Here is a 121520-nt window from a genome sequence, read left to right as displayed (position 1 = left end):
TCTCCACCTGGAGTACCATTACTATCCATCACTGTAGGCCTTACTATGGTCAGGATGCCAACTCCCTGGACAGCAGCTGAGGATACTTCTCCAGGATTTAGTTAATCTTTTTTGTTTTGTAATTTCACGATACTTTGTTGTACTTCTATAATGGTTCTAACATTTGCTTTATTTTATGGCTAGGAGCGCCTAGAGTCTAGGGAATGAAGACTTTCCTCGGTCTTTCATCCCCATTAGGATTTCAGAATTCTTAAGGGTCAAGACCATAATTTACTCATCATTTCTATTCCTTCCAGAGGACTTTTTTTTTGTGGTCAGGTTAGAAGGGGAAGTGACTCTGGCCAAGTAACTCAGTTGGATAAAGCATCGTCCCAATGAGCCAAGGTTGTGGGTTCAATCCCCGGTCAGGGCACACACAAGAAACAACCAATGAATGCATAAATAAGTTGAACAACAAATTGATGTCTTCTTTCTCTTTCTAAAATCAATAAAAAGTAAAACAATTATAAGTGAAAGTTTATTTAGAAAGTTACAAAGATAATAGGGGAGCCCTTGGAGCTTAGGAAAAAGGAGATAAAAAAATATTTGTGAACTTGGTGTTACATTTCAAATGGTGAATATTTGACTCGAGAAGTCCTCACAAATAACACGTGAATGCTGATATAAATTGCTAGGAACTCCCGTTTCATTAATTTTTGTTCTAGGATATTGCTTCTTCATTTCCTTCTACCAATTTTGTCTTTTACTTCACCTCCTCTAATATATTCCACAAGATTTTATAATTTAGTCATATATATATATATATATATATGCATAAAATTAAAAAAATTTTTTGCATGGGAGAGAGTTGCTCCAGTGGCCAGCACTTCTAAGATCCAGTGGTAATTTGGAAGAGAGTGAAATGCCACAGTAAAGCCTTTTTTTTTTTTAATGTTTATTGATTTGAGAGAGAGAGAGAGGAAAGAAGAGAGAGAAAGACAGAAACATTGATGGAGAGAGAAGCATCAACTGGTTGCTGCCCATACACGCCCTGACTGGGGACTGAACCTACAACCTAGGTATGTGCCCTGACCAGAAATTGAACCTCCCACCATTTGGTTGTATAGTCCAACCAACTGAGCCACAGCAGTTAGGGCAAAGTTTTGCCTTTGTAATGCCATTCACACTATACTTGTAAAAAAAATTCTAACCCCAGATAATTGAGGAATACTTATAACTGTATACATTTTAGTGTCAAATGTGGGATCCTACTAGTTGATAGAATTTGTTAAGGAACTACAAAACGGATGGGCCCTAAAAAAGTCATAAAGAGGTGAACACTGTCCTTAGTGTGCCCTTTGCCCTCAAATTTCTAAATACTCGCAACTTCCTAGCACTTCTCTCAATCGTCTACAGTACCCTATGTATTCTGCCTTCTCTTCCAGAGTATTTCCTCCATAGTGTATTTGAAAAATAGACTTTGAATAGGTGGTAATGAATGGTAACATTTACTTTCCACTTGGACTGCCTGGAGACACTATAACAAAGAATAGTGGGTGGTGGCAAGGCAGTGAGAAAAAGGCTATGGGAGCTTGAGCTAAGCATTTTAAAAACTTGTGTCTTCGCAGGGCATAATGCAAGCTTAAATGTCACTTACTAACTGCCCAATTGACTTCTAAGCCTATTAATTCTAAAGTAGCTTCCCTCAAAATGAGTAAGAAAATAAAAAATAAACCGTCTTCCCTCCATACCAAAGTTTTCTGTTTTCTTTACAAGTTATCAGTATGTGATATGATCTTATTTATTGATTTATTTGATGGTTTTCTGTCCTTGCTAAAATATAAATTCTGTAAGTAGGGATTGCTCATATTCCATTGTATTCCCAACACTGACACAAAGTAGAGACTCAATAGATATTTGTAAACCAAAAGAATTGAATGAACACTTAATACCAACATACCTTGATTTACGCATTATCAAGTCATTTAAAGTGTTTAGGGGAAGAAGAATATATCAACTATCTAGAAAATTACGGTAAACAGTTTTTATGAATGTTAGATAGTATCCCCAAATCACTTTTAAAATTTTGTTTTGACTTCACACATTTTTCATAGATTTCTTTAAAAGACTAGAATCCTATGAGTTGCATTCAAATTCTAAGCTAGATGTTCTATGTCCCCTGTATATAGAGAACATGACATTCACCAAATATTGAAACTTTGATTAAAACCCAACAGAGTGTAAACCCAATTTAGAGGAAATACCATACTTGAAAACAAAGTTTGCCATGATATTTAAAAATTAAATATGTGTATTGTATAACACATCTCAAACTTTAATGTAGTAATTTTAAATGTCATTTAAAGCCTAGTTATCAAAGTGTGAGGGTTCTCAAAGACTTCAAGATATTTCTATACCTCGCCCTGGCTGGTGTAGCTCAGTGGATTGAGCTGGAGCCTGTGATCCACACGATTGCAGTTCTATTCCCAGTCAGGGCACATGCCTGGGTTGCAGGCCAGTTCCCAGCAGGGGACTCACGAGAAGCAACCATACATTGATATTTCTCTCCTTCTCTCCTTCCCTTCCTCTCCAAAGATAAATAAATTAAAAAAAGATATTTCTATACCACAGATGCCCGATATAACTTAAATTTAATGATTTAATATAATCATTTAAAGTAGTTCTTTAGCGCCAAAAGAACTAAATGCAGTATGAATGTACTTGTGCATGGAAGCACCTAAAATTAGTGATCACCACCAGAAACAGTGTTATTTATTCCCTGGTCACCAGTAAAATGTAAGGCCCAGCGACTAGGAGAAAGCCCACAGCAGATCCCATCCTGAAGGGACTGTTTTCCTTGGGAAACCAAAGAAAATTGGTGAGCATTTGATACAGTGTCCAAGACCACATCCTTTAAATTTTCTTGCCTTCCAAATACAGTAACGAAGGGGGTAACGGAAGAATAAGATAGGAAGGAAGGGAGAGAGAGACAGAGAGGAAGAGAAACCAAGACCGAGAAACAGGGAGAGAGACTGGCCACGATCGGCCTGAGAAAGAATTGCCCACCTAGCCACGCCCCTGTTTCCCAGGTAACGGGGTAAACAGACCTCCACCTCCTTTGGCTCTGAGAACCCCCTAGGTGTTAAGTGGGAGGCAGGAAGCCGTGGGGAGCGAAGATGTGCACTTTCGTGCGAGTGGAGTCCCCCAAAGGATTGGGGCCCCCGAAGGAATTGGGAACTTCCCCCGAACCAGGTTTCCCCTTAGAGATGGGTGCCGTAGGAGGAATGAGGGTGTCTGCGGGGAAATCTCCCCTAAGCCTGGAGGTTGGTTTAACCCATGGAGGAAAGGACGATTTAGGAGAGAGGAAGGTCTTCGTGGGAACAAAATCTCCCACGGAGTTGGGGTTCAGAGTGGGATTAGGAAAAGAAGTTTCCCCATCGAGGGAGGGCCGTTTGGTCAGTAATAAATATGAGGAAAGGATGACATCAAAATGTCCATTGAACAAAGGGCTTGAAATGAGATTAAAGAGACAGAATGTTTCTGGAACCCTCATGGGGAGGAGTAATTTGGGAGTCGACAGGGTCTCAGCCTCGCAGGAAACAAAACCTTCTCTGGGTATGTTGCCAAAAAGAGTGGGTTTAGAAAATGAGTGTCTTCTGGCCGGGCGTCCGGGAAAGATAATGAGGCCTCCCCTGGGCATGGTGTGTGAAAGTCCACAGGCTGTAGGGAGCAGGAAAGATCCTGAGGCTGGTGCCCCTCAAGGGTTATGGGCTTCAGTGGAGAAGCAGCCATCTTGGGGTGGGGAACCTAGCCAGGAACTGGAAAAAGAGTCCACCTGTGAGGTGATGAAGCCCAGTGCAGAGATGAAACCTTCCATGGAGGTGGACACTGGGCTGCCCCAACCAGAGAAGTCAGATGAAATGAATACAGACCCCCAAATGGGCTTGGTGATAGAACCCCCTGAGTGCCAGTTTGCCCAACAACCTGAAGATAAAAAGGAGGCTGAAAACACTGAACCAGGAGTGGAACCTCCAGATCGCATCAGACCTATCTACTCTGGGAAATTTTTTGATCGAATGCCTTGCTGGCCAAGTGTAAGTTTTGTTTTTGTTTCTGTTTTTTAGTATTTTCCCTAGGAACCTATGTATAGTCTTATCTTTATAGAGATGATAAGCCGATGAGAATTGCTTGGGAGTGTGGAGCCGAATTACAAAGATTTTACTGGGATTCTGATATTCCTGGTTCCACTGGACTCTGTCCAGCTGTTACTTTGTCCAGTCTCTGGTTCTCTGCCTTCCTTGATGTCAGCTTTGTTTTCTGTGCACACCAGCAGTTCCTCTTGATTTTTTCCTGTGACCTTCATTTCATTCCTTGCTCTGCATTTCTCAAACCTCTCACTGAGATACATTGTATCCTAATTATTCATTGTATCCTAATATTCATGTTTCTTTTTCCAGTCATCATTTATTCTGTGAGTTATTAATTATTTCTGCAAAGACTTGTGGTGGTAACTACTCTGGGTGCAGGGCAATATAAAGTGAAAAGCACAAGATCCCTACCCTCAACGGTTAGGCAGTCACTTCAATATTTGGAGACAGGTAAGTAAACAAATTTAAATTTCAAAATGAATAGGAAACAGATGTGATTTTTTCCTTAATAGAAGTATACCTCTAAGCATGGAGCACAGTTGAAAGATTGGACAGCTCTGTGTGGAGGAGATGGGAAAGGCTTCACAAAGCAAGTACTGTTTGAATTAATCTTGAAAGGGGCCAGTACTTGTCAAAGGGAAAAAAGGGTTAGAGCATCTCGGGCAAAGAAAGGTGCAGAGCATGACCAAAGCTTCTTGTAAGAAGCTTCTTGTGCTTTTCTCTTTGCAAGAGATAAGCAATTCTGTTTAGCCAGCATGGTGTTAAAAGCTGAAGGTAAAGAAATAGATGGAAGAAGTCTAAAGGTCCAAAATGCAGGGGGAGACATATGGGTACAGAAACAATGGTGGACCTTAATAAGAAAAGAAAAAAAGAAAGAAAGTTTCCTTGTAGAAAGATATGTCTTCTATCAGTAGTAATGGTGGACTGGTTGGAAGGGGAAATTTGGGGTGACAGGAAAAAATTAGAAGTCTATTGCAAAGTAATGTCTGCCTAAAATTACTGTAGAGTTGGAAAAAATAGAGAGGAGTGTGCAATTTTTGAGAGCTTTGTAGGAGGTGATATTGTTATTATTATTATTTTTTTAAATATATTTTATTGATTATACCATTACAGTTGTTCTATTTTCCCCTTCATTCCCCTCCACCCTGCACACTCCCTCCCCCACCATCCCCCCTTAAGTTTACGACCACGTGTCTCAAGTTCTTTAGATTCTATATTTCCCCTACTATTCTTGCCCTCCCCCTATTTTTTACCTACCATCTATGCTACTTATTTTCTGTACCTTCCTCCCCCCTTCTCCCCCTCCCACCCCCCTGTTTCTAACCCTCCATGTGTTCTTCATTCCTATGGTTCCACTCCTGATCTAGCTGACCTCTTGGTTTGCTTTTGTTTTAGGTGTGGTTGTTAATAACTGTGAGTTTGCTGTCCTTTCACTGCTCATATTTTTTATCTTCTTTTTCTTAGATATGTCCCTTTAATATTTCATATAATAAAGGGTGATGATGAACTCCTTGAATTTGATCTTATCTGAGAAGCACTTTATCTGTCCCTCCATTCTAAATGAAAGTTTTGCTGGGTAAAGCAGTCTTGGATGTAGGTCTTTGGATTTCATGACTTGGAATATTTCCTTCCAGGTCCTTCTTGCCTGTAAGGTCTCTTTTGAGAAATCAGCTGACAGTCTGATGGGCACTCCTTTGTAGGTAACTGTCCCCTTATCTCTTACTGCTTCTAGAATTCTCTCCTTCATTTTAGTCTTGGCTAATGTAATTATGATGTGCCTTGGTGTGTTCCTTCTTGGGTCCAACTTCTTTGGGACTCTCTGAGCTTCCTGGATTTCCTGGAAGTCTATTTCCTTTGCCAGACTGGGGAAGTTCTCCTTTATTATTTGTTCAAATACGTTTTCCACTCGTGGCTGTTTCTTTCCCCCTTCTGGTACCCCTATAATTCGGATGTTGGAACGTTTCAAGATGTCCTGGAGGTTCCTAAGCCTCTCCTCATTTTTTTGAATTCTCATTTCTTCCTTCCTTTCTGGTGGGATGTTTTGTTCTTCCTTCTGGTCCATTCCATTGATTTGAGTCCCAGTTTCCTTTCCATCACTATTGGTTTCCTGTGCATCTCCCTTCATTTCAATTAGTTTAGCCTTCATAAGTTCCTCTAATTTGTGACTTTGTTCCTCTAATTTGTGACTATAATCTACCAGTTCTGTGAGCATCCTGATAAATAGTGTCCTGAATTGTGCTTCTGACAGGCTGGCAATTTCTTGGCAATTTCTTTAGAGTTATTGGCTCTGGGACTTTGAGTTCTTCTCGCGCCATCTTTCGGGTTGTTCGTGCCTGTTCCATAGCAGGATCAGAGCCCTAAAATGTTCACTAGAACAGGGCAACGAAGTCGCTGGTTTGTGACGTTTATGTGGGGGCGGGGTCAAAGAGGGACAGTGGCTCTCACTGGTATTGCAGGGCAACTAAGTCGCTGGGTTGTGACGCTGTATGTAGGGGCGGGGTCAAAGAGGGACTATGGCATCCTGTCTGCCGCTGCCTTCCGCCACGGCCCTTACCGGTGCCGCAGTTGCTGCCCTCACCGGGCCCATGCGTTTCGTCCCACTGCACGCGAGTGTGCCACCACCGTCAGCCCTCGCCCCCTGGGGCCTGTGTGGTCTGTCTCACTGTGCGCGAATATGCGCCCGCGGTCTGCCCCGCACCCCAACTGGTTCCCGTCTGCCTGCGCGCCTGGGTCGGGGGCCCTGTCCTGCCCGACCCTGCTCGCTGCTGGCTCTGCCCCTCTTACCGTCCCGTTGAACGGTTAGATGTAGTCGGACTTCCGTATAATTCAATTTTCTGTCCTTTGGTTGTGTCTTTGTTTCTCCAAATCTTTGTTGTATTCAAACTTGGTTGTGGGAGAAGGCACAGTGTTTCCACCTATGCCTCCATCTTGGCGGAAGTCCGAGGTGATATTGTTATCAATTGCGACCCAGTTGTGGTTCTATGTGGTGAAAGAGGGAAGTTGATGGATGACTGAGGAGTTTCTAGGTTGATGATGATCCCTTCCATATTGGTGGCAGATGACTCTCTGGGGTTGGCTATCCTGAGTTCAAAATAGCTACAGGATGACAATGGTTGGTAATGTGAGACAATTGGAGCCATGGGAGGGGATAAGAGGAGAAATCTAGGCAAGAACCTTGGCTAACACATTTGTGAGGTGGTCAGAGAAGGAAATGACGGCTGGGTGAGCTCCTGAGGAAAAGGATTTTCCCTTATTTTTAGGTAGCTTCATGGAATATCACAAATGCCTGGCCTATAGTGGTTATTTGGTAAATATTTATTTGATAAATGGAAAGCAGGCTGGATGATTAAATGCGAGAAAGTTCAGAGAAGAAAGAGGTGAGTCTGAGAGAGTGGTATAGTTAAGATATCCTGAGAATACAAGATTCCACACGCTGAGATTTGAGAATACCATTCAGCTGAAATAATCACAGGGATTCTGCAGAATTTTGTCTGTATATAGACTTTTTTGTTCCTCTTGGGACTCAGGGTGTCTTTGACCGACTTTGCTTTCTGGTCCTCATTTTGGATTTCTCCAGCCACTCTTTTCTCATTTGACCACATCTGCTTCTCCTTTCTGGATTGCTTCTGCAGTCTATGGCTTCAGGCCCGACACACCCAAGCAGATAAGAGCTTCTGTTTTCCAACAGGGCGATTCTCAAACCTCTGCTTCCTCCTAACTCTCACAACCACCTTCTACAAGTGATAGCACAAGGAAGGGGGTCAAGGAGAAAGTGACTAGCAGTGTTAAAGCATCTCTCATAGGGTAAATAAGATAAAGACTAATTAGCTTTGGACAGTAAGGAACTTAGCAACATTATTAAAATGGCATAATGGAGGGAGAATTCAGATTTTATGAATGTCTTTATGCATGTTTCTTTGTATATGTCTTGAAATATTTCCTTAGGACAGAGTTTCAGCAGAAGCCAAAAGACATTTCTTTTGTCTGTTTTGATACTGTTTTAATTCACATTTATGTGATTTGTAATGAGACTGAAAATTGCTGCAGATGTTTGTTTTATTTTTTTCTTCTTCTTATATCTGATCATCTTGCTGAACTCTTGTTAGTATTGTCCATGTAAGAAATGTCCAAACCTGTAGAGTTTGAGTCAAACTGACATATGCTGGGGAGAAATATGCTCCTGACAATAATAGTTTTGTAGCTTCTTTTATGCATTTGAAATTAAAGCAGAATTACATGGAGGTGAGGAGTGGATTACAGAATAGTTAAGACTGTGTGTTCTCTTGAGGGTTATACCCCCTTGGAGGAGGGGTATCACTTCTGGTATTTCTTTTTTTTTTAAGATTTTATTTATTTATTTTTAAAGAAAAGAGAAGGGAAGGAGAAAGAGGGAGAGAAACATCAATGTCAAAGAGCGATATATTGATTGGTTGCCTCTTGCTCACTCCCAACTGGGGACATAGCCTGCAATGCCAGCATGTGCCCTGATGGGGAATCAAACCAGTAAACTTTTGGTTCTCAGGCTGGCACTTAGTCCACTGAGCCACACCAACCAAGGTGACTTCTACTATTTCAAAGGTGTCTTAACCTAGATATACTAGAACAATCAACAAGGCTGACATAAAAGAAGTTATAGGCCTGGGGCACGACTACCCACTATGACCGACCCTGTTAAGATACTTTTGATAGAACCCCCATTTTTTGATCAACTATCTTAATTGCTTATCATTGTTTATTTTGCATTCTAGGTAAACAATCATATTGATGCCTTTGTCTTTCCCTCTTTGGTACATATACCTCATTTCTGTTTTACATATCATTGCATTGCCTATGATCAATATATGATATTGAAAGTAAAGTTTCTTTCCTGACTTTAATGGGAATGATTCTAATGCTTCCCTATGGAATATTATTATTATTTTGTTGTTGAAGTTTTCTGATATACCAAGTTAAGGACACCTATATCCACTCTCAGTTGGCTAAGAATGTTTACAAATCAGGAATAGACCGTGAGCTATGAAAAGTTCTCTCATTTGTTGAAATACATCTTCTCCAGATTGATATTATTAATTTTCTAATAGTGAGCCATTCTTTATATTTCTGTGTTAAGTCCAACTTGGTTGGGTTATATTCTTATTATATATTCCTGGATTTGATTTGCCAGTATTTTAGTAGGATTTTTGCATTATGATCCTATGTATGATTGGACCATGGTTTTCCTTTATGTGCTATTTCTCTCCGAATTTGGCATTAGGGTAATGCTAGTATATACAAAGAATTGGGAAGCCTTCCATCTTTTTAATTTTATTTACACTTGCAACAGTTTTCACATTATGTGTATTTACTGCCTGTAGGCTCCATAGAACGCATAGCTGAAAGGAGAAGGGCAGGATATCCCACAACACCCTGACCAAGGGATGGGATGGTGAAGTATTTGATGGCCCTAAGTTCATTCAGTCTTAGAGGAGAGAGTGTATTTGGGTGAGGTCAAAGCCCAGTTTCAATCAAGCATGACCGTGAGGAGATGGAAATTCCCACCGTGAAGAGCCTGCTAAAATCAATCCCCGAGGACAACTGCTTTGCAGCAAGGTGCATTCATAGAATTGGGGAGCTCATTCCAATGAGAGGCCTATCCGATGTTGGGAGAAGGGAAGCAGGTACATCTCATCATGAGGACACTCTTCCTAGGCTTTGAAGTTGCTGCCCAAGTTGGTGTCAAGCTGCAAGGGAAGGTCTGCTCTGATGGATTTATGAGGCCCTGTTGGTCGCGCTAGTCCTTTTAGTAAAACGGTCTGGTATAGCAACATGGATCTGTATTCAGGAAAAGTCTCCAAGAAATAGAAGCCTGAGGGGAGATTTTGGAACTATCCTTCAAGGACTAAAAAGAGTCTGCTAAAACATGTTTGTTCTTTGTGCAAGCCGGGTAGCCCTTGAAAGGGCCCTTGTTGGACATCAAAATCTCTATAATGCCCATTTCTTCAAGAAATTTTGAGACTGTCCTTTGATCTCCATTAATGTACTGATTCTGGCAGAAACCTTGGGTTATTCAGAGAAAACAACTGAACCTTACAAAGAACATTGGTAAATGGTACTGAGCCTTGAAGTACAAAGAGGAAGAAGGAAGAAATAGTTCAAAGAAAGGTTAACAAATTATAATGTCTACAACAACTAGAGATTAGATTAGGCACTGTGTCTACAAAGATGGGAAATGATACGGTGTCTGCTTTCAAAGAACTTAGAGTCTAGAAAGTCGAGACCAATAAAGCAATGATTTTATAATATGGTAAAAGTCATGCAAAGAGATGACTTATTTTTTTCTTGTTCTATACTAAGGGAACCTGATAGCTATTTGGAGAATGGGGTGGAAGCAAAGGAGTGACCCACTGGTGATTCTTGTGAGGCCTTGCTAGTTATGCAAGCCCTGGTACTGGGGGAAAAAAGGCACAGAATTTTATTTTGTTTGAATTTGCAAAGAGCCAAACTGCAGAATTCTGAGAGGTGGGTGGGTTCATTTGCTTAATGGGTTCAGGGCCTTCTGGGCAGAAAGAAATTGGTGCTATCACACCTAATGTTTTTTCTGAGATATTCAGAATTAGAGGTATCTATGGGTAAAAGACAGTGGTCTTGGCCAAGGCTCAGTGCAAGGATGGAACCATAATGTTAGCCCACACTGAGTTTGGAGAGTAGAAGGTGACGTAACGATTATAGGTTGGTGGGTCTTCAGCAGCTGCTCTTGTATTAGCCTTCCTAAGTTGACTTCAATCTTGGAAGCTAATCATGTGAGAAGTAAAATGGGTCGCCAGAAGCTGTTACACTGAGGGCTAATGAAGAGGTGTCCGCATGAGGAGGCCCCTGTGTGGTTAGGAACTGAGCAAGGATGTGGCTGATCAAGGAGGTAGTCGGTGCAGTAGAAATTTATTTGGTTTCATGCAGAGGCCTAAGCAGATAAGTAAATATACTGAGGACAATGGGAGCCAAGTTTCTCAATGAGGGGGGAAAAATGTACAAATATGAGAAGAATAGAAGTAATTCTGTGTAGGATAGTAATTGGAGGTTTTGGTGGAAACCCATGCTATGTCTATTTCTACGCCTCTGTTTCTGTCTATGTCTATGCCTGTGTTCATGTCAAAATCCACATATATGAATGTATACACATTTAACTAAATAAAACATTATGGAATTAATATAGATTTCTGCATACATACATACATACATACATTTCCTAACTCTATCTTCTAAGAGGACCTAGAAACAGTGTTTGTAGTAACAATAAGCACACCAAAACACAGATTGTGATTTCTAAATATTCTTTATTAAAAGGAATCAGGACTCTTTGGGGCAATGGCTGACTTTAGGGCTGGTGCAGTTTATATTTCAACTTGAAACACCTTTGAGAGACAAAATGAAAATTTTTAAAGAAAAATACAGATACGTCAAAGAGGCACAGGGACAAGCTTGAAGAGGCTGCCGATGACTCAAACTATTTTACTTTGAGCATTGGGTAAAGTTGCTATTTAATAAAATAGAAATCCATGAGCCCATACTGATATAAATACAGGAAGGACTGACTAAGTGGCAAGAAAAGAAGGCTCTTTTGCAGTATAATGCCAAGTAATAATGTAGATGGAGTGATGGAATTAGAAAGCCACTGTTTGGCAACTATCTAGTACTAATGATTTTGATAAGAATCATTAATGGTAGGTAAAAGTTTAATGAGAAACTGGACATTTACAGAGAATAATTATTAATTACAAAGGAAAGATAATTTTAAAAAAGATTTTATTTATTTATTTTTAGAGAGAGGAGTAAGGAAGGGAGAAAGAGAGAGAGAAACATCAATGTGTGGTTGCCTCTCTTGTGGCCCCCACTGGGGACCTGGCCTGCAACCCAGGCATGTGCCCCGACTGGGAATCGAACTGGCGACCCTTTGATTCGCAGCCCGCGCTCAATCCACTGAGCTACACCAGCCAGGGCAGGAAAGACAATTTTATATGCTGGAGAAAGCTGTCAGACCTTACCTTCCTTTTGAGATCAAAGTTAACACTCCTAGTAATAGGACAGATTGACAGTGTGTGCTCCCTGATAGAAGAACACGGCACTGTTTTTGTGATATCCCTGACCAAAAAAATGTGTAACTTTGATAAGAAAACACTAAACATTTTATAAAATAATTGGCCTATATTCAAAAAATTACAAGGTCGTGAAAAACAAAGAAGTGTCAAGAACTTTTCCTGATGGAAAGAGATATGGCAAATAAATGCTGTGCATGGGTGGTGGCTGTGGAGGTAGCTGGTTCATCTCCCTTTAAGAAGACGTGCTGTGGGGAGTGCCCCTGACTTCATGCCCACCTGTTGCCTCTGTGGATCTACCCCAGGATTTACCAGGCCACACTCCAGTGACTAACCATGGCAGGGGTACTGGAACTGGACCCTTTTTACCCAACATGAGATTCCTTTAATGGGAAATTCAGACTCTGGGAGCATTCATTGGCCTGGCCAACATTTTCTTAGAATTGTGCTGTAGTCTGGAGTACTTTCTTTTTCTAAAAAGTATATAATCTTTATTATATTTTTTCCATTACCATTTAGTCCCCTTATATGCCCCCTGCCCCCCCAGCAATCACCTCACTGTTGTCCATGTCCGTAAATTCTTTTCCCTTTTGCTCAATCCCTCCACCCCCTAACTTCCTCCCTGCCCCACTAGTTGTCATCTGTTCTCCATCTATGAGTCTGTCTCTGTTTTGCTTGTTAGTTCAGTTTGTTCATTAGATTCCATATATGAGTGAAATCATCTGGTATTTGTCTTTCTCTGACTGGCTTATTTCACTTAGCATAATGTTCTACAGGTCCATCCATGCTGTTGCAAAGGGTAAAATTTTCTTCTTTTTTACGTCCGAGTAGGATTCCATTGTGTAAAGGGCCCATAGTTGTTTCATTCACTCATCAACTGATGGCCACGGGGGCTGTTTCCATGTCTTGGTGATTGTACCTAGGTGCTTGGAATTCTTCCTTTTCAGTACTTCCTCACCTCTCTGCTTTCACAGGTGTCATGGACTGAAAGCTCTTCCTGCCTACTCCTATTCCTTTATCGTTCACAGGTCTTTTCCCTAATAAATCTCTATACACCTAATCTTGGTGTCTGCTTCTCAGAGGAACCAAACAGTCACACTATGATCTTGGATTTGTTCCTTTTGCTATAAAGGACAGTACTGGGGCAACTGGTGACATTTGGATAGGGTCATTACATCTGATACTAGTAGTATATCAATTCAAATTTCCTGATTTCTGAGGTCTTCAATTGTTTTAAAAAAGACTTTTTATTTATTTATTTTTAGAGAGAGGGGAAGGAAATGAGAAAGAGAGGGAGAGAAACATTGATGTGAGAGAGAAATGTCAGTTGGCTGCCTCCTGTATGCACCTCGAGCAGGGACTGAACCCACAACTCAGGCATATGCCCTGACCTGGAATTGAACTGGTGACTTTTCGCTTTGGGGGATGATACCTGACAAACTAAACCACACCAGTCAGGGCCTTTAATATTTTTTTAAAAGGTAATAAATCACAAAGGAAAAGAAATTAGAGGAGACAACTGTTAAGAAGTTTCAATAAATGTCAGAAAATAAAAAGATGAGGTATGGCAACTGATTTTGCAGAACAGGAAAAAAATGAAGTTTGAGGGGAATCTGATTGAAGTTTGGCAATTTCAACCAGAAGTGACCCAATTTGTATGGAATAATCCCCGAGAAACTCAGCATTTGGAAGAAGATATAGTAAAGATTGGATCTGAAAAGCAAAGGATTGAAAAGTCCATATTCAGTGTGTAGTAGGGCTCCCAGTCTCCTTTTCCATGCTATGCTTCCTTGACTCCCTATGTGTACACCAGCTCCCACTCACTTCCACCAAAATTGTGGATTTATTTTCCCAAAGTGCTTTTGGGCCACAAAGACATCAAGCCCCAGATAATACAGGCTGATAATGGGATCACCTATAGGAAACCCCAAGAACCAACAAGTCCTACAACAGACTCAGAGCAACTAATCGTCTTTGTGAATCTAACTTTTTAATAGGATCAGTCAGACTCCAACTTGAAACAGAGGGGTCAAAACAAAGTAACAGAAAATATTTACACAAATACAGTAGGAACAGAGGGAAATGTAAACATAAAAGATAACCTGAGAGATAAAAGATATTGCATCCATAAAACAAGATTGGAATTTTTGAAAGAACAACCAGAGAAGGAAGAAAATTTAGAACTTCTGAAACCAGAAAAGCTGGCGTTCTTGCTGCCTGTCACTACCAGAACCAATAAGCAGAGACAAGGGTTGAATCTTTATAGGGGCTTCATTCGGATGGCCAGTGATCTGAGAAGATGGCGGGTTTGTGCCCTAACAGACTGTCTTAAAGTCCATTTTAAACCAACCCTTGTTACAAGGAGAAGAAAGTGTAAGTAAGGGGTTTGGAATCCAGAAGAAAAGTTAATCAGGTAAAAGCTGCAGCATTTTTTCATCTGTGTCCCAGGCTGTGGAGTCTCACCCTGGAGCACGATGGCTCAGACACCATCCTGATGGCTTGCAGTCCTCCTGGGGCACCAAGGTGGGACTGCTTATGGTCTTCTGGAGTCAGGGTGGGTCACACCTTCAATTCTGGAAACAATAGCTTGTTACAGGCATTGATTACAAAGCTAATTAACTATTATCTAAACTAAAATTTTCCAACTCATTAGTTCCCCATCACTTAAACATGATTTTCTAAATAAAAATTCAAAAGGGCATAGGAGGGTGAAATCAAAGACACTTCCCAGGCATTAAAACAAAAAGAGAAGAAATATTGGGAAACAGGCACATTCTCCCTGGAGCCTGCCTGCTCCCTTCTCCCTGGTACATACTCTTCGCCTCTTTTGTCCTGAACTCCAAGGGCCCCACAAGACTTGCAACCAGGTAAGCAGCAGGCAGCAGCAGAGGACTCTCCTTTTTGCCTCTGTAACTTCCTTTTCTGAGTCCACACAGCTGCTACTGTAGCCTGCCTGCCCTCTGCCTCTCCAAGGTTGTACTATCTCCTTTCACTCTAATAAATCTTGCCACTATTACTTAAACTCCTGCCCCTCCCCCCAAATAGGAAACATTTGATTAATAGTAGTCTCCGAAAGAAAGATAAAATAAGGTGGAGAAGGTTATCAAAGGAATGCGGCAAAATTTCCTTGAAGTGAAGAATACAAATCAAAATTGCAAGGAGTTAATTGAGGATCAAACCAAATAAAAGAGGAAAAAGAAGACCTGTACTACAAAATTATTGTGAAATTTCTGATAACTAAGGATACAGAGATGTTTCTAAATACTTCCATAGGGGAGGGAAAAAAAGTCACATATGATAAAACGAACTTCAGAACTGCATCAGACTTCTCAACAGCAAGACCATCTTTTAAAGGACATTGACATAATGCCATCAAAATTCAGAAAAAAATTATTTGCTCCCTTGAATTTTATGCTTGGCCAAACTAATAACCATATGTAAGAGTAGAATGAAAACACTTTCGAGGATATAAGGAATCAAAAATTGGCTTTTTATGCATTCTTTCTTAGGGAATGACTAAAGAATTTTCTTCAGTAAAATGGGGAATAAACCCAAAAGGAGGCAAAGATGGGAGCAAAGGACACCCTAGCTCTAAAGAATGGCAGAGGAAAAATTCCCAGGACAAGACCTCTGCACCAGACCAGAGCAACCAGCTGAGATCGAAGACTCCTAGCTGTCCTGAAATGATAAAAGGGGAAATAGATAAAAAGTGCATTTCTGGGAATGAACAGTTATAATCTTGGCCTTCGGCAAAGAAGGACAGATAAGATCCAAGTTAGAATTAAATGAACAAAGAGCATTCACTGGGCCTTGAGTGACAGGTTTTCAGTTGCCAAAAGTTCTGAGGTTGGTGGAAATACACTCACCCACAAACACCCACACATAGTCAGAATTACATAACATTTTATCTTGAGTTTAGCTTGAATGCAGCCCTGTTCCCATTGTACCGATAGGGACTCCAACAAGGTTATTTCTGAAAGCTGAACCCCTCAGCTTCTCACAGAGGTCCTACAGTTGGATTACAATGCTAGCACTGTAAAAACATGCTTATATATATATATACACTTAACATTGAATGTCCATATTATTTATCAAGATTGCTTTAGATTTGCAATTTGTTCTTACTTTTTTCCTTAATTATGTTCAATAGCTGAAAGTAACTTTTGTAACATTAGGAGCACAGGCCAAATTTGAAATAAATTTCGCTCTCGAAAATGTTCCCTACAGACTCCCCTTCCTTACCCCACCCCCATCATCAACTATGGTTTTTTTTCCTCCCTTAGGCAGGGAAAGTTATTCCGATTGGATACAGAGTTGCAACCTGCTTGACTGAAAAACTTCCCAGGGTGAGCATTTTTAATATGCATTTGTGTTTATATTTTTGCCTTGCATGTGAACATTAGAAGATAGACAACTCTCAACATTCCTTATGAAAGTTGTTCAGATGTAATCTACTACATTACATGTGGGTGTGGATTTGTATTCTTTACTGTATTTTTAAAAATATTTTATTTATTTATTTTTATGGAGAGAAAGGGAGGGAGAGAGGGAGAGAAATGTTGATGTGCAAGGGATACATCAACCCGTTGTTTCTCCCATGGCCCTAACTGGGGACCTGGCCCACAACCAAGGCATGTGCCCTGACTGAGACCTTTTGGTTCAGAATCCAGCACTCAATCCATTGAGTCACACCAGCCAGGGCTCTTCAGTGTATTTTAAGGCCTTTTGTTAACTTTGTTCAAGGAAGTGAAAATTCCATTTCTATGATTTCCTGTGATTTTTAGAGAGAGGGAGGGAGAAAGAGAGGGAGAGAAACATCAGTGTGTGAGAGAAACATCCACTGGTTGCCTTTCACATGCCCCAAGTGGGGACTTGGCCCACAATCCAGGCCTGAGTCCTATGTGGGAATCAAACCAGCAGCTTTTCAGTTTGTAGGCTAGCACACAATCCACTGAGCCACACCAGCCAGGGCTAAATATAACTATTAAAATAAATTGTTTATTTCCATTAAAAAACCCCAAATTTCAGAAAATTTTATTATTTGGAGGTTTAGGTCCCCAGGTGCTTGCTATACACATGCAATAAAAGGTGTTCATTGAATGGTGTAGATCAGCAATTTTCAACCTTTTTCATCTCATGCCACACATAAACTAATTACTAAAATTCTGTGGCATACAACAAAATATATATATTTTTGCCAATCTGACAAAATAGGTATAATTTTGATTCATTCACATTGGATAGCTATATTGTGTTGTCTGTTGTCATTTTTTTATTTGACAATCTAAGGAAAAACAGATCAGTGCCTCTGACTAAATAGTCAGGTATTGCATGTTTTAAGAATTCTTGCAGTATAACGGTTGAAAAATCGCTGATATAAATCATTCCTAATATTTTAAAAACTGTACTTAATTCTGTTTTCTTGTCTTACTGTTTGTAGCCAATTACGCCACCTGAGGCAAAAAAATTTTTCAACTTCAGATATCCACCTGCTGGAGCCGAGAGAGTGTTTTATGGAAGGGCAAATGATCCTCAAATTGCCCCTTATCTGACACATGGAATAAGTTCTAAAATTTCAGTACCGGTACCTTTTTTCTTTTTTTCTATGTATATTACTACTAATTTACCAAGATAAAAATGCAAAAATGAGGAATTAGTGAAATCACAGTCCCAATCTCCTTTTCACCCTTAATCTTGAGCACTTAAAAAAAATTGTGTTTCTCCTTTTCCTCCTTCTCCTCTCTAGTCTTACCTTTACCTTTCTCTCTCACAAGCTCCAAGGGTCCTGCATTTGCCTCTTTAACTTGTTTCCTGATCCCATTTCTTCTACAGCTCACTTCTACTTCAACTTTCTAAATAAACTGTTTTTTTATAGTTTGAAAAAAGTCAGAAAGTGCCAGAATGCTTAGATACATTATACATTGAATGAGTGGAGGTGGGGCCTGAATGTTATTTGCTGTTCATTGAATAGACAGTCTAGATTCAGAAGAAAGCTTGTGGAAGTCATGTGGTTCCTCTGCTTGTCACTCCCACTTTTTAAAAAAAGTTTAAAAAATTTACTTATATTTAGAGTGAGGGGAGGGGAGGGAAAAAGAGAGGGACGAGACACCAATTGATTGCCTATTACAGGCCCCCAGCTGGGGATCTGGCCTACAACTGGGGATCTGGCCTACAACTGGGGATCCAGTCATAAGCCCATACTGGAATTGAGCCAGAGACCGTTTGATTCACAGGGCCACTCAGTCCACTGAGCTACACCAGCCAGGGCCATTCCCATGTTTCTGGGATATTGAAGTCAAGTACCTGGGAGCTCCTCTCATAAATCTTTCAACCCCATTGAAACCTTTAACCCTTTTGAAAGTTCCTGTTTAGGCATGTTTAACCTTCATAGACCCTACTGGGACAATTCTTTGAAACAGCAAAGCAATGATGAGGACTTATTTTTCTGCCCTCATACTTTCTTCTTTCTAGCTGTTAATTAGAGTGTTGGCATTCAAATTTTTACTTCTTTTTGTTCTTAACATCAGTGCTTTGTATAATTTCTTTAGGCAAAGGTATTGATAAACCCACAGCCTATTACAACATTTCAACAGAAAATTAAAGATAAAAAGGAATCAATATATTTTAGTAATCAACGAGCACCATTAGGAAAATCTCATGATCAATCGCCAGGATTACCGAAAGGCTTGGATGTACTCAATACGACATTTGGAACGGCAGTCGTCAGAGGTAGTGAAAAAAAAAAGGGAATAGGAGGGATGGTAAAATAATTCCTAGAAAATTAGATTAAATATCCCACCGGAGTGGTGTTTGGTGGTGGTGCCAATAATGAATGAAGAATGAAAAGACGGATCATAATGACAAAGTTACTTTTAGGCCCAGAATCCTTAAAGTTTATATGTGCCAGGAGGTAAAACTTCAAGCTTTGGAGTGGAGAGTCGGTGAGCAGAGTAGAAATGACGTAAAGACAGGAAAGAGAGTCGGGGACCAAGTTGACTCTGGGACCAGCTGTGAAGGCTGCAATTCCTTTTCCCTGAGCATGGGTCTCCCTGGGGTTTATTTCCACCAGTGTCACAACTTTGAGCTCTTTTTTTTTCATGTGGTTATAGGAGGATGTGAGTACCCAACTTTTAACTTTTTAGGGAACTTTCATAAAGTAGATGGTGGAGCAAATAAATTTGGCAAATGCGGCACCTCCTCCCCCTCGCGCTCATCCACAGAATCTGTCTGCATGCTAACCAAATGTGGGCAGTGCACAGAGCAGACTTGCACTTTCATTTCATGAGGGAGTGGAGCACATCATTCAGCAAACAACAACGTATAATTTAATTGGTCACAGGCCATTATATCTTCTGAAGTCTAGCCCCCTGGCATGTCCTCGGGAGCCTTTCTTTACACGTTTCTCACATTTATCTTCTACTGCCCTTTTCAGGTTTCTACCCCGTCTCCAGGGCCTTACAAGAGAACTCAAATTCTACCTTTATCTTGCAGAGAAATTCAGTTCTCTTTGTCTTTCTGAACCCATTAAGGCTCTGCTCCAGGACGTTTTTTCACGAAAAAGTCTATTAGATTCTTCTGCTTAACACAGTACCATCTGCCCTGGAGAGAGATTACGCCTGCCTCGTGGAATGCAGTATCTGCAGTAGTACTGTATCATACCAGCTCTTAAATTAAAAACGGAAACATGGAAAGTGTATTTTAGAACAGATAAAAAAATCTTTTTGTTTCTCTTTAATAGCATTACAAATTGTATTTATGTAGACACGGCATTACGGCGTTACGGTAATTAATATCATAAGTGTGTCTATGATTAGTTCATGGATAAGGAAGTGCTGTCTACATGTACTTCACTGAGATATATAATAGAAAGAATGCTCCATAATGTGTATATATGTATTTATAAGCATAATGGTTCATTGATCAGAAAGTACTGCTTTACAGGACTTTACAGGATTATTTTGAGGAGGGCCACCTGCTGGTATTCTTAACTGTTTACAGACCTCAGTTCTCGGCAAATGTCCAAAAGAAAGAAAACAAGTGATTAGGTTGAAAGGGAAGAGTGAAATTATAAACGGAATTATATTTTTAAATTACAATATAATAATAATTATATATTTAATGTATGATAAATGTAATTATATATTTAGTTAATATTATGTTCAATTTTTATTAATTACTTTATAATGCTATTATATATTGTTATTATTCATCTATGTTCTTAGGTTGAAAGAGGAGAGTGGAATTTGTAAGTGGTATTGTATTTAAAAATCATCATGTAGAACAATGAAAGCAAAATAATTCACTGTCTAGGAGACTGGGGGCCAACCTGGGAAAATACCTGCTAAAGAAACATGGTATAGCTCTGATCTAGTGATTTCCTTGGTACTTTTGGCTACCTTGAAGATGGATATTCAGATCAAAACAAACTCAGGGTGTATGCTCCAGTCTATAGCTGTGAAAATTTGCACCAAGTTACCCCTCAGGGCATCAGGATTTCTGAGACTGATTTGTGATTCAAATTTGCTTAGATCATGGTGAGAAGTCTGGAACAAACTAAAATAAAAATTGTCTAGAGATTCTTAGAATTGTGAATTTAACCAGGCTTGAAATATGGCTCAGGACAACCTAAATGGTTACCTGATACAGGGTTCTGATCTTCATACGAATTCTAGGAAGTGAGTCAGGTCAAATGAGGGTCCCTGGAATAGTAACATCCATGCTATGTCCTGTCTATCTTGATGAATCTTCATTTGTATGGCTTTGTGTTCTCCTAGCATGGTTACGTGTTCTCCTAGCAGGGCTACGTGTTCTCCTAGCAGGGCTACGTGTTCTCCTAGCATGGCTACGTGTTCTCCTAGCATGGCTACATAGCTTATGCTATCAGCTTACCTTGTTGTCATTTGTTCTAGTCAATTTAGATATAAATAGATGAAAAATACCTTAAAACTGATGTGTTTAATTCTTTCTTCAGAAATACCCGCTAGCATTGTGGTGAACCCACCAAAATCCTATCAGGAAGTATTTAAAGAAGGACAGGAAGGACATGATCTGTATGTTGTTTCTCACAACGACTATTATGTGGGTAAGTGTCCTTCAGTGTAAAATCAGCCCGAGGGTATGGGACTCTCAGATTTGTGAAGAGGGATAGAAGAAACAGTGTGCATAAAGTTAAGTGCCCGGTGTATAATGGGTGATCAATAGATAACAGCAGTTTCTTATAAGTCCTAAACCTTGGTAGCTGGGAACACATAACCTTACATATTTTGTATATAAAATGTAGAAATGTATGTATTATTAAAATGAAAAAACAGGTAAGAGAGAGTAAATGTTAGATAGTGTTATTCTGTTTTAGTGGTGTTAGGCTTTAAGAGACTGTTCTTTTTCTTTTTTTTTTTTTAATATAATTTTTATTTAATTCTTGTTCACGTACAGGTTTCTGTCTTATATTCCCAACCCGGGGGGGGGGGGGGGGGGGGGGGGGGGGGGGGGGGGGGGGGGGGGGGGGGGGGGGGGGGGGGGGGGGGGGGGGGGGGGGGGGGGGGGGGGGGGGGGGGGGGGGCGGGGGNAAGAGACTGTTCTTTTTCAAATGTTAGAATTATTCCAAGTGCTTAGCTTTGTATGAGGAATATTGATTGGGTAGTGGGTAAGTGAACAAATTTTGAATCAGATATATCAGGTTCAAATTCTAGCTCATCTTTTAGATCTTGGATGTTTTACTTATTCTATTACCATCTATTCTAGTCTCTTAAATTGGATAATAATATTGTGAGGATGTACTGAGTGCTTGCAAAATGCTTAGCATAGTGCCTGGAATACAGTAAGGGCTCAATAAGTATTAAGAGTAGTGTTAAGTCATCTTGATTAATAGTAGCCTGTTACTAGAATTATTCTAAAGGCTAAAGGCACTAGGTGTTTCCAGCTAAAAGGCACTAGGTGTTTCTAGTGCTGTAAAACACAACTTAAGCATTGATGTGTTGATGTTAAGTAGAATCCTGATATAATAGAGGACTGAGAATTAGACTCTAATGTATGTCCTCAGAAAGCTGCTGCTTCGTGAATGATTCATAAACTCAGCCTCCATTAGCTAGAAGCAACTCTTCCCTGACTGCGACTTAAGGCAGCTCTCTCCCTTGCTCCTTCTTTATTTCTTTTTAGTATTTTATATTTTACTTTAAGATTTTATTTATTTATTTCTAGAGAGAGGGGAAGGGAAGGAGAGAGAGAGGGAGAGAAAGATTGGCCTGCAACCCAAGCAAGTGCACTGACTGGGAACGGAACTGGGGACCTTTCACTTTGTGGGAAGATGCCCAACCCACTGAGCCACACCAGTCAGAGACCTTCTTTATTTCCTTACTTTTCTTCCTCCACCACCATCTCACACCTTACTCCCTCTCTGTGCTCTTCCTTCTGAACGTTTGCTCATAGCTAGGACTTGTCTCCTATACCCACTGTTTCTCTGTCTGGAACCTGCCATTCTCTTCTTTCATGACCAGTCTCTGCTGGTTCTCTCTACACTCTCTGCACTCTCTAATGTTCTTAGTCCTGAGATTGTCTCTACCCCCCCAATACAGACTGCCATTGCTTCCACCAACTTGGTCACCATGTTCCTTCTCACAACCTTGACTTCTCTCCGTATTTCTACCCCTTTACTTTCTGACTCTCCCTCCCTTTCTTCCTTTCTGCCCTCTACTCTTCCCTTCCTTTTATTCTCCTTCCTTCCTACCCTCTCACGTGAAAATGTTTTATTCATTTTTTGGAAAAAGCTTAGCATCTGTCACACAATCTAATCCAATGCCTTTTAGTTGTTTTTTTAAAAAACAACTATGTGATGAATATATGTAGACAGCCTAAAATGAGATCTCTTATGTGCACCTAACAATTGGAGGCGAGTGTCAATTTTAAAACAATATTTTGAAGAGTTTTAAATGGACTGAAATATGACTGAAATTAATTTCATGTGCTGATTTTTATAGAAGTTTCGTAAGCCACTTGAAAAGTCATAAAATCCAATCTTTTAAATATTGTCCTTATTTTTCTCATAGTGAGAATACTTAATTTTTATTATAAAGATACATAATATTGTGCAGAGTTTAAATGTTAAAAAATGAATAAAAAGTAAATGTAACCTTGAAATGCCCTTCACCAGAGATACATTAAACATCTCTCTAACCCAGCATCCACTGATCTATCTTTAGTTAAATGTGATCGTATTCTCCATGATTTGGGGGAACCTGCTGTACACATTAAAATTTTTTTAACTTGAAATAATATGTCAGTGACACTATTCAATAACAATAAATTATATCTATAACCTCTTTAAAAAATTTACTTACTTTATTTTTTCTATTACCATTAATCTCCCTTACCCCCTGCCCACTGCAATCACCACACTGTTGTCTTTGTCCGTGAGTCCTTTCTTTTTTTGATAGATCCCTCTACTCCCTAACCTACTCCCCCCACCCCACCGGCAACAGAGCTGTCAGCCTACTTTCTATTAGTCTGTCTCTATTTTGCTTTTTCAGTTTGTTCATTAGATTCCTCATATGAGTGAAATCATATGGTGTTTTTCTCTGACTGACTTATTTCACTTAGCCTAATGTTCTCCAGATCATCCATGCTGTCACAAGGGTAAAATTTTCTTTTCTTTTTTACAGCAGAGTAGTATCCCATTGCGTAAATGTCCCATAGTTGTTTTATCCACTCATCTGCTGGTGGACACTTGGGCTGCTTCCATATCTTGGCGATCAGAAATAACACTGCAGTGAACATAGGGGTGCTTATGTTCTTTCAAATTAGTGTTTCAGGTTTCTCCAGATAAATTCCCAGAATTGGAATTGTTGGGTCATAAGGCAGTTCCATTTTTAATTTTTTGAGGCATCTCCACGCAGCTTTCCACGGTGGCTGCACCAGTCTGCAGTCCCACCAACAGGGCAAGGGGTTCCCCTTTCTTCACATCCTCACCAGCACTTGTTTGTTGCTTTATTTATGATAGCCATTCTGTCTGCTGTGAGGTAATATCTGTAATATCTCTCTGTTGTTTTAATTTGCATTTCTCTGATGATTAGAGGTGTTGAACACCTTTTCACATGTCTATTGGCCATCTGTATGTCTTATTTCAGAAGTTTCTATTCAGGTCCTTCGCCTATTTTTTAAAAAAATATTCATTTATTTTTAGAGAGAGGGGAAGGGAGGGGAAAAGAGAGGGAGAGAAACATCAGTGTGTGGTTGCCTCTAACACTACCGGCAACCGGGGACCTGACCTGCAACCCAGGCATGTGCCCTGACCAGGAATTAAGCTGTCAACCTTTTGGTTCACAGGCCCGCACCCAATACACTGAGCCACACAAGCCAGGGCATTTGGCCCATTTTTAATTGCATTGTATGTTTTTTGGATATTGAGTTTTTTGTGTTCTCTTTGAATTTGGGATATTATTCCCTTATCAGATTTATTGGCAAATACATTCTCCCATATGGTGAGTTGTCTTTTAATTTTCTTTCCTTTGCTGTGCAACACCTTTTTAGTTTGATGTCCCATTTGTTTATTTTTTTTTGTTTCCCTTGTCTGAGGAGATCTATCAACAAACTATATTGGTATAAACAATGTGATTTTACTGCCTGTGTTTTCTTCTAGAAATTTTATAGTTTTGGGTCTAGTTTCATTTTTCTGCACGTATCTGTCCAGTTTTCCCAACATCGTTTATTGAATAAACTATCTTTAACCCATTGTATGTGCTTACTTCTTCTGTTGACTATTAATTGACTATAAAGGTATAGGCTTATTTCTGGGCTCTCTATGCTGTTCCATTGATCTATGTGTCTGTTTTTATGCATTTATAACCTCTTTTAAACACACTTAATTTTAAGCATTATGAAAGTAATAGATATTTCTTTTATAAAATGCAAGCTATGTACTTCAGGTCAAGATGGAGGCATAGGCAGATGTGGTTTGACTCCTTGCACAATCATAAGTAGGGTTACAATTAACTTCAAAACAAAAAATACCCAGAACTACCAGAAAATCAAATTGTATGGGAGTCAGATGATCAAGCATTTAAAGAAGACGTATTCATCCAGGTGGGTAGGACGGGCAGACAGGGAGATGGGGAGGAGAGGACATAGTGTAGTGTTGGCGGTGGCAATGGTGGGCGGAACAGAAGGTCCCACATTTTGGATACCTGGGGAGGGAGCCACAGGCCTGACCATAGTGCTCAGGGTTCCAGTGCCAGAAAAATAAAGTCTCATAACTTCTGGCTGAAAAAAACCAGTGAGGTTTGGGGCTGTGGGAGAAACTGCAGGTTTCTCAGGTGAGACTGTTTAAAGGGCCTGCATGGTCCTAGAATGTACACAAACCCACCTACTTGGAATCACCACCAGGGCAACAGCTCGAGGGGCGCCAGTTGCCTAAGTGACTGGAAGTGGGGCGAGTGCTGAACAAGCCTCCAGTCGGGCTCCAGCCTCGCCCCCTCTCTGACCACCCCCTCACAGACAAAGCCACAAAGTGCTGAAGCAGGCTGCCCCACCCTGGTGATTACCTAAGGCCCATACAAGGTAACAGGTGTGCTAAGACAGGGAGTCAAAGCAGATTTAGTACACAGAAACAAACAAAGGGAGGCTGCCAAATTGAGGAGACAAAGAAATACGGCTTAAGTGAAAGAACAGAATAAAACCCCAGTAAAAGAACTAACTAAAATGGAAATAGTCAACCTATCAGATGCAGAGTTTAAAACACTGGTGATAAGGATGCTTAGAGATCTTGTTGAGTACAGCAAAAGTATAAGGGAAGAAATGAAGGCTACACTAAGTGAAATAAAGAAAAATCCACAGGATCTTGGCTGGTATAGCTCAGTGGATTGAGTGTGGGCTGCAAACCAAAGGGTCACTGTTTCGATTCCCAGTCAGGGCACATGCCTGGGTTTCAGGCCAGGTCCCCAGTAGGGGCACATGAGAGGCAATCACACATTGATGTTTTTCTCCCTCTCTCCTCCCTCCCTTGCCCTCTCTCTAAAAACAAATAAATGAAAGCTCAAAAAAAGGAAATATCCATAGGAAACCAACAGTGAAGAGAAGGAACCCAGGGTTCAAGTCAAGGAATTGGAACAAAAGGTAGAAATAAACAGTCAAGCACAACAGAATGAAGAAATGAGAATTCGAAAAAACAAGAAGCGAATAAGAAGACTCTGGGACATCTCCAAACATGCCAACATCCAAATCATAGTGATGCCAGAAGGAGGAGAGAAAGAGCAAGAAATTGAAAAAATAATGAAAGAAAACTTCCCCAATTCAGGGAAGGAATTAGACATATAGGTCAAGGAAGTAAAGAGAGTCCTAAACAAGTTGGACCCAAACAGGACAACACCAAGACACATTGTAATTAAACTGCCAAAGATTAAAGATAAAAAGAATCTTACAAGCAGCAAGAGAAAAACAAAGAGTTACCCTACAGAAGAGTTCCCATAAGACTGTCAGCTGATTTCTCAAAACAAACTTTGAAGGCAAGAAGGGACTGGCAAGAAGTATTCAAAGTGATGGAAAGCAAAGACCTACAACCAAGATTACTCTATCCAGAAGAACTATCATTTCCTTAAAGGGCAGATAAAGTACTTTCCAGACAAGATAAAGCTAAAGGAGTTCATGATCACCAAACCCTTATTATATGAAATATGAAAGGGACTTATTTAAGAAATAGAAGATCAAAACTATGAACATTAGCATGACAACTAACTCACAACTAACAACTGAATCTAAAAACCAAAGCCAAAACCAGAGACAAACTAAGCAAACAACTAGAACAGGAAGAGAATCACAGAAATGGGGATCACATGGAGGGTTAGCAGCTGGGAGGGGGGAGGTACAGGGATTAAGAAGCGTAATTGGTAGATACAAAATAGGGGGATGTTAAGAACAGCATAGGAAATGGAGAAGCCAAAGAACTTATATGCACGACCCATGGACATGAACTAAGCGGAGGGAAGGGGGGGGGACTGGGCAGAGGGGGTCAAAGAGGAGAAAAAATTGGGACAAGAATAATAGCATAATCAATAAAATGTACTTAAAATGCAAGCTACCGAGAAATGTATAAAATACAATGCATATCTCCCATGGTTCCAATGTTCCATACATGAAACTCTCATGGATGTTTTTCTTTGTTCATTCACGTGTGTGTGTGTGTGTGTGTGTGTTTCGCTCCCCACTGTGTGCACTTCTTTTTCTGTTTGTTCCTGCACCCCCATTGTATGAGATGTCTTTGTTGTCTTTTCATGTCAGTATCAATATAGTATTTTTCAATAGTAAAAAATATTGTTTATGTATCTTTGTGAATATCATCTATTTCCTTAGGGTACATTCCTATATTTCTGAGCATTTGAAACTTTCCCGCTTAGGGAAAATTTGCACTTTTTCCCCTTATTCAGGTGGGCAATTTCTAACTGTCCATCTGAATAGCTCCCCCAATTTACCCTCATACTCACAGAGTATGACAGTTTTCACTTCCCCACATCTTCTCCTATAGTGACTTTGCCAATCTCCTTTTTTGTTACTTAACTGAGAGACAAATTATGATTTCACATGATTGCTTTTATTTACATTGTCTGGATTACTGGTGAGGCTGAATATCTCCCCTCCATTATATTTTAACCTTTGATCTGATCTCTGGTTTCAGTCTCACTTTCTTATCTAGAAATAGAAAGCAATCAGCCATTTGCAACTTGAAAAGAAGAAACTATGGTATTAGGTCTTACATACAAAGACTTCCCTGTTGGGTTCTCAACTTTCAGTCACCCCACATGAGTTATTTCATTAAAATCATGTGACTTATTTATTTCACATACAATATGGGGGTTGCAGAATTCTGGTGATGTCACCGAATCTCCATGAAAGCAATGACAAAACGCCTACCTCTCAGATCCTAGCATAGTAGAGAGGACTGCTGCATCCCAAAGCTATACCTCCCCGACCTCCAGGATTTGTGCAACGCTAATTGGGCCTGCATGGTTCATCATTAATATGACTTTCTCCTACATCACTTCCCGACTTAGTTTCCAAATAGTAACACAGCGCACTCGGTCCCACCAATGTCCCACTTCTCACGGGAGAATGCTTCTATCATCTGTAGCCAAATGTGTGCAGGTCCCTGCCCTGTTACAGTTTCATTCTTTGTTCCACTCTCATTTTCAGTGCCGATGAGAACATAATGTGCTTCCTTCAAGGCAAGGTTATCTCTGTCACCTAAGGCAGACATCTCCCCTTTCTTTCCACAGGAGAAGCAAAGAACCGAAAGTATAACCCTTCCAGTTTCCATAGGTTTAACCTGTACGGGGTCCCAACACCCCATTGCAGTGATGGCCACACCATGGCAAAAACAACATACTGGCTGCACGAACTACAAATGTGAGTTTAATGGTGCTGTATCCTGGACAAGTGTTAGATACATGACATATGGACTAAAAAATTATTTTTTGAAGAGGTAGTTCAGTGAAATGTTTCAAACATAAAATTAATAGAAAAATGTACAGTATGTTATCTTCCAAACTGTCCAGTTCCCCCAGGGATAATCATGACTCTTTGTGTGTGTGTGTGTGTGTGCATACGTATCATTCTGAAGATACCTTTTGCCTTTACAAGCAAATATAAAGACATATACGCATATTTTTAATCTATGGGATCAACCCTATTGATGTTTCTTAAAGATGGTGGCCTTTCCAAAGTCTATAGAGACAATCATCTCGTGTATAATTGACCTGTCATTTATCATTCAGTGTTGTTTAGTAGTTATTTGGGCACTTGAGCATCTGATTAAATCTTGTAAACTGTGATCTTTTTACACCTTCGTTCTATATATGATGACTTCCCTAGAAAACTGAAATAACGCTTCCTTAGTTTTTCATTACTTGTGTTATATTTTATACCTAAACTAACAGTTAAACAGTGGGAGATTAAACAATGGGAGTTGCTCATAAAAATCCGTATTTCTTACTGTGTTTATAAAGTCAGAAGATTGGGAATACTGATCTAGTAGGTTGAAAAAATATGTCCAGATAATTCCCAGAACCTCTGAATGTTACCTTCTGTGGGGAAAAAGGTGTTGTAGATGTAATTAAATTAAGGATCCTAGGACGAAGACATCATTTTGGACTTCTCTGGATGGGCCCTAAATCCAATGAGAAGTGTCCTTATAAGGGAGAGGCAGAGGGAGATCTGAGACAGAAGAGAAGACACACAGAGGAGAAGGGGAAGTGAAGGTGGAGGAGGACCACTGGAGTGATGTGGCCTCAAGCCACGGAGAGCCACAGGATGCCAGCAGCCCCGCTGTGGGAAGAGGCAATGAACAGAGTCTCCCCTAGAACTTTTGGTGGGAATGAAGTCATGCTGAGACCTTGATTTCAGGCTTCTGGCTTTCAGAACTGTTAGAGGATACATTCCATTGCTTAAAGCCACCAATTTGTGGTAATATTTTTTACAGTAGCCACAGGAAACCAATATACTGGGCCTATACTTCTTCTAGACATCAGGGTGGGAGTGGATTTGTTTTGCCTGCTGCCCTCTTTAAAGGAGACACTGGGCCCTCCAGGTTTCCAGGCTCCAGTGTGGACACAAAGTTACATTCCAACAACTTGTGACCCAGCCTGCCCATCTGGTCTCTGAAAACCACAGCTCCCAGTTATTGAGGCAAAGTGTTAAGGATTTATTATTAATTTAATTCCACCCACACCTCCATGGAGTAGGTGTACTATAATTTTTATTTTACTCATTTTACAGATAAAGAAAATAACATACAGAGAAATGAAATCATTTTCCCAAGAGCATGTAGGTAGGAAGTACTAGGGTAAGAATGAAACCCAGACAGTGTGTCTCCAAGGGGCTGCCCTTAACCACTACATCAGGTTTACAGGTACTTGATTCTGTGATCATAGACCTGAAACGATGATTTCTGTTCCTTTCCTACTCCCCAATTAAATGAGTTTCTGATACTCGAATTATTCAAAACAATAATGCTAAAACACAAATGCAAAATGAACTTTACAATATTATAGTAAATTCATATGAAATAGTTCTCTTTTGGGCATAAGAGAAAATCCTATATAATATTCATTACTTTATCATTATTAAAGTGCTTAAACTATCCATAAAGGAAAACATGAAAAACTGATTTAAATATTTAAGGATTATAGATATTTGTAATTAAATATAATACAGAAATTAATACTCAAAGGGAGATGACAAATGCAGTTTATTCACTTATGAAAGGTTAGAAATCCAAACATATCAATTTGTAAAAGATATAAAATAAATACATTAACAACAATGTAGTCCCTAAGAATGTCCTAAGAGCAGAGCCTATTGATAAGGACATATTTATCACTGATTGTGCATAGTCATAGATAAATACACTGAGTACTCCAAAAGCTAGTACAATGCTATCTGTTCATTATATCTACATGAAAATACATTTAATTTATAAAAGGAGGCAAGATGCACAGCACATTTCTTTTCAACTTGTCTCTACCCCCAAGGACACATCGTTTATGGAACAGTGTTTTATTTGTTCTTACTTTTTGGATTTTGAAACTTAATTGGATACATATTGCTAAAATAATCATATTTATTCCTTCATTTTGTTGGATTTAAAAAAAAAGAACTCACTACTTTATTTTTGGGTGTGATTTCTATTATAAACTTGAAGTTAAGCATGTTTGTTTACATTTTTAAGGCTTCTGAATTTTATATGTACTATTTTAACATAAGTTTAGTTTATTCTGAACTTTTAAGAGATACATTTCCTCTGTAAAACTACCTCTATTTATATTGTTTATGACTTTTGGTTTGAAGAATCAGGATTTTCAAACAATAGGGGTGTGTGTGTGTGTGTTTCTGGATAAAAAAAAAATTCATGGGCACACAAAGGACTTTATTCTGAGTCGGTTAGTAAATGCTGTGTGGTCGTGTAATGATGTTATAGTGATTGATATTCTGACATGTGTGGCTACTCACAGATACTTCCTGATTCCCCCACAAACTTAACCCAGACAGTCTTGAACTGAAAGGGGTAGACTCCGTGATTTAGGTCCTCATGCATATCATTCTTCCATGTTTCTAATTATGTCTCTTGGAGCTGGTTTTTAGATTATCCACTTCATTTGTTCAAATCATTCTCACTTTACCATATTCTTTTCTTTCTTTCCTTTTTGAACTAATGAAATGTAAATGGAGAAATTAGAGGTGACTCACTTTGTGGTTCATTTTTTGTTTCTCCACAGAGTGTCACTCTTCCCCAGAAATTTATTCAGCTCTATAGTTCTATAGCACAGGAAAGAGTTTTAAAAGAAGATGAACTTTAAGAATGTTGTATTCATTATTTTCAGTCTCAGCAAAACAACAGAGAACTTATTAATTTTAATATTATTAGATAGTAGTGTTGTAATTTTATAGTTCTCAAAAGAGATCTTATTCATTTAATCACAATGAAGAACAAAATTATATTACAAAAATTGGCAAAATAAAATTGCATTGTTATCTTTTTAATGTGCTTGTTTCTAGTGTAGCTTCCTGTGTAGATTTTTGCATAGGTTATATTTGAGTGCAATTCCATTTTATATCCTTTTTCACTTAACATTAAATAATGTTATATTGCTGTGTATGCTTCATAAACAACATTTAAATTTCGGGCTGTGTATTCTTGTTAATATGACATGATATAATCATCCTTCATGATTGAACATTTAGATTCATTTCTTTTTTCCATTATAGTCAAAGATGCTACAAACATTTTTATAAATACAACTTTTCCACATTTTAAATTTTTGTGTGGATTATCTTCTTATGATTTGTTCCCAGATGTGGATAAAAGGGAATGGACATTTTTATGCTTTTTGAATCATATTACTAAATTATTTCCAAAAGGATTATAGCAATTTGCAGTAATAATCTACAAGTGTTTGACTATACTTTTTGCCTATTTAGATATTTTTCTTTCTCTCTCTCTCTATATATGCTTATGTACTTTAATACATTAAAAGTGTCACTTTTTAATTTTACATTTCTTTCATTACTAGACAGTATTAGAATTTCTTCTATATTTGCTTACTAGATGGTTTTTGTTTACATCCTTTATTTATTTATTTATTTAATCAATGCTTAATTTTCTTTTAGCAATTTTTTAAAAGTTACATTTATAATAATATTGTAATATTAACAATTTGGTTTTGTTTACTGAAAAATTTTTAAGTCTGCTTGTCTTACTCTTTTATCAAAAGTATATATTCTATTATAAACTTACTCTTATAACAGAACATAAGAATGATAGAAGGATGAACACAGAGCTTTCTTTTTAGCATATAATTTCTTTTGAAACTGGATTAATCTTTCTGATGGTCTAAATTATACTGTATTCTCCTTACCATGTATATATTTGGCAGCTGGGAATACTTTAGGTAGTGGAGATACCTGACAATTTTCTAATTTTCTAGGAAAAGAGGAGCAAAGATTGTATCCAAGAGAGTTGATGATTTCAAAGAAAAGTTTCAACACAAGCTTGGAAAAGTTTTAGATCCGTGAGTTTACGATTAACTTTGAATTGACAGTGTCCGTGGGTCGAATTTAAAAAGTACTCTTGAAGTAAATGTTGGTTTGTGTTTTAATAGTTCCTACCCATTAAATAAGGAAGCCAGCCTTTTGTGCCTGCTTGGAGACTCTAGCAGCTTCTTTAGGTTTTGGGACTCCCAGGAAGTGCTGATTCCTGTGGGACGGAGAAGGCGTTTGGAGAAGAGGGAGGGAGAATTTAAAAAAAAAATTATTTTATTGTTGTTCAATTATAGCTGTCTGCATTTCCCCCCCATTACTCCCCCTCCCACCCCAACCATCCCCACCTCCCTCCCCTGATTCCACCCCCCTCGGTTTTGTCCACATGCCCTTTATACATGTTCCCGAAAAACTCATCCCCTCTTCCTCCCATTATGTCCTCCCGCCTCCCCTCTGGTTACTGTCAGATTGTTCCTAATTTCAGTGTCTCTGGTTGTATTTTGTGTAAAGCTTTATTTCTGGGATTTCAGAAATTTAACTTACTGTGTTACATTTTTCTCTCTCTTCCCTGTCTCTGGCTGTCTTTCTCTCTAGACTCCCATAAATCTGCTTTGGATATGTCCTGTGTTTTTCTTTTCAAGTCTGGGCTACTGAAAGCCAGTGAGAGCGTTCAGCCATTGTTAACGCAAGTGGAAGATTAGAGAAAAGATCTGTGAGAACTTCTGTTTGATCTTTGTAGTCTGGTTATAGGAGAAAATATGGGCTATTAAAAACATATGGCCAACATTTTAAATTCCAGGGATGGCATGTGGTGGGTATTTTAACTACAGGATTTGTTTTCTTTGATAGCATTGCAGAAACAATGAATGTTCCCCCAGACCACACATTTGGAGCCTGTCTCCGTCCTGAGGACTATGGTAAATATACCAACTTTCTCCTTATAAAACAAACAACAACCCCTCCCCCCCAACTGGTATGCAGTCAAGTTCACAGTGTCTTCTCAAAGCTTCAAATTTTAGAGGCTTAAAATACCATATGAATATTAGTGAGAAAAGTTTGTAGCACAAGAAAAAATAGTTTTCGCATTATGTTTGAGATAGGCACCGATTAAAGCCCTTGCGATGAATACCTCCAGTCAGTTAAAGCTCACAGTTTTATTTAGAAAATAAATGTGGCCTGTGTTAAACAAGCCGAGGTGAGGTGAGGCGGCCTTCTCATGGATTAAACGTTGGGCTAGGTCCTTGCTCCTCTAGGTCTGTGATCTGGAGCCTGGCAGTACTCGTGTCCCCCCCCCCGCACCCCCCCCAGGCCCCCCCCCCCCCCCCGCAAGCTTCTTAGAAATGCACACTCTCAGGCTCCACCCCAGATCTACCAAATCAGAAAACTGCGTTTTAAGAGTATTTCCAGGTAAATTGTAAGCATGTGCCGGTTTGTGAAAGCACTGTACCCTACAATCGCATGATGAAGGGCCACTTTCTTCCTACCAGCGAATCCACTAATCAGAACATAAAGTGGCTGTGGAAACTTACCCAGGTTTTGTCTTTCTTTCTAAGCAATGTAAACCGCAGACATCCAAGGGGAAAACAATGCTAAAGATGATCAGGATTGGGCTGCGTATCAGTGGTTTTCAAAATAAAGCCTGCAGAAATCACTCTGGGACTTTATTAAATATGCAGGGTTTCTGGGTTAGCCTGACTTAGTAGGCTCTTATATACACTGAAGTTTAAGGACTCCTACTGAAAATATTTTAGCTAAAGGCCACTCGCTCATAAAATAAACATTCATTTTTATGTGAGCTTATGCAACACAGTTCTGGAGCATCATTGATTGCCACATTAGGAGATTGTGTTTTGGTTCTGTTTTTAGATGAACTGTTATATGTTAAATGGATGCCTGTTTATCTTCCAGCTCTTTACACCTGTAGAGGGGGACAGAGATGATTTAGTAGGTTCATCATTTAGCCTGAAACCGGGTAGGGAGTGATGGTAAACTCTGAGGGCAGGCTGCATGTGGGATGTGCTCTAGCTTGCTATCTGTTAGACCCTCCAGATCCAGCACACAGTGCATTTTTCACCAAAATGTGTAGCATGAATCCATTTGACATTTGGACAACATTGGCAAGTTTCCTGATCGCTGTTATCCTTATCATTGGAATGATAAGATGGTGTTATAAAATGAAAAGGAAGGATACTGACATTAATAATTTAAAAAATATGTAAGCATGGTACCAGCCTTGGTGCTGGGTAATGTAAGTGGGGAAGGAGACTATGTGCCCTCTCTGAACTGTTTCTGGAGCTCATGGATGGACATGGTTTCCTCTAGGTTCTAACATTTTGTGGCTATTATTATGGTCAACAAATTGCATTTATTATTTGGGAACTCCAGGGTCTCCCTGCTTCCAGGATATATTGGTTTCTTTAGTAGGCTTGGATTTCTCCTTTATTCTAACTTAGGGAAATAAGGCAGCATTAGAAAGGATGCCTTCTTCTTAGGAGCTGGAGTCGTTGGTCAAGATGCTTGCAGGAAGAGCCCAAAGGCAGCTTCTGGAATGCACCAGGGCAGAGGCAGCGTAAAGGAGGGTCCGGGGCAGGTGCACAGTGGTGCAGGAGGGGATTGTCTGTAGGCTGAATACAACTGCAGCACGTGCTCAGCTTTCCTGACTGCCATGGTGTGATAGCTGGGACATGGGTCTCTCTCTTAGGGCCAGAGTTTGCATTCCTGATTTCAGCGGTCAGACATGGCCCTTGAGTAACTGCAAGTGATTTGTCATGTGCTTCATAAACAGTCTTTCAGGGCCAGGCCAGAAGCGGGTATTAACCTACATCATACTCACCAGGCATTTAAACCTGCTGGGGTTGTGGTGGGAAACCTGAGTGGAGCTGGAAAAATGACCATTAGTGGTTATCTTTGGATGTTAGTGGAGAGGGAAGGCCTCTGAAGATAAAAACTGTGCAACCAAGATCCATTGCATAGAAGAGTGAGGACCTCCTTACATAGAAATAGTTACCCAAAGGGTTTATATCTGGGGAAGAAGTGTGGAGAAGGAGGGGAAGCCATGCTTATCTGTCAAAAATCACCCCTAACTCTCTCGATTTACTCTCCCAGAGCCTTCCTTGTGTTTTGTGCTCTTCAGGGTGGTCTGGTGGTAGCCGATCCCATAGGAGGTGGCCTTGGGCCGATGCACTTGCCTAGTTCCTGGCACCAGCATCAGTTGAGGGCTTCTCACCTATACTCTAAGTATGCATGAGCATACCTGATTAGCTTCTGATTTTGTGATAAGAAACTGAGACATGCTATGAGTACCTGTTAAAAGAGACTCTTGACAGAGCCTAATATAGAGCTTTGCACAGAGTAGGTGTAAATATTAGTTGCCCTTGAACTGTAGCCAATGTTGTGATTTAAATTAATCTATCCAGGGTATGACATTCAACTGCCAGTCTGACCCTACTCCAAATAAACAGGAAGGGGAAGGGGTGTAGGTCAGAGGAAAACCAACAGAGGCGGAAGGTCTCTTCTGGTCACATGCACCAAGCCACGGTAACTGAGGCAGCTCGGTCAACTCTAATCTGATTTCTGTCAACGTTAACATCCAAAGAATGTTTTCCAAAAGAGAATGGCAAGGAATAGGTTTGGAGGCTGTGTGTCTGTTTGTACTTTCTTTGTGTCGTAATTCAGGGAAGTTCCTTTAAGTCATGAAGTGTAAATGGAAGCAGTGGCCAGGGATGGGGGGATGTAGCAGGTGGATTGGGGAGGTCATTGCTCCCAGAAAACGGGGGGGTCATTGTGGGTCAGGACTCGAGTTTAATGGAGCTGTGGATGGGATAGTGGTGCTGGTAGTGGCATAGGGGGAAGCAGGGCTGAGAAATGGGAACCTGATCCGAAGACCGAAGGCAGACTAGGAGGGAGTGGGGAATTTTAGCCCGGTTTTCACAAGGGCTCCCAGAGGTGCAGTCAACTCTGTGGCATACAGAGTGACCCCCCCATGGAATCACCCCAGCTTTCCAGTCCTCAGCGTGGAAGACAAATGTCTGCTAAGAGGCAATCAGCCCTTCGCTGTGAAGAATGGGACTTGGCAGCTGAGTAGGGCTCATGATCCCCCCCAAACTTATCTTACAGATTTTTTTCATTGAACAGAGAAATCACATAAAACAGAAATATTAATTGTTATCAATTACTTTGTGTGCTTTTCTATATACGAGATTTGATCCTGCTGGAACATAGTGTTGGAGTTAGGTGTGAGGTCTTTCATTCACAGAAGTTGCTCGATCACACTCTCCCTCTTTCTTTAGGATGGGAATACTATTGACAAAATTCAAGTTCTGATAAAAGACTTTTTGCCTCCTCTTCGATAGGCGCTGATGATCTCATCTACAATAGACTCCCGGGTGAATATCGTCGAGGCAAGGATAGGCAGCGGGCCCTGGTTGCAGCGGTTCGTCATCGCCTGAAGAACTTGAACTTCCAAAACTTTGACACTTTGCTGGCAGCCTTCAGGCACTACGACAAGGCCAGTAGTAGAGCAGAGCGCTTTGGTCTGTGCATGGGGTTACAGATCCCTGCAGGCTGGTGTAGACCAGGGGTCAGAGAGCTATAGCCCGTGGGCCCAATCCAGTGCACCATCCGTTTTTGTAAATAGTTTTACATGTATTTGTTTTCAGTATTGTTTATGGCTGTGTTTGCATAACAAATACAGAGTAGTGCATCATAGACTGCGTGGCCTGCAAAACCTAAAGTGTTTATGGTTTTGGTCCTTAACAGAAAAAGTTGGCTGACTCTTGCAGTAGATCAGTGGTTGTCAGAGTCTGGCTCTGGCACCACCACCAGCCTCACTTGGGAATGTGTTTAAAATGTACATTGCAGCACCCACCCCAGACCTACTGAACTAGGAACTCTAGGGTGGGGCCTCGCCACTGTGCTCTTAACAAGCCCTTCAAGTGGTTCTGATGCACATCCAAGTTCAAAAACCGCTGTTGTATACGTTTACGCACAGTGTGCTGGGAGCAGGGGCAGGGAAGCACTGTGGCCCTGGGGAAGACTCCTGAGGTAGAGACAACCTCTACCTAAATCCAAATACGTCCACACAGTACCGTCAATCTGGGTCCCAGTCAAACTTAGATTCTCTCTCCACCCGGGGAGCAGGGTGTGGTTTCAGTTTTGAGAAGGCGATATACCATAATTGAATTTTCAAGCTACTCTCAACTTTATCTTTTGGTAAAGTCAAATCAGTCTAGAGCTGCATAATTACCTGACACGTTATAGGTCATCACAGGAGTGTTTTATGAAGCTGCAGGCCTTAGGTTACGCGAAGGACCCCTGTGATATAAACTGCTTGTGAAACACGGAGCACATTGTTGTATGCCCACAAGACCATTTATTTTCGTCATGTGCATCCTCTCTATGGGGAAATCTCATTCTTTCTACAGGCACTAACTGTGCTTAATCTAAGAATTTGGCTTGTTTTACTTCATAAACAACATGAATTTTGTAATAATTGCTCATACCTTTTTGACTTGGCAAGCAGGAAGCTCAGAGCCAATTCAATATAACCCATCTAGTTTGTGAACAGGATCTCACAGCATACATGTTGTATGATCTTTTTATTCAGGTTTTGTTTTATTTTTTTCCATCCTATATTCCCTTTGCCTTGATTTTCTTACTTTTGTTTTGGCTCTGTTTTTATCTTGTACTTATTTTTACTTTTATTAACTGTATTTATTTTTCTCGGAACCATTTTAGAATAACTCTCATATAAACAAATAAAAGCTTATAAATAAATCTGTATTCCCAGTCAGGGCACATGCCTGGGTTGCAGGCCGGTTCCTTGCAGGCCAACTACCAGCAGGGAATGCACAAAAGGCAACCATACATTGATGTTTCTCTCCCTCTCTCCTTCCCCTCTAAAGATAAATAAATAAGTAAAATCTTTAAAAAAAATCTGTGATGATGCAATGTATCATAATCTTGATATGAGAAGAAAAACAGAGCAGAGTAATTATAGCTTATCTCAGAGATAAAAATATAATATTCCTATTTCTCTTCTCCTATTGAGTGCAATTTTAGAAAAGTTACACGTTATTTTTTTTCTATCCTAAAACAATCTTGATTACTCACTGGCGAATTAATTCTAAGTCCATTTATTTTATTTGTTTTTAGATTAGGGCCTGTGTACCTGTGTGGTACTAATGAGTAAAAAGTGGGTTAATATTCTCATTTGAGTGTGTGTAATTATGCAGAGAGACACACCGATCAGTCATCAACTACATTTTTTATAAAGTTGTGTTTAAAGAAAATATAAGTGTTCAACTGTTCCTCTGGTTCTTAATAGAGAGCAGTTGCTATTTGCAGGTAATTTAAAAAGGATTCTTCAGAATTAAATGCTAAAACAAGTACATTTTAAACTGAACTCAAATCCAATTGTCTTACAAAGATGATATCCAGGGAAATTCATACAGCAGTGGTATGAATAAGAAAACCTACCACAATACATAGTGCTCTGCTTTTAAAATAATCTTCATTTTAAATGTAATTATAGGCAAGATGATCATCTCAATAGCTGTTGATTATCTTAGTGAACCAGCAGGCGTATTCCTTGTGATAACATTAAATTAAGCGGGGAGGAAATTACTGAGAATTATTTAATGCCGGGACACCTTTTAAATAGTGAACTTTTAATCTGCACAATGCAGTGCTCACTGTCCTCCGGGGGGCTTCTTTCTCAGAGGGTAATAAGATGTGGGTTTTCCTACCACAGCAGTAGGATAATATTTCATTACTTGAATCTTATATTATTGAAAGCCCATTTTTAGTTTAATGGCAAAACAAAACAAAACAGAGCAAATAAAATAGAGGATTAATTCTGCTGTTTATTGAAAACTCGCAATCCATCAAACATTATTCAGAATAATGTGTAGGCTTTCTACTTAGGGAATTTAAAATCCAGAGGGGAAAATAATGCATCATGTCCAAGAATGGTCACAACAGAGTCCCACATTTTCAAAACAGGCATATGTAATTTTCACTCCTTTTGTCTAATTATTATCTGGAAGTGGCTGAGATGAGTGGATTCCTTTTAGGGGACAGCTGCATTCAGAGACGAAACTGCTTTACTATAAGATGTGTGAGCAGGAGCTGGTAAGGAAGGTAGTCAGTTTTTGAGGAGGCTTTGCCAGAGCTCAGTAATTCCAGATGGCTGTAAATAGTTGAGAACAGGAAAGGATCATTAAATGCCTTGCTCAAGTCATTGCTGAGTAGCTTTTGTGCTATATGGCACAGCACAGTCAGACTGGAAGTGGTCCAGAAAGCAAAGCACCTGACAGATTAAATTCATGGGCCATGCTGGATTGGGTTGATTAGACTTGAACAGCAATTGCATAACTTGAAAATGTGTCAACAGTGGTGAAGCACCATTAATAGCCCCGAGATGGGAAAAGATTCTATGCAGTCAGCCCTCCAGGACCATGGAGCAATGTCTTATGTGTGATGTTTCCCCCCTTATCATGAGACAAATGGGTCAGCCTCTGACGGGAGTCACAGTTTGGCCACAGTGGTAGCCTCAGCGTTGGAAACACAGAGAGCTCTACTTTGTGCCTTGTCTGTTCTGGTGGGTGTGGTGCCATGTCTGGTACAACGATGGATCTAGGTGGCAGTGGTGGCAATCTGCCTGGTTCAGGCTCAGTCAGAAGCTGGATTACAGTTACTCTCATTAGAGAATGGATCCTTCTCACAGTCGTCTAAATGAATTACCCAGATAGCTCATTCAGTAACCATGACTGGTTTCTGTAGTTTTCAGGCTCAAGAAGGAGTGTCTTTAATCTTTCAGTCTGTAGCTTCCCAAGTGGCAAACCAAACCATCAGGCTGTTGGCAACAGTCCGAGAGTCAGTAAAACTGTAATGGGTTCATCAAAGGGAGTATTGCCCAGAGCCATGAGTGAGAATGGCCCTGAGTTCTGTTCACTGAGTAGAGTGACCGTGTCTATTTTTGGTCCTTCATGGTGCTCATGGAGGTTCAAAGCCACAGCAGCCCAGTGGAGACCACTGGCTCTCAGGTTAGTGAATGAGGCCCCGGCACCTGGAAAGCCTCTGTGAACTGAGGGTCCAGCAGCTGTTGCTTTAGGTAGCAAAGATGAACAAAAACTTCCCCCAAAGGATTGCTGCCCTTTTTCCTGTGAAGCCGAGATGTTACTGGGGTCAGGCTGGCTGCCTTCTTGAATATATCACTACCATTTCACAAATGAGGCTTGTTAGGCCCTTTCTACCTTGCTAATCATTGAGTCTAGGTCAGCTCACTTCAAAATGTTGATCCATCTGGCAAGTCACAAGGCCTCCATGGGCCAGGTGTTCGGTTTCAACAAGAGCGCAGTAGCTGGCTAATAGCTGCTTTTCAAAAGGTGTCCGCGTGGTTATGGGGTGAGGGGAGCAGTGAGTCTTAAACCTCAAGGGGCACTTCCAAGTGGAGATTGCCTCTCATTTCCAGCGGCTCCAAGTGGCAAAATCATTAGTCATGGAGACCTGCAGCTCAAAGGGGTCATTTGGGTTGTGGGACCCCACAGGCATTGATGCTAGCAATTCAATTCATGCGGCTCTCCTTGATTATAAGTGCCCTGGCTCTGAAGAACCCTCACAGTACAGGGCTATAAAGTATCAATATCAATTATGCATTCATATTGGAAGCCGCAGAAATATACTCTTGCTAGCTTTCCTTCTCCACTTCAAACCAACCCTGTCTGCCACCTGCCTGCCCTGCCCCCGTCACTATATCTCCCCAACCCTGCAGACTGAGCGGGATGATGACCTTGGCACCTGTATCCAAAGAAGCCACAAACGTTTGAGTCTCTGCCCCACTGAAGTTTCATGGCCTACTTGGACAGATGCGTGTGGCCTTTGATGTCCCCTGGGGACAGGGCGACTTTAGTCCCACGTCTAGTCATCCTTCTTCCTCGAGCTGCTGAGGTTGGGGTATGGGAAGAAGAGATCAAGGGGGCAGAGGGAGAGGGAAGCACCAGCGAGGAAGAAACGTGAGGAAGAAACGTGCTTTCGGGTATGAGTGATATGGTGGCGGCAGGCGGCTCAAAGGAAAAAACCCCCGGAGTTACCAGGCTGCACAAATGAAAAAAACCACCGATGTTTTCCGTCTACACAAAGCCCCACACTGGGCCACAAGGTCACCAGAGTTACACCATCTATTTCCGTTCTGAAGACCTCTCGGTTCAACAGCCACAGCCCACATGGCTTTTTAGTCAAGGCTGTGCAGGTTGCATTTTTGGTTGACTTGGGTTTGCTGCAGAGGCTTTTGAAAAGGAATCTAATTTCAGTCCAGGGTGTTTGTAGCTCCCTTGTTAAGATAATACGTTTTAATAGCAATGGGTGCATTAATAAAAAGAATACGTTTTAAATTCTCATTCTGTCTCAACGCGAGGGTCAGGGACATTTTCCAGGCCTACGGGGTTGACAACAGGGATTTATTTAGAATCACTGGGTCATTTCTCGGTCTCCAGGGATCATGTTTATCATTGTAAACCCAATCCCGGGCATATGAGCCAAACACCAGTCAGTGAGTCATTTATGGTTTCCCTGGTCTGTCTCAGAGAACTCTCTCTCTCTTCTTTTGGTTTATATTTTCTCCTTTCTCTTACCGTTTTTCTTTTTCTTCTTCTGTTTCTTGTTTACATTTTATTTTGTCTCAGAGAAATCTCTCTGAGAGGGTCAAAGTCCCCTTATAACAGCCAGGACCTACTGAAAACATACTCAGATCCTTTACTGTCATCTCCAGATGGATTTAAGGTTGGCTGCATAGACTCAGGAGGGGCTGAGCAGTAAGACATCCCAGCTCTGGTCATTCTTCCTTAACAAGCAGTATGTGCTTTGCCTCCTCATCTCCCAGGTAGATCAGCTAGTTTCCTCCCAGAGCCGTCATGAATTTCCCTCCTATCCCACTTAGCGTAGGAGCTCCTATATTTAACTATTCTCTGAAAGGAGGTGGAAACTTCCCTCCTAGGCTGACCACCAAAATCGTAGCAGGTCCCTCTTGCCCATAGGAGTGTTAACAAGAAGCAAGCAACTGTCTTTGAATCCGCCTCCCCTGACTCGGCTGTCAGCTACTTCCCCAATTTCTTCTCATTACCAGGTAGTGAAGTACAGGACCATTTACTACCCCGCTGGGACACCAGAACACTTTGAAAGCATGAAACGTTGTAGAGAGCTGTCAAAAGTACACAGCGTTGGTCAGATGAAATGGCAAAGCGTGAACCATGGCCACATCTGCTCTACCACCGAGTGAACAGCATGATTTAAATGAAAAGATTATTCCATAGCATTAGCAGAGCTTCCAAGCCACACCCTGCTCCAACCAGGGCTGAAACCACTGCACATATTAGGTCAACACACTGAAGACCAATCTCACTTAACACTTGACTCCTTGCTTGTGAAAAACAAGACAAATGCGTTGACTTTATGTGATAGAACTCTTTCTTTTTTTCTTAAGTGAAATAATAGATGTTGCATTCTCTGCTCTGGAAGGCAATGCTCACCTAATGAATATAATATATTATATTATGCTCACCTTTTATGCTGCGTGCCTCACAGAAAGGAGACGGGGTGATCGATAAAGCCGAGCTCCGGGAAGCCTGTGAGCAGGCCCACCTGCGCTTGGATGCGAGGCTGCTGGACCTGCTGTTTGAGTACTGCGACGTGGATAACGACGGGCTGATTAACTACCTGGAGTTTGCAAATTTCCTTAACTGGAAAGATAAAATGCCTCTTAAGGAGTATGAAGAGAGGGTTGTCATTAAAGGTAATTCATGAAACTTTGCTGAATTCTTAAATGGACTTTTGTTTTTCCAGAAGCTCATCTCTTCTCAATTTCAATATCATATATTTTAAGATATGCAGTTATAGAGGTATTTATTTATTTGCTTGTTTATGCAAGAATATCTGTAGAAGGATAGAGAATAATTTGATAATATTTGCTATTTCTAGGTATGGGCAACTGGGTAGCCGAAGGATACGGTACCAGTGAAACTCAGTGTTTAATCTATATTTTGTATCTTTTGAATTTAGAATCATGTATTACTCCTTTAAGAAAAAAAATTAAAAGCAAAAAAAGTTATTCAGAAGCACAAAATAGTATATATAGTTCCTCAGAAAGCTGTTTGAAAATCATTTTTGTAATTTGCTTTCTTCCATCAGGGAAAGTCAGTAAGCAAAGTAGAATTTGATAAAGGAAGATTTGAACTTTCAAATCTTTAAAAAAAAAAGGAGGCCATAATCTTTACATTTATTTAAATATTTTCATGATTATATATTATATTCCTACATCACTGATCATATGTAGATATACTTACATACACATTTGTATCTATATATGCACATATTTAAACATAGCTAAATTGACAATGAGTGTACCTTTTTTTTTAAAATTTAACTTTCAAATTTCTATGGAATGAAGAGATACCTTTGTGTGTTCCGTAAACTTCATTTTCAGTTCCCTCATGCTCGTGTATTATAGATTATGAAACTATTTCTCCACTTTTTGAAATTTAGGTTGTTTCCAGACAGTTTTAAAGTAATATGGGTAATGCTTTAATGATGATTAACTCTCAAACAGCTTTGTGTTTCTAATCATATCTCATTCCTTATGAATGCTATTTTTATCCCAGAAAGTGAACTCTCTTTGTATATTTTTGTTTCGCTTTTCTAAATGATTCGAGACTGATTTGCAACTTTGTCAGCCAAGGCTGGGAGACAGTTTTACACAACCATGTTTCACTGAGTGTTATTTCAAACAGTCCTCTAATTTAGCTACTATGTAAGTGATCCATCATTTGCTTTAATGTTCAAATCTTGATTATTAGAGAGGATTGACCTTTTGAGAAGGTGGTTTACAATTTTATTTTCTCTCTCCTAAAAAGATACTACTGTTTTCATTTCTTTCCCTTGGTCGTGGCTTTCTCCAAGGCCATGCTAGTCTACCCTCCAGGGAAACAGGAGAATCTTCTCTACCTAATTAGGCTCTTAGAAATGTGCGTGCTTTTTTTTTTTTCCTTCTTGGCACAACTAATGAGTAGTGGGGAAAACGTAGAAGCCTGTTTTCAAACCAATCTTTCAAATCGTTCCTGGATTTTGGGTCCTGACTTTGTCAGCCATTTTCAATGGAATTCTTGAGATTTTTCATCTTCTAAGACAGTGGCCAGTGCTTCAGAAGGGGCGCAGGGATCGTCTTATACCAGGTTCTATCTTACTGTTGACTTCTGGAGGAAGGGGGAAGGGGTGGGTAAGCACTCTAAGACTGTGGCTTTCCAACACTTTTCTGAGGAACTTATTTTTCACTATTTGAACAGATTTCTGTTTTTTGTGTGTACGGGGCGATGGTGGCGGTGGGGAGGGGGTTTGAGGATCTGGAATTGGCCTGAATGCTTTCATGGCAAGAATTGTTAGGTGCTGAATGGGGAGTGCAGACTTTACTCAGGCTTGCCTTCCCTAGGCCCTGGTTCCCACCTCATTCTCTCATACTGGGGCACCATTTGCCTTTGCAAAAAGCTTGCTTGGGCTTTTTCAGAACTGCGAGTTCTTGTAGAGAGTGAAGGACCACAGCGCCCTCTAGTGCTAGCTGTCAAGTTAGCAGCTCTGTTTGAAACAATGTCAGGAATGTGTTCTTAAATTTCGTAATTGAGTCAGCAAAGCTAATCTGCAAAACAGGCCAAGATCTTATAATTTCAGGGTTTTCTTTTATAGACTAATTTTAAGGGAATTACTTATAACCAGTTTCTGAGCTCACAGTGAATTCTCATCATTTTTCCAAATGTTGCAACATATGGGGCTCCCCTTCCTTGGTCAGGTATGTGTGGAATTTACAAGTTTAAATATGTCTTTTCCTACATCCTCCTAGGGCAGAGCCTTAGGAGCAACTCTGGCAATCCTGTAGTTCAAGTAAAATATGAAAATAAGCACTGATTAAAAAAAAGAAGAAAGAAAAAAAATAGGTTCTATGTTTTTATTTGTTTAGGTCTAAAAGCTTTATTCTAGAGTCAAATGAGTGCCATGGAGAAAGAAACATTGCGCCAGGTTCTAATTTCCTGGTGTATGACATTGGCTCGAACTTGCTCTTCTACAGTGGGGTGCTGGCACCCGTGGAGGGTTTACTACAGCCCCAGCTCAGTTTCCACCAGCAGGAAGAAACTGAATGGGAAAAATGATTTTGCTGTGGAGTTGGAAGAACCAAGTAGTAACTTCTTCTTGTGCTTTCCTCCTCTTTCCCTCTTTGCTTAAAGGTAGAAAGCCAGATTGTGCAAACTCCGCTGAGGCTAGTGTCGAAGAATCTGAACCAGCTCTCCTGATAAAGCCTGAAGATATTGTCTTAAGTGGGAGCTCAGAAAAGACCCTCCGGACACTTCTGAGGCCTGGTGATAAAGTTTCCAGTCACTACAAGACCTCTTCTTCTGAGATCAGTGCAGTTGTAGGAGCTGTTCCTTCCATTTGTGAGTGTGTCACCATATTTGTTGAGGTTTAAAATGATCAGCAAACGTGGGAGTGACGTGTCTTTCATCTGTCCTTGCACTGTCCCTCAGCCTCTTTCCATTAGACTTTAAGTTTCTAAAAGCCTAGGATCTTCCATTTAATTCTGTATCCAAGCACCCAGGGTATCTCAGTAAGTTTAGACTGAATGGAACTATTGCTGGTGACAATCCCAGTGAAAGAATTCTCTCTACATGAAAGAAATCGAAACCATCATAGATCAGAACACTGGATGGTATACATTGTAGGAATTCAGATGTCACTGAGCTTCAGGAGACTTTTAAACCACGTGACTCTTAGCTACACTCAGATTTGCCTTCAAATACTTGAAGAGCTCTAACAAAACAATTCTCGCTATCTTCATTCTCTATTAGTTTGCTAGGGCTTCCATGACAAGTACCACAGACTGGATGGTTTAACCAGTGTAAGTGTACCATCTCACAGTTCTGGAGGTTAGAAGTCCAAGATCAAGGTGTCGGCAGGGCTGGTTCCTTCTGAGGGCTTGGAGGCAGAATCTGCTCCCTCCTTTCCCTGGCTTCTGGCAGTTTACTGGCAGAGCTGGCACGACTTGGCTTCTGCTGCATCACCCCGTCATCTGCCGTCATCTTCACACGGCGTTCTCCTCTGTGAGTGGCCAAATGTCCCCCTTCTCTGAGGATCCCCGGTGTACATCATAGGTGAGGGGACTACTCCAATTTGATCTCATCTTAATTACATCTGTTTGGGCCCTACTTCCAAATAAGGTCACGTTCTAGGTTCTAGGGGTTAGACCACACAAATCTGGGAAAGATACAGTTTAAACCATAATATTCTCTATCTCCATATCAAGTATGATGAACACTGGTTATTAGAAAGACTATTTTATGCTGGTTAAGAGCACCTCCTTGGACTAAGGACGTAGTTAAGCATTTACATATTTTTTGCAGCTGGATTTTATAGACTTGCTGTACATTCTGGCATCATGAGGTCTTGCTGTTCTTTAGAATGACACTGTCTATGGATGGAACTGGAGAGCATTATGCTCAGTGACACAAGCCAGGTGGTGAGGGACAGGTCCCATATGATCTCAACCATTAGCAGGAACCTAATCAACAAAATGAACAAGCAGGCAAAGTATAGCCAAAGACATTGAAATTGAGAACAGGCTGACAGTGACCAGAAGGGAGAGGGGAGGGGATAATGGGGGAAAAGGGTGAAGGGTTTATAGGAACAACAACAAGGGGAGTGGGGGAAACAGGGGAGGGAGGTGGGGAGAGCTGGGGTGGTGGGGAGGGGTAGAGGAAAAGGCAGAAAACTGCACATGAACAACAGTAAAAAATGTTTAAAAAAAGAAATAGAATGATGCTGTCTAATAGAAATATAACTGGAGTCATATGTGCTTATAAATTTTCAGTATCCACATTAAGAAAAAGAAAACAAGTAAAATTAATTTTAATAGTATGCATATTTTTGTATATAGTATGTACCTCCAAAATATTATCATTTTAATGAGTAATTGGTATAAAGTGATTAATTAAATATTTCACTTTGGGGTACAAAACCTTTGTTATTCAGTGTGTATTTTGCACTTACAGCGCGTCTCAGTCCTATTTCAAGTGCTCCAAACAGCTGCGTGCGGTTGCGGGCTACTGCATTCTCCAGCTCAGTTTCAAACTGTGTTTTCTTCCCTCGCTGATGTCCTAGGTCATCCCATCCATGGCGTTCCAACCATCCGGTCCGACATTCCTGCCCCCCGATTGCGCCGTATCAGTGATAGGATTGACTACGGAGAAGAGGGCAATGCCTATTCATTACTGTATCCTAGCGTCTTTGGCCAGAAAGGAGTGTTTGAGAGAGACTTCTTCCAGAGCAGGCCAAAAAAAGAGGTACAGCACATTATTTCAAAAGGGTTGACATAAATACAGAAGTCTAGGAATGTTTATATACCAACAACTACTTACTGCTAGACTTTGTAAAACTTGAGCGTTTATATTAGCCATCAGAAGTCCTCAGGATCCCCAAATAACTGATGCTTGAGGATGGGTGTGACGTTTGGGGACGATTCTTGAAGTAGAACTTAGTCTGTGAAAGCAAGCATTGCTTTCACATCATCTATTCACTGTGACCTGTGATAAAAAGAAAAGTTTTCTTAAACCGTTCAACATCATTTTTAGTTGAAAAAAGCAGTTGACAGGATCAGTCCTTCTTTGGGTAAGTACCTGAGTCTCCAGAACCAGGGAGTCCGGGCGGAGCGGCCCCTCCCTGCATGCGCCCCACCCCCTCCCCCGCGCTGCTGCTGTCAGCCTCCAAGGGTCTGCAGCGGCACTGATTTCAAATACGCGGCCCCGTACTATGTGCCAGCCCATTCATCTTGTTTCTTTTCAGCAAACTTGGTCCTCGAATCCCAGGTGATTTGCTTCCTAGATAATCAAAGCGGGAGCAGGCAGTGACTCACTGGGGCTCAGAGGGCCCAGGATTAATAGCAGCGCCTGGTCAGACGAGCGTGGTTATTAGCACGGCACCTGTGACCTAGCGAGTAACTGCTTCCCCAGAACCTTCTGAGCTGGAGGTAGAAATGATGTGAAGAGACAAACGAAGCCTTCTGGGACTTCGGATGAAGGGGCGATGGCTTGGAAACTTACTAGATACTAAACTAATAATGGATTCATTGCAGTGATTCATTCTGTTGAGGTGGGGGAGACAGGAAGGGAGAAGTTCAGAGGACCAGCCTCCGGGTTGGATCCAAAGAAGGTACTCTGGATCCTTCCCAGCGGGTCAGAGAACAGACACACCTCGTCCGCATTCTCACTTCCTCCAGTCACTTCAAAGGGCCCCTGAAACTGAAGGTCAGGGTTGCCAAAAGAACAAACAAACAAAACACCCAGCGAAAATCTCCTGCTTGTTTTATGAAGCCTACAATCCTTTTTAACTAGGAAGTCGTCCTTTATTTCACAATTCAGGATTGTGAGTAGACCCGAAGTAAGACCCGAAGACCTGGTTGGAGTTAACCGGGTAATAGATGTGGGTTTCTGTAACGGTATTACACTAGCTGATCAGTACACATCGAAATGCTGAACTGGGAGGGTTGCCTCCTGCGGAGGGGGAAAGGAAGCAGAAGAGGAGCTCGGGATGCCCAAGGCTGACTCTGACCAGGTCAGCGTTCACTCCGTTCACTCCGCAGGGACATTCTCCACCTGCCGCTGGGCGCGGGGAAAGCGCAGCCCTGCACAGGGGCCTTGAGGTGTTTTCGCTGTACACCTGCAGCTGCTGGCAAAGCTGTTCTTCGGAATTTCACGTGTATCTGATTGTATTGTCAGTTTCCCACAAGGGCACATCATTTCTAGGGGACATTTAACTGTTGTTCAGATTGTGCGTAATGGATGTATTCTGCAGCTATTCTATTTCTTTGGCTTCCCTACTCCCTAACCTTTCATTTCACTCTTTGCTCCCCCCCTACACTTTATAGTAAATGTTTTTCCTCTCTTAAATTTAGTTTCTTTTTTGTTCATTTGTTTCACATCTTTTATTCCCTCTACTCATTCTAACATTTCTTTTCACTGATAGTTCTTAATTGTTCCTTTCTTATACTTTCTCTGGGACTTGAGAAGCATATTTTCCCTCTTTCTTCATCTCTTTTAATACTTATTATTGCAGAGTGATTATTAATAACCAAAGTTTGCTGGTTTTCAATATGCTCAGATTTTAGTCTGCTTTGTCCATATACAATCTCTCTGGCAGTCACACACCCAGAACTAGTGTTTGCAGCAGGCCAGTTAGAGGTGTACACATTATACACATTCTTATTTTAAAGAAGAGAAACTAATTTTCAAGGGGCTAACGTGATGTAAGATTGTAGTGACAAGAAGTGACTGAGACAGAACTCAAATCCAGCAGGTATTCTATTTTTAACTCTCTTTGCTGGAATTTGGCTGCCTCCCTTTAAAATAACCAAAAACACTTAGAGTTGAAAGTAATTTCATACTTTGGCTATTATAGTTGGACACCCTCATAGTCATCTTCACAAAATTTTTTCTGAAATGAAAGTCCTGGAATTTCAATATTTGCTTGTTGTATGTAATAAGCGCATGCATGCACGAGTCACCTCCCTTTCCTCCCACATACCTGTTCTTTTGGATAAATATTTGTGGTATTACATGTTACAAACATGGCAAAAATACAAATTTATAAGCATAAATCTTGTTTTGACTTTCCATGTTTTCTTCCAGATTTCACAGATATTATGTAACATTGGCGTCAAGCTTTCTGATGAAGAATTTGAGAATGTATGGAATCTTGCATCCAAAAAACACCACAGAGGAGAAGTTTGTATCGAGAACATTAGAAATGCTCTTGATGAGCTGCAACACGCAGACTGGATCAAATGTAAAACAACCATGTGATATTTTTGGAGTTTATTCACTTAAATAAAAGAATTGTTAAATCTGTGTTCACATAAAAGGTTCATTCCATTCTAGTTTTAGCTATTATGTTATCAGTAATCACTGTGGTAGGGCTACTACACCTGTATATATTGCTAATAAGTTGGATTTTGGATTTTTAAATTTATTTTATAAAGCACCAAAAAACTTGACAAGCGCTTCATGAAAGCTGTAGTTTGGAATGACATTAGAAGTTTGTCATTTTTGGTATGACTAAGAATTCATTGCATTTTAGTTGGTTATCTGAAGGTCTGACCTGTGATGCCAGGTTCACAGACATTTTGCCTTCCACATTCTGTTAATTTTCTTTTGGGGCATCACTATAAAAATGTAAGCTTAGAAGACTTTTAGTTTCTTTGAGCATCTGAGACTTAATCACAAGGAGCAGAACTTAGCAAAAACTTGAGTTCCAACAATGGCATCATGACCATTAGTTTTTAATATCTTTCTATGGCCAGCAAATCATATTGTCCTTGAAGAGACCGAAGAGGACACAGCTGACCCACTATTTAGATGTAGCTTTAGAGAGTGTTTGGTAGCAAATTGTACGGAATCGCTCCATCCCTCATGCCTCAGTTCTTTGGTATACACAGGCGATGCCCAGCCTGGATGACGCGGGGAGGTGTGTGATCCCGGCACCGCAGGATTTTTCTGTGTTGTGGGTGAAATCCATGCCTGAAACTTTATCAGTAATATAACCTGATTAATTCAATGATCAATAATGTGAATTCTACCAATATTTCTTTGTGATAGACCTTAACCTTTTGTTGTTTGTTGTCTGTTAGTATGAAAAAGCACTGTTTAATGTAGACATTGTGGTTATACTATAGTTTACCATTACTTAGAGAGAACTAAGGTTTAAAAACTTGCTGTACCCAATCTCTAGAAAAATAATTTTATAATAGGTTTATGGGGTTCTCCTATAGGGAACTTATATGTTATTTTTTTAGCTTTTTATTTTGTAATGATCTCAGACTTACAGTAGGTTTGCGAAGGTAGCACAGAGAGGTTCCCAGGGCTGGGCTGGAGCCTGCCACTCACAGTCCGGCAGTTCGTCCCAGCACTGCATCCAGGGACCCACCTTGGTAGCTGGAGACTAACTATACGGGAGCATTTACACAGAGGAAACCAAAGTTATAGATTGGGGATTTCCCCCCCAAAGAGCCAATTGTTAAACATTTACAAGCATGTCTAGGTCTGGGTGCCTGTCCATCCATCCATCTCTCCATTCATTGACAAAGGCAGACTCATTGACCAAACTTTAGTCACGCTCCTATGAGCCCTCTTCTCAACTAGGACTTGACTTTGGACTTCTGTGTTTGTCCTTACTGGGCCTCCATTGCCCAGTTTTTGAAAGAATCCTCCTAAGTCTAGAGAGAATCCTCTCACCCTTGATGTCTGACCCCCTCCCCTCCACCACATCCTATCCCTCATCCCTCATCTTTCATATATGAAACCTTGGCTTGCCTTTAGCAAGAATGCCTGGTAAGTTGTTTAGCAAGAACTCCCCCTACCCTTGATGTCTTTGCTTAATAATTTTTACGTATGAATATGTCCCAATCTGATCCTTGGCTACAAATCCCCCTTTTTCCTTGTTATATTCAGAATTAAGCCTAATTCTATGCTGAGATCTCTTTTCCCTTATTGCAAATAAAATCTTTGTTATACTGCTTTAACTCTTGCCCACCTCTGTTTTCTTTAACTCCATCTGTCCATCCACCCACCCACCTACCCACCAATCCACACATGCATAGTTTACTTGTAAACATTCCTCTGTGTATTTCCTGTTTCCTACAAACAAAGATATTCCATTACCAACCATAGTGTAATTGCCAAAGTCAGGAAATTATCATTGCTATGGCATTATTATCTAATCTACAGACATTTTTCAAATTTCTCCAGCAATCCTTTATCACACTCATGCTGTCCTTTATGGCAAAGACATTTTTCTTGGTCTAGGTTGGATCCAATTTACAATTACATGCTGCATTAAGTAGTCACGTCTCTTTAGTTTCTGTTAATCTGAAACAATGCTTTTATTTTTGAGCTTCGTGCTTATTGATGTTATCCAAGCCTCTAGGGACCGAACTGAGTGAATACACTGCATCGCAGGCTATTGTCAATATTCTCCTGGGAGTGGGCCTCTCACTCCTGTGCCCAGGAGCTGTTTCAATTGCTTCTTGCTTTGGAATTGATTAGGATTAGGAGACTCACCTCCTGTGAAGATTTCTTTCCCCGATACATTAAGTCACCTAGAGTCAAAGTGGGGCATGTGATGGGGATGGTTTTTTGAGCCTCGTGAATCCGAGTTAAGCTGATTGATGGTTTGCTCCCTGCCTTGAATGCAGGATGGCTTCGGAGAGATGGCCATAGTGATTGATATACATCTGGGTAAGCCCTACTTAAAAAAGCCAGAGCCAGACTACCAAGCTTTGTAGCCTAAAAGTATCTGAATTGACTTACTGTTTAAACGTTTTACCTCCTAATATTCAAAAGGGCTTATGTACATGGAAAGACTCTTTTCTCTACTTGAATCCTTGCCTAGCTGCTGCTTACTGCCTCTTGGCAACCTGCTGTCGGCCAAGGTCACTGCCCCTCCTAAGTACAGCAAGTGTATTCTAACGGAACTGTACCCAAATTGCAGCAGGCTGTGTCTTGGGGCTGCTTCTGCCTCGTATAGGCCAGCTGGCTGGCGTTGGCTTGCCAGATGTCTGCCTGAGAAACCCTTCACGGCTTGTGGTGTCACCAACGCTCCCTTGTGGTTTTAGAAAAGTTGTCTTTCCTAAGGTCTGAGCAGTTGGAAACCTTCCAGTTTACCTTCAGTTAGGGCCAGCATCTCCTCTGTTTGCTTGCTGTCTTGTGCATACGCAGTCCTGTCACTGAGGAAGCTGACTTTAACCTGTGGACCAAGCTGCCCTAAGCAGCATCCATCTCTTCCTGGGGCCAAGCAAAAAGCAGATGGCCCAACTGTGAAACCAGCTGCATTGCATCACATAGACTCTCGAAACCAAACAGTGTATGGCTGTTCGTGGGTGCTCAGGATGCTGTCATGTACGTAATTGTCTTTTTATGTAGAATATGAACATCTCGTGATTTACATCTCTTTGCCTATGCTCATGAAACATGAAGAATTATAATCTCAATCAAGTTTCATGCCTTCAAAGATTTTTAAGTCATTATTTAGATTTTTTTCTTGCTACAAGGACGCAATTTGCCCCAACCTGTACCGCATCAGATAGGCAGTGCTGATTTGAAAGTATCATAGTTCCTAGCATGACATAGTCTTTAGGTCTTCATGCTCCATGAGGTCTGACCACAAAGTGCTATGACGCTTAGCAATTTTGGTTAACCAATCATACCTTAACTGAGAAGCAACCTGGGACCATTAGATTTGTATAATAAATCTTGTCACTCACTGGAATTGCGATCTTGGGACAGACACCTAACCTTACAAAGCTGTGGTTTCCTTATTTATGAAATGGAAATAACAATGGCTTCCTTATCAACTGGCAAGGTGGTTTTGATGGCAATGGAGATAATGGATATATGAGCACCTAGCACCATTTTAGCTCAGTGAATACTAATCAAAGGCCCAGTTGGGTCATGATGCATCCCGCCCACTTGTAAGTACCGTTTCGTTCTCCATTTACTCATTTTACTGGCTTTTTCTTGGTTTTGCCCTTATCTTCATGACTCTTAATTAGGCGTCCATTCTTGATTTTTGGCAGATTTGACAATTCCCTCGGGCTTCCTGCTTTTTTCGTAATTCAGAATTATCTATCATGGCATGTCTATCACTTTATGCTTTGAGCAGAGCTCCTCATTCTATTTTTTTAAAGATGCACACATTAAGTATGGGATTTTTATTGTGATTTCATTGACTGTAAAGATGTATTGGGGGAATTGACATTTTTATAATGTTTATCTCAATAATGCTCATGGTTTTCCATATTGAGATACTGTGTACCTTCTGTTGGATTTATTCCTAGGTATTTGTTGTTTTTGATGTTCTAATAAATTGTATTGGTTTTTAAATAGATTTATTGAAATATCATTTATATACAGTTAATTCTACACTGTTTAGTGTGCAATTTCATGAGTGTTGAAAAACACATACAGGTTGTATAACTAGTACCACAAACAAAATATAGAACTTTCTTATCACTTCCCCCAAATCTCTTATGCCCTTTGCAGTAAACATCTCCCCCTCCCACTCCAGGCCCTCATAACCACTGATGTGTTTTCTGGGCCTAGAGTTTTGCCTTTTTCAAAATGTCATTGAAATGGAATTGTGGAGTATGTAGCTAGCTCTGTGAGACAAGCTTTGTTAAACTAATACAATGCTTTTGCAATGCAGCCATGGCCTTGCGAGGAACAGCAGTGTAGTCTTTTTTTGCTGAATTGTATTCCACTGTATGTTCATCTATTCACCAGTTAAGAATTGTTTCCAGTGTTTGGCAATTTTGCCTAAAGCTGCTATGAACACTTTGTGTAAACATAAGTTTTTCTTTCCCTTGGGAAGACATCTAAAGATAAGACTGCTGAACTACATGATAAGTATATATTTAACTTTATAAAAAACAGAAATTTTCACCAGGAACTTACGAGACTTCTAGTATGTCTAGTGCATCCTGATATTGTCAACATTTTTTATCCTTACCCGAGATTATTTTTTTTTCATTGCTTTTTTAGAGAGAGAGGTAGGGAGGAAAAGAAACATTAATGTGAGAGAGAAACATCAATTGGTTGCCTCCTATACGTGCCAAAATTGGGGATGTACACACCTGGACCAGGAATCTAACTCAAAAGCTAGGTGTGTGCCCTGACTGGGAGTCAAATCTGCAACATTTTGGTTAAGGGATGATGCTCCAAGCAACTGAGCCACCGTGGCCAGGGCTTGTCAAATTAAAAAAAAATATGTTAGCCATTTTAGTAGAGCTTCAGTAATTGTACATTATGGTTTTAGTTTGCACTTCTGTGAGGACTAAGGATGTTAAACATCCTTTATGGGATCATTGACCATGGATATATCTTCTTTGGTGGATTATCTGTTCAAATATGTTGCTTATTTTTTATTGACTTGTTTTCTTATTATAGTTTTGAGAATTCTTTATATATTCTGGACACAAGTCCTATCAAATATGTGTTTTGCAGATGTTTCCTCTTATCTTTAGTTAGTCTTTCATTTTCTTAACAGTGTTTAAAAAAACAAATTCAAATATTTGAAGTTCAATCGGTCAATTTATAATAAAATTGCCAATGCTCTTGAATTTGGCAATTATAAATTTAAAGTGAGACTTATCCCTTGATATTGTATTTTTCTTCAATTAGTTTTTCTTATATGGACCTGCTGAACTTCACGTCTGGAATAAGTGGAGATCTGGATTTAGTTAGGGTTGGACGTCCACCTAGTGAATAAGGTGGTGGGAGGAAAGGACCAAGGAAATGAGTGTATGCAAGGAAGTGATTCTAGTGATATGTTATAGAAACTAAGATAGGTAAAGAGGAATTTCAAAAATGAAATAGTACTGAAAAAATGCCAGGGTCAATGGATTGAACCATCCCCTTGGGCTAAAGAATTGTGAAGACGTACTGTTAAAAAAGAACCCCAAAACTAGAAAACTAAGAGTTGGTGATTAGAGCGTGGTATTCTTATAAGTGACATTTTGAAGGTGGCAGAGTTGTCTGTAATGGCAACGTTTAGGATTTGGCAGTGTGCCCGAGTGACTGAAGTAAGTGGAGAACAGGATCATTGAAGGAGAGGAATTCAAAAAGTGAGAAGACAGGTTAAGTAGAAGGATCACCTGCATGAATGTTGATATTGCCAAGAAAGATAACAGGAAAATGAACACACAGAGAGTGATCCTGGTTACATGTCCCTGTGAAATCATAATAAAAGCTACACATGACTTCCAGCCAGGATGGAGGCATAGGTAGATACATTTTGCCTCCTTGCATAACCAAAAGAATGACAACAACAGATTTAAAAACAAAAATAACTAAAACTGCCAGAAAAATTGAACTGTTTGGAGGTCTGACAACCAAGAAGTTAAGAAACATTTATCCAGACTGGTAAGAGGGGCAGAGATGGGCAGCCAGGGTGGAGAGGATGCATGGCAAGGCAGCAGCCAGAGGACCAGGGTGAGCAAGGTGGTGGCAGGCGGATGGGAGGTCCCACATTTTCGTGTGGATAAAAGTGGGAGGAACAACTGGGGAGTGAGACAGACCAAGCAACCCAGGGTTCCAGTGTGGGGAAATAAAGCCTCAAAACCTCTGACTGTAAATACCCTTGGAGGTTGAGTTGATGGGAGAAACTCCTAGCCCCACAGGAAAGTTTGTTGGAGAGACCCACAGAGTCCTAGAATGCACACAAACCCGCTCACCCTGAAATCAATGCCAGAAGGGCCCAATTTGCTTGTGGGTTTCGGCTGAAGTGACTGAAAGGCAGCCAAAGGCCAAGTAAGTGGCATTGTTCCCTCTCTGACCCTTCCCCCACATACAGCTCCACTATGCAACAACACAGGTTGTCCCATCCTGGAGAATACCTAAGGCTCTGACCCTTACAATGTAACAGGGATTCTGAGAAAAAAAAATTGTCCAAATGAAAGAACAGATCAAAGCTCCAGAAAAAATACAATTAAGTGGTGAAGAGATAGCCAATGTATCAGATGCAGAGTTCAAAATACTGGTAATCAGCATGCTCACAGAAGTGGCTGAGTATGGTCATAAAATAGAGGAAAAAGTGAAGGCTATGTAAAGTGAAATAAAAGAAAATGTGCAGGGAACCAACAGTGAAGGGAAGGAAACAGGGACTCAAATCAATGATTTGGAGAAGGAAAAAAATAAACATTCAACCAGAAGAGAATGAAGAAACAAGAATTCAAAAAATGAGAAGAGGCTTAGGAACCTCCAGGACAACTTTAAGTGTTCCAACATCTGAATCATAGGGGGGCCGGAAGGAGAAGAGGAAGACCAGGAAATTGAAAACTGATTTGAAAACATAATGAAAGAGAACTTCCCTAGTCTGGCAAAGGAAATAGACTTCCAGGAAGTCCAAGAAGTTCAGAGAGTCCCAAAGAAGTTAGACCCAAGGAAGCACACATCAAGGCACATCTTAATTACATTACCCAAGAGTAAAGATAAGGAGAGACTCTTAAAAGCAGCAAGAGAAGAGGAGACAGTTACCTATAAAGGAGTTCCCATAAGACTATCAGCTGATTTCTCCAAAGAAACCTTGCAGGCAAGAAGGGTTGGAAGGAAGTATTCGAAGTCATGCGAGGCAAGGATCTACATCCAAGATTACTCTACCCAGTAAAGCTATCATTAAGAATGAAAGGGCAGATAAAATGCTTCCCAGATAAGGTCAAGTTAAAGGAGTTCATCAACACCAAGCTTTTATTATATGAAATGTTAAAGGGACTTATTTAAGAAAAAGAAGATGATAAAAATATGAACAGTAAAATGACAACAAACTCACAACTATCAACAACTGAACCTAGAAAACAAAAACAAAAACAAACTAAGCAAACAACTAGAATAGGAACACGTTCACAGAAATGGACGTCACATAGAGGGTTATCAGTGGGGATGGGGAGGGAGGAGAATGGGGCAAAATGTACAGGGAATAAGAAGCATAAATGGTAGGCACAAAATAGACAGGGGGAGGTTAAAAGTAGTATGGGAAATAGAGAAGCCAAAGAACTTATATGTATGACCCATGTACATGAGCTAAGGTGAGGGAATGCTGTTGGGAGGGGGATTACAGGGCGAAGGGGAATAAAAGGCAGAGAATAAATGGGACAACTGTAATAGCATAATCAATATAATATACTTAAAAATAATGAAAGCTATGCACTATTATTTAGAAAAGTGCAGATACACATACTTTTGGTAATGCTATATTCAACCCCCTTCTGTTCCATGGATAGATCTCAACACCAGGAAAATTTTGAAATACCTCTACTCCAAAATTTTAAACTTATCCTCACGTAAGTTTACTATATGTCCCTATTTTCCATTTGTCCATCCACCCACCCACCCACCCATCCTTTTGACTAACATTTGTTTGCCTGAACTTCCGTTAAGTGTCCTTTTGGGAAGAATTCTGAGTGGAATGGCCAAGAGAAGTGCTTCCCCATTTCCAACCCTAGAGGGCACCCTAGCATTTCCAAACGTAGCGATGAGCTTTAGCCCACAAGGCAGAATAACTGCAGCCAGTAGTTCAGAAAAAGACTTTCAGAAAAAGAAAAAAAAAAAGGCGGGGGTGGTGGTGGTATTCACTTGGAGGGAGGGGACAATTTATCACTACATTTTCTGAAATCCAGGGTGATCAATGCAGTTTCTTATTTCATTATTTAGTGGCAGTAATCAGGCTGAAAAGGAACATTTATAATAGTAAGCTAGAGGGGAGTTTTGTTTGGGTTACAAAGTGTCATCTCTGTGAAATAAGAAAAGCAGTGTGAAATATTCAGGGGAGATATAAATAAATATCCAATTACATCACCATGTTCTCACCTACATTGTGTTTCTGTAGTGTTTAGGATAGTCTTGTTAATAGTGAAATATATTATTCCCATAAAAACTTAAAGAAGCCAGTTTCCTAACCCAAGCAAATAAATTTAATCCAATTTCTTCACAATATAACTAACAGACTGAGAAACTTGTTGGAAATATGTGGACCAGGGAAGAGTCATTTTATTTTATGTGATAATCACTTACGAAAACTCACTGAGGCTTGGCGTGAAGAGCTGGGCTAGTGAGAGGTTAACACCCCAATTATAAACCAACACCGAGGATAGACACAAAGGGCATTTTTTCCTATTATGAAGCATTTACAATAATAACCTTGTAAAAAATAATGGGATCTATTTAAAGCTCATTTATTTCCCATCCAAGTGGCAATTTCTCATCACTCAAAATGCTAATACTGCCTCCTGAAACCCTAGGGATAATCCAATTCATGTGTGTTTGTTAAAAAAAAAAAAAACCTGGTTAAAATAAGCAGGTGATTCTGTTTTAATAATATCTGTCCTGCCAGCAATAAGACAGTCTCAGGTGCAAATAAATGTATCAACAAACAGATTTTCTTTAAAGCACATAGGGTCTCACATCATTTCCAAATTAGTCAATTAGTATGATGCTATTGGAAGAGCTAATTAAAAAGTGCATTTAGACTCAGAAATGTTTCCTGAGAATAATCTGGAGCGGATAGTCCTCGTTCCACCTGTGATTGCTCTGCCTGGTTTTCCACCCTGTACATGGAGGTGAACACACCTTCATCTGGGCAGAGAAGAGCCCTTTCTTTTCTCTCCTGGAGTGAGATCACGTACGTCGGTACTTCAACTGGTGAATATGCGCATCTTTCTAAAAAGGCGTTCCCTTTCCCAAGTCTCTGAGCTTTTAGAAAGGTGGTTAATTAGCTCAGAATTTAGATGAAAACTAAGAATGTCTTTATCCAGGGCTCCAGCCTGTACTTTGTCCAGTTAGAAATAGTTTCCCATTTAGAATCCATGGTAAGTTCAACAACTTTTATAGTAAATGTATCTATCAGAAAAAAAAATGGAATTCTTGAGATTTATAGGTCAAAGAATTCCACTGGGGAAGCGATTTGGGGAGACAGCGTGAATAAGCAATATTTATTTGATAGACTAAGCCAGTGGCTCCTAAGCTTTAATGTGTGTATCAATGACCCCTCACCTGTAGATCTTGTTAAAATGAGGGTTTGTGTTCCGTAGGTGAGAGTAGGGCCTGAGATTCGGCCCTTCTAATGCTTCAAGGGGATGCAGTGCTGCTGGTCGGGGCTCCTGCCGGCAACTCTAAGGTTTCTGGCAATTCTGTGACTGTGCTTTTCAGAGCCAGCTCTCAATGATTCATCCCCCTGGTTTCTATAAATCCTTTACTATTTACACGCCCACTCCCTGCACATGTTCTCTTTTGGTAACATGCACTTTATTTTTAAAAATAAACTTTTCATTTTAGAATAGTTTTAGGTTTACAGAAAAACCATGAAGATAGTCCCCCACACCCGGTTATTAACTTCTTGTATTAGTAAGGTGCCTGGGAACCAATGCTCCCACATTATTATTAATTCAAGCCCATACTTTATTCAGATTTCTCTAGCCTTAACCTAATATCCCTTTTCTGTCCCAGATTACCACACTACATTTAACTGTCAGGTGTCCTTAGACGACTCTTGGCTGTCACAGTTTCTCGGACACTACTTGATTCTGATGAACTTGACAGTTTTGAGGAGAGGCCTTTTGTAGAATGTGCTTTCGCTGAGATGTGTTGATGAAAATTTTCAGTGGCAGTTGACATTCAATATGATATTAGTTTCAGGTGTACAGCACAGTGGTTAGATATTTATGTAACTTGGGAAGGGGTCCCCTTCATTCCCACCTGGCACCGAACATAGTTATTACAATATTATTGTCTATGTTCCCTGGGTCGTACTTGACATCCTGTGACTATTTTGTAACTGACAATGTGTACTTCTTAATCCCTTCACCTTTTCCACCCAGCCGCTTGAGATTCATCTGATCCTTTCTCATTATTTGACTGCAGTTATGTGCTGCTTTGGGGAGAAGACCACAGACGTCAAGTGCCATTCTCGTCACATCATCCCTGAGAAACGTATTATCAACATCACCTATCACTGTGGGCGTTAACCTCGATTCCCTGGTTGAGGCTGTGTTTGTTTATCAACTTTCTCTCCAGTCCAGTGATTCCCCCGCCCCCTCCGTTTTCACACTGTTCTCTATGGGAGGAAGTCATATGTGCAGCCCACACTCAACTAGTGGGTGGTTAGGTTGCCCCTCTCTGGGCGGGGGGGGAGATTCGTCCATTTCCCCTATTTATAGGTGAATGTTTAAATGTTTAATAAATGGTTTAAATGTTTATTTAGCCATTTATTTATATTACAGGTATTTTATACTCTGGGTTGTAGTCTCATATTACTTTATTTTGTTGCTCAGGTGTTTGTAGCGTGCTTTTGTTGGTTTGCTTGTTTTGTTTGCTTTTTAGCACCTTTTATTTTTCTTTCTTTATTTATTTTTACTTTCTGGCACTACAGGATGCACTAGGCTCATTTTGTGTATTTTCTGGCCCAGTCCTAGAATTAGCCATTTTTCCCAAGCACCCTAACTAGCTATTTTTTAGCAGAGAATGGCATTGGAAACCACGTTCTTGGCAGTGAGTGTGCTAGTTGCTCCTGGGGTGTCTTTGTTTCTGTGCCCTCTCAGCTGATAGAGCAAGACAATACAGAATTGTAGTGTTTATTGACCTGTGTATCTACACATATTTACAAATATTTCTATGTGTAAGCGCTTGTATCTATATTAAGCTGAACATATTTATATTGATGTCACCCTCCCTCCCTCCCTTCCTCCCTCCCTCCCTCCCTCCCTCCCTCCCTTCCTTCCTTCTTCCTTCCTTTCTTCTTTCCTTCCTTCCCCAGGGATTCAAATTATGCCTATGTTTGGTCTTTTGAGGTGGATATTGCCCTTCAGCTCTTGGATGTTTTGTTATTTCATTTTAGTTTAGAAAGTTTCTATTGACTTCTCTTGAAGTTCACTGATGATTTTTTTTCAGCCATGTCAAATCTGTTGATGAGCCTGTATCAAAGGCATCCCTCCTATCTGTTACAGTGCTTTGGATATCTATCATTTCCTGGTGATTTTTTGTTGTTGTCATTTTTAACTCTGTGCATGTATTACCTACCTGTTCTGGCATGTTGTCTACTTTTCCTTTAGAGTCTTTAACATATTAATCATAGATGTTTTAAACTACCTGTCTCATATTCTAACAGCTATGCCATATCCGAATCTGGTTCTAATGCTTGCTTTTTTTAAAGTTATTGATTATAGAGAGAGAGGGAGAGTGAGAGCACAACAATGATCTGTTGTTCCACTACGTATGCACTCACTGGTTGTTTCTTGTATGTGTCCTGACTGGGAATTGAACCTGCAACCTTGGCATATTGGGATGATGCTGTACCAACCAAGTGACTTGGCCAGGGCACTTGCTTGTCTTTGGCACGCACTGTATATTTTTGTTGAAAGCTGATCACGTATTGGGTAATAGAGGAGGAAATGAGGTGAGTTGGCTTTTGTGAAGATTTCTGTTAATACAGGTAGGGGCTCCTACCAGTATGTAGTGCCAGCAGATTCTGCTCCAGGCAAACATCCTATCTCTGACTTTCTAGATTTGCCTGCCTCTCCAGATTTTGGAGTAGTAGTTTTTCCTACAACTTCAGTTTTCTGATGAGCCCAGGAAAAGCTATTGTGTTCCAGTTTGTTCAGGTTTTTCTTGTTGTGAGGATGGAAGTCTTGACTTCCAAGCTTTCTACACGTTGGGGTGAAACGAGAGTGTTGTATTCACTTTCTGTACCTCCATCTTGGTGGAGGAAAAGGCAGGGGAAAACCAAAAGCGGTATACAGGGTCCAGCACAAATAACACCCCTTTCTATCACAAACTCTTTTATCACAAAATTACAGGCATATAATTCTGTGATATAACAATATCACACTCAAGTTCACCAAATGACATTTTAGGTGAAGTTTTCAAATTAAAACTACAAATTATTACGCCCATATTACTACCCTACCCACCACACTCAAGCAGGCATCATTTCTGCTGCGCCCTGTATTTGGTAATTTAAGAATTATAGTAAACAAGGATGAAACTGATGACTAAAATGAACTTGAGAGTTTAATTTGCATGTTAACTATTTGTGTGTCTTTACTTCATAATGAATAGAGATGTCTAACGATGCCCAGTTACAGGATCTTGTGACCACTTCTGCAAATGCCAGAAGCATGTGTAGGAACCATCACCTAATAGAGCAGATAACATGTCAGGAAGTACGTCGTGTTAGGGATGCGTTTGGTCCAGTCTTCTTTTTAGTTTGTCCTTTAATGACCTGAAAGTACTTCTGAACGAACTGTTTACAGTTTTATGTAAATCAGTTATAATTTCTATACTTCTCATTGCTTCTTATAATTCACTTCTTCTGGATTTAATTTTTTTATTAATGTAGTATATTCTTCAGTAGTTCTTTCTGCAGTGGCTTATGGTTGCTAATTCTATCTGTCTGAAGTTGTCTTGTAATTTCATTCCCAATCACCTAATACTTCAGCTGAGTATGTACTACCAGCAAATGGCACCAGATGGTAGACCTTGGTCCTTGAGTTGTGGCTAAGAAAGAATCCAGAGCCAAGACTCAAATACAAGTGAAAGTTTGGTTAAAAATTCGCAGAGGTAGAAGAAATGAGCTGTAGAAGAAATGAGCCAGCTGGGCTGCACGAACTCAGGAAACAAGTTATAGAGGCGAAAGAAGGGCCCTTGGAGCGTAGGACAAAGAAAGGCAAAGAAAATGCACCTGTGTGGGGGAGGGCGGGGGAGGGGGAAGGTGCAGGCCTGCTCCAGAGAGAATGGGCCTGGGGGAAGAAAGGGGTGGGCTAAGCTGTGGGGGCACTCTCGAGAGAGACAGCAGCATTGTGTCCTTTGTCTTAAGGAGCTTTATCTTTTTCCAAAGACAGGGATTTTAGGGGAGGTCTCAGGAGAGGATCTCCATAGACTATTCACCAGCTTTTCTGGTGTGTCCTTTCGGGGTTGGTGCTGAGGTCGGAGGTCATAAACCATTGCATGTGGTCCTGATGTCAGCCATGGCGTTGCTTCATCTGGTTTTACTGCTTTTATGGCCTAGAGCTGAAACACTACTGAAACCTAGATGTTATCTCTAGTGTGACAAAAATTCTCTTCCAAGTCAACAGATCCTGACCCCGAAGCTTTGTTCCTAAGACCATTGGATGCAGGTGAGAACCTCACTGTCCTGAGGGCTTAATGCTTAAGGGAGTGGTTGTCCCTGACTAGCAACTCCCCAGGGGAAGAAAGGTCATGGGGTCTAAACCACGTGACCCATGATAAGCTAGGCAGGAGAGGTCACCCTGGAGGCAAGGTCCCACCCTACAATACAAATTCTCCTAGCCCTGCCTGTTGCCCCCGGCTGTCCACCCTGGTGACCTTCCCCACCTGGCTTATGGTTCCTGCTCTGCTCCCGTCTTTATCATGCAGAATTTTTATTGATAATTATCATTGCTCACTATCATTTTAGCAGATTCATTGTATTTTAGTTCACAGGGTTACTTTCGAAGTAACTGCTTCCTGACTAATTGTTGTTACTCTGTAGGTCATGTGTCTTTTCTCTCTGCTAGCTGTCGAGGCTTTCTCCTATTTTTTAAGTTCTGTCATTGCACTGCCTTATGGGTACGGCACTATTTTGTTTATTTTGCTCAAGACTCATTGTACTCCTTATATCTGGACTCCTCTTTGGCAAGAAAACTGAGAAGAAAAACAGAGTTTCAAGTGCCTTTTCCTCCCAAGTTAAAATAGGGGAGTAAATTCATTTAAATTTGGTGGCAATTTTTGCCAAATGAGACTGAAGTTTTAAAGAACAGAGTCAAGATCCAGTTGGTGCCTGTGGGCTGGGCTAACATAACACTATTTTTCCTCCCACTGCTAACCCATGGGTCTGATAGGTAACACACAAGAGCAGCAACTAAATCACATGTCTTAAAAAAAAGCTGAACAACCTAAGGTGCTGGAAACAAAGAGGTCATTTGAAGTCAGAGAAGCGTGCCTGCACTGTGGCACCATCATAACCTGGGCCTGTGCAAGGGACACATTAGAACCAAGGCTGCTGAGGCAAGCCCAGCTCTCCAGTGGCTGCTGTGGCAGAACGTACTTTCTTCCAAAGTTGGCCACAAGAAAAGTTCTCAGTCCACTTGTTCTTTTTCTCCATTTTAATATTTTTTGAGAGGGGGAAAAGGGAGGGAAAAAGAGAGGGAGAGAAACATTGACATACAAGAGAAACATCAATTGGTCTCTCCCCTAACTGGGGACCTGGCCTGCGACCCAGGCACGTGCCCTGACTGGAAACTCAACTGGTGCCCGTTTTGGTTCACAAGCCAGTTTTCAATCCATTGATCCACACCACCCAGGGTAGTCCATGCATTCTTGCAGAAGCTTTCCCCTCCTTTATCAAAAGGTGGGGAGCAATCCCTCTTTTCTTGATTCTGTTTATGTCAGAATCAAGAAGACGATAAAATGCAGCAGTGATGCTCCGTGACTTCTGGATGCAGGTCAGAAAGGATGATGCATCTTTCACTTTGCTCGTTGGAACACGCATGCAGGAGGCCTGTGCTGCCGGGGAAGTGGTCCAGCTGCCCAGAGGTCACCATGTCATAAGGAAGCCCAGATTATCGCATGTGGAAAGGCCCAGATGTCCATGTGGGTATCCACCTGGAGAAGTCCTGAAACTGTCCATGGAAAGAGATGCCTGACCAGCTCCCATCTGCTCCTGCTGACCTCTATCCACCCCATCCGACTTCCAACTCAGTAGCCATATGCCTGCAAGCACTTGAGAGACCTTTAGCCAGAACTGCCCAGAGAACCAGTCTCAAATTTCTGACCCAGAGAAACCATGAGATAATAAAATGATTTATTTTATTTTGTGTTTATTATGTTCTTTTAAGCCACTTAAATTTTTTAAAGCAATTTGTTATGCAGCAATGACAACTGGAACAGCTCTTTTTTTTTAGTAAAAAAGGGACCACCAATCTCCTTTCTGTGGACCCACTTATGTGGCAAGAAACCTTCTCTCTGTCTGGGGGCCCTGGACAAATAGTTTCTTCGGGAAATTAAAGTTACAAGAGAGATCTGTTCTCCTGAGATTGTGAGCTGTGAAAACCATGTAAGTATGCATTGCTGGTGATTTCCCTCTCTTCCCCACCAAATTGCCTTTCAGAAAATAAAGTTAACATGGAATCAAGGAGACCCAAGGGATGGAAGAAGAGAGGACCAAATATAATTCTTGGGTACCTGGACCCCACTATGCCTGGCTTTATAATTACATGGGTCACTATATTTTGGTTTTTGCTTTAATTTGTCTGAGTTGAGTTCTTGTTAGTTCTAACAAAAGGATCCTGATATTACAACTCTACTCATTCAGACCGGTTCAAACTCAAAGATAAGAAGTGAAAATGAGTTGGTCTATGAGGTAGACTCTTAAATCGGTGTCCTAAATGAACCAGACTTCCTGGTTTCATACTCTCCACAATCCCCTCCCACACTAAGTCTGGGTTTTCACCCTATTTTTAACTGGTAGGAGCTTGCATTTTGGAGCTGGTCTTCTTGAAAGCCTTCCTCCTGGAATCCAGCTTCTAAATAAAATTGAGGGCACTCTCTTGTGCAGAGAGGCCCAGTGGAGAATGCCTACAAGGTCAGATATGGGCTGGAGAGATAAGCCATGTGGAGGAAACCTGAGGCACCCCACTCAGCTCCTAGCTGAGTATAGCTCCATGAGTAATCCAGCAATACCATGTGGAGTAGAAAAACTGCCCAGCTGAACTCAGTCAACCTACAGAATCATGAAAAATAGTAGACTGCTGTTGTTTTGACCAGCCAAGTTTTGGGGTAAATTGTTAGACAGCAAAGGGTTGCTGAAATAGCCAAAGCTCAAAACACCCAGAGTAGATTTTAAACAGTTACCCAAGACAGAATGTCAGTGATATTCATCCATCCATCCATCCATCCATCCCTCCAATGAGGCAGTTAATAAATGTCTACTACATACTGGTCAATAAAAAATGATAACAGGCCTAGGGAAAAAGCTATAAAAGCTGAGAAAATGTGCACATGTACTAGGTAAATAAAGGACTTTAAAATTTGGTATTTATCTCTTTTAGAAGGCTTAAAATGGTCTTAACTGTCATGGAAAGGACTCTGACTAATCAATACTGATAGCCAAATTTTCCAGCATATAAATGGAGCTCAGAGCTACAATTTCAGGCCACATCCCCCCAAGATATGTCACAGTCACCTGCATTTATGGATAATCTTGAAATGTCAAGATTTAAAGGAAATGTATTTTCATTATAGCAAGAAACTAGTCATTATTTTCTGCTTAGAAATCTATTTCTTCATTGGAGGCATCTGATTACCTGGATTTAAATTTTATATCTGTCACTTTGTAGATTTATGACCTTGGGAGCAAGCCTTAGCCATTCATTGCAAGCTGTGATTTCCTCATTCATTAAAAAGCATACTAGTGGCAAGTGCCTTATGGAGTAAGTCCTAAACAAATAATTATTATTCTTCTAGATGATTTCTGGATCACCAACTCTGTCTTAAGAAATCCATTTACCTCCCTTTATTTGAAATAAAAATAGTGGTCATCTTTACTTCCCAAGAGGCAGAAAGAAGTCAATAAATCCTTCTTAGTATTAATTAACTTCATCTTTTCTTTTTCACTCTGTGTTTTGGGAAATGAAAAATTTTTAGCAAAATACTCATCTTGAGAAACTGTGTGAATGCATTAAATGATTTTATACCCACAAGCATTCCCTTATTATATGATATCTGAAGGAGTCAGTAAAACATCAGAATATGCGTAGTTTTATGATTGACGGGGGAAGCAGGGAGAAAGAACCGGGCTCATCCTTTCTTTTCCAGAAGAGTGTGTAAAGCTATGGTGACCGATAAGGAGAGGACTCAGCTCTGAAGGGATTCGTGTTTGAGGAGTACACAGTAAGTTCTAGCCATGCTGGGAAGCTTTGGGAGGTTCTACTCTGCAGAAAATAGAATGGCTTCGAGTCCCCCAAGAACGTGGAAATCATGGCCTCAAGTTTGGATTTTGATTTTGCCACAGTGCTGCTCTGCTTTGACCTCCTGATCCTGTCACTCACATCTTCATCTTTGAGCATCTGAGAAGGGTGTGGCAGGTATTGTTCAGGAAGTTTTGTGATACTTTGTGCATTTGAATTATATACTCTTCCTCCCTAAATGACAATGATAATTCTTATCCCAGAATTGCATAAAGTAGCTCAAAGCAGTATGAGCTGGAAAATATATTTAGGAAACTCTTTAAGACCATTTTTTCTCATTTGTTGGAATATTGAAAACTTGGTACCAGTCAGACATCTGTGGGAGACTTGGGAGCTTTGAACTTGGACCTCATGCTGGGTCCTCTGGAGGGCCTCTCTACTTTAAAATATAGATCACTGATGAACACACATACACACACACACATACTCACACTCACGAAATTATGGCTCTGGTGACTTAATTCCATCCTTATGACTCTGTTCAATTCTGTTCCTAGTAGCTCAGATGAAAAGCCTAGTTTTCAGCTGAGAGTAAAGCCAGGGGGTTGACTGACAGAACACTTCTGTGAACTACCCTGAGACACCCATGGATATCCCTGTAGTAATTCATAAAGTTTTGCCCACAGGAGAATTTGTGGGCTTTATGGGCTCGTGAATGAGATCTGCTGATCTTGTAGCCATGCTTCACCCACAGTGCTTCCTTCCTTCACTTCTCTGGAGACAGAGCACCAAAGGCAAAGAACGGGACATGGGTCAATGCTGCTGGCAAGTGGGTTGTGAGAAGAGGAGGTGTTATAACATCCCGTATAATGTTACTGGGCAGATCAGATTTCAGAGGAGAGGATATTCCTCCCTCCCTCCTTTTCTCCCCCCTTCCTTATTTCCCCCATATTTACTCAGTACCCCCTCTATTTCTGGCACTGTTCTCAGAGCTGGGGACATAGCAGTCAGATGTCCTAGTGGGGAAGGTGTGTATTAAAACAAGTTATTCCCAAAGAGTGTGGTTATCATTATCACGGGGGTGGGGTGGGTAGAAATGTTCCTGCTTCATGTGGCCAGAGCATTTGTGATTTCCCACATTGTATTAGAAGCTTCATTGGCCTGTGCTCCCCAGAGGGTCTCATTTACTATCCCATCCCCAGCACGGAGCCCAATGCCGGGCACATAGGCGCCTATTAAGAATTTATTGAATGAATAAGTTCTCTGTGATATTTGGGGACGAAAATTTTATTCATCTCTTTATAACCATAATACTAAAGCATATGGTTGGCACACAATAAATATTAGCCTAGGAAACGAATAGCATGATAAACAACAGTTACGGAGGAAAAGTACTGACTCAGGATGCAAGAGGACATGGAGTCAAGACCTCCTTCTTCAGGTTCTAGCTGTAATTACTAGAGTCAAACACAAACTCTCTCAGGTTCTGATTCCTCATTTGTAAGGTGAACATAATTACATCTGTTCTGCCTCCTTTGCAGAGTGGTTGCTGGCATCACATGCCATAATCTAGTGCCTGAAAAGCACTCTGCACACCTGGTGATTCAACACCTGCTTGGAGCTCAGAGGGAAGTACCTTTAGTCCAAACAGGGACCTGGCATCACTGTTCTTCAAGAGGTTCCTGGAAGGTGGAGACTGATTTCCATCTTAAACACTTAGTATGCTCCTTGCTAAATTTTCTACTGCACAAATCCCTTTTCAACCTCCTTCTTTCCTAAATAGCAGAAGAAACACTATCATTCTTTTGTTCTCCCCCCACCAGTGTTTTATATTGAAAAATATCAAACCTACAGAAAACTTGAGAAACATTGTAATAAACATCTTATGTCTTCCATCTAGACCGCCAGCTGATGTTTGCCACACCTGCACGCTCGCTCCTCTGCCTGCCTCTCTCTCTACGTCTCTGTCTCTCTCTTTGTATCTCTACTCATACATCTGTGCAGCGTGCGGCAAAAGTAGATTTACCATTGTGAGCATGTGGAACACAAAATTATTCTTATGTTATTGTTTACTAATAATTGTATTGCTTTCCATATAAACAATTATACGCCGACTTTTGGTCCACCCTGGGTCCACGAGGGTAAGTTTCTCATAGCTTGGCAATTTACTCCTAGATGCTTCAGCATAAGATCCCTGTATAATCACAGTACAAGGATCACACCCAAGGAAAATGATTTAAGTAAGTTGCTTTGTTTTTTTTGATATTATCATCCAATATACAAGCCATATTCAAATTTCTCCAATTATTTCAATAGATACCTAATGGCTGTTTTGTTTTTAAACCAAAGATCAAACACTGATTTAGTAGTTGTGTTTCTTAAGCTTCTTTTTTGGGGTTGAAATTTTCAGAGTCCAGGCTAGTATTTGTGAATTTGGATTCTTCTGATGGTCCCCTTCATATTATATCCATGCTAAACATTTTTTACAACAGGAGTTCGCAAGTCAGGATGAGTTTCTCTCGGAGCCTGTCATCAAGAGGCATATGTCAGTTTGTGCCATTGTCCATGATGTTAAATGTGATCAGTTCGGTTAGGTGTTGTCTCCCAGATTTCTTCCTTGTAAATATCACCATTCTGCTTTGTGTATCATCAGTATATGATCTACGAGGCAATCCTTTTGAGATTAAGGTCGCCTGCTCACCTCTAACCTTTTACTGATGGTTTTAGCATCCATTGATGGCCTGTATTGGAATCAGTTCTAATGAAGGCTGCTGTTCAGTTGGGCACGCAGTACAGGGCTTTTGGCTGCTCAACTCTTCCTTTACCCTAAAGAAATAATGGCATCTTGATAGGGAAAAGCAGAGCGTATATCTGGTAAGCTGAGTGCAGTGAGGTCAGCACTGACCCACACCTGTTGTTTATGGCAAGGAAGAGGGTCAGGGGTGGAGGTCCAGGGAAAAGGAAAGGCAGGAGCCAGTCCTAGAGGTATGAAAGGAATGGAATAGAGATGTAGAGGATCTGGGTGGCTGGGAGGTGTGTATTGCTCCTCAGGTATATGTTTCTAGTTCTTGTGGTGCTGGATGTAGATGGTCACACATCTGATGCACTTGGAAATGCAGTGAGTTAGATGGGCCATGACCTTGACAGAGTTATCTCATTCATTCATCCATTCTTCCAACTCATTCATTCACTCATTCATTAATTCAATTAATGTTAAAGGAATACGTGATATTTAATCAAGCTCTATGCAAAGTTCTAACAAATTAAAAAAATAGATCTCATATCCTAGTCTTCATGAACCTTATAGTCTAGTAATGGAAGTACATTTAATGAAATAACAGAAACAAAGCTGAAACTACTCTTGTGATGAGTAAGAAAACTGGAGCAGTACGAGGTACCAGGCAAGCCTCCAAAAGGGGAATGTAAACCTCTGCATTTTAGCAGAACATAGAGGAGATTTTTATATAATGCATGGTTATTTTATGTACCACTAAGAAAAAAAACATCCGTGATAGAAACCCTAAAAAGGAACTCCACAGTAAGCTGGGTTACCGAAGGGCTGTTGCCATCAATAAAAAGGCAAATGAGAAATAACCTATGTCATAGTAAGAGACAGCAAGGGGACTAGGCTTGTCTCAACCTTGGCACTGGGTGGAGGGAGAAAAATAAAACTTCTCCAAGAATTCCTATGTCAAGTGGGTACTTCTGAATTCACATCAATAATGTGTCCAGAAAAACTCAAGCAGAGAATGTAAAGTGATGTCAGATTGCTGGTTCTCTGAGGTGACTGGCAGAAGCAAATGCAAATCTTGCTGGAAAAAAATGCCTTTAATCTAGGCCAGCAGGGATTGTGTGACCCCATCTACTTATAGGACACACTCTAATCTCCAAGATAAAGGACAAAGAAGCATGCATTCTGGACTTGTTGAAACATGGCTGCCAGGGGGGTGAGTGGTACTATCCTGATATATTGATACTTAGATTGAGGTTGAGATCTGAATGATGCATAGGGTTTACCTTGGTGAAGATGGTGGGACAAACATCCCATAAGCCATGAGCGCAGGCAGAGGGCCTGAGGAGGGGGAGGCCAAGGAGACTGGAGGGGCCCAGTAGGGCTGGAGCAGAGAAGGAGGGAGCATGGTGGGGGTGAGGCTGGAGAGGTGGGCTATGGTGATTCCTTGCAGGGCCTTGTGGACCATGTGAGAGAGTTTTGTTCAAATCATAAGAAAAATGGGGAGCCTAAGGGGTCTTTTTTGGAAAGAGAGATTAGAGGCATCATATTTGCATTTAGAAACAATGATTTTGGCCACAGTAAGGAAAATGGATTGAGGGTGAATGGAAGCTTCGTGGACGGTGCCTATAGTCTAACCTCTAGTCATGACCCTCTTTGCAGGAAGGACAACCCAGCAAGACTGAGGTCCATTTGGGACTTGACTGTGTAAAAGGGAATAGCCCTCAGATACGGCGAGTTCATACAGTGTCAGTGTGGCAGGTCCACGGACAATCGAGGCTAGCCTGGAGAACGGCCTGGAAGACTCGCAACATGGTGGTTTGCTTTGTCATAATATATCTTACAGCACGTGCTTGTCAATTTGTTTTTGTTCTCCAAGTGAGATGCGAAGAAACCACAAGATTTTTGAAAGAGATTTTTACATTACAGGCGATAATGCTTTTCTCATATTCTCACCTGCCTCATTTTTGAATAAAAATCTACTAGTATTCCACCAGTTCTACTCCAGAAGAAAGGCAGGGTGCAGACTCGGTGGTCGAACTTGTCGTTGTTCTTTTTGCAGATGCCTGATCTCTGGCTTCTCAGTAGGATTGTTTTATCTTCAAACTCTAACTGTAATGTTAGAAAACAGTGACCTCCAACACCTATAATAGATTTAAAATTCGCTCTTGTTTTTAACATTTGCTTTATAAATAAGCATACAATTATGTAACTATGTATTAAGATTTTATTTAGTAAAGTTATTTTTTTCCATTTTTTTAAAACTTGCTTTCCTCCGTCACATAGCCTCCCCAGTCTATGACTCCGTCTGCCCCACTAACCCTTTACATTTATTGCTTTTTTTGTTTAATTAAAACTCACATAGTGCTCATATGAGATAGGCATGTTCTAAGCACTTGACAAACTTTAGGAATCTGAAGGACCCTGTGGATTTCATCTGAGAATAAAATAAAATGTATAAGATTAGAAATGAAACCAATTATACTGAAAGAAAAGGATGACATCTTTAAAATATTGGGATACAAATGATACTGAACAACACATGAAATAAAGAGATCTGGTGTTAGGAGAAAGAGCTGCCACATTCCAAAGTCACGGTGCGCACGGGTGGTGTTCTGAGATGTCTGCGACACCCCTGCGGCGATACGGAAGCATCTGTCTCCCTGTGCAGCACAGTCACGGGTGCCGCAGGCAGTGCCGTGGGGTGGGGCCTGCGCCCGAGGCTGAAGTGAGTGCTGCACTTCAGTAAGATGTGCAGATAAAAGGGTCAGTGTTCATTTCTTTAGGTTTGTGTACCAACTCCAGCTTACGATAACACATTTCGGAGGAGGAATTCCGTTTCTGCTAAATGAACAAAGTGCCTTATGTTCTTGGTCCTAACAGAGGGGAGGAGGTGGGGGGGGGGGGGGGGTGAGAAAGGTGAAGGGATTAACAAGAAAAACTGTCATAGACAGACAACTGTATGTTTATTACCAGAGGGCAATGGGGGGAGGGGGCAGGAGAGAATAAAAGGCGGGTAAACGGTGATGGAAAGAGACGTGACTTGGGACGGTAAACACACAATGCAATAGACAGATGGCGTGTTACAGAACTCTATACCTTAAACCTATATCATTTTATTAGCCAGTGTAATCCTAACAAATTCAATTTAAAGAAGTCCTAAAAACGTGGTTTTGCGTTCAGGGGAATCACAGCCACAGCTTTCCATGCTGGTGGAGGAACTCATGGCGCGGGCCGAGGGCACGGGGAGGATGGGCGTCCCCGTGGAGAGCTCCCTGTAATGTGTGTGTGGCGGGGTTGGAGAAAGAATTAGTCCTGGAGGTTGCGTGGTAACTTTTTTTTTTTTAAAGTGAGATAATTAATCTTTATTGCCTAAACTGTAGAGCAACGGTAATTCTTATACTTAACCTTCTGAGAGACAAGGTCTCCTCTTTCCAATTTTGTGGTGAACAGTTCGGGTTCCAGAGAGAAGTCACTCCAGGCCTGGAACAGATACAGGAGACCCTCTGAGAGGAGGCCAGGCTTCCCGAGAATCCAGTCTTCTCTTCTCAGTGGTAAATCCTGGCATTTTCCACCAACATGTGTGTCCTTTGGGTATTCTAACCATGAACATTAAAAAAAAATCTCTTTTATTGTGGAAAATTCTAAATATATACAAAAAAGAGAGAATAGTATAATGAACCCTGATACATGGACAACAACGAGGTTACTTTAAAAGAGGAGTAAGGAGAGTATCACGTGGGAAAAACACAGGAAACAAGAATGGCAAATGTTCATAATTGTTGAAGCTGAGCAAAGCTGGCACACAGGGTTCATTATACTATTCTCTCTGTTTTTGTATATATTTAAAATTTTCCACAATAAAAGAGATTTTTTTTAGTGTTCATGGTGAGAAGGGTGGAAATGGGAGGGAGGAGGGAACATGGGGGGTAGGATGGGATGGAAGTAATAGACAGAGAACTGTACTTGAAAAGTAATTAAATAAATTTAAAAAATACAATCCTTTTCAGGACAAAAAAAAATAAAGTAACTTTGAAGCAAACCTCAGACACTGTCTCACTTTACCTGCAACTGCTCCAGTGAAGTCATGCCATCTTGATTTGATAATCATAGATGTGGGAATGAGAGTAAAACAAATTATTGTAGTTTACCTGTGTGAAGTTCTACCATGTTCACAGCTCGATGCTAAGCACTTTGTATTATTTTATGTCCTTTCCCCATACAGTTCTGTAGGCATAATTGTTCTCACTTTTCCGATGGGAAAACTGAAGCACAGAGAGGTCTACTAAATTACCAAGGATCACACAGCCAGAAAGTTTGCAGCTGGGATGCACATTTTTTTTTTTGCCAACTTTGGAGCTGGTGTCCTTGCCCACTGTATAAAATTATCTTACTTCTGCAACATCTTGTCCCAGGAAAACAGACCCACAAGGAACCCCCGCCCCTGGGTGAAAGAATTGCTTTGAATAAATCTATTTATTCTGTTGCTTAGTGGCTTTAAATAAATCCCTTGTTGACTGAGAATGTTTGGATAGGAGGAATATCGGTTCAGGAGTCATGTGAATTTAGGTTGGGCACTTTGTCATCCCTTTTTGTCGGTGAGGCTTTAAAGGGGTAAGTCACTCAAAATGCTGAGTCCCAATTTTCTTTTATATTTTTCCTTGGGGGAGAGTGTTAACACAGTCCCCTCACCACAGATTATGCAGCTGCATTTCCCACATTTGGGGAAATTGTAGGGGTCAGCACACCTGGAGTGCAATGGATAAGTCTCACCCTGGGAAAACCACCTTCATGATCATGGTATCTCTCCTGCCAGGTAAATACGAGTCTCAATTTTCTTACCAATTCCTGTGAAGATTAAATGAGATACTTGAAGGTACTGGAATCATTCTCCATACTCTGCCTCCGCCTTCTTGTCCTCCCGTCTCCTTGCTACACCCCAAGGAGTGTGAACTTGTCTCTTCCTCCTCTCACCCATCCTCAGAGTTGTATACTCAAGGCTATATTTATATCCATGTAGCCTAGGTTTGCTCAATGGTTGTTTTGGTTTAATTTCTAGCCCTTCACCACTTCCCCTATATATTTTTTAATCCTCTCCCAAGGACATTTTTTTTTTATTGCTTTTAGCAAGAGAGAGAGAGAGAAAGATCGAGAGAGAGAAACATTGGTTGCTTTTTATACACACTCCAACTGGGGATCAAACCCACAACCCGGTTTGGTTATGTTCCCAGACTGGGTATTGAACCTATGACCTTTTGTTCTATGGAACAACACTTCAGCCAACTGTGTCACACCAGCCAGGGCTCCCTTATACATTTTTGAATGACTAAACTTGGCTATTTGCTTTTTTAAAAAAGATTTTATTATTTTATTTCTAGAGAGGGGAAGAGAGGAAGAAAGAGAGGAAGAAAAACATCAATGTAAGAGAGGAACATCGATCGGTTGCCTCTTGTATGTGCCTCATCTTGGGACAGGACTCACAACCCAGGGATGTGCCCAGACTGAGAATCAAACTGGTGACCTTTCACTTTGTGGAACAATGCCCACACCAACTGAGCCACACCAGGGCTTGGCTATTATTGTGCATTAATTTCATACATCCTTCTCACTGCATTTGAAAGGAGAGCTGCCTTGAACACTTCCAGAACGTGGGCAGTGTACCAATGTTCCACCTCGTTATCTGGTGTCAGATTCTTTGGGGGACTGTGAAGTCGTATGTGCTGCCTGAGATGTGGCATGTATTTGTCATCGCGCTGTCAATTTCAGTTAATGTGGAGAACATCTGAGGAGTAGATGGGGATGGCCAGGGGAGGGGAGGGTCACATAGGCTGATGGGGACTTGGACAGCCCGGCATATTCTTCAGATCAATTTACAAGGCTGTTTCCATCACCTTGGCAATTCTCCTTGGAAGTGTCTCTGAGTTCCTCCTATTAAAAAGTCTTCTCATCAGCACAACCAAAATTATCAATGATTAAAATGTCATAAATCTCCCAGTTCTCTGCTGGACTCATCATATGGATGGACTCTAAGGTTTTTATTTTCTGAGAGATCAAGCTGATTCTCTGGTTGCCATTGGAAACAGTTTAGATGAATAAGTTTAGATGAAAACATTGAATAAGCTCTTCAGGTCAACGTAGCATGTTCATACTGTGACTCCTGAATGAATCAAACTGGATTAAAGAATCTTTTATAAAAAATTAAAAAGGGGTTTCCTCTCAGAAATTGGTACATTATTAGCTGGCACTGGGAAACTTATATAAAGAGACAAGACATCTGTCTATGCATGCTGTATGATACAACCATAGACAGGATTAAATGTAATTTTGACTTTTTGAGACCTAGGGAATATAAATGAAAACAAATACTTGCATACAGATACACAGAAACACTTTCCCAGATTTCTCTCATGCTCAAAAGCAACCATAAGAATATTATGGTTTAAGGGTCTCTGAAGGAAGATCCAAACTGGATACGATAGTGGCCTTGGGATTATGAGGCAGATGTGTGGCAAATAAAACAGAAATGGGGAAGTTCCTAGAATTTTATATGAGGCAAGTTGATGTGAAATCAAGCAAGTCTGGCTTAGAAAGTGCTGGACAGAGGAGGAAACGAGCCTGCTGACCCATTTTGGCTCCAGGGCAATCTTTCCCACCTGGGCATCGGATAGATGAGATCGGCAGTGTGGTTGAGAAACAGAGATAACGAGGTGGGTGAGGAGATAGGAAAAGATATGGCTTCTGCGTCATCTACTGCTGCACCACAACCCTTCCTGGAACTCAACGCCCATCGATGGTGTGCAATTCTGTGAGTCAGAAAATCCCAGTAGGACCCAACAAAAATGGGTCATCTCTGCTGCACCCGTTGGCTGAGCTCACTCATGCCACTATGTTCACCTGCACCTAGGGGAGGCTGGAATGTCCAGGATGGCCTCTCTCACATGCTGGGGGCCTTGGTGCTGCCTATCCCCTGGCTTGCTTCCATTCGCTTCCACTCAGCCTTTTTTTTTCACGTGGTATCCTTTTCCATCAAGGTAGATGACTCCTTACATGGTGACTCAAAAGTAGCGAGAAAGCAAATGAGAAGCTGCCAGGCTTCTTAAGGTCGAGTTCTGGAATGAACACAGGGTCACTTTTGCCACATAATAGCCAAAGCCAGTCACAGGTCCACTCGGATTTAAGGAGGCCAACAGGCTGCAATCTGGGGCAGGAGGTGTGGCATGGGACCACAGAACTTGTCTGTGGTCATGTTTGCAGATAACCTCCCAGATCCCCACCCGCATTTGAATTCCCGTGAATGCCTGGTGCCTTTCCTTTTTGGTAGGGAGCAGTAACAGACTTTCCCCATCTCACGGAGGGGAATGTTGATTTTCTGACCCGTGTTCCTCTCGTTGGGAATGTGATACAGGAGAGAGAGCACTGGCTTTGATTTTGGTTCTGGATTCTGATCACTACCCAGCCATTTATAAGCTGTCTGGCCTTGTGGTCACTTCGTACTCTGCAAACATTATTTTCGTCATCTCTAAATTAGTACTAAGCAGTACCTGCCTCCCAGGATTATGCTGAAATGTAACTGAAATAATTTACACAGTGTCTACCTCAGTGACTAACTTAGTCAAAATATACACTCGGTAATATTGTTTCCTTTTACCTTTGATCTGGAAGAGACATAATTGCATGTTTGTAACATTGACCATCTATTTTCTTGTCTAAACCAGGACACTTCTAGTGTGCAGGGAGGCAAGATTAATACTTTCATTAGACAGGAGGCATAAGCCAGGAGTATCCCCGGCCAACTAAGTCACCCAGGTCATAGGAACTGATGGATGTGGGCAAGCACGGGGCAGTGGCTGGTGTCTTCACTGAGAACTTTGCAGAGTCTACTTCTATTAAGTATTTGAAAATATGCTCTAAATTAAAGGTATCATAAAATAGATCAGAAAGCTCACAAGAGGAAATAAGGATTCAGAATAACTATAGGACAAGATTATCTGCCTTCCATTACCCTGCATATCTCTGTGGGTCATGGTATATCTCGTGGCAAACTTATCTTCTGCGTGAGGGTTTAAAAACTAAAACAACTCAGCTTACAAGGGAATTGATTGAATCCAAATTGAAAACACTCCTAATCTCCCTGCCCCACTCCCCAACTGTTTCTCTCTCTGGTTCCTCCTTCAATCTCAGCATTACTGAATGTGTAACTTTAGGGAAAAAGAGTAATTGGGAATAAGATCAGGGGAATTCATGCAATCAGAGGCTGGTTCAGAGACAATTATGTGTTTGCACATCTTAAGTGGGAATGAAGCACTCATGCCACAAATTCCCACTCTATACAAAATCACTTCAAATGTGATTGGGAAAAAAAAATCATGAAATCACACCCGGGATGCTGAGAGCTGTTTTGCTTTGTGGGATCTGAAGGAGTGGAAGGGTCTCGTGAGTCCATCTCAGAGATACAGACATAGCAGAGGAATAGAACAAGTTGAAACTGAATGTACCATGGATCACAATGACGTTCCAGTCGATGACTAACAGCTCATACCACGGTGGTTCCATAAGATTACAGTGGAGCTGAAAAACTGCTATTACGGAATGACGTCACAGGTCATAGCTGTGGGAAGCCATGAAGTCCTAGTGCAGTACTTTGCATTGCGGTAGTTCCTTAGCTGTTATATTCACTCACCGCTCACTCACTGACTCGTCCAGAGCAACTGCAAACTGCATTTGTGGGAAGTGCCCTACACAGGTGTACCATTTTCAGTCTTTTTTTAAACTATATTTTTATTGTAGCTTTTCTACATTTGAATATATTTATTTTTGTTTATTTTTTTAAAAAAATTACTGTATGTTTCCATTACTATTTAATCCTCTTCTGTCCCCTTGCCCCCTGTAAATATGTTTAGATACACAAAGACAGTCAAACCTCAGATCTCCAACATCCTGGTTCTTGAACAATTTGGTTCTTGACCAAGTTCTCACCCCCCCCCCCAAAAAAAAATCTCAGTTGTCTAACAAAACTTCAGGTTTCAGTTCTTTACTCAACAACCCTTTCATGCTGATACCTGTCTGATTAGTCACACGTCTCTCAGGCCACAAAGGGAGATTTGGTTTTCAAATAAATTGCTTCTTGAACAGTTTTCTGGAACAAATTAAGTTCGAGAGTCAAGGTTCCACCGTTGTGTTACAATTGCCAACGGTATCCAGCACAGTAACGTGCTGTACAGGTTCGTAGCGTCGGAGCAACGGGCTGTGCCTTATGGCCTGGTGTATAGTAGGCTCTACCACGTGGGTTTGTGTGAGTGCACTCTGTGATGTTCGCACAACGGTGAAATCACCTAGACGCATTTCTCAGAACATACTCCTGTTGTTAAGTGGTGCATGGCTCCGTTTTATAAGATTATAATGGATTATAATGGATTATAAGCAAAAAGTTTGTTTGCAATGCTTAAAGAAAGGATGTTGAATTTACTGCTAACTCTGGGTGGTTTAAAATAGACGAGGAGGCTCAGCGTGCTGTTCGCCTGTCGCTTTAGAGACACGGGCCAGAAGGAGCAAGCCGGGGAGGGTGGGAGGAGGGGAATCCAGGAGCCGGCCCACACGCGCCCTTGCGCAGGGGTACAGAAGCACACACAAACGTGTGCACAAACTCACTTCCTTTCCCTGTTTTTCTTCATCTTGCTTCCCCTCCCCTCCGCGGCCCCGCCCCCCAACACGTCCTCCTTTCCTTTTATTATTGCTCTTTGTCAAGCTTTATCTCTCTGGATCTCTTTTGATCTCTGCCCTCTCCACCCTTTCCCTCCTCTTCTCTTCCTTCCTTTTTCCCCTGTCTTCTCCTGAGGTCTGTTCTTCCTCTGAGGGTGCCCCTAACCACAGCCCTCCTCTCCCTTCCCCAATCTCTACGCCTACACACACACGTACTATCTTTTGTATTGTATTTCTACTGTACCTTTTCTGTGTTAGATGTGTTTAGGCACACAAATGCTTACTATTATGTTACTATTGCCTGCAGTATTTTCAGCGAGTGACATGCTGCAAAGGTTTGTAGCCTGGAGCAATAGGCTATAGGATAAAGTTCAGGTGAATAGTGGGCTCTACCATGCAGGTTTGTGTAAGTACACTCTGTGACTTTTGCGCAATGGTGAAATCACCGAATGCCACGATTCTCAGGATGTGTCCCTGTTGTTAAGCAATGTGTTACTTAGAAATACTATTACTTATAGAAGGTAATAAACTATCAGAACACATTATCCATAAGAAAGTATACACCGAAGATGGAAATACACGACAGGGTATCTAGAAATTAGAGAAAGTGGGAGTTGCCAGTAAATCTAGTGCACACTAGTTAACACTTCTAGCTTCGAGGACTGGTTTTGTGTTGGGAAGGAAAGTGAAGGGAAAGGAATCAATAAATTAAGTCCTTACTATGTGCAGGTACTGTATATGTTTTGTTTTATTTTATTCTAAAAAAAAATCCTATGAGATAAATACTAGATTCCCCATTTTATTTTATTTTTTTCAAGTTTTATTTTTATTTTTATTATTATTTTTAATATATTTTATTGATTATACCATTGATTCCCCATTTTAGAGATGAGGAAACTGGGCCTTAAAGAAGCAACTGGTTTAAGGTCACAGAATTTCTTTAGCCGCAGTGTACATCTAAATTAAATGTTTCATTTTGATCAGTATGTGTAGAATGGAAACTGGGGTATGAGGTTGAAATAAGACTGCCCAGGACCCTGGCCTTCATAAACAGATGAAATACTCTTTTGGCCTTTCTTGAAGAGCCTGCTTCCCTCTCCCCCATCAGAGCTCACTCTGAGTGCAATCATCTTTTTAGATATCTGTTTCCCACTCTGGGCTGTGAGTTTCTGGGATAGAGATAACAGACACATATTCACCTTTGTATCCCTAGTGCTAAATGAATGAACAGAGAGTAATTGCTAAGTCTAGTGTTCAACTGGAGCTCCACCTTATAATAAGAGCTGTGCTGTTCCTCTTCATTGTCCCTCTTCCTGTAACCCAGGTGTGTGCCCTGCCTAGGAATCAAAACAGTGACCTTTTTGTTTGCAGGCTGGTACTCAATCTGATGAGGTACACAAACCAGGATGCACTCAGGACTTTAATAAGACTATGTCAGATTTACTGCTCCATAGATCGACTCTAGAAGCTTCGTGGAGCCCCATGGGCGATCAGGTAATTGCAGTAGTTCTTTTTAGTTTAACCTGATATAACAGTTGGAGCTGACGACAATGGAAATGTAAACCAGAGGCTTGGAGAAAATATTAATACAGATATCTCTCAGAGGATGTCCATCTAGAATATAAAATAAATTCTACAACTTGATAATAAGCAGCTGCACAATCCAATAAAAATGGGTAAAATATATGCATAGACATCTTTTTTTTAATATAATTTTTATTTAATTCTTGTTCACGTACAGGTTTCTGTCTTATATTCCCAACCCTGCCCACCTCCCTCCCCTTTCCACCCCCCACCCTTAGTTATTGTCCATGTGTCCTTTATACTTATTCATGTGAGTCCATTCCCTTTTCCCCTATAATTCTCTCCCCTCTCCTTACAAAGAAGACATTTTACATGCCAATACAGATATGAAGGACTCTAAACATCATTAGTCAGCACATAAATGCAAATCAAAGTCACGGTAAGATTTGATTTGCAGGCCTATTAGAATGGCTAAAATTGAAAGGGGTATCAATACTAAGCGTTGGAGAAGATGTGGACCGCTTACATTGCTATCGGGAGTGCAAAATGGTACCACCTTCTTTCAGAAATGTTTTGGTAGTTTCTTGTCATCTTTAACATATGACCTAACGATCCCTCTTCTAGGCATTTACTGAAGAGAAAAGCAAATATGTGTCCAAATAAAAACTTGCACACAAATGTTCATAGTGATCTTACCTATACTCGCTCCAATCTGGAGGAAACCCGAGTGTCCATCTACAGATGAATGCATGAAGAAACCATGGCACTCCCACTGTGGAGCACCATTCGACAGGGAAAAGGAATGAACTACTGGTACCTGCAACCACATGGGGGAGCTGTAACAGCCTGGGAGGAAAGGCGTTTCATACTCAACAATTATGTGTTGTAGGATTCCATTTACATGAAATCCTGAAATAGGGAATTCTTATGTACTGTAGCCAAAAGCAGACAAGTGGCTATCTGGGTTTGGGAGTTCAGGAGGCTTGACTTTAAATACGCATAAGAAAAGTTTTTGGGGATGATGGCAATATTCTAGTTTTTAATGATGGTAGATACAAGCATGTATACTGTATACTTTGTCAAAACTTATTAAGCCACATATGCATAATAAGTATATTTTATTGTATGCAAATTATTAATCAATAAAGCTGATTAAAAACAAAACCAAAAACCCCCCTAAGCTCCTAAATATCAAGATCCATACCTACCCTCTGAGGAAGAACAATATTAAAACAGACCCTTAATATTTGAATATTTAGCTACTTTTTCCTTTCTAGCACCTAGGAATTTCCCTTTCCTTCCTGCCAACTTAAAAATAAATTCTTCCCAAATATAGTTATATTTCATGTGGTATTTCTAGGCTTTTGTTGGCTGGGAAGAATTTAAAGATTTTTTTAGTTTATTGTTTTGAATCAGATTTCCATGAATATTATGGAAGTATGTCAACAATTAAACCTCTCTTCTTTCTCTCTTTACAACTTTTCAGTAAAATGTATTTTTTTATTATTGTCCTTTGGAGTGTGGAGTCCCATTTTAACGGGGCAGTGAAGCCAAAAATTTTCATGAGAATAGGCACATATGGACCATAGTCAGCTGTCTGGAGAGCTAAATGCTCAAGTCATATATCGCTCAGAACTCCACATGAGAGTGTCCTTCTAGACCTTTCCAAATGATTTAGAAATGATATGCTTTCCTTGAGGGTCCACTTCACTTCTTATAACTTTCCTATTGAGGACATAATTTATCAATTGACTCTGGGCTCCTGATTTGGCCTCACCATTCCTCACCTCTTCTCTTTGCTCTTTAGAAGGCTTGTATTTTTCCTGTAGTTCTCCTTGTATTTCTCTGAGGAAGCCATTCATTCCTACCTCTTCACGTCTGCCCCTACTTTGGTTTGAAATACCTGTTCCTTTTTATGCATTTGATGAACTTCTGCTTATCTTTCAAATTTTCCTTTCTCCAGGAAATTGTATAGCCAACCCCAAGCCAAGTTAGTTGCTTATATTTCTGAATATTATAGCATCTTCTATATAGTTCCATTAAGGATCTTAACCCATATTAGTAGTTTAAACATCTGTTTCCCTTATGACACTATAAGCAACTGGAGGGCAGAGAATGTGTTCTATTTATTTCTGTTTCTCTATTGCCTAACACAGCTTGGCCCAGAGGTAGCTCTAGATAGGTAAATCCATATTACTGAATAATACAATTTATTTTAGAGCTTAGGGTAAAGCAAAGGGTTGAATTTTTTGAAACAAACTGGTGTATTTACCTCTAATAATAACGACAGGTACACAACCTATTCTCCTATTGCTGTGTCAGAAACTCAGAGCAAAACTTCTGGTGAATGGTTTTACAGCTTTTTGGTATTCCTTTATGACTTATACATGTCCTATTACTTATTACTTAGTCCTATTTTAATCATCTTTGATCTTAATCTGCCTGTATTTTCATTGTGAACAATCCCAAATGATTTGTAAGATGTGAAGACCTAAATAAAAACTGTAGGACACCATGAGACTGGATTCAGGGGTTGCTTCTAAGACCGGAATGGAAGAGGGCCAGCGCTCTTACTGCTTCTGAAGCAGGGGCGTACATTCATTTTTCGTTTTCAGAGACAGAGAGGAACATCCTTGAGCAATTTAAGTCCTTAACTGGGACTAGTTTAGGGAGAGGTATGAAGGTTCTTTCATCTCTTGGGTGTGGTAGGACATTACATAGTTAAATTGAGATAATGTGATTTACGTATTTTCCAAAAGGCTTTGAATTCCAGGAATGCCTAATACATTTAACTGCAGTAATTTTCAAGCATCACAATTTTTAAAACATAAGGCAACTTCACATTTGAAATAAAATTGACTTTCTAAATGCCAAGGGGAGGATAAAAAACTAGTGAATTTGAAACTGAAATGATTTAAACTCTGCAGTCTTTATTTTTTTATTGTGCTCATCTGTCTATCCACATCCCCCTGTTTTCTCTCCGCACATGTTCCTTTTTCTATTAATTTCACTTTAACATGTATCTTCCAGTGTTTGAATACTTTTCTTTGGGTGACTCAGGAAGACGTGGGATTTCTCTCTTTACTTCAAAAATTGTCACACCATTGCCTGTAAACCCCATGGAAATGTCAACTGCTTGACTTTTCACTCACCTCCTGGTCTGGAGGAAGATGTATGGCTCAGAGGAGTCAGAGAAAGAAAGGCCTTCACAGGGATCACAGAGCACACTGTACACCTTACCATCTTGTTTGCTATAGTCCTTTTCTCCTCTTTCTTCTTCATTTCCCCCCATCATCTGGAATGACCAAAAACTGTATCCAAGTCACTGCCATACCCTCTCCTTTTCCCTGCAGGTCTCAGCATCTACCCTAGGCAGGCTTATTGAGGCATTGTTCCCAAACAAAGCTGGTGCTGTCCTTGAAAACTAATTCCAGTGAATTCAATTTTCTCCACTTCATTACTGTAGGATAACAACAGTTCTCTAGAGATTTAGCTGAGGCTCAGAGCCTCCTCTAGGTCCTAATGACTTTGCTTTCCAATGCTCTTAAACTGGATCTCTGTTGGATCATACTCTTCACAGTGCACTTTATCCATGCATCTTTCAGACATCAGACCTGGGGATGGTCTTTCAACTTTAATCCCCTTTCCTATACCACTGAAAAAAGGGATCAGAGGCTGTTCTTTCCGATGCTTTCAGCTACTTAAACCCATAATTATAACAGCCTGCCTTTTATTGTGCAATGCTTAGCGATTTAGTTCTTGATCAAAACATCATACTCAGAACTTCAATTAGAATGGAATGTCAGTGATCTACTGTTACATGGAAAGATGGCCTGTGAGTAGCTGGGATTATTAAAATCTGTAGTGGTGTCAGAAATTCTGGCTGGAGTTCTGACTGAGAGAGATTAGAGGGTATTTATCAAACTCTTCTGAAAGCTACTCTTTTGCTCTTCTGGTCGTGGTTTTAGAAGAGAGTTCTTGGGAGCATAATTACAGATAGCAAAATATGCATATGACATACATAGCATTTTCTTTCAGCATATAGGAAGAGAAATATAGTAAAATATTTGCACATCACCGTATATTTCTGGTCAAGATACAGTTGTAATTTTTGTTCCAAACATGTGGAATGATAGATAAAATATAAGAGACATGGGCTCAAAATGTAGAGGGACAGCACTATGAACATAAAATTAAATGTTTAATTAAGGTTTAAAGTGCGTTCTTTTGAGCTTTGGGTGCATATGCATATAGAAACTGTATAGGGCTTATTGTTTAATGTCCCCTGATGTGGAAATGAGGCGGAAGGAGGCTACTATGATCCTACGAGTAACAGGAATCTGTGAGCCCAGGGAGTTGGAATTCAGTCTCATCAACAGTACTAGAACAAGCTTCCCACTGGCTCAGTGACTGAACTGAATTTGCTGTGTTGCCCCAAATCACTCTGGGGTAAGGACTCTGAATCATCAATAAAAGTCCACCTGGAATGGAGTGAAGAGAGAGATAGGGTATGAGCGTGCAAAAGTCTCCACTCAAAAAGACCCTGAGTCTTAAAATTCCACCACAAATCAAGAAACTTTAAGCTAAGAATGAACGTAAAATAAATCAACAGTCAGATGAAAAAAATTAGTCCAGAGTAAAAAAAAATCACAAATCCCAAAGCCATAAAACAGATTTACAATTTTGACTATGTGGAGAGGAAACAAAATTTGTATTGCAAAAATCACTGCATTGATGGCAGCAGTTAGGATTTGATTGTTAGGAAGACTCATAGGATTCAAAATGGCAATGCTTCAAATCTACATTTATTGTAAAATATACAATGTAACAGCAGTATTAAAATAATGATACGCATCACAGCTAAGGGCAGCCTGACAACCAGGGGCCTGGAGGGGCCAGGTGCACACTCGAATTGTCTGGAGGCCTGCACCAGGAGGCGCTTTATCTCCTGCGTCAGGAACCTCTGACACGCGTACAAAATATCTCAGACCCAGGGAGCCCCAGATGAAGTCTCAGATGGGGCTTCTTTTACCTGGCTGGTCACTTAGGCATATTAATGCCGTGTAACCAGCTCCTATGTCAGCTTCTCTGGGAGCCTTAATGAGACTGGGTACATGTTGCAAACTCTGTCCAGCAGAGTCCGCCTGTTGTGGTTGACGACGAGAATCAATGCTGTGTGGAAAAAGGGATTCCCATCTGTAGGTTTTCCATACAGAGCTGAGTCACATTTGCCAGGCCAGGACAAACCGGTCCCCTACAGGTACAAGTCTTCAGGCTCTGTTATCAATCAACAACCGTAACAAGCTGGTATAAACTTCTCCGAAACTTACCTAATACCAATGATCAATTCATTTCATAACTTGACGAATGTATTTCAGTAAGAGTTCAAGTTCATTCCAGCTTTCAGGAAATCAGTCCTCACAACACAGACACCATGAACAAAGTCAAAAGATAAGTGACAAAAGAAAAAAAATGAATTGCAACTTACACTGTAGATAAAATATCAATTTCCCTAACATATAAAGAATTTCTACCAATCAACAGCTGAAAGACTAACAGTCCAATTGAAACAAAACAGTCAAGGATATGAAAAAACAACTTACATAAATGAAATCATTTTTTTGAAAAAAAAAATTATTTATTTTTGAAAAGAGGAAGGGAGGAAGAAAGAGAGTGAGAGAAACTTCGATGTGAGAGAGAAACATCAATTGGTTGCCTCTCTTACCCACTCTGACTGGGGACCGAACCCACAACAACACAAGTATGTGCCCTGGCCAAGAATGTGACCTCTCACTTTGCAGGACCGTACTCCAACTAACTGAGCCACACCAGTCACGGCCAAATTGTTCTTAACCATAAAAATAAGCATATTAAAAAATGCTTAGTCTTCTTTATGGTAAGGAAAATGCACATTGAAACTCCATTTCTCACCTATATTGGCAACTGTCAGAAAGCTTGAGTACAGATTGATTGGCAAGGCTATGTCATCCACTCTTCTTACAGATGGACAGTGACTACTTTCTCCCAAGGGGATCTGAGAATTGTACTTTATTGTCTACTACAGTAAGACACCTTTGATGTAAGACTTTTATGTCCAGAAACTCTGAAGTCAAGAGAGATTTTCTCAGTACATAAGTTGGTCAATGTCATTTATTGTACCCAGCCACCATCTTAATGTCTAGTTCATGGCATTCCAGGTATCATTGTGCTTGCTAATCTCTTCACTTGAAATGTAAGAAATACCAATGCAAATAAAAACTGATACCCTAAGCCAGTCTACCTAATTATCTATTGACTAATAAGAAAGCCACACAATTTTTAGGTGTATGTTTATTTTTATAAGACACTGCTGAAAACTTATACAAAGTATTTCCTCCATACTCCCACCAGCAATATATAAGAATTCTAGTTTCAGAATATTCTTCTGAGACCTAGTATTGTCAATTTCTAAAAAATTTGAGCTCTTCTTTTCTGTAGGTAGTGATATATCATTGTGCTTTCAAGTTTTAAAAATCATTTTTCATATTTAAATTACAGTTAACATACAATATTATATTTGTTTTAGCTGTACACTCCACTGATTAGACATTTTATGACTTACTAAGTGACCGTCCCAATAAATTTCATACTTCCCATCTGACACGATACATAGTTATTAGAATATTGACTATATTCCCTTCTCTGTACAAGAGGGGACCCCAAAAGCCCCACAATTATTTTCTGGAGGGTGGGCCCCTTGTAGTACAGGCTTCCCCTACTAGGTGAGTGTTCTAGAAACCCATCTGCAATAGTGTACCAGCTGGCATTGTTGTGACAGGCTACATTCAGCTTTTGTGAATTTTATTTGGAGACTCCTTCAATGACTTTGCCCATTTCATGATGGATGATTTACAAGTGCACCTACCTACACTGTGAGAATTCAGAAGTTTTTGACCAAAAACACATGATCCCCATGCCCCACTCTCCCTATTCACTTGATCTTGCCCTGAGCACCTTTTTAAAAAAATATCCACAGATAAAAAAAGCCCTCAGAGGGAAATGTTTTGCCAGTGTTGAAGAGGTGAAACAAAAAAATGGCAGAAGCACTAACAGGCATCAAAATGGATGAGTTCAAAAACTCTTTAGAGCACTCTAGAGGACTTCCGCCAAAATGGAGGCGTAGGTGGAAACACTGTGCCTTCTCCCACAACCAAGTTTGAATATAACAAAGGTTTAGTAAATAAAGACACAGCCAAAGAATAGAAAATTAAACTATATGGAAGTCTGACAACAACGAACCCTTCAACCAGACTGGTAAGAGGGGCGGAGCCAGCAGTGGAGCGGGGACAGGCAGGAAAGATCCCCCGACCCCAGGCGCCCAGGCAGCCGGGGTAGCATCAGGCGGACTCAGTGAGGGCGCAGGGCGGCGGGCTGACTGTGGTCGCACATTTGCGTGCAGTGGGATGGACCACGTGGGCCCCCGGCGGTGGCGGGAGGCAGCTGAGGGGACCACCATTGCTGTCCTTTGACCCCGCTCCCACATACAGTGTCACAACCCAGCGACTGACTTGCCCCACCCTGGTGAATGAACACCTAGGGCTCTGCGCCTCATAACAGGCATGAACAGTCCAAACTATGGCTCAGGAAGAACTCAAAGCCCCAGAGCTGTTAACTCTAAGTGACCAAGAAATAGCGAACCTCTCAGATGCACAGTTCAAACCACTGGTGATCAGGATGCTCACAGAACTGGTTGATTTTAGTCATAAATTAGAGGAACATATGAAAGCTAAACTAATTGAAATGAAGGGAAATGCACAGGAAACCAATTGTGATGTAAAGGAAACTGGGACTCAAATCAAGGGGGTGGACCAGAAGGAAGGAAAAAATGACCAAACAGAAAAAAGTGAAGTTATAAGAATTCAAAAAAAATGAGGAGAGGCTTAGGAACCTTCAGGACATCTTTAAATGTTCCAACATCCAAATTATAGAGGTACCAGAAGGGGGAAAGAAACAGCCACGAGTGGAAAACTTATTTGAACAAATAATAAAGGAGAACTTCCCCAGTCTGGCAAAGGAAATAGACTTCCAGGAAATCCAGGAAGCTTCAGAGAGTCCCAAAGAAGTTGGACCCAAGAAGGAACATACCAAGGTACATCACAATTATATTAGCCAAGACTAAAATGAAGGAGAGAATTCTAGACGCAGTAAGAGATAAGGGGACAGTTACTTACAAAGGAGTTCCCATCAGACTGTCAGCTGATTTCTCAAAAGAGACCTTACAGGCAAGAAGGAGCTGGAAGGAAATATTCCAAGTCATGAAATCCAAAGACCTACATCCAAGACTGCTCTATCCAGCAAAGCTTTCATTTAGAATGGAGGGACACATAAAGTGATTCTCAGATAAGATCAAATTCAAGGAGTTCATCATCACCCTTTGTTATATGAAATATTAAAGGGACATATCTAAGAAAAAGAAGATAAAAAATATGAGCAGTGAAAGGACAGCAAACTCACAGTTATTAACAACCACACCTAAAACAAAAGCAAACCAAGAGGTCAGCTAGATCAGGAGAGGAACCATAGAAATGGAGATCGCATGGAGGGTCAGCAACAGGGGAGTGGGAGGAGGAGAAGGGGGGAGAAGGTACAGAGAATAAGTAGCATAGACGGTAGGTAAAAAATAGGGGGAGGGCAAGAATAGTAGGGGAAATATAGAATCTAAAGAACTTGAGACACTTGGTCATAAACTTAAGGGGGGATAGTGGGGGAGGGGGTGTGCAGGGTGGAGGGGAATGAAGGGGGAAATAGAACAACTGTAATGGTATAATCAATAAAATATATTTTTAAAAAAGAAAAAAAGACTCTTTAGAGCAGTGGAAACACTGTCTCAATGGGTGCATTGCATCAAATGGAGAGTACTTGGAAAGTGACTGACTGAAGTTTAAATACGTAAAAGAGCACACAATTTTTAAAAAATAAATTCTGTTTTTTTGGTCCCTCTTGTATTTTACACCCCCAAGATTATTCCGTTAATACTAATTTGTACTTCTTAACCCCTTCACCTTTTTCACCCAAGTCCTAAACACTTATTTCACCTGGAAACTATAAAAATGTTCTCTGTATCTATAGGACTGTTTCTGTTTTGCTTGTTTGTTTTGTTTTTAAGATCTAATTGTTGATAGATATGTATTTATTGCCATTTTATTTTTCATATTTTTGATCTTTTTCTCTCCTCCTCTCCTTCTACTTCCTCACCTTATCCTCTTCCTCCTCCCTCTCTTCCTCCTACTGCTTCATCTTTTTCTTGATGAGCCTTTAACAGTTCGTGTAATACTGGTTTGGTGGTGATTAACTCCTTACTTTTTCCTTGTCTTGGAAATTTTATCTGTCCTTTGATTCTAAATGATAGCTTTACTTGGTAATCTTTGTTGTAGGTACATGTAGGTACAAGCTTTTCACCACTTTGAATATTTCTGGCCACTCTCTTCTGGCCTGCAAAGTTTCTTTTTTTAATTTAAAAATATATTTTATTCTGGCTGGTGTAGCTCAGTGGATTGAGTGCGGGCCTGCAAACCAGATGATCGCGGTTCGATTCCCAGTCAGGGCACATGCCTGGGTTGCAGGCCGAGGGGGGACTCATGAGAAGCAACCATACATTGATATTTCTCTCCCTCTCTCCTTCCTTTCTCCTCTAACGATAAATAAATAAAATCTTTAAAAAAAGAATATTTACACTCTCTTTTAAAAAAAATATATATTTTATTGATTGTGCTATTACAGTTGTCCCATTTTTCTCTTCTTTATTCCCCCTTCCACTCTGTACCCCTTCATCATCATTCCCCCACTTCAGTTTATGTCCATGGATAATACATAACTTCTTTGGCTTCTCCATTTCCCATACTATTCTTAATCTCACCCTGTCTATTTTGTACCTACCATTTCTGTTTCTTATTCTCTGTACTTTTCCCCCATTTTCCTCCCTCCCCCTCCCTGCTGATAATCCTCCACGTGATCTCCATTTCTGTGAATCTGTTTCTGTTCTAGTTGTTTGCTTAGTTCACTTTTTTAAAATGTTTGGTTGTTGATAGTTGTGAGTTTGTTGTCATTTTACTGTTCATATTTTTGATCATCTTCTTTTTCTTAGATAAGTCCCTTTAACATTTCATATAATATGGGCTTAGTGGTGATGAACTCCTTTAATTTGACCTTATCAGGGAAGCACTTTATATGCCCTTTCATTTTAAATGATAGCTTTGCTGGATAGAGTAATCTTGAATGTAGGTCCTTGCCTTTCATGACTTTGAATATGTCTTTCCAGCCCCTTCTTGCTTGCAAGGGCTTTTTTTGGAGAAATCAGCTAATAATCTTATGGGAACTTCTTTGTGGGTAATTGTCTACTTTTCTCTTGATGCTTTTAAGATGCTCTCCTCTTTGATCTTGGGTAACTTAATTATGATGTGCCTTGGTGTGTGCTTCCTTGGTTCCAACTTCTTTGGGACTCTGAGCTTCCTGGACTTCCTGGAAGTCTATTTCCTTTGACAGATTAGGGAAGTCCTCCTTCATTGTTTTTTCAAATCCGTTTTCAATTTCTTGGTCTTCCTCTTCTTCTTCTTCTGGCACCCCTATCAGTTGGATGTTGGAATATTTAAAGTTTTCCTGGAGATTCCTAAGCTTCTCCTCATTTTTTTGAATTCTTGTTTCTTCAGTCTGCTCTGGTTGAATGTTTATTTCTTTCTTCTGGTCCAACCCATTGATTTGAGTACTAGTTTCCTTCCCGTCACTGTTAGTTCCCTGTACATTTTCTATTATCTCACTTTGCATAGCCTTCCCTTTTTCCTCTATTTTTCTACCATACTCAACCATTTCTGTGAGCATGCTGATTACCAGTATTTTGAACTCTGTATCTGGTAGGTTGGTTATCTGTTTATTGCTTGATTGTATTTTTTTCTGGAGCTTTATTCTATTGTTTCATTTGGGCCATATTTTTGTGTCTTGTTGCACATTCTGTAGTAAGGGTTGGAGCCCTAGGTATTCACCAGGGCAGGGCTACCCAGGTCACTTGGTTGTGGCATTGTGGGGGAGTGTTTCAAGAGGGAACAATGCTGCTTGCTCAGCTCTCCACCAGCTTTCAGTCACTTTCTCTGTTACCCACAAGCAAACTGGGCCCTTCTGGTGCTGATTCCCAGGTGGATGGTTTTGTGCACATTTTAGGACCCTGTGGGTTTCTCCAACAAACTCTCCTGTTAGGCTGGCAGTTTCTCTTGCCACAACCCCTACAGGTTTTTTGAGTCAGAAGTTTTGAGGCTTTATTTCCCTGCACTGGGATGCTGGGTTTCATGGTCTGTCTCACTCCCCAGTTGTTCCTCTTGGTTTATTCGCATGGAAATGTGGGACTGCCCACTTTGCCAACCACTGCTTTGCTGTGAGTTCTCTTCACCTTCGTTGCTCATCTCAGCCCCTTCTACCAGTCTGGATGAATGTTTCTTCTTTAACTTTTTGGTTGTCAGACTTCTATACAGTTTGATTTTCTGGCAGTTCTGGTTATTTTTTGTTTTTTAATTTATTGTTATCTCTCTTTTTGTTGTGCGATGAGGCAAAGTGTGTCTACCTATGCCTCCATCTTGGCTGGAAGTCAGGAGAGAGTCTAGTGCAAAGTTTCTTATGAGAAATCTACTGACATTCTTATGGGAGCTCTGTTGTAGGTAACTACCTGCTTTTCTCTTGTTGCTTTTAAAATTCTCTCTTTGTGTTTAAACTTTTGCATTTTATTATGCTGTGTCTTGGTGTGGGCCTCTTTGGGTTCATCTTGTTTGAGACACTCTGCACTTTGTATTCTATTTCCTTCACCAGGTTAGGGAAGTTTCCATCATTAATTTTGTAAAATAGGTTTTAAAATTCTTGCACTCTCTCCTCTGCTTCTGGAATGCCCATGATGTGAAAGTTGGTATGCTTAAAATTGTGCTAGAGGTTGCTTATACTATGCACATGTTTTGAGGATTCCTTCTTCTTTTTGCTGTTCTGATTGGGTATCTTTTGATTCCTTATATACCAAATCGTTGTTTTGATTCTTGGCTTCATCTATTCTCCTTTTGATTCCTTGTAAATTATTTTCCATTTCAGGTAGTGTATGCTTCATTTCTCACTGGTCCTTTTTATGGTTTCCATGTCCTTTGTTGAAGTTCTCTCTAAGTTCATCTACTTTTCCCCCAAGTTCACTGAGCATTCTTATAACTAGTCTTTTGAACTCTGCATCTAGTAGAGTAGTTTTCTCCATTTTGTTTAGTTCTTTTTCTGGAGTTTTATTCTGATCTTTCATTTGGATCATGTTTCTTTGTCTCTTACTTTTGGAAGCCTCACTTGTTTGTTTTTACATATTATGTAGAGCTGTTACATCTCCTGGGCTTTGTAGAGTGGCCTAATATAGCAGGTGTCCTGTAGCCTCCAGTGACATAGCCTTCCTGTTTACTGAACCTGGGCACTTTTGAAATGCCCCCTAACTTTATGTGAGCTGTATACACCCCACCCCCCACCCATTGTAGTTGAGCCTTGATTGATGTGGACACATCAGTCAATAGGAGGAATTTATCTACTGGCTGATTGGCTGCAAGGATTGGCCATGACTACCATGGAGGGTTATCTGTGCATGGGCCCATACCACAGAGTAGTACTTACTTGAGCAGACTCTGGTATCTGCTGAGTCTGCCCCTTAAATGTGTTGCTTGTGGAGGTTGTTTGGTAGTGTCTGACATGGTGTTTTTAAATTGAAAGAGATTAATGTATAAAGAATGTTTCATATACTCATTGACAATGACAATGACAATACTTTCTGATTTTTATGACTTCTTCAAATTTCAGAGTCTTTAGAAATTCATCTGGGATGATTCAGATATATCGCTGAACTGACCCAGGGCAGCACACACAATAGAAAGAAAAAAGCCACACCTTTTCCCCTTTGGTGATTACAGGTTAATAAAACACAGAGAATGTTGCCTATCTTATAGCTCTTTAAAACCATATAATTGAAGACACTCCATAAATATTTATCAGATGAACAAATAAGTGACATTTAATGTCAAGGAAAAAACCAATCTCAGAGTAGTACATATTTTAAAAAGAAAAATATAGGAAATTTAAAGAAAGAAAACAATTATACCAGAGTGTTAAAAATGGCTGGCTCCAAATAGTGTCATTTTGGGTGTTTTTCATTTGCCTTCCTCACGCTTCATTGAATTTTTCACATTTTCTACCCAAGTATGTACAATTTTTGAAATTAGAAAACAAATGTATTTTTAGAAGTGCCAAGGCACATCCTCATATTTTCAGAACTGTTTATTCCAAAAGTTAGCAACAATAAAAAAACTTAGGTTTGCATACAAGGTAATAGAAATGAAAATAATATCATTATTTTGCTCATTGAGAAATCATTCACAATATGGTGAATTGGCTCTAAGGCTTGATGCTGTGAGTCTGACAAACCCAAGTGATGACTTACTATAATAGAGATAATGACATAAACCACAGGTTGCCAATTCAACTGCACAATTTAATTTTTCATACTCTCATGTATGTATGTATTTTATATACAAAGCCCATGTTCTTATGACAAAATGCACTAATTTAACCATTTGAATTAAAATTTTTTATTAAATGTATTGGGGTAATATAGGTTAATAAAATTGCATAGGTTTCAAGTGTAGAGTTCTATAATACATTATCTATATGTTGTATCGTGTGTTCATCACCCCTACTCAAGTCTCCTTCCATCACCATCCCCTATGCCCTCTTGTACTGCCCCACCCCCTTTTCCTCTGGTAATCACATACTGTTGTCTGTGTCTATGCGTGGCTTCTTTATGTCCTTAGTTGTAGAACTTCCACTCAGATAGATTTCAGGTGGTTCTGAATGATGGTTATTCTGTAGTTTGTTGTACTTTTGATGTGAGTGTGGGATGATGTGAGTACCTCGTTTACCTATGTCATCATCTTGGCCAGAAGCCCTGCTTTAGATTTTTACTTCCCTAGAGATTAATGATGTTTAATATATTTCTGTATGGTTTTTGATGATTTATATACCTTTTGTGAATTGCCTGTTGAAATCTTCTGTGCATTTAGAAATGAAATTGACTGTCTTTTTATTTACTAAATGTATTAAATTTGTTGGGGTGACATTGGTTACTAAAACTATATAGGTTTTAAGTATACAATTCTGTTATTCATCATCTGCACATGTTATTGTGTGTTCACCACCCCAAGTCAAGTTCCCTCCATCACCATGTATTCCCCCTTTAACGCTTCTATCTCCAACCCGCCCCGCTTTCTCTGTGGTAATCGTCATACTGCTGTCTGTGTCTATGGCTTGTCTAAAAAATTTAATTTTTATTGTATTTTTCTATTACTAATTAGTAGCCTTCCACCCAACTTCCTCCAGCAATCACCACACGGTTGTCCATGTCCATGAGTCCTTTTTACTTTTTGCTTAATCCTCTTACCATTTTTACCCATACTCCCAACCTCCCTCTCCTCTGACAGCAGTCAGTTTGTTCTTTGTATCTATGTGTCTGTTTCTATTTTGTTTGTGAAGTAGAAACAGACGTATAAGTGAAATCATATGATATTTGTATTTTTTCTGACTGGCTTATTTCAGTTATCATAATAACTTCCAGGTTCATGCATGCTGTAGCAAAAGCTTCTCTTTATAACTGAGTAGTATACCATTGTGTAAATGTACTACAGCTTTTTTTTTATCTACTCATCTACTGACGGGCCCTTGGGCTGCTTCCATATCTTGGCTGTTGTAAATAATGCTGCGGTAAACATAGGGGTGCATACATTCTTCCAAATTAGTGTTTTGAGTTTCTTCAGATACATTCCCAGAAGTGGAATCGCTGGGAATAAGGCAGATCCATTTTTAATTTCTTAAGGTATTTCTATCCTGCTTTCCACAGTGGCTGCATCAGTCTGCATTCCCACCAACGGTGCATCAAGGTTCCCTTTTCTCCACATCCTCACCAACACTTCTTTGCTGATGTATTGACGATAGCCATTCTGCCAGGTGTGAGATGATATTTCATTGTGGTTTTAATATTCATTTTTTGATGATTTGTGATGTTGAGCATGTTTTCTTATGTCTATTGGTCATCTGTAAGTCCTGTTTGGAGAAGTGTCTATGCAGGGCCTTTGATCATTTTTTTAATTGTGGGTGGTTGTTGTGTTTTTTTCGGGGGGAAGGGTATTGAGTTGTATAAGGTTTTTATAAATTTCTGATGTTAAGCCCTTAGATGTATTGGTGAATATGTTCTCCCATTCAGTAGATTGTCTTTTCGTTTTGTTGATGGTTTCTTTTGCTCTGCAAAAACTCTTTAGTTTGGTGTAGTCCCATATGTTTTTTTCTTTTGTGTCCCTTGCCCAATGAGATATGTAAAAAATGCTATGAGAAATGTCCAAAATTTTATTGCTTGTGTTTTTCTTCTAGGAATTTTGTGGTTTTGAGCCTTACATTTAATTCTTTAACCCATTTTGAGTTTGTTCTTGTGTATGATGTAAGGAGTCTAGTTTTATTTTTTTGCATGTATTTGTCTAATTTTCTCGACACTGTTTATTGAATAGAGTATCTTTACCTTATTGTATATTTTTGCATTCTTTGTCAAATATTAACTGAGTATAAAGATGTGGGTCTATTTCTGGGCTTTCTATTCTGTTCCATTGATTTCTATCTTTGTTTTTATGCTAGTACTGTGCTGTTTTGATTATTATGGACTTGTAGTATAGTTTAATATCAGGTAGTGTTATGTCCTCCAATTTTGTTTTCTTTCTCAAGATTGCATTGCTATCTGGGAACTGTTTGTGGTTCCATATAAATTTTGGAATATTTGTTCAAGTTCTGTGAAACATGCCATGTATCTTGATAGAAATTTCATTGAATTTATAGATTGCTTAGGGTAGTATGGACATTTTAATGATGTCAGTTCTTCCTGTTTATGAACATCATATGTATTTCTACTTATTTGTACCTTTTTCATCTTCTTTCTTTAGTTTCTTATAATTTTCTGAGTATAGGTCTTTTACATTCTTGGTTAAATTTATTCCTAGGTATTTTGTTTTATTTTTTTATGCCATTGTAAATAGGATTGGAAACCCCTTAACTTTAGGAATTAAAAAGATTGAAAAATATATGTTCTAGATGAACGCTACAAGATATTAGTGTTGGATAAATAGGTATGTATCTGTGATAATATTCTTGGTTCTTAAGTACTGAATGGGATGATAGTAAAAATCTGAAAACCTAAAATATTTTATTAAAAAGCATTCATCAGTAAAGATATTTTAAAAAGTATATGCATTTCTTTCTTCCCCCCTCAAATATTTATCGAATACTTTTTCAATAACTGTGCTAGACATTATGGGGGTACTAATAAAAAAAGAGACGGTGATAATTTCTTCAAGCTGCTTGTTGTTGTTGTCTATAAGTGAAATTAACTATGTACATAAATAACCTGGGACAGGGGTTGGAAAACTTCTGGAAGAGCCAAATAGTAAATATTTTAGGCATTAGCAACCGTATGACCTCTGTTACAACTATTCAACTCTGCTGTTTTAGTCCAAAAGTAGCCACAGGAGAATATACGGACAATAAACAAATGAGTGTGTCTGTGTTCCAATAACACTTTATTTATGGACAGGTCATGGGCTCTTTGACATGTGGGCCAGTTTGCTTATAGTGAAAGGTGTAAAATGATAGTTTTTGAGAAATTGTAGTAAATGGAAGTTTAGAGGAGGGAGAGCTTGCCTCTAGCTAGCAGTTGTCTAAGAGGACTTCATAGGGGTGATGATGCTTAGTTTGGAAACTTAGTGTTGAGCGGAGTATCAAATTGGGGCATGGTAAGGATAAAGGTAAGGTTGAGGCAGGAAGGATGCTCTTGGTAGGGGAAAATATGTAAGTAGAAGAACAGTGGAATTGATAAGTAGTAGAAATTCAGTTTGATTTAAGCCTAGTGTGCGTTAAGTGAAGCAATAGGTAAGAAGGAAGGAGTTGACAAGACTGAGAAAGGCAAAGGAGAGTGGATTTATTATGTGGTTAACTTGGGTGTGTTGATGGTGGGCCATTGAGTCAGACTAGCATGGTTAGTCATGCCTTGTGAAAATTAATCTGGTGTTTCGGGGACTGAAATCTTAAATAATTGGGAAGTGCTCTTCAAGGGAAAAATATAATAGTATGAATTGGATATTAGGTAAAAGACCTTGGAAGGGGTTCATGTAAGTATTGGGCCCTGAAATCATAGTTTCACTGGCCTCCTGGGAATCATACCTCTGTGGGTGGTTTTATGTGGGGTGACTACCACAGTAGTCTTGGCAGGAGATAGTGAAGACTTGATGCCGAAATACAGAGGGGAATTAGGAAGAAGGGGCGAACATCAGACTCTGTAGAGGTAAGAGTGTAGTGCTTGGCAACTGGGAAACTAAAAATATACAGATTCACCTCTTCTGCTGGGGGCAAAAAAGAAGAGACAAAGATGGACCTCAGATACACAAAGTTTAAAAGTGACAAGAAGAACGTGGTGACATACACAGAAAAAGGTAACACAGGAGGAGGTGCAGGTTTTTAAAGGAAGAGGATGTGATCAATTTTTAGTAGAGTGAGTTTGAAACTGTTGAGGTAGAAATACCTAGCAAATCATTGAAAATGAGAAATGAGAAATTGGAAAAGAAGTTTGAATGTGGGGGTCCCCTATATCAACCCGAGTGCTGTGTGAGAATGAGTTTATCAAGGGGGAGGATGCACAGAGACCCAAAGTCCTTAGATGGAGTTGCCTCGTCATTTGGTTTAATGGGAAAATGCTTCCTGTATTACTGATATGCTATTTCAATATTCTTATTTGCTTTTTGTCTGTCAGATTTATCTGTGAATATCTCTTAACGTGAGCAGGTTATTTGGAATGAAACTAGTTTTTATGCTACTTTATTATCCATTATAAGCTATATGCATTTCCCTGAATTTAACATTTAAATAAATTTATATTCATTTTGACTTTAAGCACCTATTTGTTATGTGTTTTTTAGTGTCTCTTCATGTACTTGTATATTTGCCTCTCCCCACCATCCTCCTGACAAATAACATTTAAATCTGTCTTATTTCCCTAGTATTTACAATTTCTCTACCTCAGAGAGGGTCAGAACTCTAAAACTTGAAGGAAAAAAGAACTCTTGAGAGACATGTAATTATAGATAATAGTTATGCTAGTTTAGTGTAATTACTATTTCATTTTAGAGCTTCCATATGCCCCTCAATGATTCCTTCTGACACTCACAGTATATTAGATGCTTGGTGCAAACTTCTGGAAAAAAATACATATACTTTATGAGAGTGTTTGTTCAATTATCTGGTCTCAAGTGACTGTTACAAGAAACTATGCTATTTGGAATGTTGCTATCTATCTGATTAGTCATCTTTTCTTCTTTAAGAAACATGGTTATAACACATATTATATTTTTCCTATTATTGTGTCTCTCTATTGTCTTGATAATTTTTTCATGAATTCTCCCAGTAATTATTTTCACTGAGCATTTTCAGAAGCATATTCCCCTTCTCAGCATTCTTGGAATTATTTGAGACATGGGAGAAATACCTTTGCCAGAGAGTTAATTAGAAAAAATGCTATAAAACTGTGGTTTCCAGCTTAGTTCATTATCAGAATCACCTAGGAGACTAAAAACACAGATTTATATCATCTGCAACCATTAACATCAGTGTCAACCACTATTGATGTCTTTTCTTGGGTTGGCATGTATATTTTCCTTCTTTTTTCTCTCCCTACATTTTACTGAGATATTTCATCTAGTTACATGGCTCAAAATGTCATCTGTATTCTAATGATCCCCATATTTATCTCTTCTGTCCATTTCTTTTGTTCAAATTCAACTACGTGCTTGGCATTTTCACTTGGGTGATTACTTACAGCTCAAATTTAACAAAGCCTCAGCTCTTGATTTTCCACCCCACCCCACCTGTACTGCATCATATCTTCATCAGGGAATAGCTGCCATACACAGAGATGTGTAGAACTACCCCCGATTCTTCTTTCTCCCACACCCCATCTCTACTCTGCACCAGTCATTAGAAATTCCTACTTTCTTTCCATAATTTTGCTGGAAGCTCTCCATTTCCACTGCAATCAGCGTCATCTGAGTTTTGATGTTCTCTCATGTGGACTAATGCAGCAGCCCCCTAACCAGGTTTCTTGCCTCACTCTTGCATCCCACATCCAGTGATCCGTGGGTCTTAACCTGGTTATATATTGGTTCACCTGAAAACACACACACAAATTACAGGTACTTGGGTCTCACCCCCAGAAATTCTAATTTAATTGATTTGTGGTTGTGGCCTACATATGAGGGATTTAAATTATTTTCCCGAGTGATTGTAATGTGCAACCAAAGTTGAAAATCACTACTCCATTATACATATAGCAGATAGCCAAATCCTTAATGCTTAAATCAGTCTGCTTAACACCTCTCAATGTCCTTTCATTGACCTCAAACACTCCATAACATTTTTTCTTATGTTGATTATACTATAGGCACCATTATATCTTCTGATTCTTCTGGCTAATTATGCATCCTTATCTCTTAATCTACCTTACTCTGTCTTGCTTCTGAATTCAGCTTTCTCCTGTTCCATGCACACCATTCCATGTACTGAATCCTGAAAGTGGTTATGTGCATGTGACCTGTTGGTTATTCTTCTGCGAAGCAATCCCATCCTATCTTCCCATCATGATTTGGGTGGGAGGACCCCATTCTTCTAGCTCATCCCTACTCCCACTTTATGGTTAGGAATGTGACTCAGAATTTGAGAATACTCATTCAGCCTCCAGAACTAATCAGCATCCTTTCTGAAAGTTTTTGGCTAAATATATCAGGCATTGTGAACAGCCAGAGTTGTGGACCTGCTGCCATGCAGAGTCATCTCTAGTAGGAGAGAATGTGACCAATGCATCAGGAAAAGAGAAGCCTTAAAATGCAGGTTGCTTCGTTTCTATGATCTCACTTAATCCTCACAAGAACCCATTAGATTATCTATTGTTATCACCATTTGCTGATGGGAAAAGTGAACTCCAGAGAAATTAATCAGCTTACACATTACTGTTCCAGTTAGAATTCTATTTTAGGTATAAGAAATATTAGCTTATAAAAATCAATTTCTGAGATGTTTTACATGATAAATTCTTTCCACCCAAGGTAAGTTTATTAAAAATATTCCAGAGCAATATGCAAATGCCAGTTTTTTAAAGAATGTTTATTTTTTAAATTTAATTATTGTTCAAGTACAGTTTTCTGTCTTTTACTCCTATCCCAGCCCCTCCAATGCTGCCCACCTCCCTCCCATTTACTCCCCCCCACTTTGGTGTTTGTCCACGTGTCCTTTATACTTGTGATCTCACCTTTAACAGGAACCTAAACAACAAAACAAACAAGCAAGCAAAATACAACCAAAGACACTGAAATACAGAACAGGCTGACAGGGACCAGAGGGGAGAGGGGAGATAATTTCAGAGGAAAAGGGGAAGGATTCAAATACCAGTTTTTAAGAATGTGCGTAATTATTTACTAACCCTGTTGGACAAACAGGACACATGTTTGTACAAAATATTAGTAGTGGTGGTTGTGGGCAGATTTATAAAATGGCTCTGAGTGTCGTTGGCCCTGATGGATTATGTCAGTTGAGACAATGCTTCTCAAAATTTAACATGAATAGGAATCACTTGGAATCTTGTTGAAATGCAGCTGCTGATTGAACAGGACTGGGATGGGGCCTGAAATTCTACATTTCTAACAAGTTCCTAGGTGACGCTCGTGCTACTGGTGCCTGCACAAGTAGCAAAGGGTTAGGCTATCAGTGACATAAAGTATATTATTGCACCCATATCTCCATAGCTTTCTGAAAGTTTATATCTAAATTGTAATCATACTCCATTGACTACCACCCATAATTCATTGACACTTAAAAGCAAAAACCTACCTCAGAGTTGGTGCTCGTGTGATTACATTAAGAATTAGCTCCTGGCTGGTGTGGCTCAGTGGATTGAGCACAGTCCTGCAAACCAGGGGATCGCGGTTTGATTCCCGGTTGGGGCACATGCCTGGGTTGCAGGCCGGTTCCCTGCAGGCCAGTTCCCAGCAGGGGACGCAATGCATGGTTGCACAAAAGGCAATCATACCTTGACTTTTCTCTCCCTCTATCCTTCCCCTCTAAAGATAAATAAGTAAATAAAATAAAAAAATAAAAGCATCAGCTACCCACTGTAATCTCAATCTGGGAAAACGTCTATACCTCACCTGGAATTATGGGTAAGAAATAAGTTTTTACAGAATAGTAAGTTGAAGCTCTGATGATGGGGAGGCTCACAGAAGAACACAAATAATGTAAGTGAAGAATCCATAGAGAGGAGATAGTAGTGCCGTTTAACAAGTTCTCGAATGTCAAACACAACACTCGTAGTATCAGAAATAAACGACTCTTGTTCAAGTGGTAGAACCATTCTTGGGAAATAGAAGCACTTACATTTTTAGACAGATTTTTTTTCAAAGAGGAAGAGTTTCATTTCTTTCCCTATCTTTCAAGCTGGTTTCTTAGGAAAAACAATTTATTTTATCAGTCTTTAAATAAACGAATGTTAGGGCTGAGAAGGGTTCAGATTTATGAAAAGTTGAATACCCTGGAGTCCCTTTGCCAAATATGTCACAAGGAAAAGTGTCACTCAGTGCCTGTAGGTACATAACACAATGAGTGAAGTTTAACGTTTTCTAAGGATTTATGAAAGTGAAATTTTGGAATAGTTTTAACATAGGAAAAGGCCATACTCTTAAAAAGAGTAACAATCTCTTTGTAACTAGGACCATGGGCCAGTGACATTTCTTTTGTCTTTTGGCTAGCATTGACGATATGAGGACTTGGGGGTGAGAAAGAAAACAGTAAAGAGTCATTATTTCATTGTCCTTTATAAAATGTGAAGACAGTTTTTTCATATATGTAGTATTGACAATAATTGTGAAGGTTTCAGTGGACACATAAGCACAAAGGATTAATTTAAATTGAGTTGAGAGAAGGAGCTTGCTGGGCAATCTTGAAGTATTTTCAATATTTCAAAAAAGTCTAAAGGAAATTCCTTGGTGATTAGGCAATAGAGGCTTGTCATAACATGATGGATCCTTAATTTTGGCTGGTATTACAGAATTTAATGAGATGACACTGCTTATATAAAGCCATTTGGAAATGCTAATTGCAATTTATATGACTTTGTTTAAAAATGAGGAATTATTACCATATTTCACTGTGTATAATGTGCACCCACATTTTGGCCCCAAACTTTTTGGGAAAATTTTTTTGTTTTAATTTTAATTAATTAATTAATTAATTTAAATTTAGATACTTATTTTTTGAATTATAAAGGAATTTTGGCATTTATTTTTGAACATATTACGGTACAAGAAATTTATGTAAAAATAAATGTGAAACACAAGAGCAGATACAAAGTACAAAAAATTTTATGGACTGGTAACAAATTAATACTACCCATGTATAATGAGCATCCTTATTTTTTCCTCAAAAATTTGGGCAAAAAAGTGCACAGTATACATGGTAAAATACAGTGATTGTAAAATAAATGGAATAAGCCTCTCAAGTATTGGATTAATATGGACTTGGAATAATCAAAACTCTTTTGAAAGTTGAAACGGTTAGGGGCTATTATTAAAAAGTAAGTATATTTTGATGGTCGAGTTTCATTTTTTTGCAAGTAGCTGTCCAGATCTCCCAATGGCATCAGCTGAAGAGGCTGTTTTTACTCCATTTTTGCTTCTTCCTCCTTTGTCAAATATTAGTTGGCCATAGAGACACGGGTTTATTTCTGGGCTCTTTATTCTGTTCCATTGATCTATGTGTCTGTTTTATGCCAGTACCAGACTGTTTTGATTGCAGTGGCCTTGTAATGTAGTTTTATAGCAGGTATTGTGATCCCTTCTACTTTGTTCTTCTTCCTCAAAATTGCTGTGGCTATTCAGGATCATTTATGGTCCCATATAAATTTTTCAAATATTTGTTCTATGTCTGTGAAATATGTCATTGGTATTTTAATAGGGATTGCATCACAAGTGCTGTTGAGGTTGTGGAGCAAAGGGAAGCCTAGTACACTGTTGGTGGGAATGCAGACTGGTGCAGCCACTATGGAAAACAGTATGGAATTTCCTCCAAAAGCTAAAAATGGAATGCCTTTTGACCTGGCAATTCCACTGCTGGGATTATACCCTCAGAATCCTGAAACACCAATCCAAAAAAACCTATGCACCCCAATGTTCATAGCAGCACAATTTACAATAGTCAAGTGCTGGAAGCAACCTAAGTGCTCATCAGTAAATGAGTGGATCCAAAAAAATGTGGTATATTTACACAATGAAATACTATGCAGCAGAAAGAAAGAAGGTACTCCTACCTTACACGACAGCATGGATGGAACTGGAGATTATTATGCTAAGTGAAATAAGCCAGGTGGTGAAAGACAAATACCATATGACCTCACCTATAAGTGGAACCTAATCAACAAAGCAAAGGAGCAAAATATATCCAGAGACATTGAAATAAAGAACAAACTGACAGTAACTAGAGAGCTGGGGGGAGGGAAATAACAGGGGAAAGAAAGGGAAGGGTCATCAAGGGACATGTATCAAGGACCCATGGACAAATCCAAAGTGGGGTAGGAATAAGGGTGGAAGGTGGGGGTGGGTGGGACGGGGGAGAGTGGTGAGGGAAAATAGAGACAACTGTACTTGAACAATGACAAAAAAATAAAAATTAAGTATATTTTCTCTTGGGAGACACGTCTTAAATCAGTGAACTTATCTGTGGTCACTCAGCAAATATTTAATAAGCATCGTCATGTGCCAGATGCTGGGCTGCACATTTCGGGAAACAGTAATGAAGTCATGGTCATTGCTCTTACAAAACTTATGGAAGGAAAGGGAAACATTAAAGAAATAACTAGTTGCACCCAGAATTAACATAAGATAGTATACAGGCTTTTAATGCTAAATACAATGTTAATGTACTTAATTTCCTTAGTTATATATTTAACTTAAAGTATAAAATTCTGCTGAGAAACCAACACATAGTTACGTGTGACTAATACAGGCAGTGAATGAATGACCCTCAGTGTCAGTCTGATGCACAGCCCTTGGCTTTGTTCTTAGCCTCCATATGAACCCCCTGTAGCCCCTTGAGGTGTATTTCCTGTAAGTAGCTCTCATAAGAGCTGGTGTTTCAGACAGCAAAATGAATCACTTACACCCAAACAGCATTTGTTGTGTTTATTTTAAATTTGGAATTCCTGACACTGATATTTTCCATTTTGGGGCTCAGAGTTCAAGCTCATGCCTCTCCACAATGAACAGCTGTTGACTATTTGCTTTCGGTGCTTTGTTTTATGAATCCTATTTTGATTTACTCTCCTAATCATTTGTTCACCTTGGTTGTCATAACTAGTTGTAAGTGATCTCTACTGCAGATAACTGTTCTACTGTTTTTCAAATTACTCAGCCATTTTCACATTTCTTTAAATGCTTGAATATTATGTAGTTAAACTTTCAGAAACAGAAAAATTATTTCAGAAAACTAATGCCCAAAGCAAATCACATCTAATAATTCTTTTGTATGTAGTATTTTCATTTCAGAATTGGCATAATACGTGTTTGGCATTATGTATTGTAGAACTTCAGAGGCTAATCAGAAGTGTTCTCACCATCTTTCATACACTATTGGAGGTGTTCCAACAATTTTTAAACAATTATAGTTGACATACTATATTATATTAGTTTTAGGTGTACAACATAGTGCTTCAACACTTATATACCTTATAATATGATCTGTTTCTTAAAACTGCATGATAAATTATTATTTACTATATTATTCTTCTTCAATATTTTGTTTAGTAAAAAATAATAAAAATTAAGATGAGAGGTTATTTACTTTAGTAATGAACACTGGAGAGAACCATGGGCCCTAGAGCTTTTGAGAACATAAAGGTAACAAGCTTTACACTTTCTTTCCATTGACCACACGCAAAAATCTGAATATTTCCATAAGTATTTACTATGACACTAAAGTTAAATCAAATTTGTTTTGTTGAAATGATGTCTATTTCCTAAAGTGTTCAGAGATTTTCTAAAAAGTTGAAAATTACAATAATTCAAGAGCTGGCTTATAGGTTAAAGTTGAAAAGTTATGAGAAAATTTCATTTGTTAGAATGTTTGTGGCAGAAAAACTTGTGTTTGTTCTTCTTAATTTGTAAGTTATGTTTGCCATAACAGGTTAGTTTTAAGCATCAGCTTTGTGATAATTAACTCATTGATTTTGCTTACTAAGTTGGAAGGATTTCAACTATTTAAAAAAGCTATGAGGTCCTGGCCAGTGCAGCTCAGTTGGTTGGGCTTCGTCCTGCAAACCAAAGGGTTGCCAGTTTGATTCCCAGTCAGGGCACGTGTCTGGGTGGTTGTGGTTTGGTCCCCAGTTGGGGAACACACAAGGTAGCCAACCAACGTTTCTCTCCTTCTCCTTCTCCCTCCCTTCCACTCTCTCTAAAATGAAAAAAAAATTTTTTAAAGACTGAGGATTTTTCTCTACATCAGAAAACATAAAGAGGCATCCCACTTTTAAAACATAGTTTACAAATAAATAACAGTGTAATGTAAAATCATGTAGAATCTTGATTTTCTGAGAAACTATCAGCATTTATGAATTACAGTGAGGCTTTACTGTGATTCTAGAATGCTTGAGTATTCTTTTGCTGAATGTAACTATCACCCCTGCTTAGAATTTGTTTCACATTTAAGTATACACACACATACATACACAGTATGAGTATGGTTGATATTATAGACAAAAATTAGAACATGCAAACAGATTCTATAACATGAGACTTAATCTAGTTTGAAAAACAAAAATAAAATGGAAACATGCAAACAGATTCTATAACATGAGACTTAATCTAATTTGAAAAACAAAATAAATTGTTTTTTAGAAAGCAGGATGCTGAGGCACTAAAGTATAAGTTAAAATTTAATTAGAAAACAGGCTGTTGAAAATAAGCTGGGACAGGAAATCAGGGTGGGAGTACCTGTATTGTGAAAATGAAAAGGCATAGTGGGGAGTATTTTGAGGTTAAATTGGCTTCTCCACAGCCACGCTCATGATGTCATATTTTCTTCGAACATTGTTCTTCCTCTTGCTCCTTACTCCCCACCTTTTCCTCTTTCTTTGTATGGATGACTTTTTTTTTATCCTTTAGGTCTGAGGTCTAATGTCTTATCAGAAATGCTCTCACTTTAAGTAGTCACCTGTTTTCACTAAGTAACTCTCAGAACCCTGTTTATCTTAGTTGTGGCCCTTATCACAATTTTCAATAATTTACTTGTCTCCCTTCCCCACCTCCACTCCATTGTGATGATTCCATGAGGAATCATTATCTGTTCCAGGGCCTACTAGAGTATCAGGCACCCGGTAGCTACTCAGCAAAGATCTGGCCCCTCTTATATTACTGTGTTTAGAGAGCAACACGGGTAAGTCAGCTCTGACACATGAGAATCAACCAGACTTTGAAAACATTCCTATGCAGGAATGTCTGGAGATTCTTTTATCCCCTCTCTTGCCCACATTTTAGGCTTTTCTATAAATTTTACATAGAACATATGTTTCGGGGACATATTTACTACTAAAGAGCTTTCATAAATCGCTGGGATTGTGCTTCAGAGTTTCAAACAGAATTCTCTGTCTTTCCCCAGTAATGACAATGGCTAAAAGGCAAGAAGCTCTCTGTCTCTGTAGAGTTTTACACTTCTGTTCTACCTCCAGCAAGTCTTGTTCAGCCTGCAGCAATTTGCTGGCTGCTTTCAATGTCAGTACAGTGTCCCCTGAGGACTTCCAGTTCTACAACTCATTTGTGATTTATCATTAGGGTGTGTTTATTATTCAGGAAGCATCTACTGAGTATAGATAAGTAGGGAGCTCTGTACAGGGGTCAGTCTTGGACAGAAGGATTGAAGGTGACATTATCCTTGTATTTGAGTTGATCAGAAACTAGATAGAAAGACCACATATTCATAGATAGATGAATGAAGGACAATTATAAGTTATTTAAAACAGTGAAAAGTTGGAAACAATGCAAATGTTTAACAATGGGAGAATAGTCGAGTAAACTGGGATTCATCTACATGTGGAAATTTGACTTTAATTTATGTTAATAATATACTAACATAACTAATGACTAAACTGTAAAGTTAAGTATGAAAAAAGTCAGAATTCAAAACATCAAAAATTTAAATTGCAGGGTTTTTCATGCTTCTTCTCTGTAACAATGAATAACATCTAACATGCTATTTAATTTGCTTATTTATGTATTATATTTCTTTCTTTCCATTAGAATACAAGCATCATGGAGGCAGAGATTTTTGTCAGTTTTCTTCGCTGTAATTTAAAAAATCTTTTATTGTATTTTTTGCATTATCATTTAGTCCCCTGATAGCTACCTCTCCCCATAATCAGCATACTGTTGTCCATGTCCATGAGTCCTTTTTCCTTTTTGCTTGATCCACCCACTAACCTTCCCCAACCCATAGTTGTCATCTGCTCTCTATCTCTGAGTCTGTCTCTATTTTGCTTGTAAGATCAGTTTGTTCATTAGATTTCACCTATGAGACAAACCATATGGTATTTATCTTTCTCTGACTGGCTTATGTCACTTAGCATGATGTTCTCCAGGTCCATGAAGTCTCAAAGGGTAAACTTTTCTTATTTTTTTTGGCCAAGTAGTAGTCCATTGTGTAAATGTCCTGTAGTTGTTTTATCCACTCATCTACTGATAGACACTTGGGCTGCTTCCATATCTTGGCGATTGTACATTATGCTGCAATGAACATAGGGGTGCTTATGCACTTTCGAATTACTCTTTCAAGTTTCTTTGGGTATATTCCCAGAAGGCAGACCCAGTTTTAATTATTTGAGCTATCTCCACACTGCTTTCCACAGTGGCTGCCCACATCTGCATTCCCAACAATATGCGCTGTATTTTTTTGTTGTTGTTGTTCAATTACAGTTGTCCCCATTCCCCCACCCCCTCATTTTTATTGTATCTAGGATGGTGACTGATATATGGTAGGTACTCAGTAAATTAGAATGAATAAATGATTAGAATATGAAAGAAGATAATGGAACAATAGAAAAAACTTATCATTGATGGTTGTCTTTGGGTGTGGGTTCATAAGGGAGGTTAACTTTTATGTTTATGCTTTGTTGTAATGTTCTGTACAATTAATATGCATTACTTTTGTAATGAGACACTCTCTCCATACACATATATGTAAAAAGACTGGATGGAAATACAGCAGAAAGTAGTTTTCTTTAAATGGTAAACTTTGTACTAAATTTTAAAAATTTGTAGGTTTTATACACAAAAGAAAATAAAAATTTATTAGTTTAAGTCTTTAAAAAAAGGGGGAAAAAGATCTTTTATTTGTGATGATGGTGGTTTAAATCAGAATATAGACAAGAACACAAAAGTAATGAACACTCTCCAAGTTACTTATACTCAATGTGAACCTTCCCCCCCCACCCAAAAAAAGAAAATTAGACAATTAAGGGTCTTAACCTATTTTTTGTCTGTTAGTGATATATGAACTTTTACACAGGTTTAAATAATTTAACAGAAGGGAGAACAAAACACATTAGTTTTCTTTGGGGTTCAAAAATGTACTTTATTCTTACTTTGACACTTGGGTATATAATGCCTTTGAATCACCACATGTCTTAAAAATGTTTGAAATAAACTTTTAGAAATTCACATTTTAACCCCAAATGCCCTACTTAGCAAATGCTGGCAAGAAAGAGTTCCCTGGTCATAAAACAGGAGACCATAGGACAAGGAGTGTCATAACACGAAGCAAGAAACCTTTTAATCAAGCTATCAGGACGTGCAATAAATAGAGCTTCTGGTTAAAATTTCATGAAGAATGTTGTTTTCTATCAGGATCATTTCAAATCTGATGAACTCAGCTGTGTGTTTTGCGTATCAATTTAGGTTAAAGAAGTGCTTTTCCCAGAGAACATGGGGACTCGGGCTATGTCAAAGCCGGGGGGCAAAGAGTCCATTGCTCTTTGTTGCAGGCCCCTCCCCCCGCCCCCACTGAGTCCTTTCATGAAGGCCTCCGAGTGACGAGTCTGGCTTAGGTTGTCCCTCCTCTGAGGGGTCTTACCTGTCATTGACTTCTGACTAAGCTTTGGGGGCAGGGAGAGGAAACTGAGGCGGCATTTGCTACCAGAGACAAGCTTTGTCTCCTGCAACTCGCATTCCAGAGGTCGTCCCTCGCCCTTAGCCACAAGGGGTCGAGATACAATTCCTAGAACCAGGCAGAGCGGTCTACAACAGAAATTGTTTTGCCCAGTTATGAAAATCAAGCTGTGTTAATTTGATTTGCTATATAAAAATATTATCACAAACTTAGTAGTTAAGACAGCACACATTTACCATCTCATAGTTTCCATTGGTCAAGTGTGCAGTCAGAGGAGCCTAGCCGGTCCTCTGCTAGGGCACAATGAAAGCACCAGGCTGGCCCAGGGTCCTCATCTGAAGACTTGAGTGTTTGCAGAATTCAGTTCCTTGAGGCTGTAGCATGCAGCGCTTCAGTTTCTAACCGTCAGTTGGTTTGGAAGGGACCCTTAGCTCCCAGAGGCTGTCCTCAGTTCCTGGCCACGTGGGACTTCCATCAGGGCCACTTGCTTCTTCAGAACAAGCAAAGGAGAACATCTTCTTGCAAAACAGAGGTCACAATTTTATGCGACATAAATAAGTAAGTGACATTCCATAAGTATTGGCTAAAGTCAGGGCCTGCTCACACTCCACAGGAGGGAATTATGCAAGTGCATTGATACAGGAGCTCGGGGTCCTGGGGCCACTGTTGAGTCCACCTGCCACATAAGCATCTATCCAGAAGTAAAATAAATATTAACACACCAGTAAAAGAAAGCTAATGTGATCATTTCACAATACATCCGTATATTTAATCCTTATGCTGTATACTTTAAACTTATGCCATATTTATGTATTAATAAAATAGAAATAAAAGAAATTACAAAAAACAAAACAAATAAAACCCAAACCAAAACACAACAAAATAAAAAGAAAGCTAATAGGTTTTTTTGACTTCTTGTTCCCTTCAATGTTAAGAGTCATGTATAGAAAGATCCTATATTCACAAATAAACTGCCAGCACACTGCAGAAAAAGTGTCCAGAAACTCACCGGATATAAATTTGTCACTTGGAATTTTGTTTAGTCTAAATTTATGAGTAACTTTATCTGAATTCCTGCTTTGGCTGCTTTTGTTTCATGATGCTCAGGCTACTGAAAACAAAAGTTTTACCCACACAGACACCAATTCCTCTGTTAATTACTGATTAAGAATATTTTTAAAGGTGGTAACCCATGCCAATTAATATCACACTTTACAGGAAAGAATGAAAAGAAGACTTGTCACCATAGTTTGATAAGGTTTGGAAAAATCTTGTACTACCTTTCCCAACCCCAAACACAGACTCTTCTACTCTGTAGCTTTTAATGATATTTTCCCAAGTTGACCAATGAGTATGTATTTTAATTTTCAGCTTAGCAAATTCCTCAAGTAGTAGGTTCCTGGTTGCCTTTCTCCCTCTGAATCTCAAACCAAACTACATAAATCACAATAAACTTAACAGCTTATAATTATTTAAGCATTATAATTAATGCTTAAATTAAAGAATAATTTAATAATTATTTTAATTATTAAAACAGAAATAATTTAAATTTTATTAAGAATATTATTTATTCTTAATAAACGGTTCCAATTAATTTCTTCCCCAGTGAGGAATGGTAGTCATCATTTGGGAAGGTCCTCATACACTGTCCACCAGGTCTGAAAACACACCTGCATCAGCCCCATCATCTCTGTCTTTGCTCTGATTGTACCTGCAAAAGGCTGACATTCTCTCATCTCTCTCTCTCCTGCATCATCATTCTTTGCTTCCTATGCAATCATCTCAACAGCCAACCAACAGACTTTGGATCCTGTATCTAAACACATGCTCTTGATTGACTTGCACATCCTCCTGCAGCTATGATCCATTCTCAGCTCTTCTTTAAAAAAAATTTTTAAAAACAAATCTATGATCTTTTAAAAAAAGATTTCATTTATTTATTTTTAGAGTAGAGGAATGGAGGGAGAAAGGGAGGGAGGGAGAGAAACACCAATGTGTGGTTGCCTCTCACGTGGTCCCCACTGGGGACCTGGCCTGCAACCCAGGCATGTGCCCTGACTGGGAACTGAACAAGTGGCCCTTTGGTTCCCAGGCCTGCTCTCAACCCACTGAGCTGCACCAGCCAAGGCTCACGCTTCTCCATAGGCGAACTTCTTGAAAGAATTGTTTGCACTTCTGGCCTGACAATGGTGATATAAAGCCATTATGACTATATCCTAGAAGCCCCCTAGCTCTCTCCAAAAAAGAAGAGTGAGAAGACAAACTCCTATTAGAAAACAACAGAAATGCCAAATCACAAAGTAGGTGGCAGGGCTGTCCCAAAAGAGTAATGATAAAAGGGAAAACAAGGCAGGAAGTGGAGAAAAGATTCCCACAGGAACCTTTTGGTTCCTTGGACAGCAGTGGAGTACATTTTTCCAAGCTGAGAGCTCCTTCTTGACCTTCACATGCAAATCCCTTATCGCAACAAGGGAAGCAAAGTGAGAGAAGTGCTAAAAACTTTCCTTAATATGGTTCAGTCTGAAGGTAAAGTCTGCACTTGCTGAAGCACGTCACAGGGACAATTGTGTTTTCGAGAAACTGTTAGTGAGGCTGGGGTGACTCCACACTGTGAGTCTCTATAAAGCTGCTTACCTCCATTGGTTGGGGGGAAATAAAGGCTGGAAGAATTTGCACCATTGTAGTTTATAAGGAAAATTCCTTTAGCCTGGAGCATATTGTCCCTTGCCTAGAGAACATCTTACCAATAGCTTGAGGGAAAACTTTCAAGGATGGGTAAATAAATAAGAACAGAAGCAAAAGCTAGAGAAGGATAATACAAATATAAAAGAAGGAATTGAAGGAAAAAAAGAATACAGAAAATGTTCCATGAAGCACAGGAATATTGTGTCTAAGTATTTTTTATGAATTATGAAAAACATAGCAAAGTCTTCAGTTCTGTATAATAAGATCACAAAGTAGAGAAAAAAGAATTTAGGGTAAAGAAGATGAGACTGCAAAAGGAGAGGAAACACAAGGCAGCTCATAAAGAATAATTATCTGTAAGATAAATAAAGGTAAAATTGAACATAGCAAACAGGGAAGTAGCTGCCTTAAAATATAATAGGAGAGACCTAGAAGACAAGAATGAGAAAATTAATATGGAGATGAAAATAATTAACTGGTAAAGTATCAAAGAAAAGGGGATAAATGATGAATAGGCTTAGGAAATGTAGTATTTGTAAAATTTGAACTTCTGAAGAAGAAACCCAAAATTATAAAACAATTATTTAAAGATATAATTTCAGACAACTTTATAGAAATAAAAGAAGTCTTTCGTCTATACTCTTTGAAAGCATAGTATGTCCTGGAAAAAACTAATAGCGAATGGTCAATACCAGTATGTATCTACTGAAAATTCTTGGAATTTAAAGATTAAGAAATACAACAAAACAAACAAGCAAGCAAAATATGACCAAAGGCACTGAAATACAGAACAGGCTGACAGGGACCAGAGGGGAGAGGGGAGAGAATTTCAGGGGAAAATGGGAAGGATTCACAGGAACAAGTATAAAGGACCCATGGACAAAAACTAAGCTGGGGGGGGGGAGTGGGAGGGAGGTGGGGAGCACTGCGGGGGCTGGGCTGGGATGGAAGTATAAGACAGAAAACTGTACTTGAACAATAATTAAATAAATTTAAAAAAGAAATAATATAATCCAATTTTAATTAAAAATACTTCTATATGTATTCACACACAAAAGAAATAATCTTTAAGATTATTAAAGATTAAAGATTAATCTTTAAGATTAAGATTAGTCACACAAATATTTCAAGTCATTAAAAGATATAATAAGAACTTCAATATAATATTTAAAAATATATCCTGAGAAGCCACAGTCACCTATCAGATTGGCAAAGATAAAAAAGTCTGAAATACTGCCCTGGTTGGTGTAGCTCAGTGGATTGAGCATGGGCCTGTGGACCAAGGGGTCGCTGGTTTGGTTCCCAGTCGGGGCACATGCCTGGATTGTGGCCCGGGTCCCTAGTAGGGAGCATGAGAGACAACCATGTAGTGGTGTTTCACTCCCTCTCTTTCTCCTTCCCTTTCTCTTTCTTTAAAAATAAATTTTAAAAAAGTTTAATATGCTGTTTGACAAGAATGTGGAGAACATATATTCTCATATATTGCTGGTAGATAGACAGCCTTTATGGATATCAATTTGGCAGTAGTTATCAAAATTACCAAGACCCCCCTTTTTGAGATAGCAATTCCATTTCCAAATTTATTATGTAGCTAGACCTGTACATGTGCAAAATGAAAGTACAAGGACATTCATTGCAGCTCTGTTTGTAATGGCAAAAGGTTGAATAGAGATTAATCAAATAAATTGTTAGATCCTTCAATGGAATACTACAGAGTTTTTAAAAAATTAAGAAAACTCTTTATATAGTCATATGGAACTATCTCTAAGATACACTTTTAGCTGAAAAAAAAAACCCCACCAAGGCTCAAAACTGTATATATAGTGCATTGTCATTTGTGTAAAAAGGAAGCAAAAACGCCCAGCTCATTTGCCTAGAATACTTGGAAAGAACAGTAGGGCTTAGGGACATTTGTGGGAGGGAGACATGTCCCTGCATACTCTTTGTATGGTTTGCATTTTGAGCCTTATTAGTGTATTTCCTATTCAAAAATTAAACTGAACAAACAAAAGAATATTATTTGCGTGTTGCCTATGCTTTCTCACCTCCAATTCATTCCTCAGTACACTGAAGCTGATTTCGATAGCATGCCATTAAAAACTTAATTAAATACTTATGGGCTGCTTTTGTTAGGGTCACCAACGATTGTCCTTTTGCCACTTGCAATGGTCACTTTTCATGTCTCATTGACTTCTGGGTAGCATTAGACCTACTTTATTATTTTTCCCTCTTGAAATATTCTCTGCTCTTGGGCTCCAGGAAAACGGTCTCTCATGGTTTCTTTTTACTTCTTCTTCTCACTCTCTGTTGTAAAAGTTACAGTCCCCTGCTATTGGTTTCATATCCTCTACCCTCTTCTGTCTGTCCTTTCTCCTTGGGTGAATCATCTGTTTTCATTGTTTAAACATCTTCTGTACACACACAGATGTGCTTTCACAACACACACTTGGTTTTCTCCTAGTAGTTCCGGTCTCATTCAATTTCCCATCTCTCTGTTACTTGAGCCAGAACCTGAGGAAACATCACTTCTCTCAGCTATGCCCCCCAATCACGTCTTACCCACGAACAGGTTCTGTTGTTTCTACTTCTAAAATAGAACTTAAGATACATCACAGTATATCTCAAAATCTATCTCAATATATTATGATCCACTTTTCCCATCACAGCCCAGGCACCTCTTCCCTGCACTGTGGCGGTACGCTTCCCATAGATTTTCCCACATTTGTTGTTGCTACCTGATGCTCCCAACATCCGTTTCCCACACAGCAGCTGCAGTGCTTTTTTTCAAAGACTTAGATCAGAGAATGTCATACTATGTGCAATGGCTCCTCAGCAGTACGCCTCTGTGCAGCCTATTATGTGTCGTATGAACCAGGCCTTCCTGACTCTCCCAGTTCATTTCGTGTATTTTTCTCTCCAGTGGACTTCACAGGCTTTCTCTGAGTTCCTGGAATATGGCAATCTTTTTACCACCTAAGGACTTTTGTACATACTGTTCCTTCCTTTTGGGTAGCTATTTCCTTGCCTTTCTCATGTCTGATTTTTCTTTTAATTGTTGTTAAAGTACAGTTTTCTGTCTTTTTCTCCCATCCCAGCCCACTTGATTTTTTTTTTTTATCCAACCCATCTCAGCTTAAATCTCTCTTCCTTAGAGAGGCCTATTCTGGCCAGCTCATTAGAAATGGCCTTCCCCAGACAGTTTCTATCATGGCCTTTATGACATTCCACACAACCACTCTGATTTGAGTTCTTTTGAGGTTCTGCAATGTTTTCCAGGAGGTTAGGAGCGGTGACTGTTTGACTGCAGAAATGGTCAGAGGACAGAGAAGAATGTGTACTTTGTTACCAGCAAGGGATAGAAGAGTGTACCTCATTTTCAAACTATATGTGCAGTAAAAGAGACAAGAACAAATTCAGGAAAGGACTAATGATTATTATCTTGGCTCACGGGAATTGGCAGATGGGGGAATAATATCCTTTGAGAGAAATAAGCATCCATTTACCATCTTGCATCACGAAAGATACCTAATTACCTCCAGCAGCAGCATTCATTGCAGTTTAAGTATGGCCTCTCGCATTGGATTTTGAGCACAACCAGGACTGTAAGAGGTCTTCAGAGTGTATCCAGTGTGTCTTTTCTGTAATAAGTGGATCAAGAACCGGAGAAGTTAAATGATCTGCCCAAGATCATCTCAGCGCTGATGGACTTGCTGGGGTTTAGATTCCAGATAGTCTACCTTACGCTTCAGAGGGATTCCCACTGCATTCTATTAATGCCTGAGCTATGAATTTCTGGAGGTAAAGGAACCCGAAAACTATACTCGTGTACCCAAAAAAAGCCTTAAAATTTTTTCCTAGCTATCTCTGAAATTATAAGATATCAGATTTCTTTTTATTTATTTATTTATTTTACACAAAGACTTTAACATTTCTTTCTTAAAAAGACAGCCTTTAAAATATAAATAAGACAAACAATCCAATTAAAAATTGGGCAAAGGACCTGAACAGGCACTGCTCTAAGAAAGACATACAGAGGGCCAACAGCCATATGAAAGGATGGTCAGCATCACTAGCCATCAGTGAGATGCAAATTAAAACTACAGTGAGATGCTACTTCACACTAGTCAGAATGGCCACCATGAACAAATCAACAAATAACAAGTGCTGGCAAGGATGTGGAGGAAAGAGAACTCTAGTACACGGTTGGAAGGAATGCAGACTGGTGCAACCACTGTGGAAAACAGTATGGGATTTCCTCAGAAAACTAAAAATGGAACTGCCTTTTGACCCAGCAATCCCACTGCTGGGATTATACCCTAAGAATCCTGAAATACCAATTCAAAAGAATCTATTCACCCCAATATTCATAGCAGTGTTATTTACAATAGCCAAGTGCTGGAAAAGGCCTAAAATGTCCATCAGTGAATGATTGGATTAAAAACTGCAGTATATTTACATAATAGAATACTATGCAGCAGAAAGAAAGAACTTGTACCCCTCAAGACAGCATGGATGGAACTAGAGAGTATTATGGTAAGTGAAATAAGCCAAGTGGTGAAAGACAAATACTGTATGATCTCACCTATAAGTGGAACCTAATCAATAAAACAAACAAGCAAGGAAAATAGAACCAGAGACACTGAAATAAAGAATAAACTGACCATAACCAGAGAGGGGGTGGATAATGGGGCAGAGAAGGGGAAGGGTCGACTCAAGGAACATGTATAAAGGACTCATGGACAAGGACAATGGGAGTGGGAGATTGAATGTGTGGGGTGGGTGGGCAGGCCAGGGGAGAGCAATGGGGAAAAAACGGGGACAACTGTAATTAAATAACAATTAAAAAATTAAAAAAATAAAAGTATAAGTAAGGCAATCATTTAAAAATAGAGATTAGGAAAAATGATGAAGATAATACACAAATATCTACCATCCCCTGGTAATAGCATTTGATGTCATATTTCATCTTTTTAAGGAGGGTCAGAAGAAGAGAATTATCTGCTTTAATCTTGAGTCTACCACCCTGCTACCAAGAAATGTCAAAGAGGAAAGAGGAGCTTAAGTTTCTCATCTCTACAAGTTTTTTCTAGCTGCTGAGACAGGGTAGGACAACAAAGGAGGTACACATTTTAGGCTTAAATACTTTTCTATTTGTCTTTAAACATCTTCATGGAGACTTCAGATGTTTGTATTGGAATGTGTAAAGTACATGATAATCTTTTTTTTTAACTTTAAGGTCTTTGAATATATGAAGCTTGTCCTCAGTTATTCACCTAATTTGATTTTATTCCCATGAAATGGATGTGTAGGTGGGCTGCTGTGGCTTTTTTTCATTGCTGTTTCTGTTGTTATTTTTTTTCCCAAGCACAAACACATTTTCTTTGCCTAGGGTCCAACTTAGGAGCGTGAAGGGGAGGAGGCCCACTGAGATTCTGAAGCATGTGTGGGTGCTGTCCCAGGTGGTTACTGATGAAATAGACTTCCAAAGAAGGAAAGAGTAACAAAAAAGCTCAATGCTATTTTATCAGATTTAAAGGACCAATCTGTTTTGTTGTTTAGTCCCTGGGAAGTAAATTAAAATCATAATGTTTCTCGTTAGAATCAGTAAAGGGAAAAATAATGACATATATCTTCATGTGGGTAAGTTACAGAAAGTACCAGGACTTTCCATCTCAGGTAACTACATCAACATCTTCAAAAATTGAATTTAAAATGAATACTCTTCTTGCCTTGTGGTTAAACAGAAAGCTTTTAAGTGTAAACTTTGTAATCAGATCCAATTATGATCTGTCTATTCTTGGGCAAGTTATTTATCTGCCTGAGCCCCAATTTTTCCTAACAGTCTGATTATGAAAGTTAAATGAGACAATTAGGGGAATAGTTTTTGCACAGGTTTTTGGGCCCAACAAACACCTCCTGGCCGGTGAGAGGATGGGCAGGAGGAGGTCAGGAAGAGGGAGGGAGGGAGGATGTTTTCAGAGTGGGTTCATAACACAGTAGAGAACTACTGTGTTATTGGAAGAAGTTAACTCAGGTTTTAAGCACAATTTCTTTATTATATTACATATTTTTCCATTGTAAATTTGTACAGTTTTTAATGTTAAAGTTTTGAATTTTAAGATGTAATGATTAAATATGTTACTTGTGAGGGTAGCAAATGTGAACAATAAATCTGGTATTTTTAAAACTGCAAATCCCTCTTAAAACCAAGTCGACTTAGAGCATCAGCCAATATCATCCTAAGTAGTCAAATACTTGTGCTTTTCAATGACCTTGGAGCCTTTAGTGTTTTCCCCCTCCTATACCCCCTGGTGCGTCTCTTTGCTTAATCAGGAATGAAGCTGAACTTTTCTGCCACCCACTGCTTCTCAATGTATTTGGATGGCTTTCTTTGAGTTGTGCCCAAAATAACATCTGATCTGAAAGCAACACTAGGAAATTCAATCATCTATGAAAAGAGGAGTAAAAAATAAAAGCAACGCCAAGCCCCTTGAAACTTCAGGTTCAGCTCTGGAAAATACNAATCCCTCTTAAAACCAAGTCGACTTAGAGCATCAGCCAATATCATCCTAAGTAGGATGATCTCATCCAATATCATCAAATACTTGTGCTTTTCAATGGCCTTGGAGCCTTTAGTGTTTTCCCCCTGCTATACCCCCTGGTGCGTCTCTTTGCTTAATCAGGAATGAAGCTGAACTTTTCTGCCACCCACTGCTTCTCAATGTCTTTGGATGGCTTTCTTTGAGTTGTGCCCAAAATAACATCTGATCTGAAAGCAACACTAGGAAATTCAATCATCTATGAAAAGAGGAGTAAAAAATAAAAGCAACGCCAAGCCCCTTGAAACTTCAGGTTCAGCTCTGGAAAATACACAGAGGATTGGGGCGAGTCTATTTCTGGAAGTCTGACTGCTCTGGCACAATGTGCTGAACAGCAAGGGGGCTCCTTTTGTGGCTAACGTGCACTTAAAGAGCCTTGTTCCACTGCATCAACCTTTTAACCTGCTACAGGACAAAGCCCGGCTCAGCTGCCTGTCCTACACTGGGGCTAATTCATCACTGGAGAGCTGTCCCTCGTGTAATATACTAGAGCACTCACTCTAATTTTCTAGATCTGCAGGGTCTCGGGGGAGAGGATCTAAGCCAATACATCCAAATGGATTCTGAAGTGTATTTCTTTTTCTTTGGTTTATTTCTCCCTCTCACCAACCAGTGTAATGAAGACACTTTCCCCTTGGGGACATTTCCCTGCATCAGGGAACCCATTTGCATGTTTCCCACACTCTAATGAGACCTCTCTTAGACCTCCTGTGAGAAAAAAAAGGACAGGTCATG

General features: G+C 39.8%; 1 protein-coding gene and 1 non-coding gene across 2 annotated transcripts; one reads left to right on the top strand and one right to left on the bottom strand.

Moving 5' to 3' along the window:
- Positions 1–3140: 3140 nt before the first annotated feature.
- Positions 3141–50653, top strand: EFHB (EF-hand domain family member B). Its single transcript, XM_037070844.1, has 13 exons — positions 3141–4073; positions 16480–16542; positions 17637–17780; positions 18745–18925; positions 21168–21278; positions 28453–28582; positions 32659–32742; positions 33560–33627; positions 37063–37217; positions 43292–43499; positions 45976–46182; positions 47903–48084; positions 50425–50653. Exons 1-13 carry the CDS (start codon positions 3156–3158, stop codon positions 50596–50598), a joined length of 2625 nt encoding a protein of 874 aa, XP_036926739.1. The 5' UTR covers positions 3141–3155; the 3' UTR covers positions 50599–50653.
- Positions 50654–75633: 24980 nt separating this feature from the next.
- On the bottom strand, positions 75634–75795 carry LOC119004121 (U1 spliceosomal RNA). The gene has a single exon (XR_005070118.1). It is a non-coding gene; the product is annotated as a U1 spliceosomal RNA (small nuclear RNA).
- Between the last annotated feature and the right edge of the window lie 45725 nt (positions 75796–121520).

This window comes from Sturnira hondurensis, unplaced genomic scaffold (genome assembly GCF_014824575.4).
Source record: "Sturnira hondurensis isolate 20B ecotype Veracruz unplaced genomic scaffold, ASM1482457v3 Scaffold0019006, whole genome shotgun sequence".
Taxonomy (NCBI): Eukaryota; Metazoa; Chordata; class Mammalia; order Chiroptera; family Phyllostomidae; genus Sturnira; species Sturnira hondurensis.
This window is presented reverse-complemented; position numbering and strand designations above follow the sequence as displayed.

Bases quoted from the DNA above. Each gene is read 5' to 3' on its own strand.
- EFHB (XM_037070844.1), top strand. From the start codon at position 3,156: ATGTGCACTTTCGTGCGAGTGGAGTCCCCCAAAGGATTGGGGCCCCCG. The intron at 21,279-28,452 runs GTAAGTGTCCTT...TTCTTTCCACAG, and splicing joins TCACAACGACTATTATGTGG to GAGAAGCAAAGAACCGAAAG. The intron at 37,218-43,291 runs GCCAGTAGTAGA...CGTGCCTCACAG, and splicing joins CCTTCAGGCACTACGACAAG to AAAGGAGACGGGGTGATCGA.